General features: G+C 43.1%; 2 protein-coding genes across 17 annotated transcripts; both read left to right on the top strand.

Moving 5' to 3' along the window:
- Positions 1-65,963: 65,963 nt before the first annotated feature.
- On the top strand, positions 65,964-103,319 carry LOC137846793 (ubiquilin-1-like). 2 transcript variants are annotated; one of them, XM_068664904.1, is made up of 11 exons: positions 65,964-66,252; positions 84,682-84,833; positions 87,133-87,248; positions 88,080-88,342; positions 91,790-91,948; positions 92,414-92,654; positions 93,171-93,313; positions 94,279-94,362; positions 96,879-96,994; positions 97,342-97,510; positions 98,749-103,319. In XM_068664904.1, the coding sequence occupies exons 1-11, from the start codon at positions 66,094-66,096 to the stop codon at positions 98,899-98,901; spliced, it is 1,755 nt and encodes a 584-aa protein (XP_068521005.1). In that variant the 5' UTR covers positions 65,964-66,093; the 3' UTR covers positions 98,902-103,319. The 2 variants fall into 2 exon arrangements, with proteins under 2 accessions (XP_068521005.1, XP_068521004.1); XM_068664903.1 differs by having other exon boundaries at positions 65,965-66,252; positions 98,746-103,319.
- Positions 103,320-107,715: 4,396 nt separating this feature from the next.
- On the top strand, positions 107,716-125,572 carry LOC137847022 (heterogeneous nuclear ribonucleoprotein K-like). Of its 15 annotated transcripts, none has more exons than XM_068665257.1 (16): positions 108,102-108,137; positions 110,187-110,265; positions 110,371-110,450; positions 111,147-111,244; positions 112,536-112,592; positions 113,997-114,040; positions 114,940-115,012; positions 115,560-115,673; positions 117,586-117,714; positions 118,097-118,404; positions 118,761-118,815; positions 121,713-121,763; positions 123,469-123,490; positions 123,568-123,650; positions 124,130-124,299; positions 125,044-125,572. In XM_068665257.1, the coding sequence occupies exons 3-16, from the start codon at positions 110,402-110,404 to the stop codon at positions 125,075-125,077; spliced, it is 1,287 nt and encodes a 428-aa protein (XP_068521358.1). In that variant the 5' UTR covers positions 108,102-108,137; positions 110,187-110,265; positions 110,371-110,401; the 3' UTR covers positions 125,078-125,572. The 15 variants fall into 15 exon arrangements, with proteins under 15 accessions (XP_068521356.1, XP_068521361.1, XP_068521370.1 ...); XM_068665259.1 differs by lacking the exon at positions 108,102-108,137 and adding an exon at positions 109,044-109,097; XM_068665255.1 differs by lacking the exons at positions 108,102-108,137; positions 110,187-110,265 and adding an exon at positions 107,716-107,870.
- The last annotated feature ends 18,607 nt before the right edge of the window (positions 125,573-144,179 follow it).

Here is a 144,179-nt window from a genome sequence, read left to right as displayed (position 1 = left end):
TAGAATCACAGAATCTTAGAATATCCAGAGTTGGAAGGGACCCATAAGGATCATCCAGTCCAGCTCTTGGCTCCACACAGGTCTACACAAAAATTCAGACTATATGACTAAGTGCACAGTCCAAATGCTTCTTAAACTCCAACAGGCTTGGTGCCGTGAGTACATCCTTGGGGAGCCTGTTCCAGTGCGCAACCACTCAGTTCTCAGTGAAGAACCTCTTCCAGCCTGAACCTCCCCTGTCGCAGCTTGACACCATTCCCTCAGGTCCTATCACTTGCCGCTAAAGAGAATAGACAGAGGCCTGCCTCTCCACTCCCCCTCGTGAGGAAGCTGTAGACCGCAATGAGGTCTCCCCTCAGCTTCCTCTTTTCCAGGCTGAACAGGCCAAGTGGCCTCAGCCGCTCCTCGTACATCTTCCCCTCTAGGCCCTTCACCATCTTTGTAGCCCTTCTCTGGACACTCTCCAATAGTTTCATGTGCTTTTTGTACCATGGTGCCCAGAACTGCACACAATACTTGAGATGAGGCCGCACCAGCGCAGAGTAGAGCAGGACAATCACTTCCCTTGACCGATGTGTCCACCAGTAATAGAAGATATCGATATGATCCTTGTCTGAGCAATTCAGAAAAGTCCACTTGCCAATACTCCCCAGGTTTCATCCCTTTTATTTTCTCCCCTGATGGTGGTTTTGGCTGGATCTTGGAGTTGTGGGTACAGCATACAGGACACTTTTGCACTACTTGGTTTGCAATAGTTTGCATTTTTGGTCCAATTGAAAAGCACTTTGGTCTCTCTACCATGGCATCAGCAGCAAAGTATGTTCCTTAATGAAAGTCTTTCATTAGCTGTTCAGTCATAGTTTCTGTTAACAGGATCTGTTCATTGGGGTCTCCCACCATCCATCTTTATGCTTCGTACATTTTATTTTTTTTGCTAGTTGGATCTCTTTTTTTTGTGGTGAATTAAGTGAAGTCATTTGCACAGGGGACTAACATACCTTGTAGGTCTCCCAGTGCCCTTCTAGCTGCTTCTTTGGCTGCTAAGTCAGCTTTATTGTTCCCTATTATTATATCATGATCACCTTTTTGGTGGGCCTTACAGCACGTTACTGCTACAGCTACTGATCCCCCTCCCGACTTTGCCAAGAATGGAGAACTCTATCATTTCGTGATCACTCTGCCCAAGACAGCTCCCGACCACCACATCTCCCACCAGTCCTTCTCTGTTAGTGAACAGCAGGTCAAGCGGGGCGCCTCCCCGGTAGGTTCACTAACTAGCTGCGTCAGGAAGCTATCTTCCACGCTCTCCAGAAACCTCCTGGACTGCTTCCTCTGAGCTGTATTGCCTTTCCAGGATATGTCTAGGAAGTTGAAATCCGCCATGAGAGCAAGTGCTGGCAATTGTGGAACTTCTGCCAGCTGCCTGTAGAACTCCTCATCCATCTCCTCATCCTAGGTCTCTTCCAACCCAGATGATTCTGTGATTATGTGATTCTGAGACTCGAGGAAATGGCCATAAGTTGCACCAGGGGAGATTTAGATTAGATATCCAGAAAAAAAAAAATTCTCTCAAAGAGTGATCAGGCACTGGAATGGCCTGCCAGGGAGGTGGTGGAGTCACCGTCCCTGGTGGTGTTCAAGAAGCGCCTGGATGAGGTGCTACAAGATATGATTTAATAGCTTAGTGTGTAGTATTGTTCATAGGAGGACGGTTGGACTAGATGCTCTTGTAGGTCCTTTTTTTTCTATGATTCAATGAAAAAAGGGAGACTGGTAGCCTTGAGCTAGCAGAAGAAAGTAAGAGAAGGGATGAAAGGTAAAAAACAAGAAGGAGAAAAACAGCTTCAGTAAGATTCTAGACCAAACGATGGTAAACTTTTGCTCATTAAGGGTCATTAACATATTAAAAATCACACCCATCAAAATGCTAATGCATGCCCATGTGGGATTTGTCCGTTGCCGTCCCCCCAACCAGTCCTCTGTAATGTGCAAACTCAGTCTATCAACTCGATGTAGCCAATATTATACCCATCTACAAAAAGGGATTGAGAGAAGACCCAGGAAACTACAGACCTGTTTGTACTGGTTTCAGTTAGAATTAATTTTCTTCCTAGTAGCTGATGGAATGCTGTGTTTTGGCTTAGGATGAGAAGAGTGCTGATAACACCCTGATGCTTTAATTGTTGCAGAGCAGTGCTTATACTAAGCCAAGGACATGTCAGCCTTTTGCTCTGTCCTGCCAACGGGCAGGCTGGGGGTGCAGTAAGAGCTGGGAGGGGACAGACCCAGGACAGGTGACCCAAACTAGCCAAAGGGGTATTCCATACCATCTGACGTCATGCTAAACAATATATAGGGGTGGCTAGCCGGGGGGAGGGGGCCGGACTGCTCGGGGTTAGGCTGGGCATCGGTCAGCAAGTGGTGAGCAATTGCATTGTGCATCACTTGTTTGTACATATTATTATTACTTTCCTATTATCACCATTTTATTATTATTGTTATTATTGTTATTATTATTATTGTTATTAATATTTTCCTGTCTTATTAAACTGTCTTTATCTCAACTCACGGGCTTCACTTTCCATTTCTCTCCCCCGTCCCAGAGAGGGAGGGGGGAGGGTGAGCGAACGGCTGTGCATTCTCCAAAACCCCACAACACCTAGGAAAGTCTGTGTTTCTTTTTTGTTAGTTGGTGGAGACATAGCTGTTATTTTGTTGATCACATCCATTGGGATTTGACGGCGTCCATATAGCCATTTTATTCCTAAAAACTGGATCTCTCGTGCAGGTCCTTTGACTTTATTTTGTTTTATGGCAAAACCGGTTTATTTTGTTTTATGGCAAAACCGGCTTTCAGAAGGATTTGGACTATTTTCTTCCCTTTCTCAAAAACTTCCTCTGCTGTGTCACCCCACACAATAATGTCATCGATGTACTGCAGGTGTTCAGGAGCTTCCCCCTGCTCTAGCGCAGACTGGATCAGTCCATGGCAAATGGTAGGGCTGTGTTTCCACCCCTGGGGCAGCCTATTCCAAGTATATTGGACTCCCCTCCAAGTGAAGGCAAATTGTGGCCTGCACTCTGCTGCTAGAGGGATGGAGAAAAATGCATTAGCGATATCAATTGTGGCGTACCACTTGGCTGCCTTTGATTCAAGTTCATACTGAAGTTCCAGCATGTCCGGCACTGCAGCACTCAGTGGTGGCGTGACTTCATTCAGGCCGCGATAGTCCACTGTTAGTCTCCACTCGCCATTAGACTTTTGCACTGGCCATATGGGACTATTGAAAGGTGAATGGGTCTTGCTGATCACTCCTTGGCTCTCCAATTGACGAATTAGCTTATGGATGGGAATCAGGGAGTCTCGGTTAGTGTGATATTGCCGCCGGTGCACAGTTGTGGTAGCGATTGGCACTTGCTGTTCTTTGACCCTCAGCAACCCCACAACAGAGGGGTCCTCTGAGAGACCAGGCAAGGTAGATAATTGTTTAATGCCCTCTGTCTCTAAGGCAGCTATACCAAAAGCCCACCGGAACCCTTTTGGGTCCTTGCAATATCCTCTTCTAAGATAGTCTATGCCAAGGATACATGGAGCATCCGGGCCAGTCACAATGCGGTGCTTTTCCCACTCATTCCCAGTCAGACTCACTTCAGCCTCCAATACAGTCAACTGCTGAGATCCCCCTGTCACTCCACAAATATAGATGGGCTCTGGTCCTTTATAGCTCGATGGCATTATAGTACATTGTGCACCGGTGTCTACTAAAGCCTTATACTTCTGTGCGTCTGACGTGCCAGGCCATCGAATCCACACAGTCCAATAAACTCGATTGTCCCTTTCCTCCCCCTGGCTGGAGGGAGGGCCCCCCTAATCCTGGTCAGAATCTTCTTCGTTTCTGTGTTTGAAGGACTGTCTGCTGGAAGTTGGAGCAGCAAACTTTTCAGAGAATCCCTTTTTCCCGATTGTTTTCTTTTGCAACTCACGTACCCGTGCCTCTAGGGTCGCGGTAGATTTTCCATCCCATTTTCTCATGTCCTCTCCATGGTCTCGTAAGTAAAACCACAGGGTGGCACGGGGTGAGTACCCACCATATCGTCTTCCTTGTGTGGGTGAACGCCTACCCCTGATAGCTGAGACACTGCTTTGTACAGGTACTGAGGAGAATAATCTCTCTTCAAGTTGGTGAACCTTTTCAGAAAGTTTCTCCCAAGTGTTCTCTTTCGGTCGTTGGACACTGGTTGGTTCAGGTGGGGAGGAAGATAGATTCTCTTTAAGTTGGTGGACCTCTTCAGAAAGTTTCTCCACAGCTGAGACGCAGGCCTGTAAGGAAGAGGAAAGACTTTCTTCGTACTGCCGGAGTTGTTTAGCCACTTCATCCACTGTGGGTTCCTCATCCTCTTTCCAGGCCATTATTGCCAACGAGCTGGCATATAATATGATGATGGTGCACTCCGTACAAACTTCCGCCACATGGGTCGTGTACACCTGACTTCATCTGGGTCTTTGGATGTTTGTCTGAGGTCTGGATCCTCATAAATCACTTCCCGTACGGCTAATTCCCTCAGGTACTGGATTCCCTTCTCCATAGTGGTCCACTTGCCTGGTAGACATAAAAGTTCTTCCTTGAAGGGATACCTTTCCCTCACAGCTGAGAGGAGACGCCTCCAGAGGCTGGTGGATTGTGCTCCATCTGCAATTGCTTTGTCAATGCCAGCATCTCGAGCAAGGGATCCCAGCCGCTTGGCTTCCCTGCCGTCTAATTCCACACAATTGGCTCCAGAGTCCCAGCACCGGAGCAGCCAGGTGACAAGCTGCTCACATATACAGCGACCAAAATCTTTTCGCACATCTCGTAGCTCGCGCTCGTTTAGGCTTTGGGTAGTTACTGTTGATTTTTCGGCATCCTCATCTTCCTCCTCCTGAATCCTTGATGGCCCAGCGTTGTCGTCATCTTCGTCATCTCTATACCTAGATTTGGCAGAAGCCTTACCTGGATTGGCAGAAGACTCTCTGCGTTCTAAACGACCTGAATCTCTATACCATTTTTTCACCTTCTCTACAGGGGCAGCTTGCACTGCTACTGCTCTTTTCTCTGACTTTGTTACAGGGTCTGCCACAGAGGTTGGAATACCCTCTGCAGGGTCAACTTGCACTGCTACAGCTCGTTTCTCTGACCCCGTTACAGGGGTTGGAATACCCTCTGCAGGGTCAACTTGCACTGCTACAGCTCGTTTCTCTGACACGGCCACAGGAGCTGGAGCAGTTGCAGGAGCTGGAGCTGGAGCGGCTGCAGGAGATGGGACTGGAGCGGCTGCAGGAACCGGAGCTGGAGCGGCTGCAGAGTCCACCGTAGGGGTCACAGTGGCCGTTGGATCTGTCACAGGGCTTGGAGTGGCCGCAGGTTCTGTCACCAAGTTGATAGCAGTATCAATGGCAGCTCGATAGGCATGAGCCAGGCCCCAGCACGTTACAATGATTTGTGTTACTTTGGAACTGCCAGAATCATGACACCTTTTTTTCAAGCATTCTGCCAGTTTTTGAGGATTTTGCCATTGTTCAGGGGTGAATTTCCAAAACACTGGGGGTGCCAACTGCTCTAGATGCCTGCCCATATCCACCCATACTCCCTGCCACCCACAACTATACTGCCTCCGGGCAGATCTCCAGATGAGCTTCCTAAGTAGTTGTTTAACTTTAAGCAGAACCTGAAGTGCATTCAGGAGGCAGAACAACAAGACTATGGTGGTCTGAGTATCCCAAGGATATTCAATATCTTGGAGAGCTATTGTGACAAGCTCAGGGGATAAGAGGGTGGTGAAGGAGGCAGAGTGATCCAGGAGGATACAGGGGTGGTGAAGGAGAAAGGGAGAGTAAGCAAGTAAGAAAAAATATCTTCCCCTTTCCCCTCCACAGATTGACTCTCTAATGGAGAAAAACAATAGGTATAATTGCTAATAGTTCCCAAGATACTGTTTCCAAAGTACAGAGTCGACGATGTTACTGAGTATAAATACCAAGTTAGAGTCATGACCAGATATCTTATCGTCTCATAAGCCATTGCTATAACACTCAGTACCATAATGATCTGAAACCAGGGCCCGGAGAGGATAAACAACACTACAGAGAGCAAATACGGAAAATAATGTACTATAATACTCAATTTGGAAAACAGGCGCAGCAGAGTTGAGATTAAAGCAATCAGCATCATGACAAGTGACTATTAAGCAGGTCTAATCCTTACACCAATTTTAGTTTAACACACTCTGGTCAGATCTGCCGTTATCTCAACCTTTCGAGCCCCACGTTGGGCGCCAAAAAGACTGTCGTGGTTTAACCCGGCCGGCAGTTAAACACCACGCAGCCGTTCGATCACCCTCCCCGCTCCCTCTCTGGGACGGGGGAGAGAAATGGAAAGTAAAGCCCGTGAGTTGAGATAAAGACAGTTTAATAAGACAGGAAAATAATAATAACAAAAATAATAATAACAATAATAATAATAATAATAATACAATGGTGATAATAGGAAAGTAATAATAATATGTACAAACAAGTGATGCACAATGCAATTGCTCACCACCCGCTGACCGATGCCCAGCCTAACCCCGAGCGGTCCGGCCGCCTCCCCCCGGCTAGCCACCCCTATATATTGTTTAGCATGACGTCAGATAGTATGGAATACCCCTTTGGCTAGTTTGGGTCACCTGTCCTGGGTCTGTCCCCTCCCAGCTCTTACTGCACCCCCAGCCTGCCCGTTGGCAGGACAGAGCAAAAGGCTGAGATGTCCTTGGCTTGGTATAAGCACTGCTCTGCAACAATTAAAGCATCGGGGTGTTATCAGCACTCTTCTCATCCTAAGCCAAAACACAGCATTCCATCAGCTACTAGGAAGAAAATTAATTCTAACTGAAACCAGGACACTGTTAGTCTAACCTCAGTCCTTGGAAAAGTTATGGAGAAACTGTCAAACACATTCTGGAGACCTATGAATAGGAGTGTGTTGGTTACCAACAGATGTCTGAAATACTTATAAGCTACTGTATATTAGCCCATAGGGAAAGAAGGAGTAGGTACCATTCCTGATATCATTTAAAATCTGACTTGCAGAGGAGGAAAAAAAAAAAAAAAGTGTAGTTCTTAATATCCTTGGATAGTTCCCAAAGGACAGAAATGATAGCAATGTAGGATCTGAATACCAGATTAGGCTCAAGGATAGTGCTTTACAGTACAGTGTGCTGAAAAACAAACAAACACAGCCTTTAACAAACTCTCTGACCTGATATACAGTAGAAGACAGAATATGGCACAGATCACATAAAACAGGATCACATAGAAAGAATATTAACAGCAAACCAGACAACATGGTAACTAGCAGCTAAGTATGATAAATTTAAGTTCCCCCTAAAGTGCTCTGATTAAATCTATTGTCATCTTAACCCTGTGAGCCCCAGGTTGGGCACCAAAAAGGACTGTAGTATTTTTACCTTTCTGGGCAGCTAAACACCACCACAGATGTCTCACACTGTTGAGATAACAATGATTTAATTAAAGGGAAAAGGAAGAGGAGAAAAACCAAACAAGGGCCACGTGGAAACAGAGAGAGAGAAAAAAAATACTACTTCCCATCAACAAACGATGTTTGGCCATGTCCCGGGAAGCAGGGCCTCAATATATATAGTGGCTGTTTAGGAAGACAGATGTCTTCATAACGAGAGCCCCCCACTTCTCCTTCCCATTTCCCAGCTTTTATTGCTCAGTGTGACATCATATGGTATGGAATATCCCTTTGGTCGGTTTAGGTCAGCTACCCTGGTAATGTCCCCTCCCCACTTCTTGCCCACCCCCTGCCTACTGGCTCATGACGGGGTTGGAGGGAGTCTTGAGGCTGTACTAGTGTTGCTTAGCAGTAGACACAACACTGATGTGATACCAATGCTGTTCTAATGTCCTGGTTTTGGCTAGGATAGAGTTAATTTTGCTCCTAGTAGTTGGTATGGTTCTGTGTTTGGGATTTAGGATGAGAATAATTCTGATAACACACTGATGTTTTAATTGTTGCAGAGCAGTACTTACACTAAGCCAAGGACTTCTTGCTCTGTCCTGCCAGCGGGCAGGCTGGGGGTGCAGCAGGAGCTGGGAGGGGACAGAACCAGGACAGCTGACCCAAACTGGCCAGAGGGGTATTCCATACCATCTGACATCCTGCTGAACAATTAATATGGAGGGGCTGACCGGGGTGGGGGGACGGACTGCTCGGGGATAGGCTGGGCATTGGTCAGCGGGAGGTGAGCAATTGCATTGTGCATCGCTTGTTTCGTACACATTATTATTAGTAGTACTATTACCATCATTATTGTTATTATTTTCCTTTCTTTTCTGTCCTAATAAACTGTCTTTATCTCAACCCACAGGCTTTCTTTTCTTTCTAACTCTCTTCCCCATCCCAGAGAGGGAGGGGGGAGGGTGAGCGAACAGCTGTGTGGTGCTTAGATGCTGGTTGGGTTAAACCACAACGGTCTTTTTTGGCACCCAATGTGGGCCATGAAGTGTTGAGATAACGACAGATCTGACCAGAGTGTGTTAAACCAAAATTGGTGTAAGTATTAGATCTGCCTAATAGTTGCTAGTCACAATGTTGATTGCTTTGATCTCAAGTCTGCTGTGCCTGTTTTCTAAATCGAGCTATATAGCACATTACTTACTGTATGTGCTCCCTGTCGTGCTGTTTATCCTTTCCGGGGCCTGGCTTAAGATCATTATTTTACAGTAAGGTATAACACTGGCTTATGATATGATGAAATTACTGGTAATGAGACTAATCTGGTATTTGTACTCAGCACTGCTGTCAACTCTATACTTTGGAAACCATATCTCAGAAACTATTAACAATTATACCTTTTAACTTTTTTCTTCAGGGAGCCAATTTGTGGAGGGGAAAGGGGGAGATATTTTTTCCTACTTTTTCACTCCCCTTTTCTCCTTCATCCCCCTCTTCTCTTCCTGGCTAGTTACAATAGCTCTTCAAGATTTTGAATACCCTTGGGATGCTCAGACCAGCATGTTCTTATTGTTACGTCTCCTGAATGTGCTTCATATTTTAAGGTTAAACAACTACTTAGGAATGCCATCCAGAGATCTGCCTTGAGGCAGAATAGTTGAGTGGCAGGGAGTGTGGGAGGATATGGACAGGCACCTAGAGCAGAGGGCACCTCCAGTGCTTTGGAAATTCACCCCTGAACAACTGCAAAATCCTAAAAAAAAATGGTAGAATGCTTGAAAAAGGGGTGTCATCACCCTGGCAATACCAGAGATACACAAATCACTGTAGCATGCTGGGGCCTGGCCTATGCCTATTGAGCTGCAATTGATGCCACTATAACCCTAGTGACAGACCCTGCGGCCACTCCATCCCCTACGGCCACTCCAGCCCCTGCGGCCACTCCAGCCTCTGCAGCCGATTCAGCCTCTGCGGCCACTCCAAGCCCTGTAACAGGCCCAGCAGTCACTCCAAACCCAGCGGCCATTCCAACCCCTGTGATGGGCCTAGCGGTTGTTCCAACCCCCGTGATGGGCCCTGTTGCTGGGTCAGGGAAACAGACTGTAGCAGTGCAAGTTGCCCCTGTAACCAAGATGAAACAATGGATGAGAAAGTCAAGTCATTTAGAATGCAGAGGAACTCCTAGTCAGACTGGGGAGGAAGATGACGACGAGATGAGCTACTCTGCAGTGGCTGAGCCATCACATGAATGGAAAGATGAAGAGGAAGATATCATAAAAGCATCAATAACTAACCCAGGCCTATACCAGCATGAGATGTGCGAAAAGACTTCTATTATTGTCCAGGTAAGCACCTTGTCTCCTGGCTGCTCTGGTGCTGGGACAGCGGAGCCAATAGTCTGGAATTAGAGGGCAGGGAAGACAGGCAACTGGTATTCTTCACTGGATGCAGGCAATGCCTGGACGCAGGCATTGACAAAGCAATTGGAGATGGAGCACAAGGCTTCAGCCTCTGGAGGGGTCTCCTGTCAGGTGTGAAGAAAGGGTATCCCTTCAAGGAAGATCTTGTATGTCAGCCAGGGAAGTGGACCACCGCGGAGAGGGGAATCCAGTACCTGCAGGAATTTGCTGTACGGGAGGTGATTTATAGGACCTAGACAACAAACAGATATGCAAATATCCAGATGAAGTCAAGTGTACATGACCCATGTGGCGAAACATTGAATGGAATGCACCATCACCGTATGCCAACTCATTGACAGTAATGACCTGGAAAGACCATGAGGAACCCACAGTGGATGAATTGGCTAAACAACTCCAGCGGTATGAAGAAAGTCTCTCCTCTTTCCTACAGGCCTACGTCTCGGCTGTGGAAAAACTTTCTCGGGAGTTCCACCAATTCAAAGATAACAAAGAGAATACACTGGAGAAACTTTCTGAAGAGATCCACCAACTTGAAGAGAATTTATCTTCCTCCGCACCTGTACAAACCAGTGTCTCAGCTATCAGGGGTAAGTGCCCTTTTATGCAAGGAAGACAATATATTGGGTACACACCCCATACCACCCTGTGGTTTTACCTACATGACCATGGAGAGGACATGAGAAAATGGGATGGAAAATCTACCTCGACCCTAGAGCCACAGGTACGTGGCCCTTCTTATTATCTTTTATCTCTTTTGCAAACCTCATCTCTAGGTGGGCTTTAGCCTTCCTTGTCGCATCCCCGCAGGCCCTGACAACACTTCTATACTCCTCCCAAGAGGACAGGCCCTTTTTCCACATTTCATAGACCTTCGTCTTCCTTTTGATCTTATCGATGAGCTCCTTGCTCATTCACGCAGGTTTCCTGCCCCCCTTCCCCGATTTCCTACTCTTAGGGATGCACCGATCCTGAGCTTGGAAGAAATGCTGTTTAAATGTAGCCCAGCTCTCACATGCACCCTTGCCTTCTAGCAACCTAGCCCATGAGATACTCCCAAGCAGGTCCCGGAAGAGGTCGAAGTTGGCTTTCTGAAAGTCCAGGGTTGCAATCCTGCTTTTAGCCTTACTTCTTCCACCAAGTTCCATCTGGAACTCCACCATCTCATGGTCACTGCATCCCAAGCTGCCCCTGACCTTCACATCCCTAACAAGCCCATCCCTGCTGGTAAGGACAAGGTCCAGGAGAACCCCCCGCCTCGTCGGCTCCTCCACCACCTGCATCAGAAAATTGTCTTTCCTGTCTTTGACAGACTTCGGCAATCCAGCCAGTTCTTGCTGGTTCCGTTATCTATGCATACAGTCTTTTATTCCCTTATCTTTGGGTCGTTAACATACAATTGTGCTAGCTAAGACCTAGGAATCAACATCCTTTATCTTGTTCCCTGTCTCACAGGTGCTCACATTACTAAATGCATCCTTCATTTCTGATCTAATAATTTGCTTTTCATAGCCCAAAACAAGCAAAGCGTACTCCTCCATGTAGTCTCATGAAGCTGATGTTGGCCATTAATGTTGATAAATGTTCAAACTATTTGTGTTGTTCAAAGTGGCAGAGGTTACTAGATGATAAACCTCAGAATATTAGGATAAAGTATTTTAGCTTCTTATGAAAGAACCATTTGGTCAGAGCTGCAGCTCTGGCCCCTCCCCCAAGCAGGCAGGATCTGTGCTTATGCTGCAGCAGCGCTGACGTGCTGAGGGCAGAGCCAGGTGTGACAAGAGTGGCTTTAAAATGCCAGCCAAGTTTGTCATTTCTGCCATTTTAACAAGGACCTCACACGGATCAGCTGCAGCGAGGGCTCCTGGCATGGAGATGGACAGAGCCAACCCCTAACCCCCTCCCCCCCAGCTGACTTGTGGAAAACAGACTCCACAACCTGTAAGGTTGTAAAGTAGATAAGTTTATTCAGAACTGGGCAGCACAGGGGGTCACCCCACCACAATTGTGTGCACCCACCATGGTAGTTCATCTTGTATTTATGCAGAAGGGGTTACACAATTAAGGAAATGCCTATACATATTCATAACCTCTCCCAAAAAGGGTGGTCTTTATTACAATGAGTTCCAAGAAGTCATTTCCATTGTCTCTGCCTTTAACTCCTCCCAACTGCGCATGCACAGTGCAACCTGGTGGTTGTGGGCCGAGGTCCTCAGGATGAAGGCTGTAGGTCTTCCTCGCTATGGACTTTTCACCTCAGCTTAACTGCTTTTCATGACTATTCCTCTAATTAACTACATCCTCTATCTAAAGTCATCATGACCTCCTTGCTAACTAGTATTTACAATGTACATCTCGGTTATGGATATCCCTTACCTTCCGAGGCTATCCTGTCTCAGTACTGCTATGGTTCTACAGTTAACCCTTTAGCATCTATTTTTTACTTCAATCCCCTTTTCTATCTACTTTAGGAAATTCTTTTCCTCCATCCCTACTAACATTTTTATCCCCTGGTCCCTGAGAGAAATACTCTCCATTTTCTACTTTCTGCCTCAACCTGTGTTTTTTCCATTTTTCATAGTCCTGTGTGGCATCCTGGCACATAAAAAGAAAACACCTAAGTATGCATGGCCCCATGCAGAATATTATTACCAATAGTGTGAGTATTTGAAATCCTAATCTGAATAAACTTCTTAGCTGCTCAATTATTCCCAATCCATTAAACCAGCCAATCCCAAGTCTTTACCTGCAATTTGTTCACCCCTTCCTTCAAATGCCAGATGCTGGTATGAATTGATACTGAGTTGTCTGATAAATTCATACAACACATCTCCTCAAAGTCCTCGCAGCCATGCCCCTGTGCCAATAACAGGAAGTCTATAGAAGCTCTGTTTTGCAGTCGCATGTTGTACAGCAGCCTAATTTATTCAGGGTGGCCAATGCCTTAGCTGCAGAAACTCCTGGTGTAAAAATAGAAGTCAAAATTACCTCCTCGCTACTCCAGAATTCTACATCATCCCTACACTTTGGTAAGCATGGAGAAACCTTCACAGTCTCCCAAGCCTATGGTACTCTGTAAAATTGTGAATCTGGGAAGTATTTGGCATTAATAGTGTGAGTCTTTGTGGAGGAATTTTTGAAACAGCAAGGAGGCCATGACTTGCTGCAGCTGAGCAAACCAAGCTACCAGGACAACTATGAGAAGTTCCCATGACAATGTTCCCACATCGCCCGTTTGAGGAATTTAAAAAATATTGTTGCCAGCAGCTGGCTTCAAGGACAAGATCTATGTGACTCCTAATCACAAGGGGGTTGTTTTCTTGCAGTTGTTTTGTCTGAGTGCTTTTGACCAATAATCTTGTGTGAGACACTATCTGCCCCTGCTAAATTTGCTATAAAAGTCAGGCTATTCAGGTAATAAAGAGAGACCATGATCTAACCATATTGGTGTGTGTCGTGACTCCGGCTGTTCTTCCTACAAGTCTTCCCAAACTGCAAGGCTCTCCCTTGATGTGGGAAAGTATACCTCCCCATGCCCTGTCTCCACAGATGAAGAACATTCCTGAAGGAAGCGCTAAAGGCATGTTGCTGGAGCAGGAAAATTTTTTACTAGTATAACTGTACCAGGTTGTACCATTTTATATACTGATAAAGAGGAATTAACGTTTTCAGCCGTCGATCGGTTTCTACCTGTATAGTTAAAATATAAGCAACTGTCCATTTTAAGGGATCCTAAAAGTTCAAGTTCCTGTGGCTCTGCAGGGAGACAGGGTAGGTAAGCACTCCACCCATCCCAATTGTCCACACAGTCATTTGAACTGTCACATAATCTAGAGGGGATGTCAACAGTGGGCCAAACTGCTACCAGAATCCTAACTAGGCAAGTAGAGAAAGGGTTCCCTGGTGTAGATAAAGAGAGGCACATAGAGTCCTGACCTGTCTTATTCACCAGGGTCACCCATATATTGGTCTTAGGCTGAGGTAGGACCCCAATTGCACTCGCCTGAATGCATGTCAGTCCTATGAACGTCACAATTGTAGCTGCAATCCCCCAGCTGGTTTTGACACCCATCCTGATGCAAGGGCTTTCTTAACTCGAGAATGGTGAATCCAGGCAGGTTGCTCTTTAATTCTGATCACAGTAAAAGTTCTCAGGAGTACCTGGAATGGTCCTTCCCATTGTGGCTCTAGGGTCTTTTCTGTAAGAGACTTTATATACACATAATCCCCAGGTTGTATATCATGTACTGGACTATCCAAACCCCTACTTCAAGTCCCAGCCACGTGTTTCTGTTTTACTCAGTTGTTTGCCTAATGCCACCATGTAAGATGTCATGATTTCATCCCCAACCTGTGTGGACATTCAATTCTGTATTCCATAAGGTCATCCATACAAGATCTCAAAAGGGCTTAGTCCTTCCTTTGCTCTTGACTTAGTTCATATGCGCAAGAGAGCCAAGGGAGGGGACTGAGGTCAGGTCAAGTTAGTTTCTTGCCCCAATTTCACAATCCTCTGTTTAATTAAGTGGTTCATCTTTTCTACTCAGCCACTCTACTGAGGGCGATATGGGGTATGAAGTTGCCAGTCTATGCCCAAATGGTGGCTAATTTCTTGTACTACTTTTGAGATAAAATGCGGTCCTCTATCAGAAGACATGGTTGCTGGAACCCCAAAACGCGGTATTATCTCTTCTAATAATATCCTAACTACCTCCCAAGACTTGGCTGTCCTGGTGGGGAATGCCTCTGGCCAACCTGAAAAGGTATCAGTTAATACTAATATCAATACCCCCCCTTTTCTTGGGAGTTCTGTAAAATCAATCTGCCATTGTTTCCCAGGCCCATTGCCTTTCCCAATTTGGCCCATTTCCAGTCTGGGGCTACTCTTGGGATTAGTCTGAAGACAAAGATCACACTGTCGAGTCACTTGTTTCACAATTTCTAGCTACAATATCTCTAATCAGGTGTTTATATAGGGCCTCTGCCCCCCAATGCCTCTTCCTATGTTCTTCCCTTATCAGGAGCCATGTTAAATAGGAGGGAATAATCAGTTTCCCTTGTGGGGCATGAGCCCACCCTTCTTTATTATATGATCCTTCCAAATCTGTGATAAGCTTTTGATCTTCCTTAGTGTATTCTGGTTTATCTTCTAGAGAGATTAGCCCATCAGGGACCAAAGCCTCTTCTGTTCTTACCTTTACCTTGGCTACCTGTTTTGCCTCTCTGTCCGCCAGCTCATGTCCTCGTTCCTACTCTGAGTTCACTCTCTGGTGTGCCTTAATGTGCATAATTGCCACTTTCTCAGGGAGCTGGACTGCCTCCAATAGTTTCAGGATCTCCTCTGCATGCCTGATGTTCTTTCCTTGTGAGTTCAATAAATCTCTCTCTTTTCAGATTGCTCTATGTGCATGTACAACCACAAAGGTATATCTCAAATTGGTATAGATATTCACAACTTTGCCTCAGGCCAATTCCAAAGCGCAGGTCATAGCAATTTTCTCTGCCTTTTGTGTCGAGGTGTTTATGGGCAAATGTCCTGAGTCTATCACTTCCTGATAAGTGCTGACGGCATATCCAGCATGCCTTTTACCGCTTAGGACATAGCTGCTTCCAACAGTGAACCGGTTTTCCGTATTCTCCATAGGACTGTCCTTCAGGTCCGAGCGGCTCAAATATGTTGCCTTGATGGTTTCCAGATAGTCATGATGCACTGATTCTCCTAGGTTTCTGCTGAGGAAAGAGGCTGGATTGACAATGTTAGTGACTACTATCACCGCATCATCCCGTTCTACCATTTTAACCTGATATCTCACAAACCTTTGTGGGGAAAGCCAGCATCCACCTTTTGCTTCTAATACTGCAGGTACTGTATGGGACACCAACACATTCATTTTCTGTCCCAGGGTGAATTTTCAAGCTTCCTGGATGTTTAGCACTACGTCCGTGACTTCTCACAAACATCCAGGCCAACCTTTTGTAGTTGCATCCAGTTGTTTGGAAAAGCAGGCAACTGCTCATCCATACAGGCTGAGATCTTGTGCCAGTATTCCTAGAGCAATCCCCTTCTTCTCATGGGAAAAAAAGGAAAAACTGCTTACTCACATTTGGGAGTTCTAGGGCTGGGGCTGACATCAAGGCCTTTTTTAGCATCTCGAAGGCTTATGTGGTTTCCTTATCCCATTCGAGGTGTTTCTGTTCAGTGTTTGTCAGTGCATATAGGGGTCTAACAAGCAACCCATAGTTATAGATCCTTAGTCAGCACCACCCAGTCATTCCCAGGAATGTTCGTAACTCCTTTACTGTTTGCGGTCTTGGAGTTTGGCATATTGCTTCTTTCCGGGCCTGTCCTAAAGTCCTTTGTCCCACACTGATTTCATAGCCCAGATAAATCACTTTGCACTGCATCACTTGGGCCTTCCTTTTGGACACCCGGTATCCCTGGAACCCCCAAAAATTCAACAGACTCACCGTCCAAGTCATACAAGCGTCCTTTGCCTTGGTAGCAATCAGGATATCGTCCACATATTGTAACAGCTTCCCTTCCCCAAGTGGGGCTTCCCAGGACTCAAGATCCTTTGCGAGTTGATTATCAAATATGGTAGGGCTGGTTTTGAACCCCTGTGGTAAGCTGGGTTTTACGCCCACTTTTAGGATTTTCCCATTCAAATGCAAATATTTTCTGACTGGCTTTATGGAAAGGGAGGCAAATGAAGCAATCCTTCATATCTAAAACAGTAAACCAGGTTAGATCAGGTGTCAATACAGTCAGCAAGATGCATGGATATGCCACTGCCAGGTAAATGTCTTCAGTCATTTTATTTATAGCCTGGAGGTCCTGGACCATCTGGTATGACCCATCAGGTTTACAGACACATAATGTGGGAGTGTTAAAATTGCACTCACATTCCCTTTGTAACCCCAGTTGTAAAAATTTTTCTATTAACTGTTGAATACCTTCCCTATCTTCCTTCCTCAGGGGATACTGTTTGATTCTTATTGGCTGTCATCCTTCCTTAAGTTTGACCTCGACTGATGGAGCACTTTTTGCTTTCCCTGGTACATCAGTGGCCCATACCCTGGGATATACCTGGTTCGTAATTTCTTCGCTGATTCTTCCTTCTGTAGGAACACTAGCTAAGGATAAACTCATTATTTGGATATAATGCTGATCGTTTAACTCCAGAGTGTGAGGAATGTGTTAACAATTCGTGTCCATAAAGAACAATTCTGTTTGAATCCTGTCTGCCTCTGGGTCCTGCACTGGCAATTTAATTCTTGAACCACAGATGCAGTGTGTCCCAGTCTCCCCCTCATTCTAGTCAATTTATCAAGTCTTCAGAAAACACTCCTTAAATTTATGAACCTGTTTGCTTTTGTTATTCCGGACTTCTATTTCTAACAGTTACAGCCTTTTTTCCTGTCTTCTTCGAGATTAACTTAACACTGCTATAGATGTGTCTGTGAATGGCTGGGGAAGAATGTTTTAATTACTCGTGAAGCGTCAAATAAGAAAGCTGTTTGTGTTTGATGTCTGGGAGTTTCAGAACAACTGATAACAACTAGTGACTGTTATGGGATACTATGTGGATCTTTGGTATCTGGCCAAGGGGCCAAGAGATTAAGAGGAAGGAAAAAGAAGCTGAAGGACGGTTGGGAGACAAGACCTGCAGAGAATGTTCTATAAACTTGGCATGGTGCCAAGTAAGTACAAAGGGGGAGAGGAAGACTACGAGCCTTCAGCATGAAAGACCCCTAGAGACCCCCAGAGGAGACTGATGCGCATGCTCCAGTAGGAGGAACTGGACCCCGGAAGCTAATTATAATAATATATTTTTTTAGAAGTAGTAATGAATATGTATTAGTCTAGGTGCATAAAAATCAGCTGCTTGATGTAACTGGTGTGCGTCCTGGTGGAGCGGAGACTCCCAGTGCACCCAGTGCTGTTTGCTTACCTCTATTCCTTTATATTCTTCTAATAAATCCTATTTTTTTATTTAATCCTAATTTGAATCCTGAGCCATTTATAACAAGAGTAATCTCTCCTTTTTCAAATTTAATTGTTGTACCCTATTGTTCCAATAAATCTCTCCCCAGTAGTTCTTTTGGGGAGTTGGGCATGTACAGAAATTTGTGGAAGCCCCATTGTTTTCCCAATTTATATCTCAGAGGTTCACAAAAATATGCCTTCTCACTTTGGCCAGTTTCCCCTTTTACCATGATATAATAATTTCCCAGGGGCATCAAGTCTTGGTTTAAGACTGAATACGTTGCCCCTGTGTCAACCAAAAATTCTACCTCCTCTTGCTCCTTCCCTAGCTTCATTATAACCAGTGGATCCGCTAGGGTGGATTCCCCAGGTCCCCATCAGTCTTCCTTCACATAGGCCACTGTTCTTCCTTTCTGGTTGTTTCTTCCCTTCTCCTTGCCTTTCCATTTTTCTGGGCCTTCATTTTTCCTGTGGCCAAATCTTCTGCATATTGTGCACTGGTCCCTGCCTAATTGAAACAGTCCTTGTCTAGATTTCCTCTCTTCATCCTCTCTAACAGCCGCCACCACCCTCCTCTGCCCTTGTCTATAATCCTCTTCTCTATTACTGAACACTCTCCATGCCTCATCTAGCAATACTTCCAGGTTTCTGCTTTCTGTGGGATGCAGCCTCTGAAGCTTGTGCCTAATATCACTTGTAGACTGTCCCCAAAACAGAGACTAACTGTTGTATTCCTACCTCTGACCCAGGATCCAGCGGTGTGTTGCAGCACATCACATCCCTTAGTCGATCTAAGAATTCTAATGGTGACTCGGAGGGACCTTGTTTGATTGTGTATAGTGCTGACCAATTTATGGTTTTGGGAATAGCCCTCTGCATTCCTTTTGAAATCTACCCCGATATGCCTGTAACCTCTCCATATCTGTGGATCAATTTGCATTCCATTTTGGATCCTGAAGGGGAAAGTATTCCTTAACATCCCCTCCAGTAGTTGCATAATGATTCTCAGCCAAATCTCCTGCAGTTTTTAAAATTAATGGTTTCTCTGTCTCAGTCATGTATTCTAATAATAACTGCAAATCACTGCAATTGGGATTGTGCTGTTTTATAATAAACTGAAAATGTTTGGCTACACGTACCTTGGCAACCTTTCTCCATGCTTCTAAATCGGTGGTGGAAAATGGTACTTTAATTAGCATCGTCCCGCCATCTGACCCTACCGCCTCCTGGAAAGGTGCTTGTAAGACTGTTAGAGTTGATTTTTTCCTGGTACGGGAGGATACAGGGCTATCTGGGGGAGTGGAGGTTCCCTCCAAGTCTGCATCCTGTTCCTGCGATCGAGGGGGAGGCTTAAGCAAATCAGTTAGATCTTGTTCTGGCACCTGGCAGGCTTTATTCACAGAATCACAGAATCACAGAATCACAGAATTTCTAGGTTGGAAGAGACCTCAAGATCATCGAGTCCAACCTCTGACCTAACACGAACAGTCCCCACTAAACCGTATCCCTAAGCTCTACATCTAAACGTCTTTTGAAGACTTCCAGGGATGGTGACTCCACCACCTCCCTGGGCAGCCTGTTCCAATGCCTAACAACCCTTTCAGTAAAGAAGCTCTTCCTAACATCTAACCTAAAACTCCCCTGACGCAACTTTAGCCCGTTCCCCCTCGTCCTGTCACCAGGCACGTGGGAGAACAGGCCAACCCCCACCTCTCTACAGCCTCCTTTAAGGGATCTGTAGAGAGCGATAAGGTCGCCCCTGAGCCTCCTCTTCTCCAGGCTGAACAAGCCCAGTTCCCTCAGCCGCTCCTCTTAGGACTTGTTCTCCAGGCCCCTCACCAGCTTCGTCGCCCTTCTTTGGACCCGCTCAAGCACCTCGATGTCCTTCTTGTAGCGAGGGGCCCAAAACTGAACACAGTACTCGAGGTGCGGCCTCACCAGAGCCGAGTACAGGGGGACGATCACCTCCCTAGCCCTGCTGGTCACACTGTTTCTGATACAAGCCAGTATGCCGTTGGCCTTCTTGGCCACCTGAGCACACTGCTGGCTCATATTCAGCTGACTGTCCACCATCACTCCCAGGTCCTTCTCTGCCTGGCAGCTCTCCAACCACTCATCTCCCAGCCTGTAGCTCTGCTTGGGGTTATTGCGCCCCAGGTGCAGGACCCAGCACTTGGCCTTGTTAAACTTCATGCAGTTGACCTCAGCCCATCGGTCCAGCCTATCCAGATCCTCCTGCAGAGCTTTCCTACCCTCGAGCAGATCGACACACGCACCTAACTTGGTGTCATCTGCAAACTTACTGAGGGTGCACTCAATGCCCTCATCCAGATCATTGATGAAGATGTTAAAGAGGACCGGCCCCAGCACCGAGCCCTGGGGGACGCCACTAGTGACTGGCCTCCAACTGGACTTGACTCCATTTACCACGACTCTTTGGGCCCGGCTATCCAGCCAGTTTCTAACCCAACGAAGCGTGCGCCAGTCCAAGCCAAGAGCAGCCAGTTTCTTGAGGAGAATGCTGTGGGAGACGGTGTCAAAAGCCTTGCTGAAGTCAAGGTAGACCACATCCACAGCCTTTCCCTCATCCACCCAGCGCGTCACTTTGTCATAGAAGGAGATCAGGTTCGTCAAGCAGGACCTACCTTCCATAAACCCATGCTGACTGGGCCTGATCGCCTGCTTGCCCTTCAAGTGCCGCATGATGACTCCCATTCATTTTAGTACATCTTTGTCCAATGCTAAATGCTGAGCAGCACCACTTCAAATTACCTTTAAGTTCTCTATTATTTTCTTGCTCAAGGGTGAGTAACATAGGGTCGTGTGATGGCACCATTCCACAGTCCCTTTGCCACTCCGGATGATTTCGGAGGGTAGAAAACATATCTGCATATGACACTTCATCCCATTTTCCTTCTCTCCTCAAAAACATTAATTGCAGTATAGTATTATAGTCAGTTGATCCAAAGAGTGACCATTTAGCTCCATCCTCAAGCTTATATAGTGGCCATATATGAGAAGTGTAAGGGGCCTCTCTGTGTGATTGCGCGATTGTGCTGTGTGAGTGAGATGCAGCATCGCTGTGAAGCAAGTTCCGATCCGCGGTTCTGTATTCTCCAAGAGGGGAACGGCCAGAGACAAACAAAGCGCATGACAGATAGAAAGGAAGTGCTATTTTATCCAAGTGTTGACTGGTGGTGCCCAATATATGTATCTTGCAAACCTATTTTTGTACTTAAATGTTTTGAGTGTGACAAGAAGGAAGGCAGGAGCATTATCTAAGTAACAGTCTAGAAGTTTTGGTACATTCACTGTGATGTTTGGTCAGTTTCCCAAGTACTGGGGGAGGGGAGGCCTGACTGATCATCAAAGTGGTAAAACAGAGAGAGTCAGTTCTTTGGTGGTTCGGGCTTGAGTCCTGGGAATTTGGTAAGAAGGGGGGAGAGAGAATTTATCTAGGAGGAATATATTTAACACCTGATGGACACAAAATGGCCTTAGATTGGGAACAACCTATCCCCAATACCTTTTTTAACCCCCATATTGATGGATATGTAGGAATAATTTTTTTTTATGTGTGGGCTTACTAACAAAGGACATGAGAAAAATTGACACTCGGCTTGGGTCTTGCTGAAATGTAAATCTTGTGAAAAAAGGTGGTATTGTTTGTCTAGAAGATGGAAGGCTGTGTGTCCAGAGTGTTTTCCCAAAGTCCCGTGGATTTATGATTTGGACATGGCCCATCAAGAATCTGAAATAGTAAAGTTTGTATGTGGAGAGAAAAGTTTAATCCCAGAGAACTGGGACATTTGGGAAGAAGATTGGAAAAAGATGGTAAAAACCTGCAATAAAAGCTTTGCGTGGAAATTGAAACAAGGGGCAGTAACTAATAAGGAATAATAATATTTACTTTTTTTTTTTTAAAGGTGTCCTGGTTTCAGTTAGAACAGAATTTTCTTCCTAGTAGCTGGTGGAATGCTGTGTTTTGGCTTAGGATGAGAAGAGTGCTGATAACACCCCGATGTTTTAATTGTTGCAGAGCAGTGCTTATACCAAGCCAAGGACATCTCAGCCTTTTGCTCTGTCCTGCCAACAGGCAGGCTGGGGGTGCAGTAAGATCTGGGAGGGGACAGACCCAGGACAGGTGACCCAAACTAGCCAAAGGGGTATTCCATACCATCTGATGTCATGCTAAACAATATATAGGGGTGGCTAGCCGGGGGAGGGGGCCGGACTGCTCGGGGTTAGGCTGGGCATTGGTCAGCGGGTGGTGAGCAATTGCATTGTGCATCACTTGTTTGTACATATTATTAGTGGTAGTACTATTATCACCATTGTATTATTATTATTATTATTATTGTTGTTGTTGTTGTTGTTGTTATTTTCCTGTCTTATTAAACTGTCTTTATTTCAACTCACGGGCTTCACTTTTGTCGTGGTTCCGCTCGAGTGGGCAGCCGAGCTCCACCACAGCCGCTCTCTCACTCCCCCTCCTCAAAGAGGAATGGGGAGAAAATATGTGAAAGGGGCTCAAGGATTGAGATAAGGACGAGAAAATCACGCAATAATTAGTGTAACGGGCAAACCAGACTCAGCATAAGAAGACAGATAGTAAGATTTATTGCTCATTACTAACAAGCTAGAGAAGTGAGAAACAAAGGAAAGAAACCAAAAGCACCTCCCCCCCCATCCACCCTCTTCCACCTCCTCCCCCCGAGCGGCGCAGGGGAACGGGGAAATGGGGGTTATGGTCAGTCTACAGCACTTCTTCTCTGCCGCTCCTTCTCGGTCACTCTCATCCCCTGTGCTGTGGGGTCCCACCCACAGGATACAGTCCTTGACGAACTGATCCGGCGTGGGCTTCCCACAGGCAGCAGCTCTTCCAGAACTGCTCCAGATATGGGTCCGTACCACGGGGTCCATCCCTCAGGAGAAAACTGCTCCAACCTGGCTCCCCTACGGGCAGCAGCTCCTGCCAGATCACCTGCTCCTGCGTGGTCTCCTCTCCACGGGCTACAGGTCCGGCCCGGAATCTGCTCCGGCAGGGGTCTTCCACAGGCGGCAGCCTCCGTCGGTGCAGGGCCACCTGCTCCACCGTGGTCTCCTCCACGGGCTGCAGCGTGAAACCCTGCTCCACCGTGGTACTCCATGGGCTGCAGGGGGACATCCTGCTTCACCATGGTCCTCACCACAGGCCACAGGGGACTTCTGCTCCGGCGCCTGGAGCACCTCTCCCCCTCCTTCTACACTGACCTTGGCACCTGCAAGGCTGTTTCTCACTCCCTTGACTCTCCCGGCTGCTGTGTGGCGCAGCGTTTTTTTCCCTGTCTTAAATATGCTCTCACAGAGGCGCAAAACAACATCGCTTATTGGCTCAGATCTAGAAAACAACGGGGCCCTTCCCAAACATGGGGCGGCTTCTAGATCTTTCTCTCAGAAACCACCCCTATGGCCCCCTGCTACCAAAACCTTTGGTAGCCTTCCATTTCTCTCCCCCGTCCCAGAGAGGGAGGGGGGAGGGTGAGCGAACGGCTGCGTGGTGTTTAGCTGCCGGCCGGGTTAAACCACAACAAAAGGGGAATAGGGAATCAAGGAAATGATTAATACCCATTGGGTGCATATTGGAAGGATATTGTCAGAACTGGGGGCACAGAAAGTAAGAGGACTCTAATTAAGTATTGCAGTCAATGGTGGCCACCATATAAGCTTGAGGATGGAGTTAAATGGCCACTTTATGGATCAATCGACTATAACACTATCTTGCAATTAATGTTGTTTTTGAGGAGAGAAGGAAAATGGGATGAAATGTTGTATACTGATAAGTTGTTTCAGCATCCTGGAGGGAAAAATGTGTAGAATTAAGTTGGCCTCTGACTGAGCATTTGGTGAAAGTACAGGCTGGAGAAAGATAAAAAGAAGTCTTGAGTGGTTGTAAGTAGAGGCTCCTCCAAGGAAAATACCCGGGGCGTGCCTAGGGGTGTCTGCTCCGCAGTCCATCCTGCAGCTGAGCAGACTGTCTCAGAGTGCTATCAACTCTCTCAGAGTGCTACCTTCACAATGGCCTGGGCTATAGAAATCCCTTATCTTCCAGAGCTATCCTGTCTCAGTCCTTGCTATAATTCTATAGTTAACCCTTTAGCATACATTTCTTACCTCACCACATTCATGGACGTTAATAGTAATAGGCTTAAAGACTGTTTTTTATGTTACACATTTGCCAGAATTCAGAAAACTTTCCTATGTTCATGTTTCAATTTATAACTTTTTTGCCTGTATTTTTTGCATCTGTCCATGCAAGAGAAAAGGCAAAGGATGTGTGTAAACAACTTCTGTCAGCTTTTGTGACATTAAGAATCCCAAAAACGAGAAAACAGATAATGGGCCAGGATATGTGGCCCACACAACCCACTTTTTTCAACAATGGGGCATTCAATGTATGACGGGTAAACCTTATTCTTCCATGGGTCAAGTAATTATTGAACAGGCCCATGGTATCCTAAAAGCTATGCTTCTAAAACAAAAAAGAGGGAGTATAAGTATGACCCCCCAGGAAAGGATAGCTAAAGCATGCTATGTTCATAATTTTTTAAATGGATGGACAGAGGAAGGTCCTCCAATTCACAAACATTTTAATCATAATGCCTTAAACTCAGTTACAAGTCATGGTAAAAAAAATTAAGCACCAATCATTGGGAAGGGCCCTACTCTCCAATAACTTGGGGCCGATGTTATGCTTGCATTTCAACAGGAGCCAGTCCAAGATGGGTGTCAGCACGGTGGGTTCATCCGTCCATCTCATCATCTAGCTTAACATGATCACAGCACTCTCCTCAGTGATTTGGATTCCATCTCAACCAAAAAGCAATATATGGGAGGGTCCTGATGGCAGGACCCACAAACAGGAGCTCCAGGAGCAGGAGGGGCAGCCAGAGCCCCCTGTTGGGCAGTACTCAGTGCCTGCCTCTCCCAGGGATGTGATTACAAAGTCTGTTAAAGATAGGATTAATATGCCTGATAGTTTTTCTCTGTGTTTTAATTTGTGTTAATTGTGCTTTCTTTATTTGTGTTAATCATGCTTTCTTTTGGGGGCCATGAGGGTCGACAAGCCCCATGGTTGGTGATAACATCAGACTCCTGATGATGAAGCCATGTAAAGAAGTTAATAAGAAGTTAGAAGGAACAAAGAAAGGTGATTCAGGAGAAGCCTTGCTTTCTCAAACTGCTTGTTCTCCAACCCTTAAGACATGGAAGTTGCTAAGTGTTTGCTGTTGGCGGGCAAAGTTGTTAACCAATGAATAGTTAGTGGAAAAGCACCACTGGTAGAGCTAATGGTATAAGAAGGGAGCCTATCCTCAATAAAGTAGTTGAAGTTATTGATCCTTAAAGAAACCCTAGTCTCCGTGTTGTTTTTATGCCACAGAGGAGGGTTCTGCCCAACCCTCATCATCTGTTCTTGTGAGGGCTGCCAGGTCATGGTGGCTCCTCCATACCAAAGAGGCTCTAATCGCTTGGCTTGCTATATTGCAGCACATTTCACAATCATGAAGAACCTGTGCTATAGTGTCCAAGGTCAAGTCCATCCTTCAATCACGAGTCCATCTATATATTATATCTCTTCCTTGGTGGTCTGAGGGGTCATGGGCCCTCCGAGCTTTAAATAATTCACCCTTATGTTGCCAGTCCAGATCCACCTGAGCCACTTCAATCTCAGCAGCCTGATCCACCTGCTGGTTGTTCTGATATTCTTCTGTACTTGGTCTTGCTGGGATGGAGTTAATAAACACTAGAAATCAGACCTTTATTGTTTCCTCATGGAAAAATAAACACCTATTTAGGATAAAAAACACAGTATACAATTAATTTATATCCTCAGAATTCCCATGTAGAGTTCTGAGTTGTGTTCAAAATTTCAGATTCATAGTACATTCCTGACCACGCCATTTGTCTCAGTCGACTAAATTTTGCTAATTTTTGTTGTTGTTGTTTTTTACAAATCATGGAGGATGGCTTAGTGTGTGATCAGACTCCAGAGCAGTGCACAAAGCCCCCTTCCACTCAGTGTCACCTCTTCTGCTTTGAGGGAAGTTGCAGGGCTGGGGAAGATTGCTTTTCAGCTCTGCCTGGCCATCACTAAGATTTTGGTAGCTAAACTTGGATGCTGTGGGAAACTGCTCCACTTAAATGTTTTTGTAGGTGAGGATAGAAGAGTGGAAAGATCAAAAAGACCCAGATATCTTTTCCTGCATGCTGATAGGAATGGTGGTGGGGATGTGAAGAACTGGAGTTGCCCACCTCAAGTAAAAAGGGAAAGACTCCTGTGAAGTATCTCATTAGATGCACTGCTGCAGGGAGAAAGAAGTGGCTGGAGGAGAGAGGAGACATTAACTGCAGTTAAAGAATGAAATGTTAACCACTCTGGTTCTCTGCAAACGAATGAAGCTTTGAGTGGAAACTATCAGTGTTCCTGTCCTGCTCAATATTAGCAATGAGATGTTTGTTGCTTAATATTAGCAACGGGATGTCACATTTCTCCTAGCTGATGGTTTGAATCTCTCCTTGTACACACTTAAAATGTTTCCCTCCTTTTCTTTTTGAATTTCTGGATAGAGCTGTTGTGTCATTGACATTACTGTTTGTTATTTGAAAGATAATTAGTATCCTCTTTTGATGACTCATAATCAGAAACTATTTTTTCATTATCAGTTGTGGATCCATTAATATAGTCATCTTTAGGTATGTACTGGATCTGGTTGGGATGGAGTATCTGTGACTTTGGTGAATCCCACGGATCTGATTTTGGTTCTCCCACGTGACTGGTGACAGAACAAGGGGGAATGGGCTTAAGTTGCGCCAGGGGAGTTTTAGGTTAGATGTTAGGAAGAACTTCTTTACTGAAAGGGTTGTTAGGCACTGGAACAGGCTGCCCAGGGAGGTGGTGGAGTCACCATCCCTGGAAGTCTTTAAAAGACATTTAGATGTAGAGCTTAGGGATATGGTTTAGTGGGGACTGTTAGTGTTAGGTCAGAGGTTGGACTCGATGATCTTGAGGTCTCTTCCAACCTAGAAATTCTGTGATTCTGTGATTCTGTGATCCCTATCCACGTAGTGTCTGACTGGGTTCTTTGGGTCAGTTTTTTTGGGTACTAGAGTGACATAACCTATATGACTACTTGGGTATCATGCTGTTGTCCATGAATTTGTTGTGAATGGTGGCATTTTGCTCCTACCATTATTTTTGCCTTCTTCTTTCTACCAGTGCCTCCCAGTGTTCATCTCATTTTTGTGACTTACAATTCTGGAACAATAGAAAAAAAATGATGGGAATTAGAATTTTTTCAGGTTCTGCCTTTAATTCTGTAGTTCTCTCAGTGCAAAACTGGAGTAAAGGTCATATCCACTTTAATTTGCCCAGCTTACTGTATGATTTTCTCAGCTAGTCTGCTGGACTAAAAGCAGTAAGGGATTTAGTTATGGGTATGAAGCAGCAATCCTTTACAAACCTACAAAATCCCTCTGAGGCCAGTTGTAATCTATTATCTCAAATTAGTTCTTTCCAACTAAGAGACTGTGTGAGAAGAACCCCTGAAGCTGCAGCAGTTCCAACAGCTATTTTGGGGGTTTTAATGATGAATATCATACATAACTCTGTAATTGGCTGTCCAGCCCTCTGCAAACTCTGGTCTATGCAGTCCTAATTTCTGTGTCCTGACATCTGTATCATAGTACCTATAACCTCCTGCTCCCATGAAATGAATTTACATTATTCCCAGTGCTGTCAGGGAGATTTCACAGAGTCAAAAATAAGATTTGTTCCAGTAAAAGTATTATGAATATATGTTTGTTGAATCTTTTTGTTTATTTGTTTGCTTGTTTTTGTTTTACCTATTAATATAAACTAAGACCTGTTCTGAGCCATTGTAATTGTTACCACTTTACTGGGTCCGACTGGGATGGAGTTAACTTTCCCTGCAGCAGCCCATACAGTGCTGTGCTCTGCACTTGTAGCTAGAGCAGCCCTGATATCACACCAATGTTTTGTCTGTTGCTGAGCAGTGCTGGCACAGCATCAAGACTCCTTCCAACCCTGCCAAGAGCCAGTAGGGGACATCACCAGGGCAGCTAACCTAAACTGACCAAAGGGATATTCTGTACCACATGATGTCACACTCAGCAATAAAAGGTGGGAAATGGAAAGGAGAGGGGGGGGGCTTTTGTTATGAAGATGTCTGTCCTCCCAAACAGTCACTATGCGTATTGAGACCCTGCTTCCCAGGATATGGCCGATCATCACTCATTCGTGGGAAGTAGAGAATACTATTTTTTATCTTCTCTCTGTGCTTCCGTGTGGCCTTTGCTTGTTTTTTCTCTCTTTCTCTTCCCTTTAATTAAATTATCCAAATCTCAACATGTGACTTTTTTTGTTTGTTTGCATTTTTTTTCCTCTCTAGCATATTTTCTTCTCCCACACTTCTTCTTCTGAGGAGGAGTGAGAGAGCAGTTGTGGTGGAGTTTCGCTGCCCAGCAGGGTAAAGCCACCAGTTCTTTCTGGCACCCAACTTGGGGCTTGAAGGGTTGAGATAACAATAGATTTGATCAGAGCGCTTTAGAGGAAACTTGCAATTGTCATAATTAGTTAGCAGTTGCTAGTCACAGTGTTGTCTGGTTTGCTCTTAATATTTTTCTATGTGATTCTGTTTCATGTGATTCATGACACATTCTGACTTTTGCTATATATCAGATCTGAGAGCTTGCTAAAGACTGTGTTTGTTTTGTTTTGTTTTTCAGTTTGCTGTGCTGTAAAGCACTGGCCTTGATCCTAATCTGGTATTTGGGCCCTGCATTGCTATCATCTCTATCCTTTGGGAACTATCTCTTGAAGACTATTAATAACTACATTCTGTTTTCTCCTCTGGAAGTCAGTTTGTGGATGATATCAGGAATGGTACCACCGCCTTCTTTCCCTATGGGCTAATTGCAGTAGCTTTTGAGTATTTAGAACGTCCATGGGTAACCAACATACTCCTATTGCTAGGTCTCCAGAATTTATTTATTTATTTGTTTGTTTGTTTGTTTGTTTGTCCTAAGGTTAAACAGTTAGTTAAGAATACCACTCAGGTATCTGCCCAGAGACAGTGTGGTGGTGGGTGGCAAGGTGTGTGGGAGGATATGGGCAGGTACCTGTCATGGTTGTCTCCTCCAATGGTTTTGAACTTCACCCCTGAACAAGTGCAGAACACTGAAAAACAGCTTGCTGCACTGCGCTGGGGCCTGGTCTGCGCCTATCAAACGGTAGTTAACACTATTTAGCACCTTCAAGGGGAGGAGGAGGTCTCTGAATCTGATGACCAGATAGCACACACAGTAGCTAAACCAGAGGGCCAACAATCGGTGGTATTGATTTTCCCTATAGTCAAGATGAAAAAAAATTGAAGCACAAGTCAACTCATTTAGTAAGGGAAAAAGCTCCTCCTAAGAGATTTTGGGAGGGAGAAGTGGAAGGGGCAGGAAGCTCTAAAGCAGAGCCATCAAAAAACACGAGGAAGAAGAGACAGAAATCATAAAAGAGTCAGAAACCACCCAATCCCTATCCTTGAGTGAGTTGTGAGATATATGAAGGGATTTCAGCCATCACCCAGGTGAGCACACTCTCACCTGGTTGTTCAGATGCTAGGACACTGGGGCCAATAGACAGGAACTAGAAGGCAAGGAAGTCAAGCATCTGGACTATCTCTCTAGGGAAAGGGTCATTGACAGAGAAATTGTTAGAGAGTCTGTCCTGGTTTCAGTTAGAACAGAATTAATTTTCTTCCTAGTAGCTGGTGGAATGCTGTGTTTTGGCTTAGGATGAGAAGAGTGCTGATAACACCCCAATGCTTTAATTGTTGCAGAGCAGTGCTTATACTAAGCCAAGGACATCTCAGCCTTTTGCTCTGTCCTGCCAACGGGCAGGCTGGGGGTGCAGTAAGAGCTGGGAGGGGACAGACCCAGGACAGGTGACCCAAACTAGCCAAAGGGGTATTCCATACCATCTGACGTCATGCTAAACAATATATAGGGGTGGCTAGCCGGGGGGAGGGGGCCGGACTGCTCGGGGTTAGGCTGGGCATCGGTCAGCGGGTGGTGAGCAATTGCATTGTGCATCACTTGTTTGTACATACTATTATTACTTTCATATTATCACTATTGTATCATTATTATTATTTTTGTTATTATTATTTTTGTTATTATTATTTTCCCTGTCTTATTAAACTGTCTTTATCTCAACTCACGGGCTTCACTTTCCATTTCTCTCCCCCGTCCCAGAGAGGGAGGGGGGAGGGTGAGCGAACGGCTGCGTGGTGTTTAGCTGCCGGCCGGGTTAAACCACGACAGAGTCACAGGTTCTCAGCCTTCTGAGGCAACTCCTGTCAGGTGTGAAGGAAAAGTATCCCTGCATGGAAGATATTATATATCACCTAGACAAGTGGATTACCATGGAGAAAGTTCTCCAGCACCTGAGGGAAGTAGCTGTGCTGGAGATGGTTTACAATGATTTGGACAATGACCAGACACCCAAAGATCCCGATGAAGTCCAGTGCACATGGTCCATGCGGCAGAAGTTTGTAAAGGGTGCACCATCATCACATGCCATCAAGCTGGCAGCAATGAGTTGGAAAGATGGGATGGGACTGTGGGATGAATGTTATGTCCAGCCACCTTCAGCGATATGAAGAAAATCTCTCTGCCTCACTACAGGCCTGCATCTTGGCTATGGGGAAACTGTCCCAATAAGTCCACCACCCTGAAGACCATATATCTTCCTCCTCACCCAGATGGACCAGTATATTGGGCATTAAGAGTCAGCATTTTCCTGCTCGAGAGAGAGAGTACCTAAGATGCACAGCACATGGCACCCTGTGGTTTTATCTGCATGACCACAGGGAAGATATGAGGAAGTGGGATGGCAAACTTACCTCAACCCTAGTAGCTTGGGTAGGTGAACTGTAAGGAAAAGAAGGGGTCTGAGAAGGCAAAAGGGGGTGTCCTAGGAAAACAACTGCTCCAGTTTCTGTTGGGCAGTCCCACAAAGGGAGTAGAAGGGATGACGTTACTCTTGACACTGATTAACTCTGCTTCACATTTGCAAGAATTAAGTGACAGATACTCCAAGCAGGACTAGAGGGACCCTGCCTCTGGCCAGGCAGAGGAAAGGGACAACCGGATTTACTGGACTGTGTGGATCTGATGGCCTGGCACACCGGAATCACAGGAGTACAATGCTCTAGTGGACACCAGAACACAGTGTACCCTAATACCATCAGGCTACCAAGGGGCAGAACCCATCTGTATTTCTGGAGTAACAAGGGGATCCCAATAGATAACTGTATTGGAGGCTGAATTAAGCCTAACTGGGAATGAGTGGAAAAAACATCCCATTGTGAATGGTCCAGGTGCTCTGTGCATGCTTGGCATAGACTACCTCAGGAGAGGGTACTTCAAGGACCCAAAAGGGCAACGGTAGGCTTTTCGCATAGCTGCCTTAGAGACAGAGGAAATTAAACATATGTCTACCTTGCCTGGTCTTTCAGAGGACCCTTCTGTTTTGGTGTTGCTGAGGGTCAAAGAACAGAAGGAGATGATCACTACTACACAGGTGCACTAGCAGCAATATCGCGCTAACCAAGACTCTCTGATTCCCATCCATGAGTTGGTTCACCAACTGGAGAGCCAAGGAGTGATCAGCAAGACTCTCTCACCCTTTAATAGTCCTATATGGCCAGTACGAAAGTCTAATGGTGAGTGGAGGCTAACGGTGGACTATTGTGGCCTGAATGAAGTCACACCACTGCTAAGTGCTGCAGTGCCAGACATGCTAGAACTCCATTACGAACTAGAGTCAAAGGCAGCCAAGTGGTATGTCACAATTGATATCGTTAATGCATTTTTCAACATCCCTATGGCAGCAGCATGCAAGCCACAGTTTCTTTTCATGTGGAGGGGCCACCAATACACCTGGAATCAACTGCCCCATGGAAACACAGCCCTACCATTTGCCATGGACTGATCCAGACCGCACAGGAACAGGGGGAAGCTCCTGGACACCTGCAGTACATTGCATGATATCATTGTGTGGGGCAACACAGCAGAAGAATTTTTGAGAAAGGGAAGAAAATAATCCAAATTCTCCTGAAAGCTGGTCTTCATAGAATCATAGAATATCCCAAGTTGGGATGGATCCATAAGGAACATCGAGTCCAACTCCTGGCTCCACACAGGTCTACACAAAAATTCAGACCATATGACTAAGAGCACAGTCCAAACGCTTCTTAAACTCCAACAGCCTTGGTGCCGTGACTACATCCCTGGGGAGCCTGTTCCAGTGTGCGACAACCCTCTCAGTGAAGAACCTCTTCCTGATATCCAGCCTGAACCTCCCCTGTTGCAGCTTGACACCATTCCCTCGGGTCCTATCGCTGGTGACTAAAGAGAATAGATCGGTTTTGCCATTAAACAGAGTAAGGTCAAAGGACCAGCACAGGAAATCCAGTTCTTGGCGGTAAAATGGCAGAATGGACGTTGCCGTATTTGGATGGATGTGATCAACAAAATAACGGCTATGTCTTCGCCAACTAGCAAAAAAGAAACGCAAGCTCTCCTAGGCCTTGTGGGATTCTGGAGAACACATGTTCCAGGCTATAGTCAGCTTGTGAGTCCTCTATATTGAGTGACTTGAAAGAGAAACTATTTCGAGTGGGGCCCTGAGCAACAACAGGCCTTTGAACAAATCAAACAAGAAATAGCTCATGAGGTAGCCCTCTCTGCAGAGGACCAACTGTGCAAAATGTACTTTACACTGCAGCTCTTTGTTAAGTCTGGGTCACCTGTTCCTGGCTGTGTCCCCTCCCAACTTCTTGTGCACCCCAAGTGCTCCTCTTCAGAAGGGCATCATAAGAAGCAGAAAAGTCCTTGGCTCTGTGTAAGCATTGCTCTGCAACAACTAAAAACAATGGTATGTTATCACTAATATTTTCATAAAAATACAAAAGACAGCATTGTGTGAGCATTTACAAAGAAAATTAACTCTGTTCCAGCTAAAACCATGACATAGCTACAGTGAAAAAAGATGCAATTGAAAGTAAGTTAGTGCCGAAAACAGGAAAATACACGTTTTAAATATAATACATTGCCCTGTATTTGGCTGAGTCAATTTTCCTCTTAATAGCTGGTATGGTGTTGTGGTTTTGGATTTAGGATGAGAATAATGCTATTCTTATATTGATCAAAAAATCCCTAAAATTCTTATGTGTACCATGAAAACTGTTTTATTATCCAGACATATTTCTCATCTTGTTCATAAACACTTTAAGAATATCACAGTATAGGAAATATATAAAACTGTTAGAGAGTTTCCAAAGGAGGGCTACAAAGATGGTGAAGGGTCTAGAGGGGAAAACATATGAGGAGTGGCTGAAGTCACTTGGATTGTTCACCCTGAAGAAGAGAAGACTGAGGGGAGACCTCATTGCAATCTACAGCTTCCTCATGAGGGGGAGTGGAGAGGCAGGTGCTGATCTCTTCTCTCTGGTGACCAGCAATAGGACCTGAGGGAATGGCTTGAAGCTGTGACAGGGGAGGTTCAGGCTGGATATCAGGAAAAAGTTTTTCACCAAGAGAGTGGTTGGACTCTGGAACAGGATTCCCAGGGAAGTGGTCACAGCACTGAGCCTGACAGAGTTCAAGAAGTGTTTGGACTGTGCTCTCAGACACATGATCTGATGATTGATTGGTTGATTGATTGATTGATTGATTGATTTTGTGGGGTGGTCCTTTGGGGACCCAGAATTTGGACTCAATGATCCTTGTGGGTCCCTTCCAACTTGGATATTCTATGATTCTATGAAATTCACAATTATATGAATAGGAATGACTGCTTACATTTCTTCCAAGTATCCAAGGGTGGTGAATCACAAATTGAACATGAATCAGTATTATTACTGTGAAAAAAAGGAAGCCTGCATAATCATATAAAAATGCATATATCCTTTGCAGGAAATGTGAAATGTTTCTTCATGTATCAACACCGATAAGACTTCAATAAAAGCATTACAGCCATGCCGTGGGGACAAGGAACAGGAGTGTTGAAAGGTCTAGAAAATCTGAAAGCTTTACGAAAAGCATTGAAAAACTGGACTTTAGAAAGTGTAAACTGGTACATAGATAGGTAGATGTGATAACAGTTCTTGAATATGTAAAAGGTTTCTGCAAAGAAAAATAATGTCAGCATGTCAGTGCCCTTTAAGAAGCCAGTTTCATTAGATGATGAAAACACTACAGTTTTAAGCTTCATACTATATGTCTCAATTGCTTTTCTTTATACATTCCTTCTGAATTTAATAATGAATCAAGAATAAACAAATACATATTTTAACCCTTACATCAAAGGTGCTTGATTTAAATCAAGTCTATTGCAAAGTTCTGAAAAGCCCTCACTTCTGCTTGTAGATCTGTGTCAGATGAGTTAATGCTCTCATGCTAACATTTGGAATTCATGTCTATATAACTGACACCTATAAAAAGATTTCCATTGCCCTGAGTAGTTTTCTATCAAACTCATGAAAGAATGTCCTCCAGAGCAAATCTGTAAATGATGCTGAACTTCTCTGGGCTACCTATTCCAGTGCATTGCTACCCTCTAAGTAAAGAATTTCTTCCTTATATCTAATCTAAATCTACCCTCTTTTAGTTTAAAGCCATTACTCCTTGTCCTATCACTACACCCCTGACAGAGTCCCTCCCCAGCTTTCCTGTAGGATCCCTTTAGATACTGGAATACTGTTATAAGGGCTCCCTGGAGCCTTCTCCTCTCCAGACTGGACAACAACAACTCCTTCAGTCCATCTTCATAGGAGAGGTGCTCCAGCCCTTTGATACATACCAAACTAGATCCCTGTTACCCAAGAAGCAACAGATAGAGAATATTACATTTATTTGAAAGAAAAATATCCATTAAAATTTCTCCTTCTCCCCCCCAAAATATTGCAAAGTTTAAATATACAAAATTACAACTGAAAATTATGTAACATTTTTCATCTTCCAAACACACAAAACACACCCAGTGAGAAAAAAATCTAGGATCACTGGTCACGAGATCAAACTGATAATAGTTCTGAAGAATTCAGCTACATTTGGCTGCCATTAAATACCATAACTGTGTAAAATCAAGCTAGTTACAGTGGCATATAACGTTAACGTAATAATATTTCTTCTCATGACTTCCTTTCAGCTGCCTGACTAGGGATGCCTGATGCATTAGACCGTGACCAAACTTTATCAGAAAAAATTACTATATTTTCATTACTTATGTGAGGAATGTTTAAACAATTCGTGTCCATAAAGAACAATTCTGTTTGAATCCTGTCTGCCTCTGGTCCTGCACTGGCAATTTAGTTCTTGAACCACAGATGCAGTGTGTCCCAGTCTCCCCCTCATTCTAGTCAATTTATCACGTCTTCAGAAAACACTCCTTAAATTTATGAACCTGTTTGCTTTTGTTATTCCGGACTTCTATTTCTAACAGTTACAGCCTTTTTTCCTGTCTTCTTCAAGATTAACTAAACATTGCTATAGTTGTGTCTGTGAATGGCTGGGGAAGAATGTTTTAATTACTCGTGAAGCATCAAATAAGAAAGCTGTTTGTGTTTGATGTCTGGGAGTTTCAGAACAACTGATAACAACTAGTGACTGTTATGGGATACTATGTGGATCTTTGGTATCTGGCCAGGGGGCCAAGAGATTAAGAGGAAGGAAAAAGAAGCTGAAGGACGGTTGGGAGACAAGACCTGCAGAAAGTGTTCTATAAACTTGGAATTGTGCCGAGTGAGTACAAAGGTGAGAGGAAGACTACGAGCCTTCAGCATGAAAGACCCCTAGAGACCCCCAGAGGAGACTGATGCACATGCTCCAGTAGGAGGGACTGGACCCCGGAAGCTAATTATAATAATCTATTTTTTTTAGAAGTAGTAATGAATATGTATTAGTCTAGGTGCATAAAAATCATCTGCTTGATGTAACTGGTGTGCGTCCTGGTGGAGCAGAGACTCCCGGTGCACCCAGCGCTGTTTGCTTACCTCTATTCCTTTATATTCTTTTAATAAATCCTATTTTTTATTTAATCCTAATTTGAATCCTGAGCCATTTATAACACTTATATGAATACTTCTGTTGCTTTAACTCGGGTATTGTAGTGAAGAGCAGTGTATCATTGTTATTCACATGCAAAACAGTTAAAATCGGTTAATTCAGTGTAAGTTTCATATTTAAATGCTGTTCTCCTTCAGCTGCACTCAGAAATTTTGTAAGTGTAATAGTCTATTGAATTAGTTTAATATGGTGTTATTGTTAGAAGGATAATATGACAAACTATAACTCAATTTAATCCATGTTAACATAAAATAATTAATAATGCTGTGTTGGGAATTGGCATAATTGTTCGATCTAAGCTTGCTTTAAGCAACCAGGGGTAGGCCTTAGAAATCTCAGGGCCTGCTGTAGCTGAGCAAACCAAGCTGCCAGAGTAACTGTGAGAAGCTCCCACGGCAATGACTCCCACATCACCCAATTAAGGAACTCAGAAAATATTGTTATCAGCAGCTGGCCTCAAGGACTAGGTCTACGCGACCGTTAAGCACAAAGGGGGTTGTTTTCCTAACTTCTAATCAAAAGGTGGTGTTATTTTCTTAACAGTTTGTCTGGGTGCTTTTGACCAATAATCTTGTGTGAAACACTGTCCACCCCTGTAAAATTCACTATAAGAGTTGGGCTATTCGGGCAATAAAATGGTGAAGCATGATCTGACTCTACTGGTGTCTGTCGTGCTTTCGTCCGTGCTTCGTAACAATGCTGCATGTTGTGCCAATATCAGATTTTCTTTTTGTTGTTATTGGTGTTGTTAGAGATGGACCCAGCCTAGTTTTACTGTTGACACAATTCAGGTTACATCTATTAATTTCTGCAGAAAGAACTGACTAAATTCTTCTCGTCACTTTTTGGCATTGGTAAGATCTAAAACCATGTCACTCGCACAAAAAGGAGGAGTTGTAGCAGCATTCACAACACATTCTTACTCTCTAATAGCTTGTCATCCAAATAACTTAAGGCATTCCACTTAACTGTGCTTGATTTTGAGCACAAATACTTTAGGGATGACCCATGGGAGAGAAATATTAAAGACCATATCTCTGTATTAATGCAGAAAATCAAGAAAGCAACTTTGGCTTTTATTTGCTGTGAAAATGAGCAACATTATAAGAGTAACAAAAACATAGGCCTTGGCTGTTATGGGCTTGTTGATCTGCTTGTGTCAATGCCATGACACTGGTATATATGATCAGACTATCAAGGCCTAATTAGGGAGCCCTTGTAATAAATGGCTAAGTCCCAAATAGGGTTACAATCAAAGTTTACAATTTATTAAACAAATAGAGGTAAGCAAACAGCGCTGGGTGCGACGGGAGTCTCTGCTCCACCAAGACGCACACCAGTTACATCAGGCGGCTGTTTTTTATGCTCCTAGGCTAATACATATTCATCACCACTTTTTGGAAAAGGCAGGGTTATTATAATTAGTTTTCCGGGACCCGAACCATCCCATGGACGCATGCGTATCAGTCTCTGGTGGTCCCTCTGGGGGTCGCTCGTACTGAAGGCTCGTAGTCTTCCTCCCAGGCTTTGTCCTTCGGTCATTCTTCAGCTTCCCCCCTCTCCTTATTTAGTAGTCTCTGGTCTGGATGTCAGAAAGTTGTGTCTCATGCAATAGTCAGCAGTTATCTCAAAAAACTCCCCCCTATTCTCTTATCTCCTAGACCCAAGTCTCAAGGTTTACCCTTCAAACCCTCTATCGACACAAACTGCTAGACTATTCTTTTCCAAGATACAAGAACTATATACACTAACCACTCTGTTTCTCTTGGACTTGTGGCTATTTATACAAGGGTATGTAAGACAGAAGGTCACATTTCATTATGAGGCCCTAGCATTGTTCCATATTGACACGAATCAGATGAATATATTGCACACCCTCACAACTTTTCTTGAGTATAATTCTTGTCGTCTTACATAAGGAAAAGGATACAGGGCTCCTTTGCAGCAGTAGTCAAGTTAGCCTTAAGAGTAGATTATAGGTCATTGGTCTTAATTCTCAAGCTAACATTACATATTAGTAACTAATGGAAGTTATGTTTAGAGTTTCCATTTATCTAACTGGCAGTAGTTAGGCATCTCCAGATATCAGAGGGGCCTTTGTTGCTACTGAATTAGATACCTCTGATGATGGAGTGAGCTAATTTTGGAAACTGTCTTTCTTACCCCTTCACAGGTAGCAGGCTTGCAGTGCCATATGTAACTATGCCTTCACTGTTTGTTCAAATACACTGGGTTTCAAGCTTGGGAGGTGATTAGTGCAAAATCATAGAATCATAGAATCTTTTAGGTTGGAAAAGACCCATAAGATCATCAAGTCCAAACACCACCTAACATTACCACGTCCACTGCTAAACCATGGCCCTAAGCACTATATCCACGTCTCTTAAATAACTCCAGGGATGGTGACTCTACCACTTCCCTGGGCAGCCTGTTCCAATGCCTAAGCACCCTTTCTGTGAAGAAATTCTTCCTGATATCCAGTCTAAATCCCTGGACATATTTAAGGGGACATTATTGCAGATTCCTTTTTTTCTTTTAAAGTAGTTGGCAACTGATCAGTGTTCTTCCAGATGATCTATTCATCATATTATTTGTTGGCTCTGTGGAGTAATTGCCTAAAGTAACTAGGAAAATTAAACTACCGTTCACATTTTAAAGAAAATGTACAGCACTGAAGAAGCTTTCAGGATGGAACGTAGCTGTATTAACTAAGCATTCCCTAGGCGTCAAACCATAAATGCTATTGCACTGGGGGAACCTGGTGTGCTGACTCTAAGGAACAGTACAGAGTGTAGAGCGGAGTGGAGACACCACAGCTAGGCTCTGTGGCAAGATGGGGACTCAATTGTTCTTGTGCACAAGACCAATAAGCTGCACTTTTGCCACCCTGAGCCAAAGAACTGTCATGTTTTTGACAAAATGCTGTACTCTAGTGTACTTTTGATCAATTTAATATCATTATTATACCAAAACACACCTCCATCCCAAAAGCTACTTGCCTCCAAGATGCAACCACCCCTCACTGAGCACACACTGAATTTCTTGGAGCCTATATCTTTAAACAGAGATGGGAAAATATTTCACCAATCATAACTAGGATATGCTTGACTAGAGTCACTCAAGCTCCACCTAAAAGATAGAAAATAATATGCATTGGCTTAAGAGAAAGGGGATGTTATGGAAGATACCATCATGAAGGATACCTTTTGACTTCTGGGATCAGTCAATGGGCTGAGCCTCTCTTCTCCCCATTGGGAGACAATGACATTGGGAGACAGTTTGAACAACTGGTTATACCAGGTGTCTTCGCGGAAACTTAGAAATCTCTAGAGTCTTTGTGCCTTTAAAGCATCAATAGCCAGGCTGTGTACCTGTGTATTTCATGCATGCATGCTAGCTTGCTTTTGCAGACAGTGAATTTATCACCAGCAATCCAAAGAACCTGTGTACCTGTTGCTATAATAAATTGCACTTAATCGCATTGTTCCTAGGCGCGATAGTTCTCATTGAATGCGACTAGAGTGAGGGTGTGCTACATTATCAGTGAATCTGTGACTGTGATAGTTCACTTCCCTGAATCCGATTGGACCCATATCGGTTAATACATTATTGGTGAATCTGTGACCGTGATAGTTCAGTACCCTGAATCCGACCAGACCCATAGCAGTTAATCAGCTACATCCCTTAACGCGATAGAGAAATTGGTGAGGTCAGCAGGACTGCTATGGATAAACTCCTGCAAAAATGCAAATGTGTCCCTTCACAGGTGAGGTAGGAGTGGGTCCAAAAATTTTGGAAAAATGAGGAGAAAGTGGTAGAAAGCATTAAGCAGTGACAGGCTGCACAAACGATTGGAGTAAGAAAAGGTAAAGGTGTAATCTGTGCAGTATTAGATGCCTGTTTGTCTTGTGCTCAGCAAGAAGCTAAGGAAACTCCTGCTCCCAAGCTAATTTCTGATGTGGTAATATACAGATTTAAAACTGGAAAATAAGGTGTTAAAATCATCAGCCTTTGAAAGGGAGATGGGAAAAAATATTAGGAATCAGAGTGGATAAACTTATTAATGAAAATGATAACCTTTTGAATGAGAGTAACAAACTTGTGAATGAGAAAAACAAACTTTTGAATGAAAATGATAAGATGTTAAAGGAGAATAATCATCTTAATTACTGGAGAGGTTTAATCACCTGTTAAATAAAATACAGCCTTCTGCTCCAGTTAAGCAGGTTCGTAGATTGAAGCATAGTGCATACCCTGAAAGCTGGGATGGTGATATTTGGCTTGACAGTGATGATAAGGTCAAAGACCTACTGATTCTGAACCTCAGCCTTTTTCCTTGAGACCTTTGGTTAAGACTGAGACCACTGTTGATGATGAAGATGAAATCTGCACTACTGTGCGAACAATCCCATGGTCACAGAATCACAGAATCACAGAATTTCTAGGTTGGAAGAGACCTCAAGATCATCGAGTCCAACCTCTGACCTAACACTAACAGTCCCTACTAAACCATATCCCTAAGCTCTACATCTAAACGTCTTTTAAAGACTTCCAGGGATGGTGACTCCACCACCTCCCTGGGCAGCCCGTTCCAGTGCCTAACAACCCTTTCAGTAAAGAAGTTCTTCCTAACATCTAACCTAAAACTCCCCTGGCGCAACTTAAGCCCATTCCCCCTCGTCCTGTCACCAGGCACGTGGGAGAACAGGCCATACCCCACCTCGCTACAGCTTCCTTTGAGGTATCTGTAGAGAGCAATAAGGTCGCCCCTGAGCCTCCTCTTCTCAGGGCTGAACAAGCCCAGCTCCCTCAGCCGCTCCTCTTAGGACTTGTTCTCCAGGCCCCTCACCAGCTTCGTCGCCCTTCTCTGGACCCGCTCAAGCACCTCGATGTCCTTCTTGTAGCGAGGGGCCCAAAACTGAACACAGTACTCGAGGTGCGGCCTCACCAGAGCCGAGTACAGGGGGACGATCACCTCCCTAGCCCTGCTGGTCACACTGTTTCTGACTGATACAAGCCAGTATGCCGTTGGCCTTCTTGGCCACCTGAGCACACTGCTGGTTCATATTCAGCCGACTATCCACCATCACTCCCAGGTCCTTCTCTGTCTGGCAGCTCTCCAAGCACTCATCTCCCAGCCTGTAGCTCTGCTTGGGGTTGTTGCGCCCCAGGTGCAGGACCCGGCACTTGGCCTTGTTGAACGTCATGCAGTTGACCTCAGCCCATCGGTCCATCCTATCCAGATCCTCCTGCAGAGCTTTCCTACCCTCGAGCAGATCGACACATGCGCATAGCTTGGTGTCATCTGCAAACTTACTGAGGGTGCACTCAATGCCCTCGTCCAGATCATTGATGAAGATATTAAAGAGGACCGGCCCCAGCACCGAGCCCTGGGGGACGCCACTAGTGACCGGCCTCCAACTGGACTTGACTCCATTTACCACGACTCTTTGGGCCCGGCTATCCAGCCAGTTTTTAACCCAACAAAGCATGCGCCAGTCCAAGTCAAGAGCAGTCAGTTTCTTGAGGAGAATGCTGTGGGAGACGGTGTCAAATGCCTTGCTGAAGTCAAGGTAGACCACATCCACAGCCTTTCCCTCATCCACCCAGCGCGTCACTTTGTCATAGAAGGAGATCAGGTTCGTCAAGCAGGATCTGCCTTCCATAAACCCATGCTGACTGGGCCTGATCGCCTGCTTGCCCTGAAAGTGCCGCAAGATGACTCTCAAGAGGATCTGCTCCATGAGTTTCCCTGGCACTGAGGTCAAACTGACCGGCCTGTAGTTCCCCGGGTCTGCCCTCCGGCCCTTCTTGTAGATGGGCGTCACATTTGCTAGCCGCCAGTCAGCTGGGACCTCCCCCAATAGCCAGGACTGCTGATAAATGATGGATAGGGGCTTGACCAGCTCCTCTGCCAGTTCTCTCAGTACCCTTGGGTGGATCCCATCCGGCCCTATCGATTTCTGCACATCCAAGTGCCGTAGCAGGTCACCAACCAGTTCTTTGTGGATAGTGAGGGCCACATCCTGCTCCCCATCCCCTTCCACCAGCTCAGGGTACTGGGTATCCAGAGAACAACCGGTATTGCCGCTAAAGACGGAGGCAAAGAAGGCATTAAGCACCTCCGCCTTTTCCTCATCTCTAGTAACTAAGTTTCCCCCCGCATCCAGTAAAGGATGGAGATTCTCCTTAGTCCTCCTTTTTGTATTGATGTATTTATAAAAACGTTTTTTGTTATCTTTAACGGCAGTAGCCAGATTGAGCTCCAGATGAGCTTTGGCCTTCCTAATTTTGTCCCTGCACAGCCTCACAACATCCTTATAGTCCTCCCTAGTGGCCTGCCCACTTTTCCAAAGATTATAAACCCTCTTTTTTCTCCTAAGCTCAAGCCACAGTTCTCTGTTGAGCCAGGCTGGTCTTCTTCCCCGCCAGCTCATCTTAGGGCATGTGGGGACAGACCGTTCCTGCACCATTAAGATTTCCCTCTTGAAGAGCGCCCAGCCTTCCTGGACCCCTCTGCCCTTCAGAACCACCTCCCAAGGGACTCCACCAACTAGTGTCCTGAGCAGCCCAAAGTCAGCCCTCCGAAAGTCCAATACAGCGGTTTTACTGGTCCCCTTCCTGGCTTTGCCAAGAATAGTGAACTCCACCATTTCGTGGTCACTCTGCCCAAGACAGCTCCCGACAATCACATCCTCCACCAGTCCTTCTCTGTTTGTGAAGAGAAGGTCTAGCAGGGCACCACCCCTGGTAGGTTCACTAATCAGCTGCGTCAGGAAGCTATCTTCCATGCTCTCCAGTAACCTCCTAGACTGCTTTCTCTGGGCTGTGTTGTGCTTCCAGGATATGTCAGGGAAGTTGAAGTCCCCCACGAGTACAAGCGCTGAAGATTTCGCAACTTCTGTCAGCTGCCTGTAGAACTCCTCATCCATCTCCTCATCCTGGTTCGGCGGTCTATAGCAGACCCTGACCAGGACACTAGCCTTGTTGTCCCTGCCGATCCTAACCCAAAGGGACTCGACCTTGTCATTCCTAGCCTCGAGTTCTACAACATCGAAAGACTCTCTAATATAGAGAGCCACACCGCCACCCCTTCTGTGCTGCCTGTCCCTTCTGAAGAGCTTATAGCCAGACATTGCAGCACTCCAGTCATGAGACTGGTCCCACCACGTCTCCGTGACGGCAACCAAGTCGTAGCCTGCCTGCTGCACGATGGCTTCCAGCTCCTCTTGTTTGTTACCCATACTGCGTGCATTGGTGTAGATGCACTTCAGCTGGGCCTTTACCTTATCCTCCGGCCTTGCCATTGTTCCCCCTGGCACAGCCCCAACAATCCTTGCTTCAGCCCCAACCCCCTTCTTACCTAGTTTAAAGCCCTCTCAATGAGCCCCGCCAGCTCCTGGCCCAGGATCCTTTTTCCCCTAAAAGATAGGGACCCGTCTGTGGCCATCAGGCCAGGTGCCGAGTAAAGTGCCCCATGGTCGAAAAACCCAAGATTTCTGCTTTGGCACCAGCCCCAGAGCCACGTGTTTAACAAGTGGGCTTTCCACATCCTCTCTGTACCCCTCCCTGCCGCCGTAGGGATGGACGAAAACACCACCTGCACTCCCGCTCCATCCACTAACCGTCCCAGCCCCCTAAAGTCTCTTTTGATTGCCTTCAGACTTCTCTCTTCAATGTTGTCACTGCCCGCCTGGACTATCAGAAGAGGATAATAATCAGAGGGGCGTACCAGGTTGGGAAGCTTCCTGGCAACGTCCCTGACCCTGGCCCCAGGGAGGCAGCAGACTTCCCTACGGGTAGGGTCAGGCCGACAAATAGGGCCCTCTGTTCCCCTAAGGATAGAGTCTCCCACAACAATAACCCTCCTGTCTTTCTTGATGGAGGCAGTCCTGAGGTGTGGAGTTGACCTCCTCGCCCTAGGCATCCTCCTGGGAACACTTGCTACCTCTTCCTCAGTTACTGGTCTGTCAAGCTCCAGGGCCTCAAACCTGTTGCGTAAGGGCACCTGGGAAGGTGGGGCCGGAAGGGGAGGGCATCGCCTGCGATGTCGAGCAGGGACCTGTCTCCATTCCTCCTCAACTCCCAGATCCCCTCCCTCTGCCCAACGGCAACAGGGCAGGAGGTCCACCCCCATTTGGGGTGTCTCACCTCAATACCTCTCCTTGAGGCCCTGCAGGGAGTTACTCCACAAGTCTACCTCCCGCTCGCACTCCCTGATGGTCCTCAACCTCTCCACCTCCTCCTTGAGCTCCGCCACCATGCAGATCAGGTCATCCACCTGCTCGCACCTGCCGCACGCAGTGTCTCTGCCTCCCGCCGATGGCAGCAGCAGGCTCTGACACTCCCTGCATCTGGTGACCTGAACTGCTACATTTTTTAACGGGTAGTCGGTCTGGGTGTGTACCGACTTCCTGGAGAGTCAGTAGCAGAGCTGATTTAAATACAGGAGACGTTCTCAAGGCGGTCAGGAGAATAGGAAGTTGAGTATCTGTGGTGAGTTTCTCTTGAAAGAGGAGTTTGAATTACACTGAGTGAGGAAGAAGCAAGAGGCTTTTGGGGACCTGGAGTATTTTTAACCACCACACCAGAAGACCATAATTACTCTATAACTGCACAGGCTGCATACTGGGCAGGTGGTATAGATCCCCAAGAGAGAGGGGAACCACTGGAAATTAGAGCAAAAGATATTCTGACCTGGCTGTAGCAGTAGAGACAGCAACCTGCATTCAGGCATTATATGAAAGAGATGAATTTGGGAAATTCCCGATGTTAGCTCCTATTGACCCAGCTCAATTAACCCCTCTCATCCATGGACTCCCTGATTGTCTTAAGATGTTTGTACCAAATACCCAGGATCGCATACAAGCTGATTGTAGGGATGGTGACTGCAGTCATAGATGAAATCTATGCTCCCCCATTCCCACATGGAGTGAATTTGTTCATGACATAAATAAGTATGAATGCCAGAAAATGAGAAGAAATATGCCCCGTTCACTGATGGGTCCTGTCGTATTGTGGAAAAGCATCGGAGATGGAAGGCTGCTGTATGGAGTCCTACATGACGAGTTGCAGAAGCTGCTGAGGGAGAAGGTGAATCGAGTCAGTTTGCAGAAGTGAAAGCCATTCAGCTGGCTTTAGACATTGCTGAAAGAGAAAAGTGGCCAGTTCTCTATCTCTATACTGATTCATGGATGGGACGAAATGCCCTGTGGGGGTGGTTACAGCAATGGAAGCAGAGCAACTGGCAGCGCAGGGGCAAACCCATCTGGGCTGCTGCATTGTGGCAAGATATTGCTGCTCGGATAGAGAACCTGGCTGTAAAAGCATGCCACATAGATGCTCAGGCACCCAAGAATCGGGCTACTGAAGAACATCAAAACAACCAGCAGGTGGATCAGGCTGCTAAGACTGAAGTGGTTCAGGTGGACCTGGACTGGCAACATAAGGGTGAATTATTTATAGCTCAATGGGCCCATGACACCTCAGGCCATCAAGGCAGAGATGAAACGTACAGATGGGCTCGTGATCGAGGGGTGGATCTGACCATAGACACTATTGCACAGGTTATTCATGACTGTGAAACATGTGCTGCAATCAAGCAAGCCAAACAGTCAAAGCCTCTTTGACATGGAGGACAATGGCTGAAATATAAATATGGAGAGGCCTGGCAGATTGATTACATCGCACTCCCTCAAACTTGCAACAGCAAGCACCATGTACTTAACAATGGTGGAAGTAACCACCGAATAGCTGGAAACATATCCTGTGCCCCATGCCACTGCCCGGAACACTATCCTGGGCCTTGAAAAGCAAGTCCTATGGCAACATGGCACCCCAGAAAGGATTGAGTCAGACAATGGGACTCATTTCCAAAACAACCTTATAGACATTTGGGCCAAAGAGCGTGGTATTGAGTGGGTATATCACATCCCCTATCATGCACCAGCCTCCAGGAAAGTTAAACGATACAATGGACTGTTAAAGTCTACACTGAAAGCAATGGGTGCTGGGACATTCAAAAATTGGGATTGGCAAAGGCCACCTCGTTAGTCAATACTAGGGGATCTGCCAACCAAGCTGGACCTGCCCAATCAAACCTGTTACGTACAGTCGAAGGAGATAAAGTTCCTGTAGTGAATGTGAGAAGCATACTGGGGAAGACAGTCTGGTCTATTCCTGCCTCAGGAAAAGGTAAGCCCATTCGTGGGATTGCTTTTGCTCGGGGATCTGGATGCACTTGGTGGGTAACGCAGAAGGATGTTATTGTGGTTTTACTTGGGCGGGCAGCCGAGTTCTACCATGGCAGCTTTCTCACTCCCCTTCCCCAAAGAGGAAGGGGGAGAAAATACAATACAAAGAGTTCAAAGTCTGAGATACAGATGATTTAATTAAATGGAAAAGGGAAAAAAAAAAAAAAAAAGGCCATCCAGAAGCACAGAGAGAGAAAAGCAGTTACTCTCTACTTCCCATCAATAAGCAATATTCGGCCACATCCTCGGAAGCAGGGCCTCAATACGTATAGTGGTTATCTGGGAGGACAGATGCTTCCATAAAAGGACACCCCAACCCCCTTCCCCTTTCACACCTTTTATTGCTGAGTGTGACATCATATGGCATGGAATATCCCTTTGGTCAGTTTAGGTCAGCTGCCCTGGTGAAGTCCCCTCTCCATCATTTGCACACCCCCAGCCTGCTCGCTCTTGGGGGTTTGGAGGGAGTCCTGATGCTGTGCCAATATTGTGCAACAATAGACAAAGCACTGGTGTGATACCACTGCTGTTCTAGCTACATGTGCAGAACACAGCACTATATGGGCTGCTGCAGGGAAAGTTAACTCCATCCCAGCCAGACCCAGCACAGATGGGGAGGTCCAATGGGATTTAATGTTGGGTGAGAATAACCCATGAGTTGAATTGTATCATGTTAATTACTATAGAATAATGTGTGTCATCACTGCTATGGTTTATATATGTCGTGTTAATGGTATCACAGTAACCCAGATAATGATGAATGAATTTTAATACAACTGGACAAGCACAGTGGTGTTATGGAATAAGAACTGGCTTCAGCGTGTGACAGTCCAACACCACACATCATCTCTTCTGCCCTGACACACTGCTGTGACAGATGGAGCCCAAATTTATGGACCAAACAAACTCAGTGGACATTTTATTTTGAAGATGACACCAAGTTGGGGGGAAGTATCGATCTGCCGGAGGGTAGGTAGGTCCTGCAGAGGGACCTGGACAGGTTGGACCAATGGGCAGAGGCCAATGGGATGAGGTTCAACATGGCTAAGTACAGGGTCCTGCACTTTGGCCACAACTACTCCATGCAATGCTACAGGCTTGGGGCAGAGTGGCTGGAAAGCAGTGCAGAGGAAAAGGATCTGGGAGTGTTGGTCGATGCTCACCTGAACATGAGCCAGAAGTGTGCCCAGGTGGCCAAGAAGGCCAATGGCATCCTGGCTTGTATCAAGAATAGTGTAGCCAGCAGGACCAGAGAGGTGATCGTCCCCCTGTACTCAGCTCTGGTGAGGCCACACCTCGAGTACTGTGTTCAGTTTTGGGCTCCTCACTACAAGAAGGACATCAAGGCCCTGGATCATGTCCAGAGAAGAGCTTCAAAGATGGTGAAGGGCCTGGTCCTATGAGGAGCTGCTGAGGGAACTGGGGTTGTCAGCATGGGTTTATGAAAGGCAGGTCCTGCTTGACAAAGTGACACACTTAATGGATGAGGGAAAGGCTATGGATGTGGTCTACCTTGACTTCAGCAAGGTCTTTGACACTGTTTCCCATGATATTCTCCTCAGGAAACTGGCTGCTCATGGCTTGGACTGGTGTATGCTTCGTTGGGTTAGAAACTGGCTGGATAGCCGGGCCCAAAGAGTTGTGGTGAATGAAGTCAAATCCAGTTGGAGGCCGGTCACTAGTGGAGTCCCCCAGGGCTCAGTACTGGGGCCAGTTCTCTTTAATATCTTTATCAGTGATCTGGATGAGGGGATCGAGTGCACCCTCAGTAAGTTTGCAGATGACACCAAGTTAGGTGCATGTGTCGATCTGCTCGAGGGTAGGAAGGCTCTGCAGGAGGATCTGGATAGGCTGGACCAATGGGCTGAGGCCATCCGTATGAAGTTCAGCAAGGCCAAGTGCCAGGTCCTGCACTTGGGGCACAACAACCCCAAGCAGCGCTACAGGCTGGAGGATGAGTGGTTGGAAAGCTGCATGGGATAGAAGGACCTGGGAGTGATGGTTGATAGTTGGCTGAATATGATCCAGCAGTGTGCTCAGGTGGCCAAGAGCACCCTGGCTTGTATCAGAAGCAGTGTTGCCAGCAGGGCTAGGGAAGTGATTGTCCCCTTGTACTCAGCTCTGGTGAAGCCGTACCTCAAGTACTGTGTTCAGTTTTGGGCCCCTCATTACAGAAAGAGGGGCCCCTCACTACAGAAAGGACATCGAGGTGCTTGATTGAGTCCAGAGAAGGGCAATGAAGCTGGTGAGGGGTTTGGAGAACAAGTCTTAAGACTACGTTAAAGGAGGCTGTAGCGAGGTGGGGATTGGTCTATTCTTCCATGTGCCTGGTGATAGGACAAGGGGGAATGGGCTTAAGTTGCACCAGGGAACGTTTAGGTTGGATATTGGGAAAAACTTCTTTACTGAAAGGGTTGTTAGGCATTGGAATGGGCTGCCTAGGGAAGTGGTTGAGTCACCATCCCTGGAGGTCTTTAATAGACGTTTAGATGTAGAGCTTAGTTATATGGTTTAGTGGAGGATTTGTTATTGTTAAGTCAGAGGTTTGACTAGATGATCTTGGTGGTCTCTTCCAACCTAGATGATTCTGTGATTCTGTGAAGTTTGCATGGAGAGCACTATCATCACACGCCAGCATGCTGGCATTGCTGAAATGGAGTAATGGGAAGATACCAAGAGTGGATCTCATGTCCAGCCAACTGCAGTAATAGAAAGAAACTCTCTGTGCCCCACTATGGGCCTGTATCTCGGCTGTGGAGAGATTGTCCCAACAGGCCCACCACCTTGAATAATATATATCTTCCTCCTCACCCCTATGCAGCAGTATCTCAGCCATTAAGAGTCAGCATTTTCCTGCTCAAGGGAGAGAGTACCATGGACACACAGCACATTGCATCCTGTGATTTTATCCATGGTGAAGACATGAGGAAGTGGGATGACAAACCTACCTCGATCCTAGCATTTTGTGTATGTGAATTGCAAGAATATATCAGCAGCCAAAAGGGGGTCTCTTAGAAAAACTACTGTTCCAGTTTCTGTTGGGCAGTCCCCCAGAGGGAGAACAAGGACTGTGGTGGTTTTACACAGCAGGGAAGCTGAACTACACCACAACGGCTCTCACTTTCCTTCCTCAAAGGGAAAGGGGGAGAAAATATGATGAAAAGGACTCAAAGATTGAGATAAGGACAGGGAGATCACTCAGCAACTATCATGACTGGCAAAAGAGACTCATCACAGGGAGACTAGTAAAATTTATTGCCTATTGCTTACAAGCTAGAGCAGTGAGAAACAAAGGAAAGAAACCAAAAACACCTTCCCCCATCCACCATCTTTCACCTCCCCCTCAGTGGCGGAGGGGAACGGGGGAATGGGGGTTTTGGTCAGTCTATAGCGCTTCATCTCCACCGCTCCTTCTCGGTCACTCTTCCCCTACTTCAAAGTGTAGTGCCAGTCCTTGGTGAACTGATCCAGCTTGGGCTTCCCACAGGCAGCAGCTCTTCAAGAACTGCTCCAAATATGGGTCTGTACCATGGGGTCCAACCCTCAGGAGCAAACTGCTCCAACCTGGGTCCCCCATGGGCAGCAGCTCCTGCCAGGTCACTGCATGGTCCCCTCTCCACGGGCTATGGGTCTGGCCCGGAATCTGCTCCAACAGGGATTCTCCGCAGGCCACAGCCTCCTTCAGATCAGATCCACCTGCTTCACTGAGGTTTCCTCCATGGGCTGCAGTGTGGAAATCTACTCCAATGTGGTACACCATGGCCTGCAGGGGAAAGCCTACACCACCATGGTCCTCTCCACAGGCCGCAGGGAACTTTGTCTCCTGCACATGGAGCACTGTGGCAGTTTTACCATGCTAGGCAGCTGAACACCACAACCACTCTCTCACTCCCCATCCTCAGAAGAGGAGGGGAAGAAGTAAAGCAAAGAACAACTCACGGGTTGAGATAAGGATAATTTAATTAAAGGAAAAAAAATATTAAGGAAAGTCTATTATTAATCAAACAATTTAACTAAAGGAAAAAAAAGGAAAGGGGAAAAGGGAGGGGGAAAGGGAAAAACAAAAACAAAAACAAATAAAGGATATGTGGAAGTGCAGAGGAAAGAAATTACTCTCTACTTCCCACAAATGAGCGATGATTGACCACATCCTTGAAGCAGGGCCTCAATGCATGTAGCCGTTGTTCAAGAGGACAGATGTCTTTGCAATGAGAGCCCAACCCTCCCCTCTTCCTTTTCCCACCTTTTATTGCTGATTGTGACATCATATGGTATGGAATATCCCTTTGGTTGGTTTAGGTCAGCTGCCCTGGTGATGTTTCTTGTCTCACTTTTTTGCCCACCCCCTAGGAGGGTTAGAGAGATTCCTGATGCTGTGCCAGCACTGCTCAGCAGCAGACAAAACACTAGTGTGACACCACTGCTCTTCTATCTACAAGTGCAGAGCACAGCACTGTATGGGCTGCTGCAGGGAAAGTTAACAACCCAGCCAGACCCCGTACAAGCACCTCCTCCCCCTCCTTCTGCACTGACCTTGGTGTCTGCAAGGCTGTTTCTCACTCCTCACTCTCCCAGCTGCTGTTGTGCTGTAGTTTTTGTTGTTTATTTGTTTGTTTTGTTTTGTTTTATTCTCTTTCTTAAATATGCTCTCAAAGAGGCTTAAACAACATTGCTTATTGGCCAATCTCTGGGCAGCAGAGGGTCCCTTTTGGAATAGCTGCTTTGAGCACAGAAAAGATTAGGCAGCTGTCTACCCTGCCTGGCCTTTCAGAAGACCCTTCTGTTGAAGAACAGCAGGTACCAATCGCTACCACAACGGTGCACCGATGGCAATATCGCACCAACCAAGAATCCCTGATTCCCATCCATGAGTTGGTTCATCGGCTGGAGAGCCAAGGAGTGATCAGCAAGACTCGCTCACCCTTTAATAGTCCCATATGGACAGTGCAAAAGTCTAATGGCTAGTAGAGGCTAACTGTGGACTATCACGGACTGAACGAAGTCATGCCACCATTGAGTGCTACATTGCCGGACTTGCTAGAACTCCAGTACAAACTAGAGTCAAAGGCAGCCAAGTGGTACACCACAATTGATATTGCTAATGCATTTTTCTCCATCCCTTTGGCAGCAGCATGCAGGCCGCAGTTTGCTTTCACTTGGAGGGGAATCCAATATACCTGGAATCGGCTGCCCCAGGGGTGGAAACACAGCCCTACCATTTGCCATGGACTGATCCAGTCTGCACTGGAACAAGGGGGAAGCTTCTGGACACCTGCAGCATGACAACCTTGTATGGGGCAACACAGCAGAAGAAGTTTTTGAGAAAGGGAAGAAAATAATCCAAATTCTCCTGAAAGCTGGTCTTCATAGAATCATAGAATATCCCAAGTTGGGATGGATCCATAAGGAACATCGAGTCCAACTCCTGGCTCCACACAGGTCTACACAAAAATTCAGACCATATGACTAAGAGCACAGTCCAAACGCTTCTTAAACTCCAACAGCCTTGGTGCCGTGACTACATCCCTGGGGAGCCTGTTCCAGTGTGCGACAACCCTCTCAGTGAAGAACCTCTTCCTGATATCCAGCCTGAACCTCCCCTGTTGCAGCTTGACACCATTCCCTCGGGTCCTATCGCTGGTGACTAAAGAGAATAGATCGGTTTTGCCATTAAACAGAGTAAGGTCAAAGGACCAGCACAGGAAATCCAGTTCTTGGCGGTAAAATGGCAGAATGGACGTTGCCGTATTTGGATGGATGTGATCAACAAAATAACGGCTATGTCTTCGCCAACTAGCAAAAAAGAAACACAAGCTCTCCTAGGCCTTGTGGGATTCTGGAGAACACATGTTCCAGGCTATAGTCAGCTTGTGAGTCCTCTATATTGAGTGACTTGAAAGAGAAACTATTTCGAGTGGGGTCCCAAGCAACAACAGGCCTTTGAACAAATCAAACAAGAAATATCTCATGCGGTAGCCCTTGGGCTTCTCTGCACAGGACCAACTCTGCAAAATGTACTTTATACTGCAGCTGGGGAGCATGGGCTCACCTGGAGCCTCTGGCAGAAAATCCCAGGAAAAACTCGAGGTTGACCTGTGGGGTTCTGGATCTGGGTGTATTGAGAATCAGAAGCCCATTACACCTTGCCTAAAAAGGAGATAGTAACATCATATGAGAGGATTTGAGATGCTTCAGAAGTTGTGGGTACAGAAGCATAGCTCCTCTTGGCCCCAGAGCTACCTGTGTTATGCTGGATGATCAAAAGGAAAATCCCCACTACACACCATGCAACCGACGCTACGTGGAGTAAGTGGGTAGTGTTAAATATGCAGCAGGCTCAAATGGGGAAATCCAATTGCACAGGAAGCGATCAATGACTGTCTAGACGGCAGAGATTTTGGAGTATCTACCGAAGAGGTAATTCGTGTTGAAGCAGCTCAGACATAGAATTAATTGCCAGAACTCATTGAAGAGGTTAAGATTGGAGGCAGTCTGCGCTGTATTAACCACGCCCTGGTTGACTTTGTGATCTTGAGGAATATGGGCCTGGCTAAGAGGAAAGTCAGGAACCTGAACTGACCTGCTGGTCAGACTGAGGCGCAAGAAGGAAATGCACAGGCAGTAGAAGCAATGACATGCGGCTTGAGAAGAGTACAGGGATGCTGTTCAGATGTGCAGGGACGGGATGAGGAAAGCCAAGGCGCAGATGGAACTGAGCTTGGCAAGGGATGCAAAAAATAACAAGAGATTCTATAGGTACATTGCTCAGAAAAGAAAGGCCAAGGACAGTGTACCCCTCTGATGGATGAGATGGGAGAACTGTTAACGACAGACATGGAGAAGGCTGAGGTACTCAACAGCTTCTTGGCCTCAGTCTTCACTGCCAGTCAGGCTTCCCATGTCTCTTGTTTCCCTGAACCTGAAGATGAGGGCTGGCAAGCCACACAAGTCCCTCACAGAGTAAGAGAAGAGCAGGTTCGAGACCACCTGATGAAACCAAACAATTACAAGCCTATGGGGCACGATGACATGCATCCCAGGGCGCTGAGGGAACAGTCTGATGGAGTTGCCAAGCCTCTTTCCATCATAGCTGAAAAGTCCTGACAGGCGAAGTCCTGTGTGACTGGAAAAAGGGAAACATCACTCCCATTTTTAAAAAGGGTAGAAAGGAGGACCTGTGGAACTACAGACTGGTAAGCCTCACCTCTGTGACTGGAACAATCATGGAACAGATCCTCCTGGAAGCAGTGTCAAGGTACATGCAAGACAAGGAGGTGATCTGAAACAGCCAGCATGACTTTACCGAGGGTAAATTGTGCCTGACCAATCTGGTGGCCTTCTTCGAGGGAGTGACTGTATCAGTCGACAAGGGAAGACCAACCAATGTCATCTACCTGGACTTCTGTAAGGCCTTCGACACAGTCCCACATGACATCCTGGTCTCCAAATTGGAAGGATATGGATTTGAAGGGGGTACCATTCAGTGGATAAGGAGTTGGCTTGAAGGTAACATCTAGAAAATGGTGGTCAATGGCTCTATGTCCAAGTGGAGGCTGGTGACAAGTGATGTCCCTCAGGGGTCTGTCTTGGGACCAGTACTGTTTAATATCTTTATCAGTGTCAAAGACAGTGGGACTGAGTGCACCCTCAGCAAGTTTGCACGTCACCAAGACGACTGGTGAGGTTGATACCAAAGAAGGAAGAGATGCCATCCAATGGGACCTGGAAAAGGCTTAAGAAGTGGGTCCACATCAAACTTACGAGGCTCTACAAGTCCGGGATACCCCCGACATGAGTACAGACTGGGAGAAGAACTCATTGAGAGCCGCCCTGCAGAGAAGGACTTGGGGGTTCTGGTGGACGAAAGGCTCGACATGAATCAGCATTGGGCGACTGCAGTCCAGAAGGCCAACTGCATCCTGGGCTGCATCGACAGAGGTGTGGCCAGCAGGTCGAGAGATGTGATTATCCCCCTCTATTCTGCCCTTGTGAGGCCCCACTTGAAGTACTGAATCCAGGTCTGGGACCCCCAGCACAAGAAGGATGTGGATCTGTTAGAACGGGGTCCAGAGGAGGGCTACAAAGATGATCAGAGGGCTGGAACAGCTCTCCTATGAAGAAAGGCTGAGAGAACTGGGTCTGTTCAGCCTGAAGAAGAATAGTCTCCAGGGATACCTCATTGCTACTCTTCATTTCTTATTGGTGGCTTATAAAAGGGATATGCCCAACTTTTAACTTGGGCATACATTGATATGACAATGAGAATGGTTTTAAAATAAAAGGGGAGATTTAGATTAGAGGTTTGGAGGAAATTCTTCACTCAGAGGGTGGTGAGGCACTGTAATATGTTTCCAGAGAGGCTGTGGTTGCCCTATCCCTGGAGGTGTTCAAGACCAGATTGGATGAGGATGGGCAACCTGATCTAGTGGGTGGCATCCCTTCCCATCGCAGAGGCGTTTGAAGTAGATGCTCTTGTGTGGCGTAATGACCACATGGAGGCCAGGGTTCTTTAAGGAATCAGTAACTTCTATGTCCTAGTTTCAGTTAGGACAGAGTTAATTTTCCTCCTAGTAGCTGGTAGGATGCTATGTTTTGATGTTTTGGATTAGGATGAGAAGAATGCTGATAACATGATGATGTTTTAATTGTTGCAGAGTAGTGCTTACACTAAGCCAAGGACTTTTCAGTTTCTCGCTCTGTCCTGCCAGCGGGCAGGCTGGGAGTGCAGCAAGACCTGGGAGGGAACAGACCCAGCACAGCGACCCAAACTGGCCAAAGGGGTATTCTATACCATCTGACGTCATGTTAAACAATATATAGGGGTGGTACCAAATTCCGTACATGCGTTACATCCATTTGCCATACCTCAAGTGCCTTAACACCCTGTGGATTAATACCCAAACCTAACCCTGGTCCATGATGACTACAGGAAGGGCACGCTCTTACTATTCCTTTCACCTCTGTCCAAGTAAATCCAAGCATTCTCTGAAGACCCTTTGCATTCTGATGGAACATTTTGTGTGACACTCACGCATGTGCAAAATCACTCTCAGGTCCCGCGGTGGCTATACTCACCAACTTGTCTGCTTGTGAATTACATTCTGCTAACCCAATCGAGAACTGATGACTACATATATGGATAACACAGTAAGGTGCAGTTCTCCCCTGAATGGCACCTCGCAGCTGCAGAAATAATGACAACAATCTGTCCCTCTTAGTGTGCCGTATCAAGGCATCCTCTATCCAGTTAACCACATTGACAACATACAGAGAGTCTGAGACGATATTAATCGGCTCATGCATCCAGCATTGACAAGCCCAAACAACTACAGACAATTCCAATGTTTGTAATGAATCCCCTGTCTCCCCCGGAATTATGTATTTCTCCCAGCTTCCATTCTTGTACCACACACACACAGCCTTCTTACTGCACCTGCATCAGTGTATACAGTGCGACCTACCACTGGTCCCCTTATGCAACAGGTATGAAGCTCTAGAACTTGACAGTCAAGCAAACGACGATGTAGACGAAAGCACGTGCCAGTTAGAAGGGGTGCCTAAGGCAACGCAACCTACCCACTGCATCACTACATTTTCTATCAAGAAAGAAAGAAGGGTTATCATCATAGGGGACTCACTTCTGAAAGGGAGAGAGGGTATGATTTGCTGTCCGAACCCAACCCACAGGGTAGTCTGCTGCTTCCCTGCGGCTCAGGTAGGAGACATAGCTAGGAAAGTCACTCACCTGCTATGGCCCTCTGACTACTACCCATTACTGATTTTTCAAGCTGGTAGTGATGAGTTAGCAAGAAGAAGTCCAAAGGCAATCAAAAGGGACTTTAGGGCTTTGGGGCAACTGGTTAAAGGATCAGGGACAGAGGTTGTGTTTGCCTCTAAGAAGAAAGAAAGTGTATGGCTGCTGGAAGCAGGGTCAGACAACATGGAAGGACTACAGGGACACTGTTCACATTTGTAGAGAGAAAATTCTTGTGACCAAAGCCCAATTAGAATTGAAGATGGCCAGGACTGTGGAAGACAATAAAAAGGGCTTTTTTAAATATGTGAATAGAAAAAGGAGGACCAGAGAAAACATAGGTCCACTACTTGATGGGGATGGTCACCTCACAAACAAAGACATAGGCAAAGCAGAGCCGTTTAATGCCTTCTTTGCCTCTGTCTTCAACACCAATGATGGGCTTCGAGACCCCGGGTGCCCTGAGCTGGAGGACTGTGAGGGTGGGAATGATAAACTCCCAATAGACTCTGAACGTGTGTAGGATTTGCTGCTCCACCTGGATCCATACAGTCCATGGGACCTGATGCAATTCATCCCAGGGTGCTCAGAGAGCTGGATGATGTAATCCAACTTAAACCTCCCCTGGCACAACTTAAGGCCATTTCCTCTTGTCTTTCCTCACTTGGTGCTTGGGAGAAGAGACCAATCCCCACCTCACTACAGCCTCCTTTAAAGTAATTGTAGAGTGCGATAAAGTGTATGTGCACAAAATATATATATTTTGTGCAATAAAGACATCATACAAATTAGGGAGACAAAGCATATTATGTTTTGAGAAGCTTTATTAAATATTGAAAAATTCACCGTTTTCTCTGAAGAAAGCACAGTTTGAAAAAAGGAATTCGGTAGCATTCAGTCAGCAACTGAACTGAAGTATGAACTTGGGAGAGTTCATCTACCTCTGCATACCCAGATTTCCTAACACAGATGATGTACTCCTGCTTTTCCACCAGTCTCCCCCTTTCTTTATCATATCCTGATGCATTAATAAATGCCCTACAACTTGTAATTCTTCACCCACATACTTATAAAATAACATAAGCAAGTCATAAATGTAAGTTATTCACCTTTGACCTATACAATATTTTGTGTGTCTACAGCTTGCAAAAATGCACATACAGAACATATATTAGTTTATAGTATAATACACATACTTATGGTACCACTGAGTGCACTGAGTGCCACATAAAAATGTGGATTGGATTAATTATGTCTATTATAATCAGCAAAGATTCATAAACTATACAAGGGATGCAAGAATAGGAATTGCTGAACAACTAGATGCCACCAGCAAAATGGCTTGGGAAAACAGAATAGCATTAGATATGATGCTCATGGAGAAAGACAGTGTGTGTGATGCTGGGCAACCGTTATTGTACTTTTATCCCTAACAATCCTGCCCCAGATGGCACAGTAACTAGAGCATTGCAAGGGCTTACCACCCTTGCCAATGAATTGGCAGAAAACTTAGGAGCAGACTTCCATCACAGGATGGTTGGAATCTTGGTTTGGTAAATGGAAAGGGATGGTAATGTCCATATTTACATCCTTGATCGTAGTAGCAGACGTTTTGACAGCCATTGGTAGTTGCATTATCCCCTGTGTAAGGGGACTAGTCCAGGGGTTAATTGAAACTGCACTATTGAAACAAATGACCATGGAGCCACCACCTTACTCAGATAAGATGATGATATTAGAGGAGCTGGAAAGCAAAGAAAGTGAAGAAGAGGAAGATATCTACCAAATTAGACCTTAGAGAAAAGTTTTGAAAAAATCAACAATTTATAAAGAAGAAAAGGGGGGAATTGTGTGAACAAAGATATTTTTGCACCAGAATTAATAACATAAGCACAGGAAGTACCAGACATGCTGCTTCTTGGGAATGCCCAATGGGGTGGGTGGGGGGGGGCAGGAAGGGGGAGAAAGACAAATACTAAATTGCTAAATTGATATTAAACAGAAAAGCATTTACTGGGTGTATGTGACTGTCGTGGTTTAACCCAGCTGGCAGCTAAACACCACACAGCCGCTCGCTCACCCTCCCCCCTCCCTCTCTGGGATGGGGGAGAGAGACGGGAAAGTGAAGCCCATGAGTTGAGATAAAGACAGTTTAATAAGACAGGAAAAGAATAATAACAATAATAATAATAACAATAATAATAACAATGATGATAATACTACTAATAATAATAATGTGATTGTGACCAAGGCCTCAGAGAGCATACGCAGAGATGAGGTGAAAAGTTCAGCCCTGATGAAGACATCTTACTTCATCCTCACGACCCTCAGAGCCCACCAGCACAAGGAACCGCGCAAGAGCAGACAAGAGGAATTTATGGAAATTACTTCTTGTAGCTAATTTTAATACTAAGCGGGGACGGGTTATGCATATGTATAGGTGTATTGGGAAACTTCATGCATATGTACCTCTTTACTGGATATAACCAAAGCAAGTTGCCACGTTAGGTGCGCACGACTTCAGTGGGACTACCCCCTGTGCTGCCCAGCGCTGAATAAACATACCTACTTTACAATCTTACTGATTGTGGAGTCAGCTTTCCGTGAGTCAGGAACAGCACTGATATCACTCCAGTGTCTATTGCTGCATAGTGCTGGCACAGCATCAGGACTCCTTCCAAGCCCCCAAGAGCCAGCAGGCTGGGGGTGGGCAAGTGATGGGGAGGGGACATTGCCGGGGCAGCTGACCTAAACCAACCAAAGGGATATTCCATAAGACCTGATGTCACACTCAGCAATAAAAGGGGGGGCTCTCGTGGGGGAGGGGGCTGTTCCTCCTGAACAACCACTACGCGTTTGAGGCCCTGCTTCCCAGGACGTGGCCAAACACCGCTCTCTGATGGGAAGTACCTAAGGGATGGTACGCTAGAATCAGAGGGGCTGTGTGCCAGTGAGGTCCTTCAGTTAGATCCACAAGGTGCTGAGTGTAAGGAGACGCACCTGAAATGCTTCTACACGAACGCACGCAGTATGAGGAATAAAATGGATGAGCTAGAAGTCCTGGCCCAGTCCCGCAACTACGACATCATCGGCATAAGCGAAACCTGGTGGGATGAGTCCTGTGACTGGGGTGTTGCGATAGATGGTTACAGGCTCTTCAGGAGGGACAGGCAGGGTAGGCGAGGTGGTGGGGTGGCGATGTATGTGAAGCAGGGGCTGGACTGTGTGGAACTCCAGGTCGGCGATGGCAAAGTTGAGAGCCTCTGGGTAAGGATCAAGGGACGAACGAATAAAGGGGATGTCGTTGTGGGAGTCTATTACAGACCGCCTGGCCAGGACGATAGCACCGATAAATTATTCTTTACAGAACTAAGAGAGACCTCGAGATTAACTCCCCTTGTCCTTATGGGGGACTTCAACTTGCCAGACGTTAACTGGGAGTGCCACACGGCTGACACGAGCAAGTCCAGGAGGTTCATGAAGCACCTAGATGATAACTTCTTGGTGCAGGTGCTAACGGAGCCAACTAGGAAAGGAGCCCTCCTAGACCTGTTGCTAGAAAACAGAGAGGGTCTGGTGGGAGATGTGGTGATCGGTGGCCGCCTCGGTCATAGTGACCATGAAGTGGTTGAGTTCAAAATTTACAGTGACAGAAGGAAAAGTGCCACTAAAACCTCATCCCTAGATATGGGGAAGGCGGACTTCAGGCTGCTCAGGGAACTAGTCAGCAAGGTCCCCTGGGAAGCTGCTCTTGAAGGCCTTGATGTCCACCAGTGCTGGTCATTCTTTAAGTGATGCCTCCTAGAAGCACAAGATCAGGCAATTCCTAAATATCGCAAGTCAGGCAGGCGCGGCAGGAGGCCGGCGTGGCTGACCAGGAACATTCTTATGGAGATTAGGCGGAAACAGAGAGTGTTTCGCTGCTGGAAGGAGGGCCAGGTGACATGGAAAGAATACAGGGATGCTGTTCGTGTTTGTAGGAAGAAAATTCGTGTGGCTAAAGCACACCTAGAGTTGAAGCTGGCTGTGTCTGTGAGAGAAAATAAAAAGGGTTTTTTTAGATATGTGAATGGAAAAAGGAGAACCAAAGAATGCATAGGGCCGCTCCTTGATAGGGAAGGTCTCCTTACAGACAATGACATAGGCAAAACAGAGACGCTTAATGCCTTCTTTGCCTCTGTCTTCAATGCCGATGATGGGCTTCGGGACCCAGGGTGCCCCGAGCTGGAGGACCGGGACGGTGGGGATGACAAACTCCCAACCGACCCTGAACGTGTGCGGGATTTGCTACTCCACCTGGATCCCTACAAGTCCATGGGTCCGGATGGGATTCATCCCCGGGTGCTGAAGGAGCTGGCGGACGTCATCGCGGAACCTCTCTCAATTATTTTTCAACGATCCTGGGAGTCTGGAGAGGTCCCGGTAGACTGGAAGCTGGCAAATGTTGTGCCGATTTTCAAGAAGGGTCAGAAAGAAGACCCTAGCAATTACAGGCCTGTCAGTCTCACGTCAGTGCCTGGTAAAATCATGGAGAAGATGGTTCTCGAACTTATTGAGGCGCACCTGGGGGACAAAGCAGTCATTGGTCCCAGCCAGCATGGGTTTGTGAAGGGTAGGTCCTGCCTAACTAACCTGATTTCCTTTTATGATAAGATCACCCGTATGGTGGACCAAGGGAAACCAGCTGATGTGATTTTTTTGGACTTCAGCAAAGCTTTTGACACGGTTTCCCATAGGATCCTACTGGACAAAATGTCCACCATACAGCTAAATAAAAACATCATACGATGGGTGAGCAATTGGCTAACGGGCAGGGCCCAAAGGGTTATGGTGAATGGCGCTGCGTCAGGCTGGCGGGCGGTCACCAGTGGGGTCCCTCAAGGCTCCATTTTAGGGCCGGTACTTTTCAATATTTTTATAAACGATCTGGATGTAGGAATAGAAGGTATTTTGAGCAAGTTTGCTGATGACACCAAACTTGGAGGAGTTGTGGACTCGAATGAGGGTGGAAAGGCCTTGCAGAGGGATCTGGATAGGTTGGAGAGCTGGGCAATCGCCAACCGCATGAAGTTCAATAAGAGCAAGTGCCGGGTCCTGCACCTGGGACGGGGAAACCCTGGCTGCACGTACAGACTGGGCGATGAGACGCTGGAGAGCAGCCTAGAAGAGAGGGATCTGGGGGTCGTGGTAGACAGCAAGTTGAATATGAGCCGGCAGTGTGCCCTGGCAGCCAGGAGGGCCAACCGTGTCCTGGGGTGCATCAAGCACAGCATCGCTAGTAGGTCAAGGGAGGTGATTGTCCCGCTCTACTCTGCGCTGGTGCGGCCTCACCTCGAGTACTGTGTGCAGTTCTGGGCACCACAGTATAAAAAGGACATGAAACTGTTGGAGAGTGTCCAGAGGAGGGCTACGAAGATGGTGAAAGGCCTGGAGGGGAAGACGTACGAGGAACGGCTGAGGGCACTGGGCCTGTTCAGCCTGGAGAAGAGGAGGCTGAGGGGAGACCTCATCGCAGTCTACAACTTCCTCGTAAGGGGGTGTCGAGAGGCAGGAGACCTTTTCTCCATTAACACCAGCGACAGGACCCGCGGGAACGGGGTTAAGCTGAGGCAGGGGAAGTTTAGGCTTGACATCAGGAGGGGGTTCTTCACAGAGAGAGTGGTTGCACACTGGAACAGGCTCCCCAGGGAAGTGGTCACTGCACCGAGCCTGACTGAATTTAAGAAGAGATTGGACTGTGCACTTAGTCACATGGTCTGAACTTGGGTAGACCTGTGCGGTGTCAAGAGTTGGACTTGATGATCCTTAAGGGTCCCTTCCAACTCAGGATATTCTATGATTCTATGATAAGTAGAGAATAATTTTTCCTCTCTCTGTGCTTCCGTGCGGACTGATTGTTTCTTTTGTTTCTGTTTTTCCTCCCCATTCCCTTTCCTTTTAATTAAACCTTTCTCATCTCAAAACTTGAGTTCTCTGTGTTATATTTTCTCCCCCTTCCTCTTTGAGGAGAGGGGGAGTGAGAGAGCGGTTGTGGTGGAGCTCGGCTGCCCACCTGAGTAAAATACCACAAAAGGCCAGAAGATTAGCAGCAAGGAAGACTTTTGTCCTTCAAGAAAAGACCACCAAAGTATGCCAGACAACCACCGGAGGACTCCAGTACGGATACGAATAGAGATGGGAACCTATGTCAATGATTCTTCAGAGACCTGATGAATATACAAAAGGCTTATGGGAAATGAAATGAATATGTACTTGTCCCACTAATATAAGCACACTGATAGTAACCGTTGGTGTGCAAGTTAGGTGGACATATCCCCCTTGTGCCTGGCATGTGCGCACAGCGCCAAATAAACATACCTGCTTTATAACTATTCTAAGGTTACAGAGTCTGATTTCCGCAAATCAATCCCATCTATCAACAGGTTCTCTATGAAGATCTTATGGGGGACAGTATCAAAGGCCTTCCTGAGGTCCAGGAAGACAATATCCATTGCATTCCCTTCATCCATCAGGTTGGTGTTCTTGACTGGGATAGAGTTAATTTTCTTCATAGCAGGTAGTATGGTGCTGTGTTTTGGCTTTAGGATGAGAATAAAGCTGATAACACACCAATGCTTTAGTTGTTTCTGAGCAGTGCTTACATAAGTCAAGGACTTTTCAACCTCTCATACCACTGTTATAAATGAAGAGATACAACTCAATCTGAATTTAGTAATATTTATAAAAGGCAAGTAAACAGTGCTGGGTGTGCAGGAAGCCTATGCTCTACCAACATGCACACTACCATCAAACTTCCTAAATATATAGAACATTGCTTTTACATATTCATAAGAAACCCAAGTACGCCTATACATATGTACAATCAGAAAAGGTATCAATTGAAACGTAAACATGGCAAAGTTTTCCAAATTCTGGCAAGTGTTTAACAAACAATCTTTAAGTCTATTACTATTAATGTCTGTGACTGGGGGAGCATAGTTGGAGTTGGTAATCCCAGTTGAAGTGCTCCCATATCTTCCATGACTTCATTAGTTTTTCTCAGATCATATAACAGTCTCCATTTCCCATTCCTTTTCTTGATTACAAACACCAGAGAGTTCCAGGGCTAGTCGTGGTAACAATACATCTCGCTTTAAGTTGTTAAGCAACTCGGCCTTCAGCCCTATGTATCCTATTCCTCCCGGATCAAAGGGAAACATATCCATCTCCTTTTCAAGGCCAATAAGGCCTGGATCAAAAGGCACGTCCAGGTTACCAGGGGGCGTAACAGCAAAGGCCTGCGATGGCAGTAGCGGCGGGGGGGGGCGATGGTGTAGCAGAAGGATCAGTGGATGAGCCCACAGCTCCCTCACTATCTGGCAAAACCACACCTTTCTGATTGTGGTCCCACATGGCTCTTTAAGGCCTCAGAGACTGCTCGCCAGGTGCCGAGCAATCCCACTGCAACCTTATTGTTTTTAGTAGCAGAGTCCCACACCTGGACCTCAATTTGGTCAGGATCATAAACTGTCTGATTGTTAATAAAGGGAATAAGCTGTAAGGTTACCAGGACAGTCTTTGTTTCTAAGGACGTATGATTCCCCATAATGCGCAACTGCTTACCTTCAGCCAGCAAGGGGCAGTTGTGTGCGTGGGTCTGCTTCTCTCAGCTTGAGCTTCTTTCCAGCTCTGGTTGAGAGAGTGAGTTAGGAGAATACAATAATTCACTAACCTTTTAGAAAAGAATTTACTAACTTTTAGAAAAGGGGGAACTGAGAGAGGGAGTTAAGGGAATCTTATCAAGTAGAGATAGAGTGCTGACAGCATGAAACTAGGATGGTGCAAATTAATTAAAGCAAGAAGCCTTGGGTCCCTTTACCAAGGTCAGTCTCTTGATAAGAGTGTGAGCCTATCTCAAACTGGCAGAAACTGGTCCTGCGGATGGACAAGAGCCAAGGAGTCTGTGCAGAGACAAGAGGTCAACTAGCAGTGACGAGGAAGAGTCATCAATCTTCATCCCCACAACCCCTGACGACCACCACCAGGAGACACTGCACAAGCACAGATGGGAGGAGTTTATGGAAATGACTCCTTGGAACTAATTTTAATATGAAGCGGGGACAGGTTATGAATATGTATAGGCATATTGTGAAACTTCATGCATATGTAACTCTTTGCTGCATATAACCAAAGCAAGTTGCCACATCAGGTGCGCACGACTTTGGAGGGACTACCCCCCCGTGGTGCTTCCCAGTGATAAATAAACATACCTACTTTACAATCTTACTGATTGTGGAGTCCATTTTTCGCAAGTCACGGCGCCTATTTCCAGCGACTTTCTATACGAGCTTCTTTGAGCGGTTTGCTGAGTTTGGCCGAACCTATCTTCATGAGGCAATCAATATCCCTGTTCCTGTCCTGGTCCCTGTTCTGCTGACTATCAAGATTGGGGGTTGGAACTATATGGTCTTTAAGGTCCTTTCCAACCCAAGCCATTCTATGATTCTGATGCAAACGTAGTAGTATGCAACTGGTGAAAGCTTCAAGAAACCAAATCTAAAAATGCAGCAGCTCACGCAAAGCCATTTTACTGTGGCTGAATCTGAATCTAACCAATGTCAATAGTCATTATTTCTTTTCCCTTTATAGCACATCTGTATATTTTTATTTTCATTGTGTGTATATACATGAGTTTTAGTTGCAAAATGCAGAAGCTAGCACATGCAACTACCATGTAAAAAGATCTTTTCTACTTTTTAGCTCTGAAAAATGCCATGTCCTGCCTCAGAGCATGCTCAGTAGTAAATAGTTAATCTTGTGCTGCAACAAAATTCAAATTTTTTTGCCCTGTATATACTGTCAGTAAATGTGATATGGCCATGAAAGTGCACAATTTGTACAGCACTGAATGTAGTAATAAATCCTGAGATCTTATTTATATTGAAATAGTTGTTAAAGGGAGCATTACAGAGAACAAATAGGAGCTGCCTGACTTAAAATGGAATAGCAAATCCCTATTAGTTACCTGTGCAGTCATCAGAGAACACAGAAGTAGGAAAGAAAGAAACAGAGAAGAGAATAAGGAAGAAACCTAGCAAGCAGCTAAGCACCACACAGACACTTGCTCACTCACTTCTCCCCGCCTTAGTGGGATAGGGGAAAGAATTAAAAAAGGTAAAAGTGTGAGAACTTGTGGGGTGAGATAAAGACAGTTTAACAAGAAAGAAAGTGAGGGAAGAAAAAACAAACAAACAAAAAACACTAAATGATGCACAATGCAATTGCTCACCACCAGCCAATTGAAACCCAGCCAGACCCCTATCAGTGGCAGCCACCCCAGCCAACCTCTCTCAGTTTTATGGTTGAGCATGATGTCACATGGTATGAAACATCCCTTTGGCCAGCTTGAGTCAGCTGTCCTGGTTCTGCCCCCTCCCAGCTCCTTGTACACCCCCAGCCTCCTCACCGGCAGGGCAGTATGAGAAGCAAAAGGCAGTTTATGATCTGTCTTTATATAGGTTCTGAAGCTGTATATATTTTTTCTCCCTCTTTTTTTTTTTTTTTTTTTAAATGAAAGCCATACAAGGACACGACATGACTTTGTTATTTCATACAAAATCATTGTGCATTATAGTATATGCAAGCAATAATATAATTATATGTATGACATCAACACATTAATAATATTTTTAATATATCTACTTAGAATTTCAATGTACTGAAATAATTTATCTATATCAGAAAATAAATTTAATCTTCCAAGCAAACTTAAGGAACTACTTAGAAATGTCTTTTTAAGATTTAATAAATCTTCAAACTACCACCTTTGGCGCGCAAGCGCGCGGAGGGTAAGTCTACGCCTGGGGAGACAACTCCCCTTTCTAGTAACTTCCCTGATTTGGAGCGTCATCACTGCGCGCCACGACTGAGCTGAGTTGTTTTTGGTCGCCGCTTTGGGAGTGAGGCTGTGGCGCGTAGGATTCGTTTGGAAGTGCGTGGTTGAGCGAGTTAGGCCCCACCCGTCATGTCGGAGAGCGCGGAGAGCCCTGTGGGGGCCCATACTCCTCCTGAGTCCTCTGCTCAGGGTTCCACTGCTGCTGAGCCGCGGATCATCAAAGTGACAGTGAAGACCCCCAAGGAGAAGAAGGAGTTTGCTGTGCCCGAGACCAGCAACATCCAGCAGGTGAGAGGCTTAGGGGCGGCGGGGGGGGCAGGGGCGGCGGAAGAGAGGGGCGGCGGCGGCGGAAGAGAGGGGCGGCGGGGTGCAGTCCTGCCCTGCCCGGGGTAAGAGCCTTCGCCTGCGGTTTCCACTTATCGCATTGTAGGGTGGAGAGGGCCCTTCGCAATGACAAAGCAGCTCCAGCTTATCCGAACTGTTTTTATCGGCTCTATTGGGTGAGTACCGGGGCTGGCCCGGCCTTGTGGAGTGTGCTGCTAACTGAGGCTAGTGGGAGTGGTGAAGAAACCTGCTGCTTTGTTTCCACCACGACTCCTCTTCTTTCTGTTGCGATGCTGAGAGCTGGCCCTGGGAAGTGGACGTAGCTTCTTTTCTAAATTCTGAGTTGCCCTGCTGAGTTGACTCAGTTTGACAGTAGGAGGTTTGTTAGCTAACTAGTGCAACTGTAGAAAACATACTAATGTCATGTATATGATTGCATATAGTGACAACATATTTTTTAAAATTTAAAACTGACTAGAAACAGCGAGTAGGCTATGGCAAACATCTCAGTTTTAGAAAAGCCATGTATTCAGACTGTATATAACTTCCACTACAAATAGCACAGCTTCTTCTCTGTTTGGATTTTAGGGTCTGATAACTGAATTGTTAGGGTTTTTGTTCTGCGTTTTTATGGAAGTTAGTATCCAGTTATGCCTTTGGCTCAAGAGAAACAGTGGCACCTACTGAATCATTGATGCTATTTCCTGCAACGCTTATGTTTTCTTTGGAGAGGCTTTCCATGTGACTATTGACCAAGACTTAATTTGTTTAGGGGGCTACAAAACAGAAAAGGTGCAGTAAATGCTGGTATTTCTTTCAAGTTTTTATTCTTGGGGCAGTTCAAGATTCAAATATTTTTATACCAATATTTGGCTTATAAGTGTTCCAGACGTAAGTTTCATTGGTCTGCTCTCCACCTGCCAGATAGGTGAGATTACGACCAGTGAAGATGAGTTTAGCAGCTGCAGTATTGCATGGTATCTGCTACTCTGTAAGCTTAATTTCTAGTCTTTTCCACCAAAGATGAAATTGTTGTCTGCTTTTGATTTTGTCCAGTGTTTTCTCAGGAATCTCAATCTGAAATGGGCCCTTTTTCACTTCTCTGTTCTTCATAGACTTGTGAATAGCTTCAATGTAGCTGTTATAAAATTCTTTGTAGTTACTTAAAAACAAACAAAAAAGAACCCCATATGCTGGATATAACTTAAGGTGGATATAACTTAAGGATCACATTTGTCCTGAAAAGCGGTTTGATCGCAATAAGATTGAGTACTGCAGGAGTTATAAACAAATTCACTTAAGATGTAAATTTTGTAATGTATCTAACCTTAATAAGACTATTTCAAATGTGAATCCCAATGGTAATTTTAGGTTTGTCTAGTAGACAGTTATCTTAAAACTGAAATAGTTAAGATAACAAAACTGTAATTCTTTATTGAAACCAGTCATAAAAATTAATGATTAATATAATGTATTGCTTTAAAACAATTATAGACGATGAAGATATCTTAAACTTTAAACACTTTATTGGTATCCATTTGAGGTAATATTAACAGGTTAGACTTGCAGTTGAATTTCCATTACTGTGAAGTAAGACTGCTGTTGTCCCTGTGGGCCCCCCATTTGCATTTCCCAGACCAAGTTACAGATAGTAGATTGCAGGACTTACAATCTCTGTAGTGTGACTAGTATTGGCTATTTTTCTTAAAATGTCAAAATAATGTGTTAATAATAAGCATCAACAATAGATGTGATATTTCTAGAGCTAGCCCAGAAAATATGTTAGCCTCAAATAAGAAACAAATTGAGTATCTGTTCAAATGCATCTGGGATCAGCAAGTGAATTGTTTTGTTGGTATAGGCAAGCCAGCAATGTCTGCCCTATTTGCAGGTGAGTTCAGGACTTTTTTTTTTTCCACACAACTGAATGACTTTTATTTTGCTGTATGTTCCCATAGCTAATATTATGGCTTAGTGACTTGGCTTGTTTTTGTTTACAGTCATTTCAGGATACTGCCAGAACAAAACAGTAAGATCTTAAAGTAAATATTTTAGGTTATTGAGGCTAAATTTAGGGCTACAAAAAATGTATTTTATGTTGCTTCACTGATTGTAAGTCAGGTTTGCAACTGCTCAAAGTTGATGAATTTTTTCATCTGTTTGAAGACTTCAGCAACATAATTTGTTATTGCTGTACCTCTAGAACAGGCATAGGTTAGAATGGAAAAGAACACACAAGTCAAGTACAAAGCCACTGCAGGAGGTGAGTTGATTGTGTCACCCATCTGTCTTTATTTTCTGTGGTACGGCTTGGTTCAGTATTAGGATAAGGACCAAATATTTGCTTACTTGATTTGGTAAGATACTGAACTTAGAGGCCCATACACTGTTCTGTATAAAGACTTGTATTCATGATAGGTAAGGATGAATACCTGTAAGCCTGCTGATTTGAAATACATAGGAGACTTTAGCTCAGTTAGCTCTATTTATCTTTCTTTATGTATTCATGACAATACAGTCTGTGCGATTCCTTGTGTAGTAGGTTTGACTTAAGTGTCTTTTTAGAATCATAGAGTCATTAAGGTTGGAAAAGACCTCCGAGATCATCTGGTCCAACCATCCATCTACCACCAATATCACCCACTAAACCATGTCCCTAAGTACAATGTCCAACCTTTCCTTAAACACCCCCAGGGATGGTGACTCCATCACCTCCCTAGGCAATCCGTTCCAATGCCTGACTACGCTTTCTGAGGGAAAAGAATGTCTCCTAATTTCCAACCTAAACCTCCCCTGGAGCAACTTGAGGCCATTCCCTCTACCCCTATCGCTGGTTATCTGTGAGAAGAGGCTGACTCCCCTCTCCCCACAACTTCCTTTCAGGTAGTAGTAGAAAGCAATAAGGTCTCCCCTGAGCCTCCTCTTCCCCAAACTAAACAACATCAGTTCCCTCAGCCGCTCCTCATAGGACTTGTGTTCCAGACCTTTTACCAGCTTTGTAGCCCTTCTCTGGACATGCTTCAGGGCCTCAATGTCCTTGTAGTGAGGGGCCTAAAGCTGAACACAGTACTCGAGGTGTGGCCTCACCAGAGCAGAGTACTGGGGACGATCACCTCCCTGGTCCTGCTGGCTATGCTATTGTTGATGCAAGCCAAGGTGCCATTGGCCTTCTTGGCCACCTGGGCACGCTGCTGGCTCATGTTCAGGCGAACATTGACCAATATCCCCAGATCCTTTTCCTCTGCACAGCTTTCCAGCCACTCTGCCCCAAGCCTGTGGTGTTGCATGGGGCTGTTGTGACCAAAGTGCAGGACCCTGCACTTAGCCATGTTGAACCTCATCCCATTGGCTTCTGCCCATTGATCCAACCTGTCCAGGTCCCTCTGGAGGGCCTTCCTACCCTCTGGCAGATCGATACTTCCCCCCAACTTGGTGTTGTCTGCAATTTTACTGAGGCTGCACTCAATTCCCTTGTCCAAAACGTCAGTAAAGATGTTAAAGAGGATGGGCCACAACACTGACCACTGGTGACCAGTTGCCAGCTAGATTTCACTCCATTCACCACCACTCTCTGGGCCCAACCATTCATCCAGTTCTTAACTCGGCAAAGAGCGTGCCTGTTTAGTAAAGACGCAGAGAGAGTAGTCATGTTACAGGCTACTCATACATTTCTATGTATGAATCTTTTCTTAGTGAGTGACTTGAATTGAGTGCTGAGGTGTTGGAATAGGTTATGTTAAAAGCAATTTTACTCTTCTTTTATTCTTTTTACCCTGTATCTTTTAATATGAACGTATCAGCATTTGCAGAGTTGAAGATTTTGTTGTAATTGATTCAGAGTTACCATCCACCAGCATGTATGCAGGCTGCAATATATCAAATTATGCGTTTTATGAATGCTGCAACTCCAAAACTGAATAACATAGCTTGTTTTATATTCCTTAATTATTAAGCCAACAGTTTGGTTATAGCAACTATGCAATATTAATTTTAGAAACTTGCCAGTTCTTGCAGAGAATTCTATGTTTATCTGAAAATTTCAGGGTAATGTCCATTTGGAAAACTTAGTAAAATCAAGTTGCATTCATATAAGCATAGGAAGTGTTTTTCAATTTTTTCTCTGTTTTTATTTAACTTCAACCGTTTAATGGAATCTTTCTTCAGTGAGAAATATAGTTTTCAGTAGTAGTAGATATTGTCAGTTTGTAGTATATTCTTTAATTATATACCTGAAAATTCTACTTTCTGTACTACACTGAATTATAAATAAACTTAATTACTAAATTGTGTATAAATGTATATGGAGTGTGTTGGGATTCTGTTCATTTACAAGTGGAGATCTGGTTAGAGTTGTATTCTCTGCGTAAAATTTGAAGGAAGACTATCATTTAAATCCATAAATCAGTGAACTGCTATTCCTATTAAAATATATAGTTGAAAGTTTAAGTCATTAAGGGTATGATTCTATGATTTTATGACTTAAAACAACAGTTCTGAACAAGATTTTATTTTTTCAAATGACATTGTAATAGAACAGCGATTTGAGAAACTGTGGGAACTGTGAAGTTCTGACCTCTAGATATAAACCTTTGCTTTAATGTCTCCAGCACTGTGCTCAAAAGAGAGTTTGGTTTGGGAAGAGTCAGCAACTTCACTGTTGTTTTTTTTTTTTATTGTCATCTAGATAAAGGTTATAACTGTTTTCAAAGCAGTCACAGTTTTAGAGGCCTGCTTTACGTTGTTTTCAGTGGAAGTTGGATGTTTAATTCTATGGGGACTCTTGGCCTAATGTAATCTGATTTTGAAGTGTATCATATTAAACCAAGGTTGAGAGAAATTGAGAAAAAATCTCATAATTCATTTTCTTTAACAGCATTTTGTCATGTGAATGGGCACTAATGCCATCAAAAACAGGAACTATCATAGCATACTGTGGGTCAGCAGAAAGCTTTTGAATCATATAGCAGTAACATCAAAAGATGACAGTTTGGGTTTTAAGCCTTTTTTAGGATAATTTGGCCTAGGAAGGTCCTGTAAAAAAGATAGGACCTTTATATCCATTAAAAAAAAAAAATCAGATATTTAAGTTAATGTTTGAAGAATGGATCTGTTCTGCAAAATGGCTGTACGAAATAGTCTCCTTTTTAGTCAGCTGTTATACTTAATGTGTATGAAAAGACGTTGGCTTTATTCAGTGACAAAATGTTTGCTAAAACTAGCTGAGCTATGAGAGTGCAAGTTGAATTCTCTCTACTTTTTTTTTTTCAGAACTGGGCATCAATAGAGTGCATCACCTAAGCTTGTCAAAACCTTCACAGATGATCTAGTTGAGCAGGTGTAATAAGTTCTAACTTAATTTGTGGAGCTTGCTCTCTTCTGTTGCTGTTGAACAAAAGAGCAGAGTTTTGTTAGAGTATTGGGTTTTGTGGATTTGAAGATATTTGGCATGGAAGTCATTGAGAGTGTAAACAAAATTGTTTGAGTGCTACTAAAAACATTCTCAAGGTGAAAAATTATTCTGTCCCGTAAAAATAAAATAGTTAATTTGTTTCTGTTAACTCTAAATGTTTTAAATTAAAAAAAAAAAAAAAAGTAAAATGGTAATCCAGGCAAGGCACTTCAACTTTCAACCAAAAAAAAAAAATAACCATGGGAAAACCAACTTGTATTGAAAATGTTTTTCAGGATTTTATTTGTACAGATACACAGATCATAGAATATCCTGAGTTGGAAGGGACCAGTAAGGATCATCAAGTCCAACTCCTGCCAATTCCTGCACTCTCTTCCTTCAGCAAAAAGCGTGCTATAGATGCGTTGATCTGTTATTGGTTGTATCTTTGATAACAATAATCAGGAGATTCATTTGCAAAATATTTTAGATGGTAACCTAGATTTTTATATGGTCTTCTGTTGTGGATGAAACATAAAACGGGTGGTTTTTGTTCATATCTTCCCTTTCAGAAGCCGAAAGGTTGTGCTGAATGCAAGTGGTACTGATGAAGAGACCTGACACTGTTTTGCAGTTCTGTTGGGCTTTTAATGTAGATATGATTCAATTATACAAAACTGTAGCTCAGCATTCACAATAGTCATTATACTGGCTGGAAAGAGATCCCTTGCACATGTGGATCATTTGCATATATTGCTATAGGAGTGTTTTGGTTTGTTTTTGTGGTCACGGTACACAGACACATTCATTTCTTACTGTAGTACTGTTTCTACAGGTCATCTAATTACCATGGCTGAATGTTACTAGAGAATGGGAAGTGTTAATATGCTTTGATACCTGTATATTGGTAACATTTAGTGTGGATAGGCTCTATGATAAGTGTCTTGTTTCCTTGACCTCATGGATAAATATCTATTTCTAAAAATGTGCAACAATGTTTAGGAGTTGAAATAGTGTGGACGTTGATTATACTACAGCATTGGCAATCTGATGGCAATTAAGTTGTTGATAGTAAATGAGTTTGGATAAACTATGTTACTTTTTGATCTGGCACAGGATGGTAGTTCTTTATTCTTATGTGTTATCTCTGTATCAGATTATTAGGATTTATGCTGTTTTTAATGTCACAGTGGAATGTGTATTCTTAAGAATAGTTAACCGGAAACATGCAGAATGGGAAGCAACTGCCTACACAATTTCTCTGCAGAAAAAGACCTAGAGATTATAGTTAGCTGTTAAATGAATCAACACTGTTAATCTGTGTTTTCCCCATATGGATTTTTTCACTTTTTTTTTTTTTTTTTTTTACAAATTATAATAATAGCTTTCAAGGTGTAGATTCCTTTGGTTTGAAGTAGGGATAAGAATTCATATGGATTATTGTTGCCAGTTTTGATTCCTACATTACAGGAAAATATGGTTGGATTTAAAAATCTAGAGTGATGGGAGTGATTTGATAAGAAAACAACCCTCAAGGAAATATTAGCCTTACTGCAACCTTTTTATTCTGAGGAGAAAAACAATTGTCCGTGGTGGACAGGACAATGAAGAAATAGGATAGTGAAGCACTGAAATAGATTTCTTAGAAGAAAACTATGGAGTCTCTGTTGATTCAAAGATCGAAGCCGAAATTCCTTTAAGTGGTATATTCTTTATTGCAGCGCTGGATGCACGGGGGATCTCTCCACCTATCGTGCATACCCAAAGCGGAAAGCAGTCTTGAATTTATACAATCAATCTATCAATATTCTACAAGCGCCTATACATATGCATTACCTATCCCCGCCTTCCCTCGCTTCTCATGCTAATTAGCCTTTTGGCACCTTGCGCCTGCGTAGAGCCTCCCAAGAATTGTGGGCAGGGGTCTTTGGGACGTGGGCAGGGGTCTTTGGGAGGAAGACCCCTAGTCTTCCTCACAGTGTACTTTTCACCTTTGGTCAGGAATCTGCTGAATTGGCACGTTTCTTAATTGCGAGAGCTGGTTGTTGCCAATTCTTCCGTTTGTTGTATCTTTATAATGAATTCCAATGTCCAATTTTGAGATTTATAGTCCTTACATTTGTTTCTCTGTCCGTCTGCCGCTTCCTTATCATGAGTTCCAGTGTCTTGTTTCGAGATATACAGTCCATGTCTGGGGATTGTCCTTGCCTCCCCAATACCTCCCCAATACCTCCTTAATCAATCCCCCCTTTTCTTTTCCCATGCAAATTCTTTTGCATCAGATACTTTCATTATTTACAGTAACACAACAAAGCAGGCATCTAAACAACATGCACACAAATATTCCTAACACTACTAATGTGATTAGAGCAATGAACACTTGTTCCAACCATTGGAAGTTGGGCAACCAGGAGGTTAACTTATTCCATATTTCACTAAAACTCCATGAAAGATCATCTTTACTGATCTCATGTAGGACCCTTGTCTGCTTCCATATTTCTTCCAGGTCGGTAGAGATCCTTCCACTCTGATCTACATACATACAACAACTTGTATTTATTACTGTACAGACTCCCCCTTGAGCGGCCAGTAACAAGTCTAGGGCCATCCGATTTTGTAATACTACCTGTGATAAACTAGATATCTCTTCTTGTTGAGCCTTTATAGCATCCAGAGTTTTGTTTTCTAACTTCTCTATAATTGCAGAAATATTAACTATCGCCTTTTCCAATTCACTCACTCCTAACCATGGGATAAACCATCGAACAAAACTATGAAAAGCGGTGTGTCTCTCTATCAATGGATTGTTAATTTTTCGTCTAATTCTCCGGATATGATTTCTCAAATAACCTCGAGGCGCTACATCATGTATGGTCAAATTGGGGACTACTGCTCCAAGAGTGCAAGTTCCCTTCCAATTCTCGGGCAAGACCTTACGGGCTGTATCATTGCATAGCCAATACCACCCTTTTCCTTCTGGAACCGGCCAGCTGGTTGAATTTGCTCAGCCGCTAGTCGTACTAATATCAATTGTTCGATTACAAGATGTCTGATTTCCCACATAAGTAGTATCCGTATTTATACAATCCTGTTTTCCCATACCCCTAGGTGGGTTACACCTTTGTACACATACATAGTAAGATTCCAACGGCACAAAGCTACTCACTTCTAGTTCCAAAACTTCTTCATATTTTCGACCCCAAGATGTGTTTTCCCACAAATTAGTCCAAGGTAAGTTTGCAGGCAAGGGAATCCTGATTAACGATACACCCTTATTCCCATGCTGTGGCAGATGGGTGCATACCCAACAGTTTGTCTTATTAATTACTTGAGAAATTGTTTGTATCAGGGACAGGTGTAAGTTCTCATCCCAAACTGCCCACCCCGAATCTGAGAACCACACCCCTGCAATCATTAGGATCTGGAAAACCATAATTTTGTTGGTCCAATTGGAGTGGTGGTCCATATCCTCGCCAGGGCCTTCTTCACCCTTGAATCGTGGATCCAAGCTGCTTGCTCCTTAATCTTAATGGCGGTATGTGTTGTCAGTAATACCTGGTATGGTCCCGTCCACTTTCCTTCCGTTTTTCCTCTAGGGGTTGTCCTGAAAAAGTCTTTATATATATATAATCCCTGAGCTTAAAAGGGTGGATTGGTTGATCCAACCGTCTAGCCCAGGTCCTGAGAACAAATTTATGTACTTTATTTAATTATTTCTGAAGTTCAGTTATATATGCATATAAATATTCTAATCCTAACTGCGTTCGATCCTCTCCACTAAATAGAAATGGATATGGCCTTCCATATAAGATTTCAAAGGGACTCAAATTCCCTTTTATTCTAGGTTTAACTCAAATTCTAAGTAATGAGAATATCTTTAGAATCTTACTTATCTGTTGTACCACTTGCACACAAAAATGTGAAACTCTATCAGAAGACATTGCTACTAGAATCCCAAAGCATGGTATTATTTCATTTAACAAGACTTTAACCACTTCTTCTTGCTTTGTTTGTTCGACAGGGAAAGGCTTCAGGCCTTCCTGAAATCATGTCAGTCAGAACCAGTAAATAACAATACCCCCCTTTTCTAGGGAGTTCTGAAAAATCAATTTGCCACAGTTGCCCCGAATAATTTCCTTTACTGATTATTCCAAATTTTCACACAGAATTTCACACAGAATTTTCTAGGTTGGAAGAGACCTCAAGATCATCGAGTCCAACCTCTAATAGATTTTATTCTATTTTTGGTATTGGGGTTATTGTGTAAGCAAATGCTACATTGTTGAGTTACTTGTTTTATTGTTGTATATAAATTTTGTTCCACTAATGTCTGACTCAGGCTCTTATGCAATGTGTCAGCTCCCCGATGTGTTTTATTGTGTTCTGTAAGAACTATGGGCCATATCAAATTAGAGGGTATTATTACACAGTTATCTTTTAAATATACTCATCTATCTGGTTTCATTTTACCTTTCAAATCTTCAATTAATTTTAAGTCTTCTTTTGTATAATTTGGCTTTTTGGTTCATATATATAGTTTGGATTTTACCGTCTGGTATTAAAGACAATGCCTTCACCTCAGTTATTTCAGCTGCCTGTTTAGCCTCCCGATCTGCCAATCGATTTCCAATTTCAAAATCAGAGTTTCCCTTTTGGTGTCCTTGGCAATGCATCGTAGCTACCTTTTCTGATTGTTTTACAGCCTGTAACAATTTTAAAATTTCTTCAGCATGTTTTCTTTTTGTTTTCCCTGAGCAGTCAGCAATCCACGTTCTTTCCGTATCGCTCCATGAGCATGTACCACGCCAAATGCATATTTAGAGTCTGTCCAAATACTTATTTTCCTTCCTGCTGCTAGTTCCAGTGCTCGTGTAAGAGCAATTATCTCTGCTTTCTGGGCGGATGTCCCAGGGGGTAATGGTTTAGACTCGATTACCTGTTGAGCAGTTGTAACAGCATATCCTGCCTTACGTTGTCCTTGTTTTACAAAGCTGCTCCCATCAGTATACCAAGATTCGTCAGCATCTTCTAAAGGTTCTTCCTTAAGATTGGGTCGACTAGAATACACAGTCTCTATTGTTTCTATACAATCATGAGTTATAGGTTCATCCAGAGTTCCGCTAAGGAAAGAAGCTGGATTTACGACGTTAGTGACCACAATTTCCACATCATCTAGTTCTACTAATATTGCTTGATATTTTAAAATCATCAATTCTTGTTTAAGTTGTTTAAAGACTTTTTGTGCTTCTCCAGTCCAGACTAACTTTGACTGGTTAATCTTTATCAATTCACATAGAGGCTTTACCAATCGTCCATAATTATAAATCCAAAGGCGACACCAACCTGTCATTCCTAAAAAGGTTTGTAGCTCCTTTACCGTTTGAGGTTCTGGAGTCCGGCAAATGACTTCCTTATGTTCAGTTCCTAGTTCTCGTTGTCCTCCCGAAATTTCAAATCCCAGATAGGTCACACTTTGTTGAGCCAGCTGGACTTTCTGTCAAGAGACTTGATATCCATTTTAAACCCAGAAAATTAAGAAAACTTATAGTCCATTGAATACAGCTCCCTTTAGTCTCGGTAGCTATTAAGAGATCATCTACATACTGTAACAAAGCACCTTCAGTGTCCGGAGGCATCCATGTTTCGAGTTCCCTTGCTAATTGGTTTCCAAAAATAGTGGGGCTGTTCTTGAATCCTTGAGGTAGTAATGTCCACGTAAGCTGCGTCTTTCTGCCTGAATTGGGATTTTCCCATTCAAAGGCAAATAGGTTTTGGCTTTCTGTGGCTAAAGGTAGGCAGAAGAAGGCATCTTTTAAATCCAGTACGGTAAACCAGACTTGACTATTCCTTAATTTAGTCAGCAAAGTATAAGGGTTTGCCACTACTGGATGTATATCCTCAGTGATCTTATTTATGGCCCTCAGATCCTGAACTAGCCTATATCTTTTCCCATCTGCCTTTTTAATTGGCAATATGGGTGTATTGTATTCTGATTCGCATTCAATCAATAATCCATACTGTATAAATCTATCAATTATCTCTTTAATTCCTTTCCTGTCTTCTATCCTCAAAGGATATTACTTAACCTTAATGGGTTTCTCTCCTGGCTTTAATTTAATAATTATTAAGGTCACATTTTTGCTCTTCCAGGGACTTCGGTAGCCCAAACTCCTGGACATATTGATCTGTGATCTCTAAAGGTATTTCACTTTTAGGGTCAGTTTGTATTAGTGCCAAGCTTAACACATTTATTAGTTGTTCTTCTCCTATTCTTAATTTCATTTTCCCTTTTTCAACGACAATTTCTGCTCCTAATTGCTCTAATAAATCTCTACCTAAGAGTGCCCATGAGGAGTTAGGCGTATATAAAAATCTGTGTATGCCCCATTGTTTCCCTAACTTGTACTTCAAAGGTTCACAAAAATAAGCCTTTTCGGTTACACCTTGTCCTGGTTTCAGTTAGATTTTGTCTTATTAAACTGTCTTTATCTCAACTCACGGGCTTCACTTTCCATTTCTCTCCCCCGTCTCAGAGAGGGAGGGGGAGGGGGAGCGAATGGCTGCGTGGTGTTTAGCTGCCAGCCGGGTTAAACCACAACACACCTTTTACCCTAACATAATAATTCTGTGAAGGCATTAATGCTTGATTTAGAACTGAATACGTTGCCCCATATCAATAAGAAATTTCACTTCCATTCCTCCCCTAGCTTCATTATAATCAGTGGAGGATCCGCTAGGGTAGATTCCCCAGGTCCCCGTTATTCCTGTTGAAATCAGGGACCAATGATTACCCTAGAAAAAGGCTAGTCAATTTGTCCTCCGAAGCCAGGTCCAAACCGTTTTGTTTTATTTATTTATTTATTTATTTTCATTACATTTCAGAGTTGGTCCAAAAATTCCATAGGGGTTTCTTTTAGACCTTGTTGGAAGCATATTCTCAATTCCCAATTCATCCAGATTTTAGTATTTACTTAGCCGTTCATAATTTTAGGGATGATTACGGTCTCAGTAGGGTCGGTCAGGGGAATGCAGTTGTCCACAGTTCCCTGAGCGGTCCCATCGGTAATCTGAGCTCGCACATGAACTCAGGTTGTTTTAAGAGTTAACTGTTTTTCTGTTTCCATAACAACTCTCTCTCGGACCCATCATGATCCATTTGCCCCAAAGGGCTAACACCCATGATTTTAAGATCTCTGCCTAGAGCAGAGGCAGAACTATTAACATTCCTACATCCTCTTTCCCTGCTCATTCAACTTCAAACACCTTTAACACTTTCAACAACCCTTTTAACACTTCCTTTATCTTTCTCCAGCCTGTACTTCTCTAATGCCAACATCAAAGGCTCAGTCAGGGGCCAACTTAATTCCGTACCTTTTCCCACCAAGATGCTGAAACAACATCAGTACACAACATTTCATCCTATTCTCCTTCTCAAAACCAACATTAACTGTAGCAAAACATTAGAGTTTAAAGTTCCATTTAGGGGCCACTTTTCTCCACATTCCAGCTTATAAAGCGGCCACCATTGATTACAATATTTTATCAATGTTTTCCTGTTCACACTTCCACCGGCAGATCCTCCAATATCCTTCCAGTGACTCAAAACACATCCTAACGCACTTTTCTTAGGAATTTCACTGCTTACTCGCCCCCCCCATTTTCCAGTTTACACTTTCAGAATACACGTGTTACTTACAAAAGCGTATCACTCACAAAATTACAGGCACGCAATATCTTTCAGTAGCGATGTCACAAAGCTACTATTACCAGCAATATTGCTAAAATCACAATAACAATAGTCAGAGCCAAATTCCACATGCGATAAGTCAGAAAACCGAAATATGTAATACCGTAACGATATCTTTCTTATAACAATGCCACGAACCTACTATTACCACCAGAAAAATAGCCAAAATCACAGTAACAATAACCAGAGTTAAATACCATACTCCATGAGTCAGAAAACCGAAATAAACAACACAATTCCAGATGGACCTTAAAGCGAGCTCTTTCCTTAAGGTCCCCAAATATACTTATGGTGCTTACCACAAAGTATATACCAAACACTGCCTCGCAGAAGATCACCTTCTGATTTACAGACAGTTCCAGATACAGATGGACCTCAAGGTCCCCAGATATACTTGTGGTACTAACCACAAAGTATATACCAAACACGGTCCTGCAGAAGTCACCTTCCGACTTACTGGACAGTCCCAGATGACCGGTCTACCAGAAAACCAAACCAGAATAAAGAATATAATAACTTACAATGATGGGGTCCTTGTCTGCCTCCGCAGTGATCCGGTGAGTCGAGGAGTCCCTCCAGGAAATCCCGGGGGTACCCTAGGGAGTCCTGTCCCCAGCGGGTCCTGCGGACCGGCAGAGAGGTAGTCCCATCTGGGGTGCCAGATTGATTCAAAGATCGAAGCCGAAATTCCTTTAAGTGGTATATTCTTTATTGCAGCGCTGGATGCACGGGGGATCTCTCCACCTATCGTGCATACCCAAAGCGGAAAGCAGTCTTGAATTTATACAATCAATCTATCAATATTCTACAAGCGCCTATACATATGCATTACCTATCCCCGCCTTCCCTCGCTTCTCATGCTAATTAGCCTTTTGGCACCTTGCGCCTGCGTAGAGCCTCCCAAGAATTGTGGGCAGGGGTCTTTGGGAGGAAGACCCCGAGTCTTCCTCACAGTGTACTTTTCACCTTTGGTCAGGAATCTGCTGAATTGGCACGTTTCTTAATTGCGAGAGCTGGTTGTTGCCAATTCTTCCGTTTGTTGTATCTTTATAATGAATTCCAATGTCCAATTTTGAGATTTATAGTCCTTACATTTGTTTCTCTGTCCGTCTGCCGCTTCCTTATCATGAGTTCCAGTGTCTTGTTTCGAGATATACAGTCCATGTCTGGGGATTGTCCTTGCCTCCCCAATACCTCCCCAATACCTCCTTAATCACTGTCACTGGGGACCTCTTAGAACAGGTTAGATAAACATGTCTGAATAATTTAGGTGAGTAACCCACTTCAGGCAGGAATAGATTAAATGACTTCCTAGAATAGGCTTGCAAGCCTAAATATTACTGTTATAAATGAGGTCTCAACTCAATCTGAATTTTGTAATATTTATAAAACAAATATTTCTAAAAGGTATAAAAGGCAAGTAAACAGCACTGGGTGTGCAAGGAGTCTCCACCAACAAGCACACACGAACATCAAGCATTCTAAATATACAGAACATTGCTTTACATACTAAACCCGAGTATGCCTATACATATGTGCAATCAGGAAAGGTAACAAACAATCCTTTCAGTTCCATGACTTAACAGTCTCCATTTTCCATTCCTTTTGAACAATAGGTCTCACTTTAAGTTGTCAAGCAACTCAGTCTTCAGGCCTTATGTATCCCATTCTTCCCAGATTGAAGAAAAGCATATCCATCTACTTTTCAAGGCCAATAGGCCTGGGTCAAAAAGCACGTTCAGGTCAACAGGGGGCATAACAGCAAAAGCCTTCGATGGCTGTAGCAGCAGAGGCTGATGGCGTAGCAGTCGGATCAGTAAAGGAGCCCGCAGCTCCCTCGCTATCTGGCAAGCCACACATTTGCGATTGTGGCCCCACATGCCTCTTTAAGGCCTCAGAGATTGCTCGCCAGGTGCCGAGCAATCCCACTGCAACCTTGTCATTTTTAGTTGCAGAGTCCCACACCTTGACCTCAGTTTGGTCCCATATTTCAGGCTCATAAACTGTCCGATTGTTAATAAGGAGAATGAGCTGTAAGGTTACCAGGACAGTCTTTGTTCCTAAGGACGTATGATTCTCCATAATGCGCAGCTGCTTACCAGTGAGAGGCAGTTGTGTGCACGGGTCCGCTTCTCTCCAGCTCCAGTGTGCCTATTTCCAGCGACTTTCTGTTCGAGCTTCTCTGAGTGGTTTGCTGAGTCTGGCCGAACCTATCTTCATGAGGCAATCAAAGTGCCTGTTCCCGTCCTGGTCTCCGTTCTGCTAGCCTGTTCCTTTTCACTTCTTTTTCCTGCTTCTTTATTGAAGACATAACTTCATCGTGTTGCCTTTTTCTCTCTTTTTTTTTTTTTTTTTTTTTCCTTTTTCTTGAGGGCAGTTTCCCCTCTTATACCCTTCTCTCCACAGCAGTTCTTTTCAAAACAACTTTTCATTGGTCAAACAACTTTGAATGTAACAACAGCAAACACCCAGAAACATCCATGCCTTAACGGCTGGAGAACAAGAAACCAGAGACTGCATGGAGTCTCCTGAATCACCCTTCTTTGTTCCCTCTAAACTCTTATATTCCTGATGGCCTCGTCGTTAAGAGTCTGATGTTATCTCAACCACCGGGCTTTCCAATCCCCATGGCCACACTCCCAAATCTCCCCCTTCTTTATTAATATCAACCATTTCCTTTACAGGAATTACCACTCCATATATAACAATTACCAATGTAAAGGTTAACTTAGATGTTTCTCTAAGAACTGGAATTGTGTGATCAGACTTCTGACTGGGTGCTACCTGCTACCCAGGCGCAGACTTCTTACTTCTTGTGTCTTAGACGCATTATTTTGGTATCTCTCATCTCCTCCTACACTATAAATCCTTTCAATTAGGGACTTGCCTTCAGAGTATAATACAGTGGGGTTTTCCTTTGTTAGTCCTTCATGTTATAAGATACTGATTTAATAATAAGTCATTTCAGGGTTAATATTTGGGGTTCCTGTATGGGAGCTGTACTGGGTTTGTGTGGCAACGTTTTGGTAGCAGGGGACTGCAGGGGTGGCCTCTGTGAGTAGAATCCACAAGTTGCCCCATGTTAGAGAAAGGGCCAAATTCAGCTAGCTCCAAAGGGACCCGTCACTGGCTAGAGTCGAGCCACACCTCTGTGAGAGCAGATTTAAGGGGGGGGGGGGGGGGGGAGGGAACTGCTGCGCAACAGCAGCTGGGAGAGTGAGGAGTGAGAAACAGCCCTGCAGACATCAAGGTCAGTGAAAATGGATGGGGAGGAGGTGCTCCAGGTGACGGAGCTGAAGTTCCCCTGCAGCCTGCGGAGAGGACCATGGTGGAGCAGGCTGTCCCCCTGCAGCCCATGGTGTACCCAATGGTACAGACTCATATTTGGAGCAGTTCTTGAAGAGCTGCTGTCAATGGGAAGTCCATGCAGGATCAGTTCATGAAGGACGGCATCCCATGGGAGGGATCCCATGTTGGAGCAGGGGAAGAGAGTGACCGTGAAGGAGTGGCGGAGGTGAAGTACTATAGACTGACTGCAGCCCCCGTTCCCCTGTGCCACTCGAGGGGAGGAGGTCGAAGAGGGTGGATGGGGGAAGGTGGTTTTAGCTTTTCTTTGTTTCTTGCTTCTCTAGCTTGTTAGTAATAGACAATAAATTCCTCTAATCTTCCTTTGCTGAGTCTGTTTTGCTTGTGACGGTAATTGTTGAGCGATCTCTGTCCTTGTCTCAACCCTTGAGCCCTTTTCATAATATTTTCTCCCCCTTTCCCTTTGAGGAGGGGGGGAGAGAGAGCAGTTGTGGTAGAGCTCAGATGCCCAGCTGAGTAAAACCACCACAGGAGCTCACTAGGGTGTTTGGAATGAGATTCTTTTAAAATAACGTTTACCATATTAATTTTAAAATGTTAAATATGTTGAACTTCAGGAGGGTTTCCTAACTGCCTAACATGGGAATAGAAATGTTGTTTTTGCAGAGTTAAATTGTTTAGAGGAAAGGAATGTGGTATTGAGATATGCTTACAGTGATAAGAAAGCTTAGCAGGTGACCTTTGTAAAATGCAGACCACCAGACTCCTTAGAGCAATTAGGTGAAAATCACGGTGTCAAGTCAGATAAGTGAAGAAACATTACCACTTCAAGCAGTAAAAATGTCAAAAGGAATTTGAAATTTAACAGGCTGGCAACTGAAGGCCATGCATTGTCTGTGAAGCATCGGATAGGATAGATTGTGAACCTGGATTACCCACTCAGTGGGGAAACAGGGGAGGGTCCTGTCATCAAAAAGTATATAAACTGTGTTTTGGAACTAGTAGGCGCACTCTCCTGCTTGTGGGGTGCCCGCCATTGCAATCGTGAGTAATTACTACTTCACTGAGATCCTCGCCTGAGTCAAGTTATTGGCTATGGAGTGTTTTTAACATCCTTTCAGAAACAGTCTACTGACTAGTCACATTGAATAAAGTGATGTTTTTCTTATCAAGTTATTTCTTAATGTTTTTCTTGAATATCTGCCTTTTCATGTTTTGTGAACTAATTACTTTTTCTATGAGAGTACTTCTCTGCAGAATAGTGAATCTCAGTCAAAATTCAATTGAAGCATAACCTGGTTATATTCCTGGTTAAGAATGCAGGAAGGGATACAATAGCTTACCAGGTTCCATTGTTTTAATGAGGGTATGATTTTAGCTGTCAGCTTAAATATGTGGCTATTCACCATGCCCTGGGCTGGAAGCACATTTCATGTAGCTGTCATGAGTTGGTGGCTCCACTCTCTCACCCAAAGAAGTAACCTTTGACTGTACAGAAAGGAATACTAGTTCTGATTCATGGAAGGCAGCAATATTATGTTCAAGAAGAAAGGGTACTGTTACTTTCAGTGCTAGCACAAATGTGACAAATTGTATCCTCACTATGCCAGCAACAGATAATATGTATTATTCAATATGCCAATAAAACTGTGTTATGGGTATGTGCTTGACTGCTCCACTTAAAGACTTCACTGTGGCTTCAAATTTTTGTTATTACCATCTATATAGTTAGTACTATAGATATGAAACACTTGGCTTCCTTTGTACAGAAAAAGAATGATTTGATTTCTCTTTTGGACAAAAAAAAGCTGAGAACTTACTGAATTATTTCTAGGTTGTGTAAAGCAGAACATATAGCACAAGTGGATTAGTATAATAAATGTGAGCAACAGTTCTGTGAATTATTAAAAATGTGATAGTTCAGTATTCAATATAATAACTTTTTCTTTAGTTCAAGGAAGAAATTTCTAAGCGTTTCAAGTCCCACGCTGATCAACTTGTTCTGATATTTGCTGGAAAAATTTTAAAAGATCAAGATACTTTGATTCAGCATGGAATTCATGATGGACTCACTGTTCACCTGGTCATCAAAACACAAAACAGGTAACCTGAATTACGAGCGGTCTATTTACCTCTAAGAAATTAAAAATGTTCTTAATTATTGGTGTAATTGCTTTCTTTTGGACAAACCTAGATTTGACTACAGTACATTCAAAAGCAGTACAAATACTCTTGTTATGGAACAAGAGAGGCAACTCAAATTCTGTAAAGTTGTGGGGATAAGGCTAAGGATTCCTAAAACAAGATAAGGATTGAGGAAACAATTCATTGGCAGGCATTCTAGGCACAGGATGAAAAAGTGGTAATAGCTGTGGTGATGCCCATCAATTTAATTTTTTGAAAGTCCTGTTCTGAAAAAGCGATGACAGGACAGATGTCTGAGAATCATAGAATGGTTGAGGTTTGAAGGGGCCCTCTGGAGGTCATCTGGTCAAACTCCCATGCTCAAGCAGGGACACCTAGAAGCAGGTTGCCCAGAACCATGTCCATGTGGCTTTTGAAGATCTCTAAGCAGGGAGACTAAACCTCTCTGGGCAGCCTGTTTCAGTGTTCAGTCACCTGCGCAGTAAAGAAGTGCTTCTTGATATTGAGACAAAACCTCGTGTATTTCACTTTGTACCTGTTGTCTCTTATCCTGTTGCTGGGCACCACTGAAAAGAGCCTGGCTCTGTCTTCTTCATTTTACCTTCCCTTCATGTATTTATAGATATTGTTCCCCATGAGCTGCTTCTACTCCAGGTTAAACAGTCCCAGCTCTCTCTGCCCTTCCAGTCCCTTGATCAGCTTGGTAGCCTGGACTTTTTCCTGTAACTCTGTCTCTCGTGTGTTGGGGGACCCTGAATTCCATGCACTATTCCAGGTGTGGCCTCACTGGCCTTGAGTAGAGGGGAAGGATCACCTCCCTTGACCTGCTGGCAATGCATCACTTAATATGTCCCAGGATACCATTAGCCTTCTTAGCAGCAAGGGCACATTGCAGACTCGTGTTCAACTTGTCCATCAGAACCCCGAGATCCTTTTCTGGCAGGCTGCTTTCCAGCTGGGTGGTCCCCAAGCATGTGCTGGTGCCTGGGGTTGTTCCTCCACAGGTGCAGGACTTTCAACTTCCCATTGTTGAAACTCCTGAGGTTTGTGTCAGCCTAATTCTCCAGAATGTTTGGTCCCTCTAGATGGCAGCATGACCCTTAGCATATCAGCTGCTCCCTTTGGTTTCATATCATCCTTGAGTTTACTGAGTGCATAGTCTACCCCATGGTCCAGATCATTAATGAAGATGTTGAACAGTAACAGTACTGGACCCAGTATTTACCTCTGGGATACACCACTATTTACTGACCTCCAACTAGACAAGGTTCCATTTATAACAACCCTCCGGACCTGGTGATTTGGCCAGTTTTTAACTGACTTTGCTGCCTGTCCATCAACAGCTTCTTTACGAGGATCTTATGGAAGATATTGTCAAAGACCTTCCTGAAGTCCGAGAAGGCAATATCCATTGCTCTTTCCTCATCCTACAGGCTGGTTATTTCATTACAGAAGCTTATCAAGTTAGTCAAGCAGGACTTGACTTCAGTGAATTCATGCTAATTATTCCTGATGATTTTTTTTCCTCTTTCATGTGCCTGGAAATGGTTTCCAGGATGAGCTATTCTATCACCTTCCCAGGTATTGAGATGAAGCTGACTGGCCTGTAGTTCATTGGGTCCTCCTCCTTGCCTTTCTTGAAGATAGGAGCAACGTTTGCTTTCATCTAGTCCTTGGGCACTTCTCCCAATCACCACAATTGATCAAAGATGATTGACAGTAGCCTTGCAATACCATCTACCAGCTCCCTCAGCACTTATGGATGCATCCCCATGGACTTATGTCCAGTTTGCTCAATTATTCCCTGACCTGACATTTTTCCACCAACAGTACATCTTCCTTGTTCCTAACCTTTACCCCTGGTTTCTGGGACCTGGGATTCCTGAAGGCCAGTTTTGCTGAATACTTTCTCATCAGTCTATATCAATGCTTCATTCTTTTCCTTGTCTTGTCATTACATTGTTTCTCTATTAAATGGCGTTGTTTATTTTGTGTACTGGGTCTGGCTGGGATGGAGTTAACTTTCTTCATAGCAGTAGTGCTGCTTTGGATTTTTGACCAAAATAGTGTTGATAATGCACCAATTTTATTTATTTTTACTCTTGCTGAACAGTGCTTACATAGTACACGGTATCACTGTCTTCTGTTTCTCACTCTGTCCCGTGTGCCCCCCCCTCCCCCCGTAGGCTAGGAGTGGACAAGAGGTAGGAATACTTACTTGTCCAACTTGTAATCTTTTAACTTCTCTCTCCCTCAGATCACAAGATCACCCAGCTCAACAAACGCATGCTACTGGAAGTACTGCTACTGCATCAATATCAAGCAGTAATACCTCAACATCAACTTCAACAAATAGTAACTCTTTTGGCTTGGGTAAGAATGTTAGGTAACATGGTGGGTATCTTGAGTACCTTGATTTCAGGTAATAATCCTGTTTACGTTTGAATGTAGCTCCAGGGCTTAAATAAATAAATAAAAATTACCAGTTACAAAAATTTTTGGTATTGGCTGTAAAAGGTTTCTTACCAATAAGTTATGAGGGAAGTTGTTTCCTTATTTTTTATATACAGAACTTCAGGCTTGTGATGTTTCATCTTCAGGTGCCACTGATGATGTATTCTGATAGTAAAAGCAATTAACTCCTTCTAGTCTCCAGAATAAACAGTTTTCCAGATTTACTATTACCTTCTAAAAATGTGGAACTTCTTTGTGTGCTGAGCTCTGCAAAGGAGAACTTAAAACATTATTAGTTCTTGGTACATCGGCAAAAAGAACTCTGCTTTTTGTTTAGGATAGGAAGTATGCATCATATTATGAGATCTCTGTTGGTGGTCTGTCCCTTCTTGGTGGTCAGGCTATAAATGATTTATTAAAAATGTATTGGAAAGTGTTGGGAAATAACCCAAGGCCCTAAAACTCAAGTATCCCTTGTATCTTAGCTATAGTAAAGTAGAATAAAAGCTGTTAGATTTGTAACAACTTATATTTCAGGTGAGGTTTGGGTTTTTAGATGTCTTGTTATGTAATGAAGTAAGTAACCTCTTTGTGGATGACTCCTTAACATCATTGCAAAGATGGAATTTCCATTGGTTTTCATTATTTTAAAGTGTGGGATATGTTTACATATTTAGAAAGAACCTGGATGTGTTTAGAAGTATACTAGAAACTGAAAGCTATGATTATATTTTTTCCTTCCTCTTAAAGGTGGTCTTGGAAGTTTGGCAAGTCTGAGTAGCCTGGGTTTAAATGTATCAAACTTCTCAGAGCTGCAAAGTCAGATGCAACAACAACTGATGTCGAACCCAGAAGTGATGGTTCAGATAATGGAAAATCCATTTGTTCAGAGTATGCTTTCAAGTCCTGACCTGATGAGACAGTTAATTATGGCTAACCCTCAAATGCAGCAACTGATACAGAGAAATCCAGAAATCAGTCATATGCTAAATAATCCAGATATAATGAGGCAGGTATGTAGAAAGAACTATTAAGTTCATGACTTTGATTATACTGTAACTGTGAACAAAAGAGCAAAATTGGCTATGCTTAGATGAGTGCTGAAATATCGTTTAAGAATTTAGGCTTGTTAGTGATCTTTTACAAACTTTCTATAGGAAATGTTTTTATTTTTAGTTGCTTGTGTCTGTAATAGGCTGATAACTCAGAAGAATTACAGCATAGTTTTTGAAAGATGCTAAAAACCATATAATCATATCTTTTGAGTTTAGAATTGAATGACACTTGAAATCTTCTGTTATTCATCCAACAGTGAGTTTACCAAAAGTAATAATTCTCAAAGAAAAAAAAAGCTTATTTCCAGTTTATTTAGAAGCAGTTGGGACTACACAGTTAAAAATCACGTAATGTAAGCTATGTCTTATGTGGCAGAGGGCATCAGGAAACAAAATGGAGGATTTTGAAAATAAAGGAATTGATTTTATCAAGTTCATGTTGTGAGAAAAATCTCAATTTTCTTCAGGCAGGATCTTCTGTGAAGCTGTTTTATTCGTGATTGCAATGGCAGGCGTCCTGTCAATCAGGAGCGAATTTTATTAAACAAATCATAACCTTATATTCCCTATTACCCAATGCTTGATCACCTCCCCTCTTTCCTCATTGGCTGAGTACTACAGATTCACAAGCTACTTGACGCTCCTCTATACCATATATGTACAATTTTTCTATTTTTTCAACCCTTTAATTTCTCCTTTCTTATATTTTGACAACTTGTGTTCATTGTTTTACTGTTCTCACGCTGCTCATCCTGTTTTTCTCAACCTACCTTATTTTAGAACAGTGAGGCCTTCTACCATCTGCTTATCTACTTAGCATTTCTCCTTATTCTGACTACACAACTACCTTGGAATACAGAAAAATAATTCTCTACTGCAAAAACACAACTTATTTTCTCACAATGTTATAAGATGAATGCTGTACCGAAGTTAGAAATGGTAAGAGTATATTGTGCTCAAACAGAGAAGAGAGAAGAAAGAACAGGATGGTACATTCAAGTTTTTTCCCTGCTTTTTTTCAATGCTCTCTGACTCAACTAGCATACTGGTAGCTGTAACAGAAGTTTGACTAAATATCAAATACCACTGACTCCCGCTAAGATGACATCTGGTTTTGGCTTCAATCCTAATTTGAAACAGTTAGAAATTAGTAACTGACATACTGTTAAATGCTGATGTCTCCACTTTAGAATGTGTGCTGGATTTGGCTGGGATAGTTAATTTTCTTCATAGTAGCTTGCATGGTGTTATGTTTTGGATTTGTAATGATTTTTTTTTTAAAGGAAATTAAAGGTGCACAAGTCCATGGGACTTGATGAGATGCATCCATGGGTCCTGAGGGAATTGGCGGATGTAGTTGCTAAGACACTATCCATCATATGTGAGAAGTTGTGGCAGTCCAATAAATTGGAAGAGGGGAAACCCCCATTTTTAAAAAGGGGGGAAAAAAAGGAAGACCCGGGGAACTACAGGCCAGTCAGTCTCACCTCTGTGCCTTGCAAAATCGTGGAGCAGATCCGTATGGAAACTATGCTAAGGCATGTGGAAAGCAGGGAGATGATTAGTAACAGCCAACATGGCTTCACTAAGGGAAGATGGTGCCAGACAAATCTGGTGGCTTCCTACAGTGGAGTTACAGCATTGGTAGATAGGGGAAGAGCAACTGACATCGTCTACCTGGACTTGTGCAAAGCATTTGACGCTGTCCCCCATGATATCCTTGTCTCTGAATTGGAGAGACATGGATTTGATGGATGGACCGCTTGAAGTGTAAGGAATTGGCTGGATGGTCGCACTCAAACAGTTGTGGTCAGTGGTTCAGTGTCCCGGTGGAGATCAGTAATGAATGGTGTCCCTCAGGGGTCAGTGTTGGGTCTGGCACTGTTTAACATCTTTGTTGGTGACAATGGACAGTGAAATTGAGTGTACCCTTAGCAACTTTGCTGATGACACCAAGCTGTGTGGTGCAGTTGACATTCTGGAGGGAAGGGATGCCATTCAGAGGGACCTTGGCGGGCTTGAGAGGTGGACCTGTGCAAACATCATGGAGTTCAACAAGGCCAAGTGTGAGGTCCTGCATCTGGGCTGGGTCAATACCAAGCACAAATAGAGGTTGGGCAATGAGTGGATTGAGAACAACCCTGCGGAAAAGGACCTGGGGGCGTTGGTGGATGAGAAGCTCAACATGAACTGGCAATGTATGCTTGTGGGCCCAGAAAGCCAGCCGTATCCTGGGCCGCATCAAAATAAGCGTGGCCATCAAGTTGAGGGAGGTGATTCTCCTTCTCTACTCTGCTCTCGTGAGACCCCACCTGGGGTCTCACGAGAGACTGAGTACTGTGCTCAGCTCTGGGGCCTCCAGCACAAGAAGGACATGGAAGTATTAGAATGACTCCAGAGGAGGATCATAAAGATGATCAAGGGGCGAGAACACCTCTCCTACAAAGACGGGCTGAAGGAGCTGGGGTTGTTCAGCCTGGAGAACAGAAGGCTCCAGGGAGACCTTACAAAAACCTTCCAATACCTAAAGGGGGTCTATAGGAAAGCTGGGGAGGGCTTCTTTGTCAGGGAGTGTAGTGATAGGACAAGAAGTAATGGCTTTAAACTAAAAAAGGGTAGATTTAAATTAGATGTTAGGAAGAAGTTCTTTGCTGTGAGGGTGGATGAGGTATTGGAACAGGTTGCCTAGAGAAGTTGTGGATGCCCCATCACTGGAAGTGTTCACGGCCAGTTTGGATGGGGTTTTGAGATGCCTGGTCTAGTGGGAGGTGTCCCTGCCCATGGCAGGTGGGTTGGAACTAGATCTTAAAGGTCCCTTCCAACCCAAACCATTCTGTGATTCTATGAAAACAGAGCTGATAACGCACCAGTGTTTTAGCTGTTGCTGAGCAGCCATTTCACAGAGTCAAGCTCAGTTCTGTTTCTCAAACTGCGTGCTAGTGAGTAGGCCAGGGGTGCACAAGAAGCTGTGAGGGAAATGCAACCAGGACAGGTGACCCAAACTGGCCAAAGAGGTATTCCATACCATATGACATCATGTTCAACTGGGGGGAGTTGGCCGGAGGGGTCTTCTGTTGCTTGGGGTGTGGCATCGGTTGGCTGGTGGTGAGCAATTGCATTGCACGTTACTTGTTTGTTTTTTCCCTTTGGCTCTGTTTTTGTTTTTAACTTATTAAATTGTCTTTATCTCAACCCACAAGATTTTTGTTTTTTTGTTTTGTGTGTGGGTGTGTGTTTTTTTTTTTTTTTTTTTAAACTTTTGCACTTCAGATTCTGTTCCCCTCTATCCTGCTGCAGGGGGGAAGTGAGTGAGCAGCTATGTGGTGCTTAGCTGCCTTCCAGGGTTAAAACACAAAAGAATGAATTTTCTTGTATTGATACAAGTTAAATGTTCTACTTCCTTAGACACTAGAACTTGCTAGAAACCCTGCAATGATGCAGGAAATGATGCGAAATCAAGACCGAGCCTTGAGCAACCTCGAAAGTATACCAGGTGGCTACAATGCCTTGCGACGTATGTACACGGATATTCAAGAGCCAATGTTGAATGCAGCACAGGAACAGGTGAGAAATGATTGCAAGGACCATTGAAGGATTTTTATTTTTTTAATATTTATTTTAATTTATTTTTTATTTTTAATTCTTGGAATTATAAAATTCTGAGGTCTATGAAGGGTGTGTTTAGTAACTTGCAACTTAAGGTAGGAAGAAAAAGGCTTAGAAACAAATTTCCAAGTTGGAAACCACTATGCAAGATATAATCTTGCTGTGATCTAAGTACTAACATAGTAACTGCTGCTTTTAAAATGAAGTGTGATTAACTTTTTTGCTGGAGTTGATATCTCTTTCTATGTTGGCATTTTTTCAGAATATTTACACTGGCTTATTTTAGGATGGTGAGTATAGTTGATCAAGAGCCATCAACATTTGTTTTCATATGTAATTTTGGAAAGGTAACTTGCTGTTTCTAGCAGTATTACAAGTAGGTGACTTTAATAGTTTATATGTTTGTTTCTCCTTTCTCTGTAGTTTGGAGGTAACCCATTTGCTTCCTTAGTAAGCAATGTATCATCTGGAGGGGACATTCAGCCATCTCGTACAGAAAATAGAGATCCTTTACCAAATCCCTGGGCTCCTCAGTCCAGCTCTCAGAGTTCCACGACTGCCAGCACCAGTGGTGAGAGCAGTGGCGGTAGTAACGTTGGAAATAGCACCTCTGCCAGTATGAGACAGAGCTCAACCATACCAAATTTGGGACCTGGACTAGGAGGTGTGTCTGTTAATGCAATTCTATGTGTTTGTACATATTAAGGAGTTTGCTGAAATGATTGCTTTATTAGAGATGTTTTGATTTAAAGTTTGTATTGATATTTATTTTCACAAAACATTTGATTAATGTCAAAGTCTTCTGTAGAAAAGCAAACATGAGAAATAAATGAAGAGTATTAACAATACTCGTGTACTCTTAAGTAGGGAATCTGTAGATGAATGCTATTATTTTTCCTGGATGGAGACAAACAGGAAAACAACTAATAATGTAGATACTTAGTGGAACTGCTTGTTGGATACAGCCTCTGGCTTCAATTTGTTTCTAGGGCAAATGCATCTGCATAAGGAAAACCACATTGAAATGTATTTAATGGGCTAAAGCTCATAAAAAAAAAAAACAACAAAAACAAACAAAAAAAAAAACAGTTGTATCTCGGTTTTAGGCAGTCTGATTCATTTGATTATAGTCAGGATGTTTATTAAATTGACCTTCTGCTTTTTTTTTTTTTTTTTAAAGTTGGTATGTTCAACACACCAGGAATACAGAGTTTGTTACAGCAGATAACAGAAAATCCACAACTTATGCAAAATATGTTGTCTGCACCCTATATGAGAAGCATGATGCAGTCATTAAGCCAGAATCCTGATCTTGCAGCACAGGTAAATGCTTCTGGTGTAGCAGTGTGTTGAGTGCATTGAAGCAAAAAAAAAAAAAAAAAAAAAAAAGTAATTGACTTTTTGATACAGTTTTATTTTCACAAGAGTGATAGTGTAAACTTCCCAATGATTACTTGTCTGTTGTGAATGGCACAGTCAATGCCAGACTAATTGAAATTATTACCTGGTTACCTTTAACAATCTGTTGTACTAAACTTCTTCATTTGTAGTTGGACATCATGCCAAACGCTCTTCTGAAACAGCTTGTAAATTTGTGTATGTTTCATACAGCCCTAAACTTCTGTGGCCTAGCATGAAACCTAGTTATACAAAACAAATGCTTTGATCATAAATTAAGGTAGATCTGTTAGTAAATAAATACCCACCCTAGCTTGGGAGGACAGAAATGGAGGGGAAGGAGTTGTTGCCATATCTAGTTGTTATTCTGATTTTCATTTCTCATCTGTGACCCTTGCTCACTATAAAAGTGGTGATACTTACTGCTGTTTTATGAATGGTATTGTATAAGTGCTTTCAAATTTTCCTTAGAGCAGTAAAAGTCAAATCTTGAACTAAGATTAAAAAAAAAAAATAAATCTCTTTTGTATATTACACACTAGGAAAAATCCCTTGCTTTTTGCAGATGATGTTTACAGGGAAAACATTGTCTGTACTGGGGCCTGACCAGAGAAGGCTTTCCTTGTAGCTTAAATGAGGTTGCTTTGGCAAGGATCTAGCATTCACTTTAAAAAAAAAAAAAAAAATCTGATGATTTCAGTTAGTCTTCAGGCTTGTGGTTCATTGTTTCATAACAAGTTTTGACCAAAGAAGTAGTAGGAGATAATGAGATTTTCATAGACTATTATCTTGTTCTCTGATTCATGTGTAGTAAATACTTGTCTTAAAATCCACTCTAGTACTTATTCTTTGATCTACTGTTTGAAAAGTTAAATATTTTTGTACTGTAGATGATGTTGAATAATCCTTTATTTGCTGGAAATCCTCAACTTCAGGAACAAATGAGACAACAACTTCATACTTACCTACAACAAGTAAGATGAAATACTACCTGTTGTTAGTAAATGTCTGCAATTCACAAGCAATTTTTGCAGTAAACTGGTGCCTTTCCTTGATTTCACTCAAAGCTAGATTGTTGCATATGGTTCTCATTAGCTTTAGACGCTAAGTTGCATTGTCCCCTGATAATTAAATGCTTGATTTATTTCTTCATCCCTTTCAAGTTAAGCCTGACTTTTTTAGTGGATGATTTTCTGTGATTAGCACAACTACTTTGATCTGCTCTTGTGCCTTTGCTTAAAAAGACTTGTTCTTACTGCACACCAGCTAGAGAACACTTCTGTTTGCTACATAATTTGTTTTGCTACTAAGGTAAGTCTTACCTGTGCTTTTCTCATGCCTTCTCCATCCTGACCTAAAAATTTTGGGGTAAAAAAGACCTTATGGCATGCCTTGAAAGAGACAAATTGTGAGTTAATTCAAAAGAAGCAGAGTGGGTTCTGAAGATATTTGCCTGTAAAGATTGTCCTACCACCAGCTTCTCCTCTTACATCATTGTGGTTTCAGCCCCAGTATCTGCTTGACTTCAGTTGTCACAGTGTATATGAGGGCTGTGTCCTCTAAATAAGAGTTAACAACATTTTTTAGGAATTGAAAATGTAACTCTGCATGAGTTCCATCATTAGGCAGTCCTTGCAAATCAAAGTAAATGTGTGTTGACAGGATCTTATTGCAGGTAGGCAGTGTTATGAGTAAAATAAATAATAATAACATAAATTACAGTAGCAAGTTCAGTGTTAAGAAGAAACTGTTTACGTTGCTTTAATGACATGAATAGCTGTAGCATTTCATAGTGCTACTGCTTTGTGATGACTCAGTAGTGCCTGAAGAGCTAATATCACATTTATATTTCGAAATATGTGAATAAATGCTGATTAATATATCATGAAGAGGCAGCAGGAATTCTTTGTTTCTTTTTGGTAAATCTTTACATCAATATCGCCTTGGGATTTATCTGCACAGCTAGTATTCTTTGGTGTCTTCTCCATGTTATATCAGATGATCAACAACATTAATAGAGGAAGTAAACTAGAGAACTACCTGTGTATTCTCAGAATGCTGACAGCATTGCAGCCCATACTTCCATCACTCATCTGTTTGTATTATATTATGGGATTGGGTGACGGAAGCCATGAAATGTTCCTCTGTATAATTGAAAGCACTTATTGCAATAAAGGTTGCTCAGCACAACTAGGAAAATGCATATGAGCTACTCAGTCTACTCCTTTTACATGATTTTTAGATAGATTAATAACATTAATAGAGATCCAAGTCACCTAAGTGCTCAAAGAATCATTGGGTCACGATTTTCTTTAAAGCAACTCCACATATCAGACAGTAAGTCATGGCTTAACGGTTATTTTCGTGAATAAGGTAACCACAGCAGCTTGCTTCAGCAAACCTAAAGTGTATTCTTCCTTTAAAGGTTTGGATTAACTTTACTAGCTATACGTTTATTTATTATCCTCTGACTTTTAGCTATCAGGAAGAGACAGGAAGAATCTGAAAGACAAGTTGTTTAAAAACTTGCTGTGCTCTGGTCTCATTACATACCCATATTTCAGGATGGAATCAGTGTTTGATCTCTGTACCCTATTCTACTATTCTGTTTTGAGAAAAATTAACATTAATCTGTGCAGTTCATTGTGAATCAAAAAATTTTTTTGCAGCAGAAGGAATTTGGTTTAGTTACTAAGTGAAGGCTGATGAAATTAATCAGCCTGTCTGGTATTTGAAGCAGGTCTGGCTACTAAGACTGCCTCACTTATGACTGAAACAAATAACTTTTCACTTCAAGTGGCATCTCTAAGCAGAGGTGAGCGTAACCCAGTAGTTTTGGTTTTGTATCTAAAATAGTCCAATTTTGGGACATCTAATTTCAGATGTCAGAAGGATTTGTCTTTTAGATCATCTGTGGATGCGAAAGATGGTTTTTAGCTGAATTTTTAGTAGAGTGAAGGTCTTAGAACATTATATGTTTGCTAGTATGTTTTGCAGAGTGTTCGCGTGTCTGTAGGCAGTAATGCTGCTACAAATATGAACAGGTGCACAAATTATCATGGTCAAACTGTTGTGGTCTAAATTTAGCTAGAAAAAGATGTTTTATAACTTTGTATTAGATACCTACTAGTCAAGTTTTGTTGTATTCATCCTTGTTGCTTATCGGTATTATGATATGAAAGCCAATTTTAAAATTATGTTGGACTAATACACTCCTATAGCTTTAGAAGATGGTAAAGTCTACTAGAAGGGGTAATGAGAAATACTTCTGTTTATGTACTCCTTATTTCAAAGGAGTCTGGATAGCTCATCGATCATTTCCTGTGAAAATTTTCTCAAAAAAGAAAAATATCTGAAGGACTTCATGTAACTAAAGTTGAGAAACAGCAAGTTCTGAAAGGATGTCAAATTCTATATAACATCTAGTGATAAAGATTAACTTTGAACGTCTATATATTTTTAAATTTGTGAGTTTCTCTCTTGTTCTTAGATGCAGAGTCCTGACACATTATCAGCTATGTCAAACTCTAGAGCAATGCAAGCTTTGCTACAGATTCAGCAGGGCTTGCAGACGCTAGCAACAGAAGCACCAGGACTTATACCAGGGTAAGAATTGATCATACAAATTTATACAAGAACTTTTTTCTTGTGGTTTTTTTTTTTCATTTTTTTTTATCTTTTTTATAAAATGTGTAGAGGTTTATCCAGTTTTAGAGACTATTCCTCTTGCATTTTTTTAGTTTCGTTAAACTTGTTTTAGAATCTGTCACACTTCTGTTTGCAATGCGCTTTCTAGCAATGATGGCCATGGTCTTTGTCTTGGTGCTTTACTTCAGTTGTCATCCACTCTTTATTTGACAAGATTTTTACTCAGTAATTGGATACAATGGGAAGAGACACTACAAGTAAGCTATTCTCTATATTTTTGATGTATTTCTCTGTCACTTGTGCAGATTTAATCCTGGTTTAGGTGGATTTGGAAGCACTGGAGTTCCTACAGGCTCCACTGTACCTAGTTCTATTCCCAGTGAAAACACTAGTCTAGCATCAGGGGCCATTGAACCTGGTCACCAACAGTTTGTCCAGCAAATGTTGCAGGCGCTTGCTGGTGCAAATGTTCAGGTAAGTAGATTTACTATATTCTAGTGTGTGTGTTTTTGGGGGTGTGGGATGTTTTTTTGTTGTTGTTTGGTTGGTTTTGCTTTTAATCCCTCCCCTGTGTGCGCCACCATAATACTTCTGGTCAAAGGAGAACAGAGGAAGTTTAAAAGTGGTGTTGTAGCTGTGCAAATAAATGCTGGAAAAAATATCAAATTTGAGTAAAAACGTCCTCTGAACGGTTGATTGTTGTACACTTATCTTCATACCCTTGAGTTTCTGAAATGCCTGGAAAGAAGCAAATTAAGGTGTTAAGGGAAGACTGGTTCACTGGTGAGTGAAACATGGGCTCAGACAAGAAAATAATGTAAGTGTACTGAACTCCATTATCTCTGTGCTTTATATCTGTGTTTCTGGTTGTTACTCTGTAGCTGTGACAGACTCTGTCCCACTCTTCAGAATAGCCACACTCAGGTTATTTGGGGTCTGAATTTGTAGCTTGCTTCCCTGACATCCTGCAGGTCAAGACTGCACAGTGTGTACATTGTGTTAATGTACCAAGTGGAGTTCAGGCTTTCCAGAGGACTCCAGAAGTTGACTAAAGGTGACAGCTTTGCAGGTAGCTGTAAGGTGGTAAGACTAGTTTTAAAGAGGGCATTCCCATAACAATGGAGTAGTATCTTAAGAGTGCTGTCTGTGTGAAACAGCACCCTTAGTTACACTGTGGTACATATCCAGTGTAATGGTAGACTGCTGGTGAAAGAAACGTTTTTCTAACTAGAATTTTGGTAAATTTAGTCAATAAATAATTGGAGCATTAAAGAGGTATTTTTTATGTCAAGAAAAATAAAATAGCATACAGCATTCACTGTTGCCAATGCTGAAATCACCAAAATCCTGCTGTCACTAGATGGGACTGGTTTAATTTTAAAACAAACAAAACCTGCACACGTCTTTAAGAAACCGTTCTCAGGATATACTTTTACCAGACCTAATTTTTGTTCCTCTTTTGTCAAACAAGTAGATGTCCTTATAGTTCAAAAATGTCATGTAAGTATAGATACTCTTAAAATTTGAAGCTAGTCTGATTTGTTCAATCAATAATTCAGTTGTGAATTGAATTTGTCATGGTCTAGTTTGGGGATCTTGAGAAAGATGCATTCAGAAATTGTTATTAAAGATGAGGAGTGGTTCAGAACCAACTATGTACTTTGTCAAATGTGTATTATACTTTTATAGCTTTAAATTTTTCTTCTTAGCAGTTACAAAATCCAGAAGTTAGATTTCAGCAACAACTGGAGCAGCTGAATGCAATGGGCTTTTTGAACCATGAAGCAAATTTACAAGCTCTAATAGCAACAGGAGGAGATATCAGTGCAGCTATTGAAAGGCTGCTTGGCTCTCAGCCTTCATAGCAGCATTTCTTTAATTTGAAAAAAATAATAATAATTTATTTTTGATAACTGCTCTTAAATCTTTAAAATAGTTGCTTTATTTCATTCTGACTCTTGGGATTTTCTTGTTATAACTAAAATCAGTTATGTATTTTTAAGGTAAAATACAGTAGTTTTCTTCAAATGGGGAATTGATGTGTTTTCACTTGATTGTTGCATGCATCACTTTGTTCTGCATTACTGTTAATTTTTCAAACTATCAGCTTTCATGGTTGGTTGAGCAGGTTTTGTTTGACTTGCATCTGTCCAATTTTTTTTTAGTACTAAACCATTAGCCTTCAGTAGTAATTTATGCAAGATACAAATTAAAAAGGAAACAATTGAAGCTATAATTTGTGGATACCAATGCTGCTTATGATTATTTCAGCATGTATTTTTTTCTAGCAAAATTCTGCAAGATTTATACCACTTGAGTACCATTTTTGCTTTTATTTGTGTAAAGTATAAATATAACATATACAATGGATACAGCTCATTTCTAGAAATTTACATGTTACAATAGAATGGAATTATAAATAACCAAACAAGGACAGGAGAAAAAAAAGTATGACATGGTTTTTAGTGTAGAATCTTCCAGCATCTTGGTAAACATCTCAGAAAAAATGCTTGGGCAAGTTTGTTTAAAATATACTAGAATTGCTGTTCTAGTGGTATCTTATGTTCTAGTGGTATCTTTACATCTAACTGTAAAGAAACTTGCATTGTAACATTCTCATTGAAAAAATGTTACGGATTACATTACCTTTCTGCAAATTAACAGAGAACTGCCTTTTGCTCTGAAACTGCTTCTAAGGTTGTTTTTTTTTATTTTTTCCACTGAGATTCTAAAGTATTATGATTTGTAACTGGAAACATTACTTTCAGTACTGTCATGCTGTCATGTGATATTCTAATTACTTCTAACCACCATATGAAAAATACTGTACATCTTATTTTTTATTGGTAGTTACCTCTTGCGCACAGGTAATAAATGAATTTAAAAGTATTTAAGCATATTGTTTTGATGTGTGCAATTGGTGATTATCTGGCATTCAAGGTGACTGATGAGCTTAATATAGTTGTCATTTGAGTGTTAGCTCTGGGAATATTTACAGACTGGGTTGAGATTAGCAAGCAGTACTTGGAGTATGAAGTGGAGGGCAGAGAAGAATATGATATTGAAGACTTTTTTTTAGGTAAAGTGGAGGTAGTGAAATAAAGCATTCTGTTGTGTGTTACTGAATGGGATTTGCTTTTTATTGGTCTTTGGTGTCAGTGTAATTGTGATCATTCTGATTTATTTCCTGTATTGCATTAAACACTTAATCTGAACAAACTTTTCTTTTGGTACAAATATAAATCCAGTTTGCTCTAAAAAACATTGTCTGCAAATTGTTTACTGGTCTTTGGCTCAAAGTTGTTAATAAGTGAAATGAAGTATTAGTTTTAACTAATAACTGAAGTATTACAATAGTAAATTATTGTTTCTTTATATTCTAATGGAATATAAAGGAGGGTGTTAAGCATGCTTTCTTCTCCATACAGTTAAGTTATTAAAACTCTTGGCAAAGCCAAGCATGCAGATTTTTCAGGAAGCAATTGTGCTGCATTCTTCTCTCAGAAGTTTGTCTGTCCAGTAACCTTGTTTCTTCAGCAATAATTGATCAAATGCTGCTGATGTTTTTTGGGTAAAGTTTAAAAAAAAAAACAAACAAAAAAAACACTCAGTTGTCAGGTGTCTGGATCAAAGTCTCATACATACAGCAACAAAGAATATTAAACACAACTGAATTAAAATAGAATCTCCTGGTGATTTGAGTTTTATATAGTCAAAACCTTTTAAAATACTTAGTTCGGGTGGGAAATTATTACTTTTGTTTCTTAGCCAATGATAGTACACCTGCAAGGACCTTCACAGTGCCTTCTTTTTGGGTAGGTAGCTTTCATTGTACTGGGTACAAAGGCTGTGATAGGGAAGTAATAGCAAGTATCTGTAGATAAATCACAATTTTTTCACAGTTACTTTCATAGTTACACTTAAGATCTTTGAAGTAACTAATCTGACTTGACCTTATAGTATGCCTTATAGGAACTTTGCTTTAAAACAGTAAGATCTCCAGTCATTCAGAAGGCATATCCTTCTAAAAATATAATCTGTAACTTGTGAAAAGGCTGCTGTCAAATTGAAAGGGCAAGGCTGAGATATGGAAGGGAGTGATTTTTGCCAAGCTTTACTATGATACTAAAGCACTTAATCTGTTTTACATGAGCATTCTTTTGAGACAATATCTAGTTCATCTATGTAATTAAAACAGAGATATGCTATTTTAAGTCAAATTGTTACAATTTAAGAAAAAAGTGGTTTAACCTAAATTGTACGATGAACCCTTGAGCTAAGTTTACTTCTTGTACAATCAATGTTTAACTATGTCACTAATTTAACTATGTACTTATTGTCAACTAGTAATGACAATTAGTAATTGAGTAGCGGTAAAACATTGAAACATCGTTAGTGTGGGAGGAATTTTGGTTTTGTTGGAAAAGACTTTCACTGTTAAAAGTGGCAGTAGGTGGAATATGGTTTGTAGTAGGAGTAAAATTTTACTAAGTCTTTAATAATAAATGATGCATCACACTTGTTGGTTTAATGGCATAATAGAGTAAGCAATCATCAAGATTCTACCTCCTGCCCCATCACACTAGGCTTTTAGGCGCTCACTTTTGAAAATGTCTGATTTCTTTTTGGGTATGAGGGCTTGAAATTTAATATTACTGCTTGATAATCTCTCATGCAGCTGCTTTCCTATCACTGTGTAGTTTCCTGAATTATTTAGTTTTCTTGTGTCTGAAAAAAAAGAAAAAAAAAGCAAGCATAAATCTGCATTTAATAGTGGACATTTTAGAAAAGGTCTTTGTAAAATTGTGTATTGGGAAAATTATGAAGATTTCATTAAAAGCAAAGGTACCACAAGAGGGTGCCATTTCTTTAATTTTCATAGTGACTAAACTAGCATGGCAACAATAATAAAAAAAATCTATATACAGCTGTACATGGGGACAATTCTATTCATGTAGAATCTTTCTTACACAAATCATTTGCAGCTTTTTCATAAAGTTAGGCTGAAGAGGCATCTATTGTGTATTAGGGAATAAAGAGCTTTTTAAAGAAGATATTAACGTTAAATTCTGTGAGTTGTGTAACTGACTATATTCAGGATTCTGATCACAGAAAGCAAAATATGTATTCAAAATAGTTTGATCTTGTGTTTTAAAGCGTGAATGATGTGTTGGTCAGCTGATTTAAATCTCTAAAAATAAACATTCCTAAAAAAAGAATCCAGTCATACTGTCCAAGATGTTTAGGCATTTGGTAATTATTGAAACTAATAATCTAGAAAATCTTATACTGTAATCATTATCAGTATATTCTGTGGTTATGCTGTCTGGAAGAAGCTAATGTCAGGTTCATTATTGAACTGGATTCTTGAAATTTATCTTTATACAGATAGTAGAAAAACAACCATAATTTGAAACAATTTTCCCAACTCTATTATTCGGGGCTTAGTTTACCCATAGCAATTATTATAATACCTTAGATTAGTGAAAGCATAATGTTTTTACTAGCTGCAGAATATTTTATACTACTACATAGGTTACTGTTTTGGAATACAATGGGGAAAACGCTTAAGGTAGTGATGCAAATCTTTTTTCCCTCTTTAACTAGAACTTATTAATGATGGCAGTTCTCTTACGTCTTCAATATATCATGCAATGCACAAAACCAGGGAATCTTGTCTTAGAAACTAAAGAAGTTAATTCAAAATTGTTTATAAAGTTTATTTGAAATAGTTGAGAGAGGGAGTTAGGAGAATCTTAATAAGTATAGAGCGCTGACGGCATTAAACTAGGATGCTACTTAGTGTCTTTGCTAACTATGGTGCATTGTGCAAATTAATTAAAGCAAGAAGCCTTGGGCCCCTTACCAAGGTCAGTCTCCTAATAAGAGTGTGAGCCTATCTCAAACTGGCAGAAACTGGTCCTGCAGATGGAAAAGGGCCAAGGAGCAAATGAGTCTGCGCAGAGACAAGAGGTCAAGGAGCGGTGACGAGGAAGAGTCATCAATCTTCATCCCCACAACCCCTGATGACTACCACCAGGAGACACTGCACAAGTGCGGATGGGAGGAGTTTATGGAAATAACTCCTTGGAACTAATTTTAATATGAAGCAGGGACAGGTTATGAATATGTATAGGCGTAGTGTGAAACTTCATGCATATATAACTCTTTGCTGCATATAACCAAAGCAAGTTGCCACATCAGGTGCGCATGACTTTGGAGGGACTACCCCCCCCCGTGGTGCTTCCCAGTGATAAATAAACATACCTACTTTACAATCTTACTGATTGTGGAGTCTGTTTTACACAAGTCAGTTTGGTGAGCCAGCCAGGAGACACTGCTCAGCTGCAGGATCAACTGTGGAGCAGACGCCCTTAAGTGCACCCTGAGTATTTTCCTCAAAGCAGCCTCCGCTCTCAGCTGCTCACTGCGGGAGCAGACAGACCTCCTGAAGCCACGGACAAACGGTATGTTTTACAGTACAGGAAGGGCCTGTAAGTTGTACGCGTGGCCGGGGTAGCTGGTAAATCGCGCAGAGACGTCTGGCATGAAGCATAGTCCCCACATGGGAGGAGAGCACATGACAGACCGAAAAGAAGTGCTGTTTTATCCAAGTGTTGATTGGTGGTGCCCAATATACGGTCCCAACGGTGCACCTTGTAATCCTATTTTGTTCCTAAATGTTTTGAGTGTGACAAGGAGGAAGGTGGGAGCATTATCTAGATAACAGTTTAGAAGTTTTGGTATATTCACAGTGGTGTTTGGTCAGTTTCCCAAGTATTGGGGAGGGGGACTGACTGATTATCAGAGCGGTAGAACGGAGAGTCACTTCTTTGATAGTTTGGGCTTGAGCCCTGGAAATTTTGGTAAGAAGGGGGAGAGCGAATTTATTTAAGACCCCCATATTGACTGATACGCAGGAGTAATTCCTTGCTTTGTGTGTGCTTACTAACAAAGTGCATGAGAAAAATTGGCATTCGGCTTGAAATTCGGTCCTGTTGAAATGCCACCTTTTTCACAAAATTTACATTTTTTGTCTAGAAGATGAAAGCCTGAGTGCTTCAGGTGTTTTCCCAAAGTCTTGTGGATTTATGATTGGAATGGGGCTCCAATTGTGGTTTAACGGGGTCAGCAGCTAAACACAACACAGCCATTCACTCACCCTCCCCCCTCCCTCTCTGCGATGGGGGAGAGAAATGGGAAAGTGAAGCCTGTCAGTTGAGATAAAGACAGTTTATTAAGGAAGAAAAATGCTAATAACATAATAACAATAATGATGATAATAGTACTACTGCTAATAATGTGTACAAAACAAGTGATGCACAATGCAATTGCTCACCACCTGCTGACCAATGCCCAGCCTAACCCCGAGCAGTCCACCCCACCCCAGCTAGCCACCCCTATATATTGTTTAGCATGACGTCAGATGGTATGGAATACCCCTTTGGCTAGTTTGGGTCACCTGTCCCGGGTCTGTCCCCTCCCAGCTCTTACTGCACCCCCAGCCTGCCCGTTGGCAGGACGGAGCAAGAAGCTGAGGCGTCCCTGGCTTGGTGTAAGCACTGCTCTGCAACAATTAAAACATCAGCATGTTATCCGCACTCTTCTCATCCGAAGCCAAAACATAACACCCTACCAGCTACCAGGAAGAAAATTAACTCTGTCCTAACTGAAACCAGGCAGGACATCTATCCACCCCTTATTCCATACCATTTACGTCATGCTCAGGTTACACTCTTTCCCATACATTCTAATTAATCACCATTTTCATCTAGGTTATATAGTGATCATGGTAGTGATGACATAGAGTATTATACATGTATAACAATTAACATGATACAATTCAACTCATGGGCTATTCTCACCCAGTATTAAATCCCCTTGAGGTACACAGTGGCCTGGCACGTCACACGCACAGAAGTATAAGGCTTTAGTAGACACTGGTGCACAATGTACTATAATGCCATCGAGCTATAAAGGACCAGAGCCCATCTATATTTGTGGAGTGACAGGGGGATCTCAGCAGTTGACTGTATTGGAGGCTGAAGTGAGTCTGACTGGGAATGAGTGGGAAAAGCACCGCATTGTGACTGGCCTGGATGCTCCATGTATCCTTGGCATAGACTATCTTAGAAGAGGATATTGCAAGGACCCAAAAGGGTTCTGGTGGGCTTTTGGTATAGCTGCCTTAGAGACAGAGGGCATTAAACAATTATCTACCTTGCCTGGTCTCTCAGAGGACCCCTCTGTTGTGGGGTTGCTGAGGGTCAAAGAACAGCAAGTGCCAATCGCTACCACAACTGTGCACCGGCGGCAATATCGCACTAACCGAGACTCCCTGATTCCCATCCATAAGCTAATTCGTCAATTGGAGAGCCAAGGAGTGATCAGCAAGACCCATTCACCTTTCAATAGTCCCATATGGCCAGTGCGAAAGTCTAATGGCGAGTGGAGACTAACAGTGGACTATCGTGGCCTGAATGAAGTCACGCCACCACTGAGTGCTGCAGTGCCGGACATGCTGGAACTTCAGTATGAACTTGAATCGAAGGCAGCCAAGTGGTACGCCACAATTGATATCGCTAATGCATTTTTCTCCATCCCTCTAGCAGCAGAGTGCAGGCCACAGTTTGCTTTCACTTGGAGGGGAGTTCAATATACATGGAATTGAATGCCCCAGGGGGTGGAAACACAGCCCTACCATTTGCCATGGACTGATCCAGTCTGCGCTAGAGCAGGGGGAAGCTCCTGAACACCTGCAGAACGATACAATGGCCTGTTAAAGACTACCTTGAAAGCAATGGGCGCTGGGACGTTCAAAAACTGGGATACGCATTTGGCAAAGGCCACCTGGTTAGTCAATACTAGGGGATCTACCAACCGAGCTGGACCTGCCCAATCAAACCTATTACGTACTGTAGATGGGGATAAAGTTCCTGTAGTGCATGTAAAAAATATGCTGGGTAAAACAGTCTGGGCTACTCCTGCCTCAGGAAAAGGCAAACCTATTCGTGGAATTGTTTTCGCTCAGGGACCTGGATACACTTGGTGGGTGATGCAAAAGAACGGAGAGGTCCGGTGTGTACCTCAAGGAGATTTAATACTGGGTGAGAATAGTCCATGAACTGAATTGTACCATGTTAATTACTATTACTATACTGTATGTTATCACTACTATGACTACTATAGGTGACTAATTAGAATGTATGGAAAAGAGTGTAACCTGAGCATGACATAAATGGTATGGAATAAGGGGTGGATAGATGTCCTGGTTTCAGTTAGAACAGAATTAATTTTCTTCCTAGTAGCTGGTGGAATGCTGTGTTTTGGCTTAGGATGAGAAGAGTGCTGATAACACCCCAATGCTTTAATTGTTGCAGAGCAGTGCTTATACTAAGCCAAGGACATTTCAGCCTTTTGCTCTGTCCTGCCAATGGGCAGGCTGGGGGTGCAGTAAGAGCTGGGAGGGGACAGACCCAGGACAGGTGACCCAAACTAGCCAAAGGGGTATTCCATACCATCTGACGTCATGCTAAACAATATATAGGGGTGGCTAGCCGGGGGGAGGCGGCCGGACTGCTCGGGGTTAGGCTGGGCATCGGTCAGCGAGTGGTGGTACCAGGAGTGAGGAAACAGGGGAGGTGATCAGGTGTCGGGTAATAGTGAATAAAAGGTTGTGATATGTTTACTATAACGCGCTCCTAATTGGCAGGATGCCCACCATTGCAATCACAAATAAAACAGCTTCAGAGAAGATCCTGTCTGAAGAAAATTATTGAGATTTTTCTCACACTGTGAAAATTAAGTGTACTATCTTCATCTTTCCCATCCTCAATACATCAGGGACAGTGTCCTGGTTTTGGCTGGGACAGAATTACTTTTCTTCATAGGGGCTAGTATGTGCCATGTTTTGGATTTAGGAGAAAAATAAGGCTGATAGCACACTGATGTTTTAGTTGTTGCAGAGCAGTACTCGCACTAAGCCAAGGACTTTTTAGCTTCTCATACTGTCCTGCTAGCGAGGAGGCTGGGGGTGCACAAGAAGTTGGGAGGGGACAGACCCAGGACAGCTGACCCGAACTGGCCAAAGGGATAGTCCACAACATAATGACATCACACGGAACAATAAAAACTGGGAGGGCTGACCGGGGAAGCGGCCGCTGCTTGGGACTGGGATAGGCATCTGTCAGTCGGTGGTGAGCAATTGCATTGTGCATCACTTGCTTTGTATGTATATATAGTTATTATTTTACCTTCCTTTTCTGTCCTATTAAACTATCTTTATTTCAACCCACGAGTTCTACTTTTTTCCTCCGATTCTCTTCCCCATCCCACCGTGAGGGGGCGGGGTGAATGAACAACTATGTGATACTTAGCTGTTTGCCACGTTAAACCGCAACAGACAAGAAGGATAACTCCCTGATCCCGAGAGAGGCTAAGCCCATCCCCCTTCACCCTATTCTCAACTGAGCCACTCAATTGAATTATCCAGGGCAGGGGTAGAGGCTAACGAGCAGGCAGTACTAGCAAGGCAACCCCACCTCTCAAGTTACAGGTGGGCGAAAGAGGATAGAAGAGAATATAGCTGCCCTTTGTGCACAACTCCAAAAAGCCCGCGCGCCTCGACAGCCAATAGGAGGCATGGAGCCACGCGCGCCTTTAAATAGTCGCAAGAAGCCAGCCCCACCCTCCTAGCGCTAGGGGACGACCACAAGGTGGAGTTTTCACAGACGCCATTTTTCCCCCCACAACTGAGATCGGTCTCGCTCTTCTTTAGCGCTTTCTGTTGATCTCCGCCATTGTTGCTGCGTTTATTGTGGTTCCTGTCAGGCAGGTAATAATAACCTAGGCATGCTGCAGCGGTACGGGATGAAGTGCGCCCATCTCCTCATGATACCCAGGTCTGTGTCACTGTGGTCCACACGGAGGGTGGGGCCAAGTGGAGGCCACCCTCCACCGTGACGGACAGTTGTCTTACCTAATGGGACCGCGGAGAGTCCTCATCGATGGGGGCGGAGGGGGAGAAAGGCGACTGGGTTAGTTGTCTGCGCAGTGCTTTTGGATGCGTGTATGTTAGTGGTGAAGGCTGCTCACCTTTCAAGTACGTGGTGGGCACAGATATGCGTGACTCGTGTATGTAGCTGATGAAGGTGGGGAGGGGGTGTTCGCGCGCTAGGGGGAGGGGCGGCTGAACGGAGTGGGGCTCTGATCGCTCACCTCAACGTTGCTATGTGACGCAACGATGTGGGAGGCCTGAGTCGCCGCCGGGCCTCGGAATTTTTGTCCGTTCCTGTAAGGAGAGCGACAAGACAGTGCTGTTTGGCAGGGCAGTGGATTTGGGTAGGCCTGGGGACTGCAGCGTGAAGGAGGGAGTCGGGAGTAATGGTTCTTTAGGAAATAAGGAGTGGCTTGGACTGCCTGTGAACCCACGGGGATCCACCTATCCTGAGGGAAGGGCGAGAAGGGTGATCTCTCGCTGCAGGCAGCCGCCGCGCTTCAGTGGCCTTGGCGTAGGCACAGCGGCCTAGCAGGTGCGGCTCCCGGAGTGCCTGTACGGTGGAGGCCGGCAGCACTAGCGGGTGCGCGCTAAGGCTAGCGGAGCGGCTTTGGTCTTCCTACGCCTACCTTAGGTAGCTCTGCCTGGGGCAAATTGTTGGGGATTATGGTGGACAGATGGGAAGGGGGGGAGGGCGTTCTCGGCTGCGGCCTGTACGGAAGCGACTGCAAGATCGGTTGGGGGGCGCTCTGCAGCGGGGACGGCTTCTTTCGGGTGTGATCACGGCAGTGGTGTGGAGCTTCTCTCGTGGCCGAGCTGCTACGCAATGTCGGCCCCGCTTGGGTTCGAGCCTCTGGGTGCCTCCTTTGTGTATCTCCCTGGGTAGAGTGGTAGAAGTCTTGTGACCACGTGGTGAGGGTTTATCGGGTTCTGGCTCCGCCTAATACTGGGTAGGCGCCATTACAGCGGCCGCCATTTCTGCTTATCCCCGCCACTGGGGAAGTGGGGTTCGGGCTGCGGGGGTTATGTGACGCTGCCTCTTCCCCCCGCCTGGGAGCAAGCTGGGTTCGTGAGTGCTCCTTGGCGGGCGGGCTGTGCGAAGGCGACCACTGGCCCGAGCAGACTGTAGAGCAGTCTGTAGAGCGCGGTTCCTTCCCGGACTACAGAAGGGAGGGGGGAGGGTCTGGCAAGGTCGTCCCTCCCGGAGGGGGTGGGATAGAGACGCACTGGCATCTTCCAGCTCTTTTCTCGTGTCTGTTGGCGATGGTGATGCCTTTCTCCTTTAGTAACCATTTTATCCTCTCGATATCTTACAAAATAAAATAAAAATAAATTTATATTAGTCAATTTCTCCAGATAGTTAACATTAAGTGTCTGGAAATACTAGCATGTGCTGGGAAGGTGGTCTCAGCCCTGGTTGGTTGTAGAAGAGCGCGTCTGCTGTTAACCTGCACAAACAGGATAACTGTTACAAGGATGTTCTTAAGTGAAATGTATTGGTTCTTCTTTGTGGATGTGGGAGTTGAGTGTCAACTATTTGTTCAGGCCATGGAAATTGATAACTAAAGCCCAGAAGGGGGGAAAAATAGCATTTTTTGTTTGGCTGCATGAATGCCTTTTTAAAGAGAATATGTTGTCAAATTGTTCTGTGTGGGCTTCTGATGTGTCTCACACGTATTCTCATGTGGACTTAACAAAAATAAATCACAAATGAAGTACCTGTTTCACAAAATCAAGAGTTTAGCTACTTTGAGATTCTTGGTGCATGCTTGCAGAGTCTTGTACATAACTGCAGTATTTTAAAAAAAAAAAAAAAAGTAATATACTGGCAATAGCAACTGAATACTTATTGATGATTGAATTCTTATTGATACTGAATACTTAATAATGATCTGAAAATCATTATCAGTAAATGTTATTTCTTAAAACTAGCAAATGCCTGGAAACTGAGCGAGTCCAGAATTGTTCAGTCTGAGTTTACAGACTTCAGTATTGTTTCTTCTCTTAGTGATGTGTTTGACCTTGTTATGTTTTCCTCGCTCATAGAGAAAAGCTTTGCAGCAAAAAATTCAGGCCAAACCCCTGCTTTTGGCTGTAGTGGGAATCAGAGCTGTAAGTGAACTGAGCTATGGTTGGTCTATGCTGTTTTCATAGGCTTTTGAAGCAGTAGGTTGTTGGGTTTTGATCCTGTCCAGAACGCTTGCATTTTGCTCTACGAACATAGATAAAACCAGTAAGTTCTAAAAGCAGATATCTTTTGTTTTGTTTTTCATTTTAATACAATATATGTTTTGATTTTTTTACAGAATAGATGTATTAGTTTTTTATTCTACAACAGGTTTTATTTGATCATCTAAGAGTAAAAGGTAATGGAGACTGAACAGCAGGAAGAGACCTTTACCAATACAGAGACAAATGGTAATTTTTTAATGGTCTGTTCACTTATTTATTTTGGAGAAAGAAAAACTTTTTAAATCTGTGTTTCCACTTAGTTTGGAATGTTTTAACTATATCAAATGTGTTTGTATCAGTAGTATTTTTGCATTTAATCTTTTAAGTATTCAATATAGCTATACATAGTTCTTGTATTATGAAAGTATAATTTTTCTTTGGGGTTTCTTTAGGCATGGTATAAGTAACTAAAAGTTGTAGCTAAAGAGTTGAAAACACTTAGAGTTGGCGTGATTACTGAATATTTAGCTAAAATATTTAAAATACTGCTTTTCTATTGTTATACCAATATTTCAGTATTGGACAAACTGTTTCTAACTTTCTTCTGTTAAGATTTTCACAATTGCCAATTTTAAAATAAATACTTGGTAGTTGATGCAGTACTGCTTTAAACAAAGTGCTGTAAATTTGTCAATAAGACTGAAATTCTCATTTCAGCTGTAGTTCATAGATCTAGAATGGGTCTTCAGTAATTAATTCATATGTAGGCTGATGAAGTAAAAACCTGTTTCTTTGAGTGTGTAGATGTTTGAAGTTAGAGTTGGGCTAATAGGAAAAGAATGCTTCATTAAGAATATAGTGTATAAGCTTGATGTACGTACCATGGTATTGTGAGTTAGAAAGTTAAATATATATTTGTGGTGTTTCCGGACCTGTCTATAGGAAAACGTCCTGCAGAAGATATGGAAGAAGAACAGGCCTTCAAAAGATCTCGGAATACAGATGAGATGGTTGAATTACGCATCCTGCTTCAAAGCAAAGTATGTTTTTTTTTTTTCAGTATTGCTATATATTATAGCATTGCTTAAGACAGTGGTGTATGTTTAGTAAGAATGTGTGATTCATTTAATGTAACTTATTAGGAATATTTGTAAGTGTGCACAAATGATAGCAGAAGGTTATTGCAATGGAATTATCTTCAATACATTTTTTTCAAGGATAAGTCTTTTTTAATCTATGGGACTTCTTTTGAATAAAAAAGTATTGAAAAATAGAGCAATAGAAATAAGCCATTTTTTCTTATGCTAAAGGGAATACCATTGTTTTGAGGGGAATGACTGTTCATTAGACTTTAGAAAGCAAGCAGTTTAGAGAATGTTCAGCTAATGATTGTAAATCAACCAAATGAGGCAGAGTGAGGACTTCATCAGGATTTCAGTAACTTACTCAAACAGACTTAGTAAATCTGTATATATCAATAGGAAAAAAGATGGGAGTAATGCTTCAGGGATTGCAGTTGCCTCATTGGCTAGTATAAATTGTGACACTGAAGTTATTTATGAATCTTCTCTAGTTTTTCCAGTCATCACAGATGTTTGCATGGTCTGAAGTAACTCAGTGTCTTGTGTTGGTGTGGGGGAATGTCACCTTAACTCTGCATGGCATTTATGATAGTGCTCCATGCAACTTGCAAAATATTTCTGTGCTGTTAGCATTGTGTATGAACTGTTTTTTTAATAAAAAAAGGCAGGCTTTGCAACTACCCTTGAATATATGCCAGTTTATTCCTGTTGATGTTGATTTTTAGCAACTGGAGGTTAACAATTGTTTCTATTGGTTTTATGTTCTTCACACCATACTTGTGTGAGCTGTCCGAGTTAAGTAAATAACTATGCATTTGGAGTGTGAAAGTGAAATTTGTAAACGCTTCTTTAAAAAAAAAAAAAAAAAAAGAAACTTTGAATAAAATAGGAAAACCACTAACTTGCATAAGATGCATAAAACACAATAAGGTATCTTTTTCAGTCGTACTCTTTAACTATGAGATTATTTCAATTACAAGCTTAAGGATTTAAGCAATTCTGCTTGTGTTAAAATAATATTACTCGCAAAATTTGAATATTTTTCTTTCCGAAGTTCAGTCATCAGAGCTGTTCTCGTGCATATACACAAACTGTCAGTATGTTTCAATTTAATTTGAATTTATCAAAAGCAAAGCAAGCCCTATCCCACGGGATAATGCAGAAATAGATGCATTGTTGTTAATCTTTGGTTCAAAAACATACTCTATGCAGTGCTGGCATAACATAATTTCTGAAAACTACTTTTCAGAATGCTGGAGCAGTGATTGGAAAAGGTGGCAAAAATATTAAGGCACTTCGTACAGACGTGAGTATGTATGAGTTTGAATTAATTTAGCACCAATTCTTTCAGAGCACTACACTGAAAACTTGATTATTTGCATTTTTAGAAATTGAACTCTAGTCATTGATAGGCTAATTATAAACTGTTTGAATGTTAGAGGAGATAACAACAAGCTTTTTGGTTTGTATTGTCATTAAAACCCAGCTTGAGTCATGTGGGAAGAGAGGTTTACATTAAACTTTGCTTTCAGTCAGGTTTCCTCTAAGTTATGCATTTCAAGTGAATTAATCTTAATTTCCAGTTAAAGATGTTAAAATCCTTAACTTTACCTTTTCCATATGTGCGAGTAAATTGTAAAACTATGGAGAACCATTGCAGGTGTCTGGCTTAACCCAATGATAGAGGAATGCTTTAACTTCCTTGGGGAGTGGGAAAACTAATGGTCCATCTGTTCTTATTTTAACAGCTTGGATGTGAAGCGCAAAAACATGAATATTAAACTTGCATGATTTAAATATGGGAATAAGATAATAATGAAACACTTCATGCTGTTTGAAGCATTTTTAAATGGTCATGACTTATTTACCTATTCACATTTTATAGTGGGGTGATTTGTGATTAAATATGTTTAGTGTTAGTGTATTTATAAGACTTGGCAATGTTTCTTGAGTTCTGTTTATGCTCCTGTGTACTTAGCATAAGCTACAATTCCAGCAATTTTTTTTCAAGCAAGACTGTGTTCAACACAATATTTGGTAGTATATCATTGCAGAATCAGTTTCAACTAAGTTCATGACTTATAGCAATGAGAATTGAGGATTAAATTGAAGTGGTCAGGCATTATACACACGCTCACTAACTTTAGCAGCTGGTGTTCTTATTTCTTTGCTTTAAATAATTACATCAAATAAGTCAAGATAGCATTTCAGACCAATCTAAGTTAACTTTCCCCATTTGCCCATGGTTTTAGCAATACAGAGCTCAAGTTTTGTCTACCCTCATGAGCCAGCCTGCTACTGAAACCTTATATGTAAAAAGTAGTCAGGTAAGATAGCTCATTAAGATCCATGCTGTTAAGCTGCAGTCAGTGTAGCAATCCGTTATTGTGTTAGTCTTCAGAACAACTTAAATTTGTTTCATTAATTGAGAATAAGTATAGTTTGTATTAAATTAAAATGTATTGCTTTTCCCCCTTTTCCCTCTCCTTGTTTTTTTGGCCATATATCTCCGTTGCCCATGTACTGGATCGTCTTGCCCCTGCGTTGCCCACCATGACATTGGCCCATCCGCCCCTGAACGCCCATGTGAAAACCCTGGTTGGCTATGCCCAAAAATGTGCTCGTTGCCAAACGGGTACTATACTTGACAACTTCTGATTGAATACCCGTGCCCAATGCCAACGTCCACGAACGCCAATGACCAATGCAGTACAATGCAAGTGTTTCAGTCCCAGACAGCAGTGGCCCCGAGCGGTATGTCCCAACAGTTTATGCCTCACTGCCTGATTAGAAAGAGAGAAATGTATTTTTTTACTTGCCTTTTATATAATTAAATAGTATCCCCTTAGAGATGGTGTATTGTTTTTAAGTTTTGTCTTATTTTCCCCATCAAGTCTTCTTGTCACTGAACTTTTACATGAGTTGCCCACCCAAGCAATATGCTAATTTTATTTTGATGGAAGGAGCATAGTTTCAGGTGTTGCATAATCACTGCATTATAAATCAAAATGCTTCAAGAGTCTCTTGCTCTGTCTTTGTGGCCCACCTTGCTCCCCCCAACGTTGTCTGTTTATAATTACTTACAATGAAATGCTAACTCTGGTTCACTTTTCTTCAATTCTTGTTTGTTACATTTTTGTTTTGGTTTTGTCTTTTATTTGTATTTCTATTCTTGCAGAGCCCCTTAGTAAACTAACTTCTAACTGGTCTCTCAACCTCACTCCAGATATAACATTGACCACTTGCACATCCACACCTTTTTCTACAAGAAGGTGTGCCAGTTTTAACAATGTAATAGTGAGGGTAACCTAAATTAGTGGTGGTGGGGAACGTGAGCATTCACTTCTACTTTTATGTTCTGTGGGGATTTCTTGCCTGCTTAATCTGAGCTCTGCCAAAAGTTTTCACTTGCTCATTCTCACTTACTCTGAGACCTACCTACTCTTAAATTTATTATGCATATATATTGGGCATAAACCAAGATGCTTGTGTTGTAAATTTAGTGAACAGGTTTACTTTAAATGGGAAATATAATTGTATGTTCTTCTGTGTAGTCAGTCTTATTAGAGTTTTGTGTAATTATGAATATGAAACTTATATCTACTACTTGTTTTTACACCCTCTCTGTATTTTATAACACTGGCTTCTGACAGCATCTTGAGTATAAGTGCAGATACAGAAACAATTGGAGAAATCTTGAAGAAGATTATCCCTACTTTAGAAGAGGTATGTCTCTTAGATTTGTTTCTTCATATGTATAAGTTTAGATTTTAAAACAATATGATTCTAGATAATTGTGCTAGTTTTTATTAAATTAAATTTTAAAAAGCCTTTTTTTGAGAGGAGACCTGTAGCTCTCAAGCTATGTTGGCTTTTTTTTTTTTTTAAGAGGACAGTCTCTTACAAAATTGATATTTAGAACAGCCTCCTCCCCTTCAAAATACCGGTCTCCTGATTTCAGTCTCCTGATTTGTTTAGCCCCTAGTTTCAAGTAGTTGTATTGTAATTTCCATCCTGCCTTGGCTTTGTAAGTGTGTTGTGCTGTTTGTTTATTACACTTCTATAAAAATGTTAAGATATCAAAGTGATGTCAAATAAGTTTTCCTCATCCATTTCTCTCATTCTGCTTTGCCTCAACATAGGTGTGATTCTATCATGTCAAATACATCCTCACAGTTGAGCAACAAATTAAGTTATGGTATTTGTAGGGGAAAAAAAAATATTTTCCCCTATGACTAATATTTTATTCTTTCCTTGTATGTGTCTGTTACAGTATCAACACTACAAAGGTAGCGACTTTGACTGTGAATTAAGACTTCTAATTCACCAAAGTCTGGCAGGAGGAATCATTGGTGTCAAGGGTGCTAAAATCAAAGAACTCAGAGAGGTACTGTTATCTATTCAGATTATTTTGTTTTTAGAATAAAAACAGTGTTTTATGCTCATAAACAGAAAGTATCTTTTGTGCAGTAATTAATTCAAACATATTCAATGTGTGATCTCTGTGATCCAAGATCAATCTGGGTAACTTCTGGAAATTTCTTGCAAATCATCAGAAATGAAGTAGCTGTTGGTGATAGAGCATAGGACTTCTTCTCAAGCTTTTAGGCATGTTAGCAGAAGAGTAACCTTTATAAAATAAAAATAGCATTCATCACTCCTTTCTGTAATGAACTGTTGGATAGATTATATTTATTGGTGGTGTTAGACATGCAAAATGGCTTATTGTAGATGCATCTCCACAAAAAAAAATGTTTGAGTATTACTATAAAAGGACAGTACGAGATGTGGTTTATTTTAAGTTCTACTTCCTTGAAGACTACTGTTTCCTTTGTGAAGGACCATACCTTGTGAAGGAATGGGGTTTTGTTCTAAAAAGCTAGTGGTCCCTATGAACCTAGAGAATTGCCTTTTGTCCTTTCCTGGCATTGTGTCAAAGGCAATTCCAGGTCAGTTCAAGAGTAAGCTGCTATCTGTTTGTGTGGATTGAAGGACAGCAAGATAACTAGACATAATCCTGGCAACAACACTGTCTGGTGTCCAAAGCATGTTTTTTTTATGATGGTTATTATAACCTGTAAGCTTACAATAGATCACAGAATCACAGAATTGTCTAGGTTGGAAGAGACCTCAAGATTGAGTCCAACCTCTGACCTAACACTAACAAGTCCTCCACTAAACCATATTGCTAAGCTCTACATCTAAACGTCTTTTAAAGACCTCCAGGGATGGTGACTCAACCGCTTCCCTGGGCAGCCTGTTCCAATGCCTCACAACCCTCTCAGTAAAGAAGTTCTTCCTAATATCCAACCTAAAACTCCCCTGGCACAACTTTAGCCCATTCCCCCTCATCTTGTCACCAGGCACATGGGAGAATAGACCAACCCCCACCTCACTACAGCCTCCTTTAAGGTACCTGTAGAGAGCGATAAGGTCACCCCTGAGCCTCCTCTTCTCCAGGCTGAACAATCCCAGCTCCCTCAGCTGCTCCTCATAGGACTTGTTCTCCAGACCCCTCACCAGCTTCGTCGCCCTTCTCTGGACTCTTTTGAGCACCTCCATGTCCTTCTTGTAGTGAGGGGCTTTATCCTTAGGGAGGATATATAGTCCTTTTGCTAATAGTCAATTAAATGACTGTGTGGATGAGCTATAATTGGAAGATTTAAACTGCTTTCTTCTTCACTAGAATTTCATACAAAATGATGTCGTTGCAGGTCTTAAAAAAATATATCGTAGAAGGGCTTGGGTTGGAAGGGGCCTTAAAGACCATGTAACTCCAACCCCCCTGCCACAGAGAGGCATGCCACTCACTAGATCAGGCTGGCTGAGGGCCCCATCCAGCCTAGTCTTAAACACCTCCAGGAATGGGGCATCCACTACTTCTCTGGGCAACCTGTTTCAGTGCCTCACTACCATTACAGTGAAGAATTTTCTCCTGTCTCTTTTAGTTTAAGACCATTCCTCCCTTGTCTCTTATTATTATCTACCTGAGTAAAGAGCCCTCCATCTTTTTTTATAAGATCCCTTTAAGTATTGAAAGGCTGCAATGAGAGGTCTCCCTGAAGCTGCCTCTTCCAGGCTGAACCTCTCCAGCTGTCAACCCAAAGATTAATATTCTAAGATTAAATTTGTTGTAAGAACTTGGAAGCAAGCATGCACTTCATTACTGGGAGTTTAATATTCTGGTTTGAGTCTTTCTTTAAAACTGTTTTAGTGTCTTACCCATTTTTTTCAATATCTTCATAAAATTGTTCAAAACGCTTCCATTTGAAGATTTTTTTTTTTCTTGTCTTCAACAGAATACTCAGACCACCATTAAGCTCTTCCAAGAGTGTTGTCCTCATTCCACTGATAGAGTGGTGCTTATTGGTGGAAAACCTGATAGAGTTGTGGAATGTATCAAGATTATCTTGGATCTTATTTCTGAGGTGATGTCTTCTTTTATTCTTACACTGGTATTCATGAACGTTAGGATGGAGAATTGTATCTTCCCATTTATTTTGAATTCAGTAACTTTTCTTCATTAGTAAAAGTGTTGGACTATTTGCACAGTTGGAAATTATTCCTGTTTTTTAGACTGGGGTGTATCTTAGGGAAAAAGAAGCAATTTTGATAACAATGGACTATTTGTCATGATTTGCATATTATTAAAAGAAAATTTAAATTGGGGAGGAAGGGAGACAAATGTATGTGCTACCTATCATTAACAGCAATTTCTCTGCCTTTCTCTTCAGCACTGTGCAATCAACAATACATTCAGAATGTATAAATGTAACAGTCATTGCTAACTGGTGTGTGTGTTTGTCTTAGTCTCCAATTAAAGGACGGGCCCAGCCTTATGATCCCAATTTCTATGATGAAACATATGACTATGGTGGCTTCACAATGATGTTTGATGATAGAAGAGGGCGTCCAGTAGGCTTTCCAGTGCGTGGAAGAGGGGGCTTTGATCGAATGCCTCCTGGTCGTGGTGGACGACCTATGCCTCCATCAAGAAGAGATTATGATGATATGAGCCCTCGCAGAGGACCTCCACCACCTCCACCAGGTCGTGGTGGCAGAGGTGGCAGCAGAGCTCGTAATCTTCCTCTTCCTCCTCCACCACCTCCTCGTGGCGGGTGAGTTGTATAAATACATTCTTAAAAAAAAAAACTCAGGTTGTTGAGTACATTTTGCTGAATTATGTTAATATTTCCAGGAATTGTTTCAGACTTTCATGTTGGCAATGATTATGCAGGATCTAGTATATTGCACCAGAATTTTTTATTTATTAATAAAGTATTTGGATTGAATTATTTTTGTAATAGAGCAGTCTATCAGGACTGTAGTTGGTATTTCTATAACTTTAGTTTGTCATTTGGAACTTGGCTAAAGCAGTGAAACTGAGTTGCGTGCAAATCATGAAAATGAAAATTTGAAAATATATAAACTAGTTTTTAACATGAGTTATGTGCTTCTGCTTTTCTCATTTTAGAGATCTTATGCCTTATGACAGAAGGGGTAGACCTGGAGACCGTTATGATGGAATGGTAGGAATTTAAAGTTAATATTGTTCTGTGAAGTGTAAATAGTTAACACTATCTGAAGAAACTGTTCTTGAATCCATAAATGTAAGTGTGGAGCTGTGAGAAACAATCTGTAGTCAATAACACAGGCTCAGGTGAGGATCTCGGTGAAGTAATATTTTTATTTGTGATTGCAATGGTGGGTGTCCTGCAAGCACGAGCGCGCAGCAGAAGTATATTGTAACTCTATATCCCCAATTACCCAATGTTTGATTCCTCCCATTTCCTTATTGGCTGAGTACTATAGTTACGCAACCTACCTGACACTTGTTACTATGCCCTGTATTATATACAGCTCTATTTGACCAATCTTTAGTTTTATTTAGAACTGGAGGGGCCTATGATTTCATAGCTTCTTGTTTTGCTGAATCTGCAACTGCTTCTCTCAATTTTCTTAGCTATCTTTTTTTGGGGGGAGGGACACAACGGACAGTGGGATCTCCTACTGTCCCCTTATCTGCTTAACGTACTCCCTGCTGTTATGCCTGTACAATCACTTTTGAATATGCAAGGTTAGTGCAATTTTCCTCTGCAAAAAACACAACTTTAATTCTTACAGGGCATGCATACTTCTGAAATTTTGTTATTAACTAAATGTTTTGTCTATACAAATGGTTCCTCCAGAATAAGTTTTGGGGTGTAAGGGGTATCTCGTGATCTGCTGTATGCATTTTCCTACCTATTGTTAACAGTGGTATAGGAAGTCAGTAGAGCACAGTCCCTGCAGGTTTTATTACACTAACCTTTTAGATTTTTTTTTTTTTTATTGGCATGTCAGAAATAAGAATTGTAGGCTGTAATTCAAAACAGGAAATGTCAGAAAAATGTTCTTAATGTTTGTATAAACCAGACTTTTTTTTAACAAATTTTAATATGTCTGTTGGGAAATATAAATAATACTTAAAGGGTTCTAGTTGGTCTGGCAGATAATTGCTTTTTCAAATCATTTTGTCTACTTGCCAATTTCTATATCGGGGGAAAAAAACTAGTGTAATTTCAAATGCTTGGGAGCCAGGAGTACTGCTAAGTTGAATTTTAAATCAAGTTGGATATGTTTGGCACCTTCTTAAGAAAAGTTTTATTTAGATGAAGAAAAAAATAAAAATGAATGGAAGAGAGCCTATTTCATGTCTCCTCTCCACTCCTGTCTAAAGGTGCTTTTTAAGCATTGCCTCCTTCTGGGAGGAAGAGGCAGTTACTTCCAGTTTGTATTATGGGAAGTATGTATTACAAGAATGTCAAAATTGGGGCACCAGAAGCCTATCAGAAGTATTTCTCAGCACTTAGAGTAGTTCAGTTGGAAGGGACCGTCAGATCATCTAGTCCAACTGACTGACCTCTTCAGGGCTAGTGAAAAGTTAAAAGCATGTTATTGAATGCATTGTCCAAATGTTTCTTGAACACTGAAAAGAATGGGGCATCAACCACTTCTAGTGTTTGACCACCCTCAAATAAGGTGGGTAAGCTATATATAAGTCATTTAATCCCTCCCCCAGTCACTTCCTAACTTTTCCTAAATTATTTCCTAATTCCTGAAGTATTTTTAAATTGAAGTTAATTGAGAAGTAAATCAGAATGTTTCTTTAAAAGTGATCTATATGTTCAGATATCTAATCTGGTTTTGCTCACTCAAATGATTCCTACTCCTTGATTTTTATTTTTCAAAACATTTCAGATATGTATTACATCCATATGTTTGTGTAAGCGTTTCAATAAAGGTACATATGCTTACAAAAAAAACATGGAGGTATGTCATGTTTAAGAGATTTGACATTAAGGAACATATGGAAAAATTGGTGAAGAGGTTGACAGTCCTCATTTATCCATATAAATACCAGAAGAAACTAATGGCATTTCACTCTTTTTCTGGGCCAATCCTTTAAAAGTATGGGAAAGTTAAGAATTTGCCATTCATTAAAATTGTCATCTAAATGACAATACATATGCAAAAGTAAATTCTTGTTAATGCTATGTTCTGTCTTATCCAGCCAGTGTTTCATCTGGTTTCTATTTCATTTCTCTTGGTTAAAAGTAATAGCTAGCACAAATGAGTCTATAGAGAAGAAAATTATGTGTAACATAACAATACATGTATGTTGTGTATATATACAGTTACACATATTATGTGTAATTATGTATATGACATACTGCACCTAATACTTGCACAAATGTTTATATTTTAATCTGCTGTTCGTTTAAACTGAATTCTATACACTTTCATAATTTTGCTGATTTCTGTTTTTTCAGCTTTTGTTGTAAAATTCTCACACAAATGCTATATATCGCTAATTGGCGATTACATTTCTTTAGGTTAGATAGCAGTAGATTGTTAGTTTAGTTAGTGGCTATATGAGATATCTGGAAATGAATTAAAATATTAGAAGCCATGTCCTTCCTACTTGACCTGCTATTGACATAATTATATCAATGACAGTTAATTGTTTTAGTCTTAAATGCTTTTTTAATGCATGAGATGAATAGAAGGTTTTGGTATTTGAGAGTAACATCTTTTAGTATATAGTACAGCTATAACACTCAAGTGTTTTTAAAGCAAACAAAAAATGTTCAAAGTAGTTTTACTCTCCCCTTAGGTGTCTGACATTTTGTAAGAGCAAAATCTGTTTACACCACAAAAACAGGGAAGAAACAAGTGTGACCAGTTACAGTTCCCTTTTAGCGAAAGAAAAACTGAGTGAGTCTTGTAACTGGTCTGTATCATGTATTTTTGAATCTTTGTAGTAAAGTGGTTAATAAAAATGTTTCTCTATCAGTATGTATGTATTTGCTTGTGAAGTTACTTGTAAGCCTCTGTGACATGGACTTAATTTGGAATAATTTATTCTTTTCCTTCTGTCTGGAAGATGATGCAGTGTCATGTGGATGCCTGTGAGGACATGCAGCCACCAGAGCTGGTGAGTGCATTTGTGCTTTTGACTGGCTTAATAGTTGATTTTTTGAGAAAACCAATTAAAGTGGTTAAGTGGTAACTACAGTTTCTTGTATGAATGTAGTCAGTGGCAGCTTGCCCATATTGAAAATCTCTAAAGCTGTCTTTCTAACAGGTTATTGGCAGTTTGTTCTTAACAATTTGTTCTGTACAGTCAGTGTTCCATGATAGAAGTGTGCAGCAGCACAGCTAAAAGAGTTTTTCTATTGTGTTGCTGCTTTGTACCCTATTTTAGTGTTTTAAGTTCTAGCTTTCGCTGTAACTCCTGTTTTTCAACACCCTGCAGATGCATGTATTTAGGGATATGTTTTGTGTTAACTTTGTTTTTGTTTTTTGTTTTGTTTCAAACAAGGAATAGTTCTTTGTTTATAGTTGTGGATAAACTATTAGGCATTATCAAATGTAATATTTTAAAATGTATTGAGAGATTTGTGTTTATCAAACAACTTCTTGCTCTCAGGGGTTTTAGAAAGGAGAGGGGTCAGTAAGTGTTTATGCTGTCTAGAAGATGGTGCTGTCAAATATTAAGCGTTAGTTCCTAGCTTACATAAACACTGCAGATAGCAAATGAATTTGACAGATGAGCAATTCTGTTCTGTAGTCTGGAGAGGAAAAGAGAGGCAGAAAGGACTATTCAATAAAACATCTTAACCCAAAGAAAGGGGTTCCCTGTGTAAAATATCAGCAGAAATGGGGGTGGTGGGGAGATAATTATGCAGCTCTGATCAGCCTCAGAAACATGTCCTTCATTCTGTTCTTCATTTTTTTCTATTTTGCATTCCCCTACAAGCTCTATTATGCTTTATTATGACTTGTATTGCTAAGCAACATGATTAGACAACGTGAGTTGCTTAGAAACAGTTCTTCAGATTAACAGGTTTTTTTCTGAATACTTACACTTTTGATGTAGCTCCAAAAAAGGTAGTAAGTAAGGGAAAAAAAAAACACCCAAACAAAGTTAAGTTGTAATGCAAGAACTCTTTCTAAACAAATAATTCACGCAAGTTTCCTACATTTCTGTAGTTCAGTGATATAAGTTTAATTCTAGAGAAGCATGCATATCTGTACTCTGCTTTTACAGAAAGATTAAAATAGGTTTATGCATTTAGAAACCATTTGGTCAAATAAGCATTTGATATCAAGTACCAGTCTACAAATCCTCAAAAATAAAAGCAGTTAGGAGTGCTGCATTGCAATGATTTGGATTTGGTGTATATAGTAGTTTTAGCAGAACAGAAGTAGTTAGTGTCATGGCTGTCCCTTCTAATAAACAAAAGATTGTAGCATAGTTTTAATGGAGGGACCAATTATAAAGCTATTCTAGAGTTGACTTTTTTTTTTTTTCTTCAAGATGTAGATGGAATAGGAGGGTTGACAGTTATCAGGTAAACTTGTCACAAATGGAGACTTTATCTTGAGATCCTTAGCTGACAGGATAAGCTTAAGATGTTCTCATGAGATAGTCTTCTCTCTTCACCACACCCCCCTTTTGTTACTGGTCTGCCCTCTTCCTCAGTTTGTCTTCAGTGATATTTAGATTTAAGATGTAGGTTAGGATTTTTGCATAAAATAGGCTCGAAGTTAACAGTATAAAACTTAAGATGAAAGCATGTTAATGAAGTATGGTTATTTGCTATTTAAGGGTTTGCTTTCTTTTTTTTTTTTAACAGTTTGAGGGTGGCTCTGGATATGGTAAGTTTTTATAGAGAACTTTAACATGAACTTTATTATTTAGTCAGTAAAAGGCTTGATGCATTTGTTTAAATTAGACTACTCTTATGCAGGGGGCCGTGGTTCATATGGAGATCTTGGTGGACCCATCATCACAACACAAGTAACAATTCCCAAAGATGTGAGTGAAGTTGACTTGCTTTCCACTTGTGTCTTTTTTTTTTTTTTTTTTTTTAAGTCACAGCCTTTTCTCAGACTGTAAGTCAGTCAAGTATTTGGGATCCTTGATGAGTACTACTTAATATAAAGTAACTTCCTAAATTGCCAAAAGTCAATTCTTAAGGATGTTTTATTTTATCTTCACTTCAGAGATGCACTGAACTATTTTGTCTTCTGGATAGCCAGTAATAGAGAGTCTACATAACTTGTTTTTGCAAACAGGTATCTGGTTCTTCCAATTTTCTCACCTGTGTTTATATAATAAATCTTGCAGAGGATTCTCAGGCTGTAAAAAGAGATTCTGTTCTCAGGCTGTAAAAAAAAAAAAAGTAAGCTTCCATTGCAACTCTTAAAACTAAATTGATGGAAGCTTTTCAAATAATAGTACTGTGTTTTTGCAGAGAAATTTAGACCGATAAATGAATGCTTTTTGTCTCCTAGTTGGCAGGATCTATTATTGGAAAGGGAGGCCAGAGAATCAAACAAATACGTCATGAGTCAGGAGCTTCAATCAAAATTGATGAACCACTAGAAGGCTCAGAAGATCGAATAATAACTATTACAGGAACACAGGACCAGATACAAAATGCACAGTATTTGTTGCAAAACAGGCAAGTTGAAGCTTAATGCTGTCCTTATCGTCAATTTTATGACAACTTACTTCCTACTACTCTAAAGCTCTTCTGTGCTATAGTTTTTGGAAGGGCAGGATTTAAATAACTATTGGACTTTTCTAGTGGTAGTTCTGCCTTTCTTTTCTGTTCTTCTAACTAAAAAGATTAAAAATTCCTTAACCAAGCACTCCTTTAATTTCTCTGGTGGAAATTGCTGCAAAAAAAAAGCCTACTTGTAATAAATTGTATACAACCTGTAGAAAACAGAAGGCTTCAGTGGATGTTGGTCTAGTTCTGTGTGGAAGACTAGTGATTTTGTTGTTTTTAGATAACTAAATTGACAACAAATCACAGTCTACCATATGGCACAGACTATGCCTCTACAGGACAAGTTAAAATTAATTGGTGCTGTTATGCAGCATTTTACACCTTACTAGCATTATTTTGTCTTCTATGGTAAATATTAACAGCTTCAGGTTTAATTTGCTTAATTTTGCTTTATTAACATATTGGTTATCATAGCATTTGTTAATGTTCAACTTGAATGTTTGGCTTTAGATTATTAGTATTTAAATGTTTAATCATAGACCTATAATTATTAGTCATTAATCTTATTAAATTGTTTACTTCAAAATGCATTACAAGTTTGTAGTTTAATCTTTAAGAATATCATTGTGAATATCAATGCAAGATGTATGGTCCATCATTCTAATTCGTGCTTTTTTCTTTTTTCTTTTATAGTGTGAAGCAGTATGCAGATGTTGAAGGATTCTAATGCAAGATTATTTTTTCTTTTTTATAGTGTGAAGCAGTATTCTGGAAAGTTTTTCTAAGACTATTGAAGAACTGAAGGAGTCCTGCACCTTTTTTAATTTTTTTTAATACCTGCTTCTGTTTAAAAAGCCAACATTCCTCTGCTTCATAGGTGTTCTGCATTTGAGGTGTAATGAAATCTGCTGTTCACCAAACATGTTTTAGTTCCTTGCAAATATTTGGGGGGAGGGAAAGGGCACATGAGATTAACTTTGAAATTTTGAAACAGCAGCAGACTGGATTTTTTTTGTTCATTGCTGGTGGTAAAATGTAATCTTACAGAAAAGAACTGTTGTGAATGCCCTGCTTTATGTAGGCTTTTTTGTTGTTGTGGTTGTTTTTGAAGGGGGGGAAGAAGACTGGTAGTCAACATGTCCCTGGCATCCTTTTGAGAGCAGCGTGCAGAATGTAATGCTCTTTTGTAAGAAATGTTTTTTAAATAAACTTAGTGAACCTATTCTTGGTGGACATTTTTATGTACATAATGTAACACCTAAAATGGATGTACTCTTCCACTCACCCCCCCCAGAGAATGCGTAAATAGTAGTTGCTCTTAAGCTTTTTCTTCTGCTTCTTTTATATATAGAGTTGCATGTTTTTGTTTTATTCAGATTAAAGAAACTGAAAACAGTGGTTCATCTTTATTATTTGGGAAAAAGTGCAAAAATATTCATGCAGGCATTGTGTAAAATCTGCCTTTTGAGTGTTTAGCCCTGTGTACAGTACATATTTTAAAATATGTTGGTGACAATATAAGTTTGTGATGCCACTGAGTTAAGTGGGTTAAATACATCTGGTTCTAGACAGTTTTCTTAATGCAAATAAGTGTTAGACATGGTGGTTGGTGTACCATTAGTGAATGAATCATAGTTGTTTTCAGAACTTTCATCTGTGTGAGGTGTAGAAACTCTTACGAATTGGCAGTATCTAACTTTTTCATTGTTTACAGAACTTGTTTGGTTTCTCTGTTGTATGTTGAATTCCATAGGAAGTACTTGTGAGGAATTAAAAAAAAAAAAAAAACCACCTGGGTATTTAATGTAATATCTTGACATTTTTATTTATAGCTTACAAGTTTTGGTTTCACTTCCTAAATAAAAACAATTTAAAAAATGCAAAAGAACTTGGTAAATACGGAAGGGGGTATGTGGTTCTAGAACTTACTGCTTTTTGAACTATGTGGGGTAACTGCTGTGATAACAAGGAGCTACACTTAACATTTAATGGGAAAGAGCAAGGAGGTAAAAGGTGACGTTAGCAGAGCTCTAATCAATCATTTAAAAAAAAAAATGCTCCTTTTGTGTAGGGGATTGAGTGTGACAGTTCTTCCAGTAAATATGCGTGTAGAATTGACGCTTCCATTGAAAAGGATGAACGTAAGTTATATGGAGAAATCAACCTAAGAAAAAGGTGTCAGGTAATGTAAATGATCTGAGATGCAGGATTTTTTTATGTACTTTAAAATTGTTTATGTGCAGGTTGTTGGTGTGTTTATTTTAAATAGATTGGAGGGAGGGAAGCTGCATGGGTGTCAACATACTGTGTTTTTTCTTTTTAATGATTGGCATCTTTTGAGAAGCTAGCTTAGTCTAATGAAGTTGAGCGCTGCTCTAGCTTCAGTAGGTATTTTTAAGGTTTCATTTGAACCGAACATGTATGATTTGAGATGAGCTTAAGGGTTTCCTGCTGTAAAAGGACCTGTAAGTTTTGGGTTCTTTTTATAAGTAGAGCTTGTTGGTGGGTCATCTCTCTGCTTTCCTCCCTGCCTGTTTCCCTTGCTAACCTGATTATGAAAACTAACATGATGGTAAAAAGCTACCTTTCTCCTGAGGAGTATTGTGCTAGAGTTCTGGGAGGGAGGAGTGTGGGGGAGTACTCATAGTACTTACACTTGTACTTCAAAAAATAGTTCAGCAATACAGATTTAGGGAAAAAAAAAAAACTGCAACCATTTATAGAGGCCTTCTTTAAATGCTGACTTCTGCATAGAAACTGCTGGCTTAAAAATGTAGCACTCACAGCATGGGTTCTGCAGCAGCTTTCACTGCTAGGTGTTTCTGTATATTATGTCTGAAATAAAGGCATCTGGAAATCATGATTTTTCTTTTTGGTTGCTTGGTGCATGATATGGGTGTCATGTTTAAGGGGAATTAGAGTTCAGCATTTACCTGTTTCAGAGCCCTGCTAAGGGCTTTTGCTGAGACAGTCTCACAAAGTTGAAAGTATTTAATAAGGTGACGTAACAGATTAGGAATTGCCATTAATGAATACACTTACTGCAATAACACTAATATATGATAGCGCTAGCAAAAGTCTATCCAGAGTATTCTTTACCAAAGGGTGAGGGTGCAGAACTTACTAAGAAGGTGTCCCTGTCTTGGTGGAGGAGAACAGGCACAGCCCCTTCCAGGTGTTTTTCAATCTCCCCTCCCCTGCTCTTTTTTTTCCTTGCTTTAACTTCACTAGACCTTTTTCTTCTTTAAGTTTACACTAACTCCTTGCACTTGAATATCCTAACCTTACCTGTTGTTCCCTCCCTGGGGTGACATTTAGCATAATAAAAAGTTGTGTACTACAGCCATATGTGTTTAGCATGTACTTCATGCAGGGGTGTGAAATAAAATATTAATTTTACACATAATGAAGCAAAAGGGTACACTTGGGCACTTTAGCCTTCAAGATTATGTTCTGCCACCAACCCAGGGTTGACAAGGGAAGACCAACTGATGTCATCTACCTGGACTTTTGTAAGGTCTTGGACACAGTCCCACATGACATCCAGATATCCACATGGAAGAGAAATGGATTTCATAGGTGGAGCACTCAGTGGATAAGAAACTGGCTTGAAGGTCACACCCCATAGGGATGGTCAATGGTTGGTTCTATGTCCAGGTGGAGGATCACAGAATTTCGAGGTGGAAGAGACCTCAAGATCGCTGAGTCCAACCTCTGACTATCAGTCCCCGCTAAACCATATCCCTAAGCTCTACATCTAAAGGTCTTTTAAAGACTTCCAGGGATGGTGACTCCACCACCTCCCTGGGCAGCCTGTTCCAGTGCCTAACAACCCTTTCAGTAAAGAAGTTCTTCCTAACATCTAACCTAAAACTCCCCTGGCGCAACTTAAGCCCATTCCCCCTCGTCCTGTCACCAGGCACGTGGGAGAACAGGCCATACCCCACCTCGCTACAGCTTCCTTTGAGGTATCTGTAGAGAGCAATAAGGTCGCCCCTGAGCCTCCTCTTCTCAGGGCTGAACAAGCCCAGCTCCCTCAGCCGCTCCTCTTAGGACTTGTTCTCCAGGCCCCTCACCAGCTTCGTCGCCCTTCTTTGGACCCGCTCAAGCACCTCGATGTCCTTCTTGTAGCGAGGGGTCCAAAACTGAACACAGTACTCGAGGTGCAGCCTCACCAGAGCCGAGTACAGGGGGACGATCACCTCCCTAGCCCTGCTGGTCATGCTGTTTCTGATACAAGCCAGGATGCCTTTGGCCTTCTTGGCCACCTGAGCACACTGCTGGCTCATATTCAGCCAACTATCAACCATCACTCCCAGGTCCTTCTCTGCCTGGCAGCTCTCCAAGCACTCATCTCCCAGCCTGTAGCTCTGCTTGGGGTTATTGTGCCCCAGGTGGAGGACCTGGCACTTGTCCTTGTTGAACTTCATGCAGTTGACCTCAGCCCATCGGTGCAGCCTATCCAGATCCTCCTGCAGAGCTTTCCTACCCTCGAGCAGATCGACACATGCGCATAGCTTGGTGTCATCTGCAAACTTACTGAGGGTGCACTCAATGCCGTCATCCAGATCATTGATGAAGATATTAAAGAGGACCAGCCCCAGCACTGAGCCCTGGGGGACACCACTAGTGACTGGCCTCCAACTGGACTTGACTCCATTTACCACGACTCTTTGGGCCCGGCTATCCAGCCAGTTTCTAACCCAACAAAGCTTGCGCCAGTCCAAGCCACGAGCAGCCAGTTTCTTGAGGAGAATGCTGTGGGAGACGGTGTCAAATGCCTTGCTGAAGTCAAGGTAGACCACATCCACAGCCTTTCCCTCATCCACCCAGCGCATCACTTTGTCATAGAAGGAGATCAGGTTCGTCAAGCAGGATCTGCCTTCCATAAACCCATGCTGACTGGGCCTGATCGCCTGCTTGCCCTGAAAGTGCCGCAAGATGACTCTCAAGAGGATCTGTTCCATGAGCTTCCCTGGTACTGAGGTCAAACTGACCGGCCTGTAGTTCCCCGGGTCTGCCCTCTGGCCCTTCTTGTAGATGGGCGTCACATTTGCTAGCCGCCAGTCAACTGGGACCTCCCCCGATAGCCAGGACTGCTGATAAATGATGGATAGGGGCTTGGCCAGCTCCTCTGCCAGTTCTCTCAGTACCCTTGGGTGGATCCCATCCGGCCCTATCGATTTGTGCACATCCAAGTGCCGTAGCAGGTCACCAATCGGTTCTTTGTGGATGGTGAGGGCCACATCCTGCTCCCCATCCCCTTCCACCAGCTCAGGGTACTGAGTATCCAGAGAACAACCGGTATTGCCGCTAAAGACTGAGGCAAAGAAGGCATTAAGCACCTCCGCCTTTTCCTCATCTCTTGTAACTAAGTTTCCCCCCGCATCCAGTAAAGGATGGAGATTCTCCTTAGTCCTCCTTTTTGTGTTGATGTATTTATAAAAACGTTTTTTGTTATCTTTAACGGCAGTAGCCAGATTGAGCTCCAGATGAGCTTTGGCCTTCCTAATTTTGTCCCTGCACAGCCTCGCAACATCCTTATAGTCCTCCCTAGTGGCCTGCCCGCTTTTCCAAAGATTATAAACCCTCTTTTTTCTCCTAAGCTCAAGCCACAGTTCTCTGTTGAGCCAGGCTGGTCTTCTTCCCCGCTGGCTCATCTTTGGGCACATGGGAACAGACCGCTCCTGCGCCATTAGGATTTGCCTCTTGAAGAGCGCCCAGCCTTCCTGGACCCCTCTGCCCTTCAGAACCGCCTCCCAGGGGACTCCACCAACTAGTGTCCTGAGCAGCCCAAAGTCAGCCCTCTGTACTGGGTCTGGCTGGAATGTTAACTTTGTTATGTTAACTTTGAATGTTAACACAGCTCCTCTTGGCACCGCGGCTACCTGTGTTACATTGGATGTTCAAAGAGAAAATTCCCACTACACACCATGCAACTGATGCTACATGGAGTAAGTGGATAGCATTAATTACACAGCGGGCTCGAATGGGGAAACCCAATCGCCCAGGAATCCTGGAAGAGATTATGGACTGGCCGGAAGGCAGAGATTTCGGAGTACCAACAGAAGAGGTAACCCGTGCTGAAGAGGCACCACCATACAATGAGTTGCCAGAAGACAGAAAGCGGTATGTGTTGTTTACTGATGGATCCTGCCATGTGATAGGGAGTCATCGGAAATGGAAAGCTGCTGTGTGGAATCCCATATGATGAGTTGTGGAGGCCATGGAAGGGGAAGGTGAGTCGAGTCAGTATGCAGAAGTAAAAGCCATACAACTAGCCCTAGATATCGCCGAAAGAGAAAATTGGCCAGTATTGTATCTTTATACTGACTCATGGATGGTGGCAAATGCTCTGTGGGGGTGGCTGCAGCAATGGAAAGAGAGCAACTGGCAGCGCAGAGGTAAACCTATCTGGGCTGCTACCCTGTGGCAAGATATTGCTGCCCGGGTAAGAAACCTGGATGTTAAAGTACGTCATGTAGATGCCCACATGCCCAAGAGTCGTGCTACTGTAGAACATCGGAACAACGAAGAAGTGGAACAACGAGCTTCGAAAATTGAAGTGGCTCAGATGGACCTAGACTGGGAACATAAGGGTGAGCTGTTTGTAGCTCGATGGGCCCATGAAACATAAGGACATCTGGGGAGGGATGCCACTTACAGATGGGCTCGTGATCGAGGGGTGGACTTGACCATTGAAGCCATCACACAGGTTACCCATGAGTGTGAGACCTGTGCTGCAATCAAGAAAGCCATGAAGGTAAAAATCTCCCTGGAACAGGGGGAGATGGCTAGGGTTTCAATATGGTGAGGCCTGGCAAATTGACTATATTGGACCACTTCCAAAAACCTGCCAAGGCAAACGGTACATACTCACCATGGTAGAAGCAACTACTGGGTGGCTGGAAACATACCCTGTAAACCATGCCACAGCCCGAAACACTATCTTGGGCCTGGAAAGACAAGTATTGTGGCGTCATGGTACACCAGAGAGAATTGAGTCTGACAATGGGAGTCATTTCCGAAAAAATCTTGTTACCTCCTGGGCAAAGAGGCATGGTATTGAGTGGGTGTACCACATCCCTTATCACCCACAAGCCTCTGGGAAGGTTGAGAGGTACAATGGACTGTTAAAGACTATGTTACGAGCATTAGGTGCTGGGACGTGGAAACAATGGGACATAAATCTAACAGAAGCCACTTGGCTAGTTAACAATAGGGGGTCTGACAGCCGTGCTGGTCCTGCCGAAACAAAACCCCTACACACTGTGAAAGGAGCTAAAGTTCCCCTAGTGCATGTAGGAAGGTGGATGGGGAAGGCAGTGTGGGTTGCTCCTGCCTCGGGAAAAGGCAAACCCACTCGTGGGATTGTCTTCGCCCAAGGACCAGGGTATACCTGGTGGGTCATGCAAAAGAATGGGGATATCAAGTGTGTGCCTCAAGGAGATTTGACACTGAGAGAAAACTAATCTGTAATCTAAGTTATATGTTGTAGGAAGATGCTGTAGGATCAACGACAGGTCAACGTTGCAAGGAGCCGGGCAGTGCAACAAGGACTTGAGCTAAGCTGGTGCTGGTGTCCAGACATCCAACTCCACCTGCCTTGAGTGGCCACTTTGGCAGATGAAGACCTAATCATCAACAGTTCTTATGAACATTTTCCAAGAAAGACCTATGGAATGAAAAGATACACCTGCCTATTAATCCTGTCCTGTTAAATCCTTGTCCTGTTAAAGGACAAGGAATAATGATGAGAATGCTTGTATGCTAAAGTATGGGGATCTGAGTGTGACACAAATGTTATGGAATAAGGGGTGGAGGTTGTACTGGGTCTGGCTGGAATGTTAACTTTCCCGGCAGCAGCCCATACAGTGCCGTACTCTGTACTTGTAGCTGGAACAGCAGTGTTATCACACCAGTGTTGTGTCTGCTGCTGAGCAGCAGTGGCACAGTATTAGGCCTTTCTCTAACCCTCCTAGGGGGTGGGCAAAAGGTGAGGAGAGAAACATCACTAGGGCAGCTGACCTAAACCAATCAAAGGGATATTCCATACCATGTGATGTCACACTCAGCAATAAAAGGTGGAAACAGGAAGAAGAGGGGAGGGGTGGGCTCTCGTTGAGAAGACGTCGGTCCTCCTCTCGAACACCGGCTGCGTGCGTTGAGGCCTTGCTTCAAGGACGTGGTCAATCATCGCTCATTTGTGGGAAGTAGAGAGTAATTTCTTTCCTCTGCACTTCCATATAGCCTTCATTTATTTTGTTTGTTTGTTTTCCTCCCTTCTTTTTATTTTCCCTTTTCCCCTCCCTTTCCCCTTTCCCTTTTTATTTCCCCTTAGTTAAATTAAACAATTTCATGGTAGTCCTTATTTAATTATTATAATTATTTCCCTTTAATTAAATTATCCTTATCTCAACCCGTGAGTTGTTCTTTGCTTTACTTCTTCCCCTCCTCATCTAAAGGAGGGGGAGTGAGAGAGCGGTTGTGGGGTTTAGCTGCCCAGCACGGTAAAACCACCACACCCTCCAAAAGTCCAATACAGCGGTTTTACTGGTCCCCTTCCTGGCCTCACCAAAAATAGTGAACTCCACCATTTCGTGGTCACTCTGCCCAAGACAGCTCCCGACAATCACATCCTCCACCAGTCCTTCTCTGTTTGTGAAGAGAAGGTCTAGCGGGGCACCACCCCTGGTAGGCTCACTAACCAGCTGCGTCAGGAAGCTATCTTCTACGCTCTCCAGAAACCTCCTAGACTGCTTTCTCTGGGCTGTGTTGTGCTTCCAGGATATGTCAGGGAAGTTGAAGTCCCCCACGAGAACAAGCGCTGAAGATTTCGCAACTTCTGTCAGCTGCCTATAGAACTCCTCATCCATCTCCTCATCCTGGTTCGGCAGTCTATAGCAGACCCCGACCAGGACGCTAGCCTTGTTGTCCCAGCCAATCCTAACCCAAAGGGACTCGATCTTGTCATTCCCAGCCTCGAGTTCTACAACATCAAAAGATTCTCTAATATAGAGAGCCACACCGCCACCCCTTCTGTGCTGCCTGTCCCTTCTGAAGAGCTTATAGCCAGGCATTGCAGCACTCCAGTCGTGAGAGTGGTCCCACCACGTCTCCGTGACGGCAACCAAGTCGTAGCCTGCCTGCTGCACGATGGCTTCCAGCTCCTCCTGTTTGTTACCCATGCTGCGTGCATTGGTGTAGATGCACTTCAGCTGGGCCATTACCTTATCCTCCGGCCTTGCCATTGTTCCCCCTGGCACAGCCCCAACAATCCTTGCTTCAGCCCCATCCCCCTTCTTGCCTAGTTTAAAGCCCTCTCAATGAGCCCTGCCAGCTCCTGGCCCAGAATCCTTTTTCCCCTAAAAGATAGGGACCCATCTGCGGCCATCAGGCCAGGTGCTGAGTAAAGTGCCCCATGGTCGAAAAACCCAAGATTTCTGCGTTGGCACCAGCCCCGGAGCCACGTGTTTAACAGGTGGGCTTTCTGTGTCCTCTCTATACCCCTCCCTGCCACCGTAGGGATGGACGAAAACACTATCTGCACTCCCACTCCATCCACTAACCGTCCCATCCCCCTAAAGTCTCTTTTGATAGCCCTCAGGCTTCTCTCTTCAATGTTGTCACTGCCCGTCTGGACTATCAAAAGAGGATAATAATCAGAGGGGCGTACCAGGTTGGGAAGCTTCCTGGCAACGTCCCTGACCCTGGCCCCAGGGAGGCAGCAGACTTCCCTACGGGTAGGGTCAGGGCGACAAATAGGGCCCTCTGTTCCCCTAAGAATAGAGTCTCCCACAACAATAACCCTCCTGTCTTTCTTGATGGAGGCAGTCCTGAGGCGTGGAGTCGACCTCCTCGCCCTAGGCATCCTCCTGGGAACACTTGCTACCTCTTCCTCAGCTACCGGTCTGTCGAGCTCCAGGGCCTCAAACCTGTTGCGTAAGGGCACCTGGGAAGGTGGGGCCGGAAGGGGAGGGCATTGCCTGCCATGTCGAGCAGGGACCTTTCTCCATTCCTCCTCAACTCCCAGATCCCCTCCCTCTGCCTGACAGCAACAGGGCAGGGGGTCCACCCCCATTTGGGGTGTCTCACCTCGGTACCTCTCCTTGAGGCCCTGCAGGGAGTTACTCCACAAGTCTATCTCCCGCTCGCAGTCCCTGATATCCCTCAACCTCTCCACCTCCTCCTTGAGCTCCGCCACCATGCGGATCAGGTCATCCACCTGCTCGCACCTCCCGCACACAGTGTCTCTGCCTCCCGCCGATGGCAGCAACAGGCTCAGACACTCCCCACATCCAGTGACCTGAACTGCTGCATTTTTTAACGTGTAGTCGGTCTGGGTGTGTACCGTCTTTCTGGAGAGCGCACCGTGCCTGGTGGAGACCATTGCAGCCTAGCTAACGGCTGTCATTACAGGAGGTGTTCGTATGGGCGGGGGAGAGCGCTCCGCCCTTCCTGCTCGCCCTGCCTGCAGGAACTGCCGCGCTAACTGCCATGCCACGCCCTTCTGAAGCGCCACACCCTGTTTGCCCGCCCTGTTAGCCACGCTCCTGGTCGCTCGCGCTCCCTAGGGGCTGCTTTTGAACGGCTGGGGAGGGGGCGCTGCTGGCTCTGCCTTTGCCTCATCAGCCTCCCTCACGAGGGCTGCCGGGTCCTGGCAGCTCCCTCAAGTAGGCTCGATGCCGGAAAAGTAGCCCTGCCTGGCCCGATCCCCCGCTCCGCTGCAGAACGCGTCTGCCCCGGAGCCGATCGCCTCAGCAAATGGCGATGGTGATGTGGTGTATCTCAGGGGTCTCTCCTGATGAGACTGGTACTGTTTAATATCTTCATCAATGACATAGGGGGATTGAGTGCAGCTTCAGTGAACTTGCAGGTGCCATGAAGCTGAGTGGTGTGGTTGATACAATAGAAGGAAAGGATGCCATCCTTAGGGACCTGGACTAGCTTGGGAAGTGGGTCCACATGAACCTAATGAGCTCCCTTCTAACTCACTAATCTATGGTTGTAATTATTGATAAAAATGCTTCCCACAGAGGTGGGGAATGGAATGTATTGGGTTTACATGGGAAGGACTTGGTATCGGGGGGCTGTAGCCTGTGGAGTGGAGCCCATGTGGGAGCAGGTGACCTGGCAGAGTCTGCTGCCTGTGGGAAACCTATGTTGGAGCAGTTTGCTCCTGCCAGATGGACCCCAGGGTATGGACCCATATTGGAGCAGTTCTTGAAGAGCTGCTGCCTGTAGGAAGGCTGCGAAGGTTCAATTCAGGAAGGATGATGTCCTGCAGGAGGGACCCCATGTTGGAGCAGGGGCAGAGAGTGACCATGAAGAAGTGGCAGACGCAAAACCTCATAGGCTGACTGCAACCTCCATTCCCCTGTGCCCCACAGGACGAGGAGGTAGGAGAGGGTGGATGGGGGGGGAAGGTGGTGTTAGTTTGTTTACTAACAAGCTAAAGAAATAAGAAATGAGGTAATCGGCAATATATTTCTCTAATCTCCCTATGCTGTCTGTTTTGCTTGTGATGAAAATTGAGTGATTTCTCTGTCCTTATTTCAACCCTTGAGCCATTTTCATTTTATTTTCTCTCCCTTTCCCTTTCAGGAGGGAGAAGTGAGAGAGCAGTAGTGGTGAACACTCGCCTCCTATTCTCATCTTGCCATCTCCAGCGGTAGACCCTTACCACGTGCTGTTCCCTAGTGGTGTTATCACGCTAACAGCTCAAGATCTGACCATCAAATTGTCCCCTCCACTTGTGCTTTTGCCACAGTTTCACATCCAGATCCAAAAAAAATCCCTAAATGAGCATTTCAGCCAAGTCCCGTTTCTCAGCTAGACGTGTGTGGTGGTCCATTTCCCACTACCTGCTGTACAGTTTATAGGTCTACATCCAAGATTGGTACAATCATAGCTGGGAGACAGAGTCTAATTACAAATGCTTTTCCTACTTCTGCTGTTCCTGTTCTGTTTAAACAGTATATACCCCGATCTGATAAGTGCAATTGCCATAGGCCTCTTTCCAAAATTGTGTCCCATTATGAACTTCACTCAAAGTACTAACCCACCGATGGCTCAATTGCCCCTGTAAATACAATACCAGGAAGTATAGCATTTCTTATCCTTTGTACTGTCCAATCTTGAGGGTGTGGGAAACTCCTTCAGTCAAGGGGTTGGGCCTGCTTTCAGGGTTGATTTGAGCTTGTGTTACTGTTCAGCCTTTTGGGGTGATCCAGCTCCTGGAAAACTAATCACAGTTTTATATGGGTTTAAAAAAAGAGGTTCTTATGTTATTTTCTCGGTTCAACCTAACCTTAGTGTGGGAGAAGTCCAGTCGAGGCCCTCTCACTCGGCAGTCAATACCCATAGGGGTTGCCTTCCTCGGTAGACCATACACACTGCAGTGGAGGGTCCTGCCCCTGTCTTGCCTTCTCCCTTTTCTCCCTTCAGGCTTGTCCCCTTTATCTGGTGCCCTTAATTCATGCAGAGCCTCGTTGCCAGAATATTAGTCCCTCTTTAGCCTTAGTTTCAGTTCCCCAGGAGTGGACTCAACGCTCCAAGCTTCGGTAGTTATTGGTCCCTTTACTCTGGATGTGTGGGTCCAACCCCTTTCTGCTGTTTTCACAGCTGTTTCAGTAGTAAGTAAAACAAGGTACAGTCCCTCCCATCGGGGGTTCAATGATTCTTCCCTACAGGTTTTTATTGAGACCTTGTCTCCTGGTTGTATCTTATGAATAGCAAACCCCAGTGGGGCGTTTTGTGCTAAAATTCCCTTTTCCCTTAATTGTTGCAGTTGTTTCCCTATCATGATCACATTTTTCTGACTGGTCCCTCTGCCCCAGAGGGCTCACACCCGTGATTTTGAGATCTTAGCCTCTGGTTGAGGCAGAACTATTAACGTTCCTACATCCACTTTCCCTGCTCATTCAACTTCAAACCGCTCTGTCAAATACTACGTGTCACACCTTTAACACCTTCAACAACCCTTTTAACCCTTCCTTTATCTTTCTCCAGCCTGTACTTTTCCCATGCCAACACCAAAGGCTCAGTCAGGGGCCAACTTAATTCCACTCCTTTTCCCTCCAAGATGCTGAAACGACATATCAGTATACAACATTTCACCCTATTTTCCTTCTCTCCTCAAAACCAACATTAATTGCAAGATAGTGTTATAGTCGATTGATCCATAAAGTGGCCATTTCGTTTATATAGTGGCCACCATTGATTGCAATACTTAATTAAATTAAATATATGAGTGGCGGGAAATTCCATTAGTCCCAACCAGGATGCATCATACTTGCTCTCTTCCGGATCTACGGGTATTCTAGTATTAACATAAATGTTCAAAGCCTGACAGACCCAGTCCTCCGTGGACCCAAATATCTGCCAAAATACATGGGGTCTTAAGGGTTCTTTTGGTCATTTAACCATACAAAATTGAATCATTCTTGCCTTATCCTTATGTTTAGCGCTTCTAAAACTATCCCAATATCTTAACATTAGCCCTAAGGGACTATCCGGTGGAATATCTGGTAATTTTTCCCCCTTTTTAAACCAGAGGCCCCTCCTCGAATCTCTCGAGTCTAAGGATCTGCTTTGTCCCTGACCCATTCCTGGAACTTCTTTTTATACAAAAAAGTTCCAAAACTCCTGGATGTGCCTGTATCTAAAGGTGTCTTGTGAGTGTTATCCCACCCACGAATACTTAGAATGATCACTTCGGTCCTTCACCGGCCGAGTCCCTCGCAGGATATCGGAACCGTTTTTAGAAGACCTCTGCACTTGCTTCGGAAATGAGTTCCGTCTCAATCACACCCTTACACACAGTCACACAACTGAAACCAACCAACCGAATGGCATACTCATGAAACGATAAATCTTCGTTCGGATCTTCGCGTGCAGAATAGCGGGTTTAAACCAGAGGAGGGGAGAGCTCTTTGTTCTTTACTTGCCTCTTATGTTCGTAATCCTGCTGGGCTCTGTACTGCTCCTGGCAAAGGGTCACAACGAAACAAGGGTGGGGGCATCTCCCTTAGCCGTTCACAGCCTCAGGACCCAAGAAGATCATGTCGGGGTCACCAAATTGTTATAAATTCCGAGTCATTTTTAGCTTTATAAGATTTATTTATGGGGTTAATAAAAAGTAAGTAAACAGTGCTGGGTGCATGAGGAGTCTGGGCTCCTCCAACATGCACACACGTTACATCAGGTGGCTGGTTTTTATGCTCCTAGGCTAATACATATTCATTATTACTTCTAGAAAAGGCAGGGTTATTATAATTAGTTCCCAGAATCCGAACCCTCCCACTGGTGTATGCGTATCAGTCTCCGGTGGTCCCTTGTGCTGAAGGCTTGTAGTCTTCCTCCCAGGCTTTGTCCTTGTCCTTCTCCTTTGTCCATCTTGTCTGGATGTCAGAGACTTGCGTAGTGCCTCATGCAATAGTCACAATAGTTAGCAATTATTCTGAAACCCCTTTGTTCTCTTATCCTCGGATATCAGAGACTCAAGGTTTACCCTTCAAGCCCTCTATTGACATGCATTGCTGGAACATTCCTTACACCTTCATAAGTATGTTGATCTACCACTGAAAAGTGTGCTCCTTTATCAATCAAAAATGTTGTGGTATTCTTATCATTTACAGCAATCAACATTTCCAGACTCTGGTTCCATGTACCTGTCCTGGTGGTTGTAACACAGACAGCGGAGCTGAGCCAGTTCCCCTTGTTATAAATGAAGTCTCAACTCAATCTGAATTTAGTAATGTTTATAAAAGAATATCTATAAAAGGTATAAAAGGCAAGTAAACAGTGCTGGGTGTGCCGGGAGTCTACACTCCACCAACACACACACACAAACATCAAACATTCTAAATATTGATTCAAAGAATGAAGCTGAAATTTCTAAGTGACGAAGTATCCTTTATTGTCAGCTCTGGATGCACGGGGGATCCTTCCACCTAACGTGCATGTTCGAAGTGAAAAACTATCTCATATTTATACAGCAAAACAATGAATTTTCAATTAACACCTATACATATTCATTAACCTAAACCCACCTACTCTCACTTTGTATGCTAATTAGCTTATCAGTCCTTGCACTTGTGCAAAGCCTCCCAAGAACTGTGGGCAGGGATCTTTGAGATGTGGGCAGTGGTTTTTGGGAGGAAGACACCATAGGTCTTCCTCATGGTGTACTTTTCACCTTTTGCTAAAGAATGCCAAGTTGGCTGAATCCGTTGTTTTCCAAGCTGCAGGAATGCCGAATTGTCTCAAGTTAGCTCAAGTTTCAGCATAACTGAAGGTCGACAGATAATGGGATGTTTCAATTAACAAGATGCTTCAACATAACAGAAGGTCGACAGATAACAAGATGTCGTATATTTTGTCCTCATTACATTTTTAACTCCAAGATTTATTCTATCCTAAAGTGAGTTCATACAATATCAATATACATAACACTGCTTTTACATACTAAACCCGAGTATGCCTATACAATCAGAAAAGGTAACAAACAATCCTCTAAGTTCCATGACTTAACAGTCTCCATTTTCCATTCCTTTTCTTAATTACATAACAGTCTCCATTTTCCATTCCCTTTGAACAATATGTCTTGCTTTAAGTTGTCAAGCAACTCGGTCTTTGGGCCTTATGTATCCCGTTCTTCCCAGATTGAAGAAAAGCATATCCATCTCCTTTTCAAGGCCAATAAGCCTGGGTCAAAAGGCATGTCCAGGTCAGCAGGGGGCATAACAGCAAAAGCCTTCGATGGCAGTAGCGGCAGAGGGGCCAATGGCGTTAGCAGTCGGATCAGTAAAGGAGCCCGCAGTTCCCTCACTATCTGGCAAACCACACGTTTCTGACCGTGGTCCCACATGGCTCTTTAAGGCCTCAGAGACTGCTCGCCAGGTGCCGAGCAATCCCGCTGCAACCTTGTCATTTTTAGTTGCAGAGTCCCACACCTTGACCTCAGTTTGGTCCCATATTTCAGGATCATAAACTGTCCGATTGTTAATAAGGAGAATAAGCTGTAAGGTTACCAGGACAGTCTTTGTTTCTAAGGACGTATGATTCCCCATAATGCGCAGCTGCTTACCAGCGAGGGGCAGTTGTGTGCGCAGGTCCGCTTCTCTCAGCTTGAGCTTCTCTCTAGCTCCAGTGCGCCTATTTCCAGTGACTTTCTCTATGAGCTTCTCTGAGCGGCTTGCTGAGTCTGGCCGAACCTATCTTCATGAGGTGATCAATGTGCCTGTTCCCGTCGTGGTCTCCGTTCTGCCAGCCTGTTCCTTTTAATTCCTTCTTTCTGCTTCTTTATTGATGACATAACTTCATCAAATCATGTTGCCTTTTTTTTTTTTTTTTTAATCTTGAGGAGAGGCTCCCCTCTTATACCCTTCTCTCCACAGCAGTTCTTTTCCAAACAACTTTTCATTGGTCAAACAACTTTGAATATAACAACAGCAAACACCCAGAAGCTTCCATGCCTTAATGGCTGCAGAACAAGCAACCCCAGACTGCATGGAGTCTCCTGAATCACCCTTCTTTGTTCCCTCTAAACTATTTATATTCCTGATGGCCTCATCACTAAGAGTCTAATGTTGTCTCAACCACGGGGCTTTCCAACCCCCATGGCCACACTCCCAAATCTCCCCCTTCTTTATTAATATCGTTATATATGTTCATCTGATTCGTGTCAGTATGGAACATTTCTTCCCTTTCCTCCCAGTGTACCAGTCTCCCCCTCATTATAGTCAATTTATCAAATCTTCAGAAATATTCCTCAAATCCATGAGCCTATTTGCTTTTGTTATTCCGAACTCTTATTCCTAACAGTTACAGCCTTTTTGCCTTCTTTGTGGTTGATTTAGCACTGCTATAGATGCGACTGGAGTGTCCCTGTGAATGGCCTGTGAGGAATGTTTTAACTACTCGTGAAGTGTCAATAAGAGAGCTATTTGTGTTTGTATGTTCTTTCTTTGAAGTCTCTGATGTATGGGGGTTTCAGAACAACTGCTAACAACTAGTGACTGTTATGGCTTCTGAATGGGACACTATGCAAGCCCCTGATAGCTGGCCAGGTGGCCAGGAGATTAAGGAAAAAAAAAAAAAAGAAGCTGAAGGATGGCTAGGAGACAAAACTTGCAGGGGACGCTGTGTAAGTTTGACATGCTGCCAAGGAGTACAAAGGGGAAGGACAAGAAAAAACTTGGAGATGAAGACTACGAGCCTTCAGCATGAAAGACCCCTAGAGACCCCCAGAGGGACCACCGGAGTCTGATACACACGCTCCAGTAGGAGGGACTGGATCCCGGAAGCTAATTATAATAATCTATTTTTTTTAGAAGTAGTAAAGAATATGTATTAGCCTAGGAGCATAAAAATCAGCTACTTGATGTAACTGGTGTGTGTCCTGGTGGAGCGGAGACTCCCGGTGCACCCAGCGCTGTTTGGTTACCTCTATTCCTTTAATAAATTGTAAACTTTGATTATAATCCTATTTTGAAGACTGAGCCATTTATAACAATATCAACCATTTTCTTGACACGAATTACCACTCCATATATAACACCTGTACTGGGTCTGGCTGGAATGTTAACTTTCCCTGCAGCAGCACATACAGTGCTGTACTCTGCACTTGTAGTTGGAACAGCAGTGTTATCACACCAGTGTTGTGTCTACTGCTGAGCAGTGCTGGCACAGCATTGGGCCTCTCTCTAACCCTCCTAGGGGGTGGGCAAAAATGAGAAGAGAAACATCACCAGGGCAGCTGACCTAAACCAACCAAAGGGATGTTCCATACCATGTGATGTCACACTCAGCAATAAAAGGTGGAAACAGGAAGAAGAGGGGAGGGGTGGGCTCTCATTGTGAAAATGTTGGTCCTCCTCCCGAACACTGGCTACGTGCGTTGAGGCCTTGCTTCAAGGACGTGGTCAATCATCGCTCATTTGTGGGAAGTAGAGAGTAATTTCTTTCCTCTGCACTTCCACATAGCCTTCATTTGTTTTATTTGTTTGTTTTCCTCCCTTTTTTTTTTATTTTCCCTTTTCCCCTCCCTTTCCCCTTTCCCTTTTTATTTCCCTTTAGTTAAATTGTTCAGTTCATAATAATCTTTATTTAATTATTATTATTATTTCCCTTTAATTAAATTATCCTTATCTCAACCCGTGAGTTGTTCTTTGCTTTACTTCTCCCCCTCCTCATCTAAAGAGGGGGAGTGAGAGAGCGGTTGTGGGGTTTAGCTGCCCAGCACAGTAAAACCACCACAACACCCTATTCATTTGAATGCTTTGTTAAAAGCATTGAGTGATATTCTCTAACTTCAGACACATGGGGAACTCGTGTGTCTTGCTAGCTGTTCCTGAGTTTCTCCTAATAATTGTTTTAGCATTGCAGTTAGAAGACTATGCAGTTGCCACCTCATTAATCCTTTATCTATGCATTTTTTTCCAAACACAACTGAACTAGTCAAACGCACTGTCTGGAGGATTTTTGCCTTTAGTATTTCTTGAATGGAATCAAGGCTGCATGGTATTGTTGCTAGGTGTTATAAATGAAGTCTCAACTCAATCTGAATTTTGTAATATTTATACTTATAAAAGGTAAAAAAGGTATAAAAGGTATAAAAGGCAAGTAAACAGCGCTGGGTGTGCGGGGAGTCTACGCTCCACCAACAAACACACGCAAACATCAAACATTCTAAATATATAGAACATCGCTTTTACATACTAAACCCAAGTATGCCTATACATACGTACAATCAGGAAAGGTAACAAACAATCCTCTAAGTTCCATGACTTAACAGTCTCCATTTTCCATTCCTTTTCTTAATTACATAACAGTCTCCATTTTCCATTCCCTTTGAACAATATGTCTTGCTTTAAGTTGTCAAGCAACTCGGTCTTTGGGCCTTATGTATCCCGTTCTTCCCAGATTGAAGAAAAGCATATCCATCTCCTTTTCAAGGCCAATAAGCCTGGGTCAAAAGGCACGTCCAGGTCAGCAGGGGGGCATAACAGCAAAAGCCTTTGATGGCTGTAGCAGCAGAGGGGCCCATGGCGTTAGCAGTCGGATCAGTAAAGGAGCCCGCAGCTCCCTCACTATCTGGCAAGCCACACGATTGTGACTGTGGTCCTACATGGATCTTTAAGGCCTCAGAGACTGCTCGCCAGGTGCCGAGCAATCCCGCTGCAACCTTGTCATTTTTAGTTGCAGAGTCCCACACCTTGACATCAGTTTGGTCCCATATTTCAGGATCATAAACTGTCCGATTGTTAATAAGGAGAATAAACTGTAAGGTTACCAGGACAGTCTTTGTTTCTAAGGACGTATGATTCCCCATAATGCGCAGCTGCTTACCAGCGAGGGGCAGTTGTGTGCGCAGGTCCGCTTCTCTCAGCTTGAGCTTCTCTCTAGCTCCAGTGCGCCTATTTCCAGTGACTTTCTCTATGAGCTTCTCTGAGCGGCTTGCTGAGTCTGGCCGAACCTATCTTCATGAGGTGATCAATGTGCCTGTTCCCGTCGTGGTCTCCGTTCTGCCAGCCTGTTCCTTTTAATTCCTTCTTTCTGCTTCTTTATTGATGACATAACTTCATCAAATCATGTTGCCTTTTTTTTTTTTTTTTTAATCTTGAGGAGAGGCTCCCCTCTTATACCCTTCTCTCCACAGCAGTTCTTTTCCAAACAACTTTTCATTGGTCAAACAACTTTGAATATAACAACAGCAAACACCCAGAAGCTTCCATGCCTTAATGGCTGCAGAACAAGCAACCCCAGACTGCATGGAGTCTCCTGAATCACCCTTCTTTGTTCCCTCTAAACTCTTTTACATTCCT

Source organism: Anas acuta, chromosome W (genome assembly GCF_963932015.1).
Source record: "Anas acuta chromosome W, bAnaAcu1.1, whole genome shotgun sequence".
Lineage (NCBI taxonomy): Eukaryota > Metazoa > Chordata > Aves > Anseriformes > Anatidae > Anas > Anas acuta.
The sequence above is the reverse complement of the archived record's forward strand: the minus strand, read 5'-3'. Positions and strand labels throughout refer to the sequence as shown.

Excerpts from the sequence above, each read along its gene's own strand:
- LOC137846793 (XM_068664903.1), top strand. The coding sequence starts at position 66,094 with ATGTCGGAGAGCGCGGAGAGCCCTGTGGGGGCCCATACTCCTCCTGAG. Across the intron at positions 88,343-91,789 it reads ATCCAGATATAATGAGGCAG|ACACTAGAACTTGCTAGAAA; the intron begins GTATGTAGAAAG and ends CTACTTCCTTAG. Across the intron at positions 94,363-96,878 it reads TTCATACTTACCTACAACAA|ATGCAGAGTCCTGACACATT; the intron begins GTAAGATGAAAT and ends TCTTGTTCTTAG.
- LOC137847022 (XM_068665255.1), top strand. The coding sequence starts at position 110,402 with ATGGAGACTGAACAGCAGGAAGAGACCTTTACCAATACAGAGACAAAT. Across the intron at positions 115,674-117,585 it reads AAATCAAAGAACTCAGAGAG|AATACTCAGACCACCATTAA; the intron begins GTACTGTTATCT and ends TGTCTTCAACAG. Across the intron at positions 118,816-121,712 it reads GAGACCGTTATGATGGAATG|ATGATGCAGTGTCATGTGGA; the intron begins GTAGGAATTTAA and ends TCTGTCTGGAAG.